This window comes from Mesoplodon densirostris, chromosome 7 (genome assembly GCF_025265405.1).
Source record: "Mesoplodon densirostris isolate mMesDen1 chromosome 7, mMesDen1 primary haplotype, whole genome shotgun sequence".
NCBI lineage: Eukaryota > Metazoa > Chordata > Mammalia > Artiodactyla > Ziphiidae > Mesoplodon > Mesoplodon densirostris.
In genome coordinates this window covers 26,770,497-26,914,675 of record NC_082667.1, presented here as the reverse complement: position 1 = coordinate 26,914,675, position 144,179 = coordinate 26,770,497, and the positions used below count along the sequence as shown (strand labels likewise).

Genomic DNA, 144,179 nt, shown 5'->3' with positions numbered 1-144,179 from the left:
CAGTATGACATAAAATCAGGTGACCAGGAAACCAGATAACCTCTCACACTTTTTTTAATTTTATTTTGTTATTAACAATCATTGTTCTTAAATGATAGAATTAAATGTGAGCTATAGTCAAAAGTTCCTTTAGAGGGCTTTAAGCAAATGATTAAAATAAAATCTTTAACCCCTCTGCCTATTTGTTGAATCTGAAAATACTTGCATAGAGATATATAATCAGTCTTGAACAGTAGGAGTCTTTCATTTTCCATCTACTGATTTTACGGGGATAAATTAAAACAGCAAACAACCAATGTTGAAATGTCAAGGCTAAAATGTCACAGAAACATAAGTTCAGTAAAGTAGCATCTTCTGTTCTGAGTAGTCTGATGACACAGCTAACGCTGTGCCTTTAAGGATGTGGATGTGACCTTAACATCGCTGAGCTTCATGGCTGCAACCTTAACATTTCCTGTCACAGTCTTTGAGTCAATTCTCATGCCCACACAATAGAGCGAGTTTCCATTTCATTCTTGAGTTCACACAGGTAAGTGGGTGGGTATGTGCTCAAACTCAGAGATGCATTATCATACTAATCCAAGTCCATTAATCTCATTGCTCTGATTTTTTTTTCTTTCTTTTGAAATTAAATAATTCTTTACCTCCTGCCCTCCACTGCTTGGTAATAACTCAAAAAAGCACTGGAAAGAGTCAAGAGCTGGGCTACTACTTGACCAATGACTCTCCAAGATCGTTTACTTCTTCATGCTTCAGTATCCTTTGTAAAATGAGATTCATAATATCTGGCCCAATTCTACAGATGGCCAGAATAAAAGCACTTAAAATGTTTTGGGAGAAAAGCATAAGAATACTGTGACTTTAAAAAAGCAAATGATACAAAATAAGAAGATGAATACAGCAAATAAATAACAGAAGAAATTGACAATCTTGAACAATGTTGTTACTGACTAGTCTCTTCTCTCTTTGCTACCTAATCTCAAAATATCTTGCAGCTCCATAGTGGCTGAAGTTTGTGTTCATACTGCCAGATGCTATAAGTCATTATAGGTGGTGGACCCCAAAGAGCTTTTACTTATGTGAATTCTATCTAATGGTATTTATCATATTACCTGTTAAACTGAGAAATTTTCAAAATATTATTTCAAATCAAGACAACAAAGTGTACTTAGTTTTTGTTGTCTTCCTGCCTAGGCTCAAAGAAAAGCTCAAGATTTCAGATGATTACTTGTTTGAAAAAATGATGTTATAGCTATCCTGCCAGGTATGACTAAAGATAGCGAATAACAGTACAGAAAGCACTAAGAACAAGCAAATTTTATTAATCTCTTTGAATCTCTATAAAAATGTACATATTGATACTTAAACCTACTACCATAGAAAATACTGGAAAACAATACACATGCAGGCGCCCTGTTAACTGAGTGATGACATCATTACATGTCAAACAGCCTCTGGAAATTTCCGCTGTATATTCATGAGAGAATGAAAATGAAAAAGGCAAATCATGTCTTTGTACCATAAAGGAAATCATTTTGACCTCGGAGACCCCTTGAAAGGATCTTGGAGATAACCCAGACCTGGGGGACCACGATTTGAGAACCAACATAATCGATTAATTTTAAGGTCACTTCCCAGTTCATAGTACGGCTCCGATGAATGTTTTGCTCTCCTTCGCGGACCACCCTTTGAGACCTAAGGTCTCAAGACAGAGCCCCTAGCCTAGTGGAACCCAAAGCGAAAAGCCCCGGACGCTCCGGGGGACGCTCTGCTTAGCTACTGGGAGCCGAACACGCTCCCCTGAGTCGGCGGAGGACGCAGGATCTAGAAACCAGTCCCAAACCTGCGCCCCGAGCGCCAAGGCGGGGCCAGAACTGGCTACGGGCGGCCAGGCTAGCCCAGGGCTCAGGGCAGGAGCGGCGGCGGCGACAGCGACAGCGAGGGACGGCTCCCCGGACACGCCTGCCAACTGCCCGCCCGCCTCAGGTGAGCCGGCCCCCGGGAGGAGGAGCGCGGCCAGGTACTCCCAAGGAGCTGCTTCCTCCTTTCCCACAGCTCCGCGGCCTCCCGGGATCAAGGCTGGACCTGCTCCGCGCGTCCCCGTGCCGGCCAGGGCGGCGCTCCGCTGACCCCAGGCGCTTCCTCGAGCGTGCGGGCCACTCCGGCCCTGCGGAGAGCAAGGCGAGGGTTTTGGGGGCGCCGAGACGGAGGGTCTGGCGGCCGCAGGGACTACCCAAGCACGGGGCTCCGGCCCGGGAGCTGCTGGAACATGCGCCCGGAGCTGCAGGTGCGGGGCCCGGCGGCTCGGCCCCGACGGGGAATGGGCGACTCGGAGGGGGCCACCTCGGCGGACCGGGCTCGATACCAACGGAAAGCAGAGGGCGGCCGCGGCGATAGGTGCCCGCTCTGCCGTCGGCAGAGTCCGGAGGGTGGGGTGGGGAGGCGAGGGGTAGGGCGGAGGCGGCATTTGTCCCCGGGCACGCTCTCGGGGCCGCTTTCCGGGCGCGGGTCGGACGCCGGCGACCGAAACCGCGCGCGGGGCGCAGTCACGCGGTGGCTTTGAGCACAACAGGTAGGTGACTCAGTTCCCACAGGAACTCAAAGTGCTGAGCCGGGGCCTTTTTTGACGTGTTTTTTGTTGGTTGGTTGCTTATTTTGTTTGTTTCGGTTTGTTTGACAGTTGCCAGACTATGTTTACACTCCTGGTGCTACTCAGCCAACTGCGCATACTTACCTTCGCGTTCCCTCATCGCACAAGAAGTCCAGAGGAGTCTAGGCATGCGGGAGAAGAAGGTAAGCCTGGCTCCAAGTAAACCCTCCTGGAAACCCGACTCGGATTACAGAGCTCAAACCAGAAAGTGCAGTCTTTGAAACTACATGCCCCCATCAATCATGGAAACACTAAAATGTCCTTTAATTTGTGGTTTATTTGGTAATGTTGTGGTTTGTTATGTTAAGTGCAATTTATACACATTCATTTCTGTGAGTTACTTTTGCTAAGTATATATTTAAGATCAGGTTGGTGGTTAACTGAATGGAAAACCTATTTCAACTTCTGAAAATCAGTGAGTGCCATTTTTCTAGATGAAGCTATGTGGTAATTATAATGAGCATAATTCTTCCAGTTCTTCCTGGAAAGATGGACAGGGAGACCAGGATCTAGTCCAGATGTGTTAGGAGACTCTGGGCAATTTACTTAACCCCTTTCAGCTTGTAAAATGATGGGGGATGGGGAGTGGAATGATCTCTGAGGTCCTTTTTTACTTTTAAATGCCTGGTTATCTGAAGGTATGAGAAGATTAGGTTTGGGGCTTGCTAACCTAGAATTCCATACCTTGTGGACTCCAGGTCTTAGACTGATTCCTGCCCATATTTTGAAAGCCTAACCAGGAAAAATAGAAAAGAAAAAAAAATTGGCTTTCATTTCTCCCTGCGTAGTCATTGTGCTTCCCTACCCAGTGCCAGTGCTTTGGATCTACCTCTCCACACATTCCTGTCCCTTATTCATTCTCATCAGATCCTACTCTCGTTTCCTTTTGGGAAGGATCTGTTACACTAATACTCCTGGATGACTTATTAATGATTAATACAGCTTAGTGTCTCAAACCTTCTAGGAGTGTGTGTGTGTGTGTGTGTGTGTGTGTGTGTGTTAAGATAGGGCAGTATCTTAACCTGAAGGAATCAAACACTGACGGCAGAATTTTAGGCAATTGGATAGGCTAGCCAGTGGGATGGGGGAGATTTGGAAGGAAATCCTTCTTGGTGCCTCCCAAGTTGCACCACATATGTAAGTCCAATCATATATAAGGTGGATGATCCATACTCAGCAGGACCAGATGCTGATCTCCAGAATGCTTGTGAGTGTATTCATTCATTCACACGATACAGCATAAAAGACAGTCTCAAGGACATCACAAACTATGGAAGGAATTTAGAGATCATACTTGAGTGCAGAAGGCTGGAGATATCTGTGGGAAGTGTAAATGAAGAATCCTGTATATTTAAAAAGTTGATTTGTTCCGTAATAACCTCTTTATTAACATATACTATGTGCCAAGCCCTCTGCTAGGCACTGGAGATGTAGAAATGAAAGACTGTAATCCTGACCGGGAGGACTACTTCATCTAGTGGGAGAGGCAGGGTGTAAACTGATAATCTCCATAAACTCTATGACAGAAGTTAAAACAGAGAGTTTCAAGAGCAGAGGAAAGCGTGAGTTAGCAGTAACTCTGTCTCCGGAGAGTCATATGGCACAGAAGCCAGTGCTCTCTATCTGCAAATGAGATATAATAAATGTAGATATGAAAAGTAATTAGGAAAATAAAGGACCTTCAGCTGCATTCTGATAAAGCCCAAAGGTGGGGTTGAAATGACCTAAAAAGAATTTATTTAGAAAGCATGGGGAGACAGGAGAGAGAAGGAAAATGGAATATCTCAGTTGGTGGGCTTAAAATAGGGGAATGCACAGGTAACTTCCTAGGATGGTCTAAGACAGGAGACATGGAGATGGAAAGACAATCTGAGGAGGCAGATACCAAAGGGCAAAGGCCAGTGCATCCTTCAGCAATGGCCAGAGGGAAAATAGGAACTCTTGCTGGAAGTTCGGGATGCTCCAGGGGCAAGGAAGTTTGCCTCTTTCAATTAAAAGCAAATCCAGGGCCACTTAGAACCCAAATAACAAAGGACAGTGTTTCTCCTAAGATCATAAGGGAGGCAGGAAGATGTTTGATAAGGCACTGAAAGTCTAAGGTCAACCACGGACTGAATCAGAACTTTCACACTCAGGGAAGTGGTAAACAGCAGCCCCTCCTGGAGGGCATGTTTTATACATCAGTGAAGACTTTCGTTGGCATAAATATCATTTCAGGAGCAATAAAAATATTTATGACTCGCTTTTTAATTTTCCTTTTAAGTTGAAAGTCCCCTTTGGAGGGCAGGGTCAGTTTATAACTCAGATAACTGACTTGAATAGGAGACCAACAATGAGAAATTTGGCACTGCTTTTCTAGCCAATAAAATGTAAAGATCTGGGCATATCTGAGAAGTGGCAATACAGAGGCAGATTCTAATTCTCCATTCTGAAATTAGATTTCATGTAGTAAGTACAATATAGCTAAGTTAGGCAGGCTCAGAGTTACTTCATTACTGGTTTAATATTTTAAACCTATGCCAAGCTGAGTAACGGACTATATCTCTGAATTGCTTCAACTGGTAGAATTTAGGTCCAAGAGTTCCTTCCCGCTACAGGAAAGTCAAGTTCATTCATTTATTTTTGTAAGTAATTTTTTTGGCATCTCTATGTGTCAACATCCCTTGCTTTAATGGAACTTTCCTTCTAGCTAGGGGAACAGAGTGGTAACAAGTAAGTAAAGCATACAGAACACCAGATGGTGATAAGTGCTATGAAGAAAAACAAAGTATAGTAGGAGATGGGGATTGCCAGAGGTGGGTGAGTGGGGATGGGGTTCAAGGTAACGTTGAACAAAATCCTGAAGGAAGTGAGAGAGCAGAGTGAAAGAAGAAAGTTCTATTTAGAGGAAACAGCAAGTTCAAAGGCAGGAGAGAACCAGGCACACTGGAAACCAGTGTAGCTGTAGGGGACAAGGAGAGCCCTTAGAGCAGCCGTCCCCAACCTTTTTGGCACCAGTGACCGGTTTCGTGGAAGACAATTTTTCCACGGATGTTGCGGTGGATGGCTCAGGCAGTAATGCCAGTGATGGGGAGCGGAGCGGCAGATGAAGCTTCGCTCGCTGGCCCGCTGCTCACCTCCTGCTGTGCTGCCCGGATCCTAAGAGGCCTCAGACCGATAGTGGTCTGTGGCCCGGGAGTTGGGGACCCCTGCCTTAGAGGGCCATTGCAAGAATCCCAATGAGAGATGATGGAGACTTGGAAAATTTTGCATTCTGTCTCCATTAGGTGGTAGTGTAAAATCTACAAGAAGACAAAGAAGAACAAAAATATTTTATCACACTGATCTACCCTTTAGAATATTTCTCAAAACACCTATCACCAATGATCCCATTCTGGCTTCCCCCTTGGTTCAAATAGCTCATATGTGTTTTTTCTAACATAGAAATGAATACACTAGAATAGCACTGGCCAAGAAAAATAAAATACGAACCACATAAAAAATTAAAAATTTTCTAGAGCCATATTTTAAAAAGCAAAAAAAAGTGAAATTAATTTTAATTATGTAGTTAATTTAACTTAATATATCCAAAATATTTAACCCAGTATTTCCAAATATAAGCAATAGAAAGCACTGAGATATTTCATATTTTTTTTAAACCATGTCTTTGAAGTCCCCTGTGTATTTACACTTACAGCACATCTCAATTCACACTAGCCACATTTCAAGTGCTCAATAGCCATATGTGGCTAGTGGCTACTGTATTGGACAAATCCAGCTCTGTTAAGATTCAGACCTGCTTGGAAAAGTGATTGATTAGTAGGGAAAATATCTTGGCCAAGGTGTGACTGGTCTCAAAGGCTAAGAATAAATGGCCAACCTGAGGTCACTCTCTAATCAGTATTAGTCTTCCAGACTATGCACTGTCGTCAGTCTTTTAGTTTTTGGCTGCATTGGGTCTTATTTTTGGCTGCACGCGGGCTTTCTCTAGTTGCGGTGAGCGGGGGCTACTCTTCATTGCGGTGTGCAGGATTCTCATTGCAGTGGTTTCTCTTGTTGCACAGCCCGGGCTCTAGGCGCGTGGGCTTCAGTAGTTGTGATGCGTGGGCTCAGTAATTGTGGCTCGTGGGCTCTAGAACACAGGCTCTGTAGTTGAGGCATAGGCTTAGTTACTCTGCGGCACGTGGGATCTTCCCAGACCAGGGATCAAACCCATGTCCCCTGAATTGGCAGGCGGATTCTTAACCACTGCGCCACCAGGGAAGTCCCTGTCATCAGTCTTGATCCATCTTTCAGTTGCCCACTTTAATATATTCTTCCTGTAGTATTGGTTAGCAGTGAGAAATACCAACACTTTTAAATTCTTATAAGCAGTTGGGGTAGTTCTCAGAGAGTTTCTGAATTCCAGTCTCAGTAATATGATCTGGAGCAAGATCGCTTCAGCTTTGTGTGACACCAGAACAAGTTTGAAGTTTTCAGGTTTTGAAAACACTGCCTTGGTAGGATATTTTGGTTTTGTGTCAACCTGTGCTTAGCTATGGTGTTTACTTACCATTTACCTTCCCTACATGCACATGTAGACGGAGTCTTATAAAACTTTGTAGACACATGTTTAGGGGCTGAGTGGAGGGAGCTACTCCTTTGGGAGGGACTGAATGGTTTTTAATTAATCTTATAAGTAACTTATGATTTTATTAGCTTAGAAGTTTAAAAATTTTGGGTATAAACCTGATAGAACAATTTTAATATAAATGTATGAATTTATAATTTTAAAACATAAAGAGATCTTAGTTATAATTTAGTTCATATTCCCATTTTCCAAATGAGGAAATGGCAACCCAGGGACTTCCCTGGAGGTCCAGTGGTTAAGACTCCGTACTCCCAGTGCAGGGGACATGGGTTCGACCCCTGGTCAGGGAATTAAGATCCCACATGCCACACAGTGTGGCCAAAAAAAAACCAAAAAGTGTTTCAGGAAATGGCAACACAGAGATATAAGTGACTTATCCCAGAATATAGCTGATAGCTAAGCCAAATCAAAAATAAGAGTCTCTGTCTTCTAACTCTTAGTCCAGTACTCTGTCCATTACACCAGACTAATTTTTCTCAGTCAAGATAATAGGAAACCAATGCTTTAGAAATAGAATAGTCTGGCCTGTCATTTATTGGAAAAATAATTGTCTAGCGGGAAAAGTGATACTCAAATAATTTTTATTTATGCTGATAATTTTGGACATAATCTACTCAAGTATGTTCTGAAATTTTGTTAGTATCTGTATTTCATATTTAACAGGAATTATTTTTACTGATGATATTTCTTTTTGTCAGATTTTAAAACCACACAAGAAAGTTTGGTATAATTTAACCACATCAGAAGAACTATATGCTTTTACCATAATTAAAACAGGAATTTTCTGCCTTATTTTTTATCAGTGTTTGAAATCTTTCTATTGTTTTGCTAGTCTTTACATCAAAAGAAGAAGCAAACTTGTTCATACGTAGACACCTCCTATATAATAGATTTGATTTGGAGCTCTTCACTCCCGGTGACCTAGAAAGAGAATGCAGAGAAGAACTTTGTAATTATGAGGAAGCCAGAGAAATTTTTGTGGATGAAGATAAAACGGTAATTTGGTTGATGATGTTAATTGGCTAGACATCTATTAAATTGTACTTAAGAAAGTGGCACTTTCAGTCAGTAGAGATTATGTGCCTTAAATAAAATTCAGATTGTATACCTGTTATCTCTTTCTACTTTCTTATATTGTAATTAGCCCATTTAGACTTGGCTTTATACTTAACTGGGCTTATAGTAATTAGCAAATTATCAATTATGCTGTGATTTTCTGTGTTTAACATTATGATATTCAAAGACAATCACGAAGCAGAGTGAATTAAACTTCAGGATATCATCTGAGTTAGTTCTCTGACTCAGGCTTCAATCATTCAAGACTCAGAGCAATTTTTTCTATTAGGACTTACCATTTCTGATTACTGTATTTATATTTCAAGTACTTATTGATGACCCACTATGTGCCAAGTGCTCTGCTAGAGACTGAAGATAAGATATATGGTCCCTGCATTCAGGATTTTATTGCTTGGCAATAAACCTTTAGATGTTCTCCCTTAAAATATAATTAAATCCTATCTGTTAATCCTGAAAAGGTACAAAACAAACAGCCAGCACTGTCCCTGTTATAATCTGGCATATTCTTTAAGAATGACAAGTGACCCAGATTTTGCACTTTTGTAGATTAAATAACCCCAGCTCCTTTTCCCCTTCCTCAAGAATCCCATTTTACTCTTTGGTCAATAAGAACCTCTCTAGGTATCCTTTAAATGCAGGTGCTATTGAAACTTAGTTCTTTTTTCTTCCAAAATTGTGCCCAGATTCCATTCCCTGCTATTATCTGCTGCATCTATTAGAGAAGGGAAAGAAAGTCTACTCTGCGTTGTAGTTGTGCCTGTTGAAATTCTATTGTTTTTCACAAACCCATTTTCTAATTTTATCACAGTTCCTTAAAAATGGCTTCCATTCTCTCAAGTAACACTGAACTTAAACAGTCTCAGGAATGTCTTTCCAAATCAATAAATAACTTTCAATAACATTTCCTAGGAAACTGAGGGCTCACCTAATGTAGAAAAAAATCAGACTCCTTTTCAAACATGATAATGAGTCCCCTGCTTCAACTTCCACCTCTGCTACTTTCATCGACTCTCTAATGCGATAGTGTCCCCTGATGCCTGAGCGAGAGCTCTGGGCAGGTGAAGGGAGACTATCAGCACACAGTAGTGGAGAGCTAGCACTGGCAATAATCCCCTGACCAATTCCAGAGTTGGAAGAAACAGTGGTGGATGGCAGTACTTTATTAGAGTGAGCCACGCCCTCCAGCATGAATGAACTGGTATCCTACCTGTGGCACATGCCAAGCATTTACCACCCCTAGTCTAGGTCATTGAGACCAAATGAAATGATAATAAAGAAATTAAATAAACTTGGAAATTTTACCTTTCTCTTAGATGACATTTTGGCAAGAATATTCAATTAAAGGACCAACCACAAAATCAGGTAAGGCAAGAACTGATCAATTTTCATGTTTTTTCCCACCCTCTATCAGAGTACATTTTTAGTTTCATTGTTTGAGTTTGGTTGTTGCACAACATACATACCTTGTAAAGCCAAGGAAGATTTCTCAGTTATACACTGGGCTATCTAAGACAGAGAAGGCCACATTCATCTATTTACACACTGAAAATCAAGTTTGGTGAGATAGTAGGGAAATGAGATAATAGGCTTAATTCTATTTTAAACAGTTCAGCTAAGTCAAGACTTGCACAGAATAAAAGTAGAACTCTATTAGTTTCAAATAGTAAACTATTTTAATTTTTTTTTCTTTTTTACCATTACAAGTAAATGGAATACTTATGCTACTAGGTAAATTAGGGTTGTTAGGGAGAATTAAGTAACTCCTAGAGAGGGGAGAACCTTTATTTTATCTACATTTATCATCTAGCTGCTTTTTAGTCAGGTTTGTTTTGTTTTGTTTTGTTTGTGTTTGCCAGCTCTTTTTTTCATTCCCCCTAGGTAGGGCCCCAGCTATAGGGAGACTGTATTACATAGCTACACTGGAATTGCTTACTTCATTTATCTTAGTAGTTAATACCAAAATGTGTATAGTTGAACAAAGAACATGTTTATCCCGCTTAGTCTTGACTTTCGTCCATTTAATATAACATTTAAAATAAATGAAGCTGGGCTTCCCTGGTGGCGTAGTGGTTGAGAGTCCGCCTGCTGATGCAGGGGACATGGGTTCACGCCCCGGTCCAGGAAGATCCCACATGCCACGGAGCGGCTGGGCCCGTGAGCCATGGCCGCTGAGCCTGCGCGTCCAGAGCCTGTGCTCCGCAATGGGAGAGGCCACAACAGTGAGAGGCCTGCCTACCGCAAATAAATAAATAAATAAATAAATAAATAAATAAAGCAAATAAAGCAAATAAATAAATAAATAAATAAAAAATGAAGCTAAGGACTTCCCTGGCGGTCCAGTGGTTAAGACTCCATGCTTCCAGTGCAGAGGACACATGTTTGATCCCTGGTTGGGGATCCTGCATGCCGCACAGTGTGGTCAAAAACTTTAAAAAATTAAAAATAAATGAAGTCAGAACTAGGGCTTTTAGGAAGTGTATCTAAATGTTTTCTGGTCATGTCTGTAGCACAGACTTGTAAAAGTAATCAATATTAATTATTAGATGCTTAATAGCATGCTTACACCCAGCCTTGAATTTATTGAAATCATAGGTGGTGCTTTTCAGTTGTTATATTCATGTTATTTTAATGATTTATCTTAAGATGCTAACAGAGAGAAAATCGATGTTATGGGCCTTCTGACTGGACTAATTGCTGCTGGAGTATTTTTGGTTATTTTTGGATTACTTGGTTACTATCTTTGTATCACTAAGTGTAACAGGCAACAACATCCAGGGTAAGTACCAAATAAAAATATTTAATTCACTATTATACATTCTATACTGTCATTTTTAAATGGCTAAAAAAAATGGCTGCCTTTTTTTTTAAATACACTTTTGATTTTGGAATAATTTTAGATACACAGGAAAGTTACAAAGATAGCACAGAGAGTTCCCTTATATCCTTCACACAGCTCCCTCATTGCTAACATCTTATGTTACCATAGTACATTTGTAAAACTAACAAACCAACATTGGTACATTACTATTAACTGAGTTCCAGCACATTAGTAAAGCTTCATAAAGGCCATAATTGTTTGCATAATAGAATCTCAACATCCTTATTAGAATAAAAAGTTATTATCTTCTCTATTATCTTATCTGTAAGTATAGATGAGAAAGTGAAGAGCTAACCTTATTCAACAAAAAGTACCACATGCGAAACAGGCTATCGAAATTAATGCTTATATATCCCTATTTACACTTTCAAATTCTATGAAGAAGCTAATGATGGTAACCACGTGATAAAATGATTATGGAAATAGATAGTGGTGATGGTTGTACAACATTGTGAATATAATTAATACCATTGAATTGTACACTTGAAAATGGTTATAACAACAAATTTTATGTTACACGTATTTTACCATAATAAAAACTTTTTCTTTATTGTTAAGGTAAGAGTTTAGGGCAACAGATATGGAATTTAGATAAATCCATTGGAGGATAAAAGCTAAAGCCATGAGAGTAGGCAAGTTCTCTGAGTGTGATGCAAGGACAGAAGGCAAGTGACGGAGTCTTAAAAGATGCCCACAGTAAGCGTGCAGAGGAGGACATGCCAGCAAAGGGGGCAGAGGACAGGGGCAAAGTATAGTGTAATTCTATCCCCAGGCTGGAATTCCTCAACAACTCCCTGAGGCATTAATGTGATCATGGGCAGGGACTAAGGAGATTGTCTGAGACTTCTGTAAATCTTATAAAATTTTGAAAAGTGAGAGAAGATAAGGAAAATTTTGTGCAATTTTTCTTAAACCACTATTTTTTTTTGGTACGCAGGCCTCTAACTATTGTGGCCTCTCCCATTGCGGAGCACAGGCTCTGGACGCACAGGCTCAGCGGCCATGGCTCACGGGCCTAGCCGCTCTGCAGCATGTGGGATCTTCCCGGACTGGGGTATGAACCCATGTCCCCTGCATTGGCAGGCGGACTCTCAACCACTGCGCCACCAGGGAAGCCCCAAGCCACTATGTTTTAAGCTGAGAGGCTCCCCTTACTTAACAGACGGGAAATGAGCAAGTTCTTCCTGCTTTCTAGGGCTTTTGACTAAGATTTTATTCAATATGTCCTTCTCCACAAGCTGCAGCATACCCGGAAACTCACAGGTTAATGAAGAAATTGGAAAATATGCCTTCAAAGACTCTCCTTTTATCTTTCCTTCTTTTCCACCCCATTTATAGTATTTTCCCCAAAAAGTCCCTGTGTGCCCTCACATTTAATAATTTCCCTCAAGGTCTGTGAGCACAACCATTGTTCAGTGTCCTCATGCTCGACATTGTCTTCTCTCTTCTTTCTGGTTTTTCTTCATTTTTCTACTTTTCTGCACCACTACACCTTCTTACCTTATGCCTTTTTTCTCTGAAACCTTCTAGCTTCTTTCCTGCATGAGGTTAGAAGCAGAATTCAAAGACACAGGGAATAAAGAGGTGCCATTATTATGCATATTTTCTATGTAATTATAAAATTTTGAAAACCTGGATATCTCTTATTTTATTTATTTTTATTATTTTTATTTATTTATTTTTTTGCTGTATGCGAGCCTCTCACTGCTGTGGCCTCTCCTGTTGCGGAGCACAGGCTCCGGACGCGCAGGCTCAGCGGCCATGGCTCACGGGCCCAGCCGCTCCACGACATGTGGGATCTTCCCGGACCGGGGCACGAACCCGCGTCCCCTGCATCGGCAGGCGGACTCTCAACCACTGCGCCACCAGGGAAGCCCCATCTCTTATTTTAAAAGTTTAGTTATACTTAATGTTAGTACAGTATAATGCTGTACTGTTTACAGGTCATTTTTACATCTACTGTCTCACATGTTCTGTCTCACAGAAACCCTTTATAGGAGACATTTCAAACTAGGTTAACCAGACATTCACTTGTGTTAAGATTAACTTTTAAATACTTAGTGAAGTACCGTTCATCAATTGTCCCAAGAAATTCTTGCAGCAGAGTTATGTGTTCTCTTTCTACATTTTGCAAGTCTGGAAGTGGGGGAAGGGTGAGGAATATTTGAAAAAGAAAAGAGTAAAAAATAAGATCATTGTTAGAATAGTTTGTCTCATTCCTCTGTAAAAACATGCCAAGAAATGGGAAACAAGATCTTTTCATTTCTTAGTCCCTATATTTTATGGAGGAAAATAGGCATAATATAATGCTGTCAGCTTATTTGAGATGTTCCTGGTGCATACTTTCTGATTTCAATCATGTAAGAAATCACTGTGGAGACACTTAATGACTTTAATATAATTATACTGTTCCTGTAACTTAAATTTTGAAGGTCAACATGGAAAAATTCATTTCTTCAAATAAAACATCTGTCTCTCCTGTTTCCTATAAACAAACAAGTAGAACTTTTCGTCACAAGCTAATGAATGTGGCAAGTGACAAGCCTACCATGAATACATTCCAGATTTCTGACAGAGGAGGAATTGTGTTGACTCCTCTAAGTAAACTTCTGAGGCTATCAGTCACCTCTCAACTATTGAAGGGCTGATTATCCAGTTCCTAGATTTACACAGATTTTTTTTCTTCTCTTCTCTCTGCAATTTTCCTCTGTCCTTCCATCCAATTCCAGATCTCATTATAACCTCCAAAGGAAAAGGCATTCTAAGGGGCAAACTGATTGATTTAGTTTGCAAAAGTTTGCAGTATATTGGGTCTGCTAAGCTGTCTCTTATTGGGAAGAATACTGTAAATATTGACTAGATGTTGGGGATTACCTATACATTTTAATTATCTTATTAGTCATAACTATAATAGGTTAATTTATGCCTAGATGCTTCATAGGCAGCCAACTTCACAGTCTAAACAGATCAATTTACTAATGTCTGAATTTTAATTTGTAATTCACAAGTGAGAAGGGAAAATGTAGTTTCAAAACACCAGACCTGTGTTGCCTTTCAAATTTCATTGGCTGGTGGTGTAGGTGACAGAGTTTTGTGAAAACAGTGGCCATATTGAACTAGGCCATGTTTTTTTTTTAATTAAAAAAATTTTTTTTGTAATTGTTGGACTTAAATCAATGGAGATCAATGGGGAAAAGATAATAATCTGAGAAAGGGAACAGTACAGGTGAAACCACAGAGATAGACCAGAGAATTCATTGCACATACAGAGGAGAGTAAAGAGGCTACCTTGGCAAGAGCAGAGAGCTATAAAATAAAGTGAGGCCAGAATAAGGGAGGCTTTGAAAAGGAGGCACAGGAGTTAGAACTTGATTCAGTAGAAAGTAGGCTGCAGGTTAGACTTTTGCGGAGAAGAATGATATGATAGAAGTCCTGTTTAGGAGGGATGGCCCAGGCAGCAGGGATTCAATGGGGAACAGAGGAGAGAGAGACGGGCATCCCTGTTGTGATTATCTCTGTGGCATCAATTTCCTAGGCTTGGAGTTATGCTGCCTTTCAACAAAGCCTGGATTTGGTTTCACACCATACTTTGAGAAAATTTTAATTCAGGAGCAGGAGAAAAAGGGAATTCACGTGTTTTGACAACAGAATAAAAGTAGGACTTGCCAAGGACTTGTTACAGTGTTCCAGACATTGCTTAGCTGCTTTACATAAGACATCTTTCTCAATCCACACAAAACATCTCTGTTGAGGTAGCTATTGTCATCCCCATTGTGTAGAGGAGGAAAGCTGAGTTAGGTTACCTTGCCTCTGGTCACATAGCTATGAAATGACAAGATCCTGTTTCTTACGCATGACTGACTTCAAAGTTCTTGATTTTTCCATTATATCAAGATTCTTTCAGAGTTTATGGGTAAAATAAAACTGTTGTTATATTAATAAGTCAGGTTCAGGGACTTCCCTGGTGGTCTGGTGGTTAGGATTCAGTGCTTTCACTGCCATGGACCGGGTTCAGTTCCTGGTTGGGGAACTGTGATCCCACAAGCCACGCAGCACGGCCAAAAAAATTAAAACAATAAAAATAAATTGGGTTCACCTTTATCAAAATGGTTGGATTTTTTAATATTGCCATCTTAACCTAAAAATGCTGCCTTTCCTAGACCTCAATGCTGTCTCTGTTTAGTTCTTCAGCCACCTACGCAAGAAGCGGCAGACACACTCCCTCCATCATTTTCAGAAGACCTGAGGAGGCTGTCTTGTCTCCATTGCCACCTTCAGTGGAGGACACAGGGTTACCTTCTTATGAACAGGCAATGGCACTGACCAGAAAACACAATGTTTCACCGCCACCACCATATCCTGGGCCAGCAAAAGGGTTTAGGGTATTTAAAAAATCTATGTCACTCCCATCTCACTAAGCCCACCTTGTTGTCTTCGTGATATAGGACATTCACATTATTTAAATGGTTTGTTTTCCCTGAACCAAAAAGACATGTCAATTCAGCCCTTTATGACAAACTGCAGAGAGTAAAGGAGGAATAAGCACGTGTACTATGCCACTGGAGATCTGTTAGCATCCTGGACCTGAACTTGATCATAATCAGCTGGATAAGGAACTTTGTATCTTTGCAGTTAAGAAGAGAGCACTTTTTTGTTCCTTTTAATGGTTCAAAAAATCTGTTATGGATGTCACAGCTACAACTGGGATATCTGTATCCTCTGTACAGAAAAAGTTTGTAGATTTCTTGTATTGAATACTAAAAAGGTAAGAATTTCTAATTGTTAGATTATCCCAAGTCATAATATTTGACCTACTCTTTTTTTAGGATTTCTTTTTGTTTGGAAATACTTCACAGAATTTGGCATTTAAATATAAATTGGTGGCCTTTATATAATCACTTGTTTTTTTATTTTAAATTATTGCATAGCATTCACCATATTTTGCACGTTTTTATTATGAACTCTTGCTATCAGTCATGTTTTATTATGGGGAGTGGGGTCAATAGTTTTCTTTAAAAAAAAAAACAAAACAAACACTTGCTAGAGAGTTAGTTCTTCAGAGGGAACAGGGTTGCAATGTTACGGATTTGCAAGGGTTGTTATACCACCAAATAAAGATACAGGCCTCAAATCTAGGAGTGACAACTTGATAAGTTGTGCATATTAATGATGAGTAGACACACCCATTTTCATTGTTACGTTATCTGTATCTGACTATAACTATTAATCTGGAAAATTTGTTGAATTTTATAAATAATAGTTTGAGAACCTGGAAGAAGTAACTTACTTTTCTGCTATCAAAATAATATTGATTAAAGTTACCAGCAACCCCCTGTATCTCTTAATGTCTAGACACAGAACACCATAGGTAATCATTTTGACCTATATTTTGTATTTTCTTCTAATTGTATATATGACCAATCTCCCCTTAAGAACATAGTAGAGTATAAGCTATAAACTTCTAGAATGAATGTTTGTGCACAAATTTATTTGAGTGGGTGTGTACGTATATGTGAATTTGTTTCCTCTTTGCAGGAGCTCAAAAAAAAAACCATACTCCTGAGAAATAGAAAATTCTGTTCTTTATGTTTTTTGCCAGGCGTTGCTTTTTTCCTATTTAAGACCATTTATAAAATTGTATTTTGTTTTATAATTTTTACAGAGGTGAGATTAAAACTCACATGCATTTGATAATTCCTTCCAAATTAAATGTTTAGAAAATATAAATCATATTATACTGTGTGTTTGGGTGTATGTCTCTCTTTTAAGACAGCATGATCTTAATGCAGATAAAAGAAAGATCTTAATCATTATAGACTGCTACAGACTTTACCTTTTATATTTTCAGAGTCTCTTTGGTTGCGTGTTACAAAGAAATCATCTGGCAACATTTAGATATAATTAGGAAGAAGTCTTTTTAAAGTCACCTACATTACCTATAAAAATTTTACTATTTGTCATACCTTGCCTTACATAAGCACTTTTTCTCATGTAACTTTGCACTTTGCCCTTATTTTAATCCTCTTTAAAAGGTCGGAGGCAAACTCTATTCACTTTAGCAATCACACTGAGGCATAGAAGGATAGCTTGACCAAAATCTAACATGTTGATGAGAGCTAGGTTTAGAATGAGCAAGCACACTTTTCTAGGCCCATCTCATACCTATAGAATTACACTGTCTCAAATTATGAAATTATAAAATAGAGACAATTCTAAGTCTGTATGAGAAATGTATAAACATTTGTCATATATACATAAATGTATATAGGTGCATATATTACATATCTGTATATGTATTCCCACACATGTGCTTCTTAGGATGAATAAAAATATAAGATATGATATATCTTTTATTGAATCACAATTTGAAATATTCCATGAACTTGTTTACTCCCATTGACTCACAAGAATCTAACTGCAAATCTAGCTTCAGAGCCTGTGACAACCCCTGTCACCCCAGCAGTAGCCTAGATTTGTCATGTGCCATCATTAAGTGTGAAACTTGCTCTGACTTGAACAAATCTAGAATTTATCATTAAGATAATGAAATAACTGGTATTTGTAGAGCATCCAATGTTGAGCTCATAATACTTTAAATATAAAAAAGAAAATGTGATAGAACCATAATCAACAAATACTTATAATAATTAAAAGGAAAATATCAATATAAAATTATTGACACATTTCTGTCCCATTCAAGCTTTTCTATTCCTTGTATACTTTTGGTGGTGGGTTTTCTGGTTTGATTAATTTGTTTTGTTTGTGCTTCTTCCCTGGGTAACTGATTAGTGTTAACCATTAAATCTATTTTTGACACAAAGCTTTCTAGTTAGGTAGATCAGTTTTCCCCTCTATCACAATCAGGAAATGAATGTAATATGGGTATGAAAAGGGAATAAACCTAGAAAAAGACAAATACACATTAATAGGGTTATGCCTTCAGTAGGCTAGATAATTCTACACAGAATATTCTCTTTTCAAGATGAAAAAAATCAAAGAGAGCACAAATTATGACTGTGTCAAAGTTTTGCATCTGTTAATATTGTGCCCTCTGAGTGATTATACAGAGCTGGGTGATAATTCTCAGAACAATTAAAAACTAGAGCAACAGCGTCCTCTGTGTCTGGTTTCCTGTTTGCCTATAAAATTCTAATCATTTTTTCCTATTTCTCAGATAAGTTATGTATGTGTGTACTTTTCCTATATGTACAAGAGAATTTTTTAGTGAGAAAAAGTTTGTTAGTGCTGTTTAAAAGCTTAATTTCATATTATTCATTTTCCTTTTGTTCTAACTGAATGTGAAATAAATTAGTTACCAGTTTGATTTGAAATGTTGTATGTGACATTTATACTACTAGAAGAGTGTCTAGAATTTCTGTAATTTTTTTAAAAACTAGATTCTTTTGTAGATCCTGCCTGTGTAGCATTTGGAACACTATGACATATAATGATGCCTTCAATCTTCTGTATTGTGTCTTTCCTTCAACATTTTTTGTTGTTTACAGATGTTTCCCTAACAGTTCAAGAGTTTAAGGCAATTCAGTACAAATTTATCAGCATTTTCATTATCTGGAAAAAGCAACCCATTTTTTGAATACATATTTTTCCTACAGGTTTGATTATATTTTGGTTTTAACGGATTTGTTATCACAGACACTGTTTATACATGTGAATAAACTTTATGCTAAGTAAATATTTGTTGTTTGTTTCAATTAAATATTCTTCTTCATATAGTGGCATATAATTATATGAGTTAAATGTGAACAACATGTTGCATGTTTTCAAAACAATGTTTACAGCATGGTATTGCTGTATGTATCTTTCACCCAGTGGTGCTAGCTTTCTATTTAAACAGTTTAGTTGCAGTTGTGAAAGTGCAATATTCCTTAACACTGTTTTAATATTTAATATGTTGTTTGCGGCAAATTTATAATATATTACTCCTTAAAACTGAATTTACTTCTGTGACCTATATCTATACATAAATCAAAAATCAAAAATATATAGTAATGTTATACTAAATTATAGGAGTAATAGTACCCCCAACTTAAGAGAAACACAAGTAATACTATGTATCATACACATAAATAAACTGATTATTATTAAACATAACTTCATGTTCAACATTTAGACCACCTTAAACTTTTTTATTCAATTGAACAATCCATAAATGTTAATACTTATACTCCTTAAAATTACTTTAATCAAGGAAATGAGAAAACAAGGTAGTGACTAGGAGAAAACATTTGCAAAAGACACATCTGATAAAGGACTGTTATCCAAATTATACAAAGAAGTCTCAAAATTCAACGATAAGAAAACCAACAACCCGATTTAAAAAATGGGCAGAAGACTTGAACAAATACCTCACCAAAAAAGATATTTAGGGGCTTCCCTGGTGGCGCAGTGGTTGGGAGTCTGCCTGCCGATGCAGGGGACGTGGGTTCGTGCCCCGGTCCGGGAGGATCCCGCATGCTGCAGAGAGGCTGGGCCCGTGAGCCATGGCCGCTTGGCCTGCGTGTCTGGAGCCTGTGCTCTGCGGCGGGAGAGGCCACGGCAGTGAGAGGCCCGCATATCACACACACAAAAATATTTAGGTGACAAGTAAGCATATGAAAACATGTCCAACAGTGTGTCATTGGAGAATTGCAAATCAAAACAACAAAGAGATACACACCTATTAAAATGGCCAAAATCCAGAACTGACAACATTAAATGTTGGTGAGGATGTGGAGCAAAATGAACTCTCATTCACTGCTGGTTGGAATGCAAAATGGTACAGCCACTTTGGAAGACAGTCTGGCAATTTCTTATAAAACTAAACATACTTTTACCATTTGATCCAGCAATGATGCTCCCTGGTACTTACCCAAATGGGTTGAAAACTTATGTCCACACAGAAACCTGCATATGGATGTTTATAACAGCCTGACTTATAATTGCCAGAACTTGAAAGCAACCAAGTTGTCCTTCAGTAGGTGAATAAACTGTGGTACATTCAGATAATGGAATATTATTCATTGCTAAAAAGAAATGAGCTATCAAGACATGAAAAGACCATAGTGGAAACTTGGATGAATGTTACTAAGAGAAAAAAGCCAATCTCAAAAGGCGACAAACTATGATTCCAACTATATGACATTCTAGAATTGGCAAAACTATAGAGGTATAAAAAGATCAGTGGTTGTCAGGGATTGGGTGAGGGGGTGGGTGTGGAGTATGAATAGGTAGAGAACAGAGGATTTTTAGGGCAGTGAAACTACTCTGTATGATACTGTAATGGTGGATGCATGTCATTATACATTTGTCCAAACCCATAGAATGTACAGCATGAAGAGTGAACCATAATGGACTTTAGCTGATAATGATGTGTCAATGTAGGTTTATCAATTATAATGAATGTACCACTATGATGTGGGATATTGATAGTGGGAGAGGTTGTTCATGTGTGGGGATGGGGTATATGTGAACTCTCTATAGTTCCCACTCAATTTTGCTCTGAACTGCTCTAAAAAGTAAAGTTTATTAATAAAAAAAATTACTTTTAAGAGGAAAAGTTTTCTTAGGGCCAACTGAAAGTTTTTGTTTTTGTTTTTGTTTTTGTTTTGCGGTATGCGGGCCTCTCACTGTTATGGCCTCTCCCGTTGATGGAGCACAGGCTCCGGACTTGCAGGCTCAGCGGCCATGGCACAAAGGCCTAGCCGCTCCGTGGCATGTGGAAACTTCCTGGACCGGGGCACGAACCCGTGTCCCTTGCATCGGCAAGCGGACTCTCAACCACTGTGCCACCAGGGAAGCCCAAGTTTTTTTTAAAAAATACTTCCTTATATTCTTTTGAAGAGTAGGAAAAAAAGAGTGTATTGTTTTCGTTATCATTTTTATGTAATATTTAACTAGGTGAAGTCTATAAGTAAAATTTCAAGAAATTCAAAAATATATCCTTGGGGGCTTCCCTGGTGGCGCAGTGGTTAAGAGTCCGCCTGCCGATGCAGGGGACACGGGTTCGTGCCCTGGTCCGGGAGGATCCCACATGCCGCGGAGCGGCTGGGCCCATGAGCCATGGCCGCTGAGCCTGTGCGACCGGAGCCTGTGCGTCCGGAGCCTGTGCTCCGCAACGGGAGAGGCCACAACAGTGAGAGGCCCGCGTAACGTAAAAAAATAAAATAAAATAAATAAATATATATATCCTTGGACTTCCCTGGTGGCACAGTGGTTAAGAATCTGCCTGCCAATGCAGGGGTTCCGGGTTCAAGCCCTGGTCGGGGAAGATCCCACATGCCGTGGAGCAAGTAAGCCCATGTGCCACAACTACTGAGCCTGTGCTCTAGAGACCTTGAACCACAACTACTGAGCCAGCCCCCCATACCGCGGTGCAACTAAGCCCATGTGCCACAACTACTGAGCCTGTGTGCCACAACTACTGAAGCCCACGTGCCTAGAGCCCATGTTCCGCAGCAAAGAGAAGCCACCACAGTGAAGAGCCCGTGCACCACAACAAAGAGTAGACCCGGCTTGCCGTAACTAGAGAAAGCCCGCACGCAGCAATGAAGACACAGCACAGAAAAAAAAAAAAACCAATATATGAATCTCTAAAAAAAAATGTTATAAAATATATGTATATATCTCCTAGATTTTGATTGCTGTGACAAGATAATGAAACACAGACACAAACTCTAAAAAAGGTGGAATAGCCACATTTCATCTAAAGATAGAATCTGTCCTAACAGCTTATTAAATATGCTTAAGAAGGAGAACTTTGAGGGCTAAAACCACAGAGATTTGGAAGGTGAAGGTGATTAGAAATGTCCTTACACTTCCGGGTAAGATGGCGGAAGAGTAAGACGCGGAGATCACCTTCCTCCCCACGGATACACCAGAAATACAGCTACACGTGGAACAACTCCTACAGAACACCTACTGAACGCTGGCAGAAGACCCCAGACCTCCCAAAAGGCAAGAAACTCCCCACATACCTGGGTAGGGCAAAGCGGAGAGATCCCCACACAGAGGATCGGTGCCGAGCGACACTCACCAGCCCGAGAGGCTTGTCTGCTCGCCCGCTGGGGCGCGCAGCGCTGGAAGCTGAGGCTCGGGCTTCGGTCAGAGCGCAGAGAGAGGACTGGGGCTGGCGGCGAGAACTCAGCCTGAAGGGGGCTAATGTGCCACAGCTAGCCGGGAGGGAGTCCGGGAAAACTCTGGAGCTGCCGAAGAGGCAAGAGACTTTTTCTTCCCTCTTGGTTTCCTGGTGCGCGAGGAGAGGGGATTAAGAGCGCTGCTTAAAGGGGCTCCACAGACGGGCGTGAGTCGCGACTGAAAGCGCGGAGCCCAGTGACGGGCGTGGGACGCTGGGGCTGCTGCTGCCGCCGCCGAGAAGCCTGTGTGCGAGCGCAGGTCACTGCCCACACCGCCCTTCCGGGAGCCTGTGCAGCCCGCCACTGCCGGGGTCCCGGGATCCAGGGGCGGCTTCCCTGGGAGAACGCACAGCGCGCCTCGGGCTGGTGCAACGTCACGCCGACCTCTGCCGCTGCAGGCTCGCCCCGCACTCCGTGCCCCTCCCTCCCGCCCGGCCTCAGTGAGCCAGAGTCCCCGAAGAGGCTGTTCCTTTAACCCTGTCCTGTCTGAGCAAAGAACAGACGCCCTCCGGCGACCTACACGCAGAGGCGGGGCCAAATCCAAAGCTGAGACCGAGGAGCTGTGAGAACAAAGAAGAGAAAGGGAAACCTCTCCCAGCAGCCTCAGAAGCAGCGGATTAAAGCTCCACAATCAACTTGATGTACCCTGCATCTGTGGAATACATGAATAGACAACACATCATCACAAACTGAGGAACCCGGAGTCAGTGCTGTGCCTCTGAGGTGGGAGAGCCAACTTCAGGACACTGGTCCACAAGAGACCTCCCAGCTCCACATAATATCAAACGGCAAAAATCTTCCAGAGATCTCCATCTCAACAGCAGCACCCAACTTCACTCAACGACCAGCAAGCTACAGTGCTGGACACCCTATGCCAAACAACTAGCAAGACAGGAACACAACGCCACCCATTAGCAGAGAGGTGGGCTAAAATCATAAAAAGTCCGCAGGCACCCCAAAACACACCACCAGACGTGGACCTGCCCACCAGAAAGACAAGATCCAGCCTCATCCACCAGAACACAGGCACTAGTCCCCTCCACCCCTCCACTAGTAACCCACTAAACCAACCTTAGCCACTGGGGACAGACACCAAAAACAACGGGAACTACGAACCTGCAGCCTGCAAAAAGGAGACCCCAAACACAGTAACATAAGCAAAATGAGAAGACAGAAAAACACACAGCAGGAGAAGGAGCAAGATAAAAACCCACCAGACCTAACAAATGAAGAGGTAATAGGCAGTCTACCTGAAAAAGAATTCAGAATAATGATGGTAAAGATGATCCAAGATTCTATTTCCCAGATCCAAAATCTTGGAAATAGAATAGACAAAATGCAAGAAACAGTTAACAAGGACCTAGAAGAACTAAAGATGAATCAAGCATCGATTAAAAACACAATAAATGAAATAAAAAATACTCTAGATGGGATCAATAGCAGAATAACTGAGGCAGAAGAACGGATAAGTGAGGTGGAAGATAAAATAGTGGAAATAACTGCTGCAGAGCAAAATAAAGAAAAAAGAATGAAAAGAACAGAGGACAGTCTCAGAGACCTCTGGGACAACATTAAACGCACCAACATTCGAATTATAGGGGTTCCAGAAGAAGAAGAGAAAAAGAAAGGGACTGAGAAAATATTTGAAGAGATTATAGTTGAAAACTTCCCTAATATGGGAAAGGAAATAGTTAATCAAGTCCAGGAGGCACAGAGAGTCCCATACAGAATAAATCCAAGGAGAAATACGCCAAGACACATATTAATCAAACTGTCAAAAATTAAACACAAAGAAATCATATTAAAAGCAGCAAGGCAAAAACAACAAATAACATACAAGGGAATCTCCATCAGGATAACAGCTGATCTCTCAGCAGAAACTCTACAAGCCAGAAGGGAGTGGGAGGACATAATTAAAGTGTTGAAGGAGAAAAACCTGCAACCAAGATTACTCTACCCAGCAAGGATCTCATTCAGATTTGATGGAGAAATTAAAACCTTTACAGACAAGCAAAAGCTGAGAGAGTTCAGCACCACCAAACCAGCTTTACAACAAATGCTAAAGGAACTTCTCTAGGCAAGAAACACAACAGAAGGAAAAGACCTACAATAACGAACCCAAAACAATTAAGAAAATGGGAATAGGAACATACATATCAATAATTACCTTAAATGTAAATGGACTAAATGCTCCCACCAAAAGATACAGATTGGCTGAATGGATACAAAAACAAGACCCATATATATGCTGTCTACAAGAGACCCACTTCAGACCTAGAGACACATACAGACTGAAAGTAAGGGGATGGAAAAAGATATTCCATGCAAATGGAAACCAAAAGAAAGCTGGAGTAGCAATTCTCATATCAGACAAAATAGACTTTAAAATAAAGACTACTAGAAGAGACAAAGAAGGACACTACATAATGATCAAGGGATCGATCCAAGAAGAAGATATAACAATTGTAAATATTTATGCACCAAACATAGGAGCACCTCAATACATAAGGCAAATGCTAACAGCCATAAAAGGAGAAATCGACAGTAACACAATCATAGTAGGGGACTTTAACACCCCACTTTCACCAATGGACAGGTCATCCAAAATGAAAATAAATAAGGAAACACAAGCTTTAAATGATACATTAAACAAGATGGACTTAATTGATATTTATAGGACATTCCATCCAAAAACAACAGAATACACATTTTTCTCAAGTGCTCATGGAACATTCTCCAGGATAGATCATATCTTGGGTCACAAATCAAGCCTTGGTAAATTTAAGAAAATTGAAATTGTATCAAGTATCTTTTCTGACCACAATGCTATGAGACTAGATATCAATTACAGGAAAAGAGCTGTAAAAAATACAAACACATGGAGGCTAAACAATACACTACTTAATAATGAAGTGATCACTGAAGAAATCAAAGAGGAAATTAAAAAATACCTAGAAACAAATGACAATGGAGACACGACGACCCAAAACCTATGGGATGCAGCAAAAGCAGTTCTAAGAGGGAAGTTTATAGCAATACAATCCCACCTTAAGAAACAGGAAACATCTCGAATAAACAACCTAACCTTGCACCTAAAGCAATTAGAGAAAGAAGAACAAAAACATCCCAAAGTTAGCAGAAGGAAAGAAATCATAAAAATCAGATCAGAAATAAATGAAAAAGAAATGAAGGAAACGATAGCAAAGATCAATAAAACTAAAAGCTGGTTCTTTGAGAAGATAAACAAAATTGATAAACCATTAGCCAGACTCATCAAGAAAAAAAGGGAGAAGACTCAAATCAATAGAATTAGAAATGAAAAAGGAGAAGTAACAACTGACACTGCAGAAATACAAAAGATCATGAGAGATTACTATAAGCAACTCTATGCCAATAAAATGGACAACCTGGAAGAAATGGACAAATTCTTAGAAATGCACAACCTGCCAAGACTGAATCGGGAAGAAATAGAAAATATGAACAGACCAATCACAAGCACTGAAATTGAAACTGTGATAAAAAATCTTCCAACAAACAAAAGCCCAGGACCAGATGACTTCACAGGCGAATTCTATCAAGCATTTAGAGAAGAGCTAACACCTATCCTTCTGAAACTCTTCCAAAATATAGCAGAGGGAGGAACACTCCCAAACTCATTCTACAAGGCCACCATCACCTTGATACCAAAACCAGGCAAGGATGTCACAAAGAAAGAAAACTACAGGCCAATATCACTGATGAACATAGATGCAAAAATCCTCAACAAAATACTAGCAAACAGAATCCAACAGCACATTAAAAGGATCATACACCATGATCAAGTGGGGTTTATTCCAGGAATGCAAGGATTCTTCAATATACGCAAATCAATCAACGTGATACACCATATTAACAAACTGAAGGAGAAAAACCATATGATCATCTCAATAGATGCAGAGAAAGCTTTCGACAAAATTCAACACCCATTTATGATAAAAACCCTGCAGAAAGTAGGCATAGAGGGAACTTTCCTCAACATAATAAAGGCCATATATGACAAACCCACAGCCAGCATCGTCCTCAATGGTGAAAAACTGAAACCATTTCCACTAAGATCAGGAACAAGACAAGGTTGCCCACTCTCACCACTCTTATTCAACATAGTTTTGGAAGTTTTAGCCACAGCAATCAGAGAAGAAAAGGAAATAAAAGGAATCCAAATTGGAAAAGAAGAAGTAAAGCTGTCACTGTTTGCAGATGACATGATACTATACATAGAGAATCCTAAAGATGCTACCAGAAAACTACTAGAGCTAATCAATGAATTTGGTAAAGTTGCAGGATACAAAATTAATGCACAGAAATCTCTGGCATTTCTATATACTAATGATGAAAAATCTGAAAGTGAAGTCAAGGAAACACTCCCATTTACCATTGCAACAAAAAGAATAAAATATCTAGGAATAAACCTACCTAAGGAGACAAAAGACCTGTATGCAGAAAATTATAAGACACTGATGAAAGAAATTAAAGATGATACAAATAGATGGAGAGATGTACCATGTTCTTGGATTGGAAGAATCAACATTGTGAAAATGACTCTACTACCCAAAGCAATCTACAGATTCAATGCAATCCCTATCAAACTACCACTGGCATTTTTCACAGAACTAGAACAAAAAATTTCACAATTTGTATGGAAACACAAAAGACCCCGAATAGCCAAAGCAGTCTTGAGAACGAAAAATGGAGCTGGAGGAATCAGGCTCCCTGACTTCAGACTATACTACAAAGCTACAGTAATCAAGACAATATGGTACTGGCACAAAAACAGATAGATCAATGGAACAGGATAGAAAGCCCAGAGTTAAACCCACGGACATATGGTCACCTTATCTTTGATAAAGGAGGCAGGAATGTACAGTGGAGAAAGGACAGTCTCTTCAATAAGTGGTGCTGGGAAAACTGGATAGGGACATGTAAAAGTATGAAATTAGATCACTCCCTAACACCATACACAAAAATAAGCTCAAAATGGATTAAAGACCTAAATTTAAGGCCAGACACTATAAAACTCTTAGAGGAAAACATAGGCAAAACACTCTATGACAAAAAGCACAGTAAGATCCTTTTTGACCCACCTCCTAGAGAAATGGAAATAAAGACAAAAATAAACATATGGGACCTAATGAAACTTAAAAGCTTTTGCACAGCAAAGGAAACCATAAACAAGACCAAAAGACAACCCTCAGAATGGGAGAAAATATTTGCAAATGAAGCAACTGACAAAGGATTAATCTCCAAAATTTATAAGCAGCTCATGCAGCTCAATAACAAAAAAACAAACAACCCAATCCAGAAATGGGCAGAAGACCTAAATAGACATTTCTCCACAGAAGATATACAGACTGCCAACAAACACATGAAAGGATGCTCAACATCTTTACTCATTAGAGAAATGCAAATCAAAACTACAATGAGATATCATCTCACACCAGTCAGAATGGCCATCATCAAAAAATCTAGAAACAATAAATGCTGGAGAGGGTGTGGAAAAAAGAGAACACTCTTGCACTGCTGGTGGGAATGTGAATTGGTACAGCCACTATGGAGAACGGTATGGAGGTTCCTTAAAAAACTACAAATAGAACTACCATATGACCCAGCAATCCCACTACTGGGCATATACCCTGAGGAAACCATAATTCAAAAAGAGACATGTACCAAAATGTTCATAGCAGCCCTATTTACAATAGCCCGGAGATGGAAACAACCTAAGTGTCCATCATCTGATGAATGGATAAAGAAGATGTGGCACATATATACAATGGAATATTACTCAGCCATAAAAAGAAATGAAATTGAGATATTTGTAGTGAGGTGGATGGACCTAGAGTCTGTCATACAGAGTGAAGTAAGTCAGAAAGAGAAAGACAAATACTGTATGCTAACACATATATATGGAATTTAAGAAAAAAAATGTCATGAAGAACATAGGGGTAAGACAGGAATAAAGACACAGACCTACTAGAGAATGGACTTGAGGATATGGGGAGGGGGAAGGGTAAGCTGTGACAAAGTGAAAGAGCGGCATGGACATATATACACTACCAAACGTAAGGTAGATAGCTAGTGGGAAGCAGCTGCATAGCACAGGGAGATCAGCTCAGTGCTTTGTGACCGCCTGGAGGGGTGGGATAGGGAGGGTGGGAGGGAGACGCAAAAGGGAGGGGATATGGAAACATATGTATATGTATAACTGATTAAATTTGTTATAAAGCAAAAAAAAAAAAAAAAAAAGAAATGTCCTTACAAAGTTAATGCAGAATTGTCAAGTCCATTGCTGACTCAGCGTATTTTTCTCACTGAGGGACCAGAAGAAATGATGTCAGGGTCACTGGTAAATAGATTAGGAGGCAGAGTCTAAAAGACACTATATAGGGCTTCCCTGGTGGTGCAGTAGTTGAGAGTCCACCTGCCGATGCAGGAGACACAGTTTGTACCCCGGTCCGGGAAGATACTACATGCGGCGGAGCGGCTGGGCCCGTGAGCCATGGTCGCTGAGCCTGCGCGTCTGGAGCCTGTGCTCTGCAACAGGAGAGGCCACAACAATGAGAGGCCCGCGTACCGCAAAATAAATAAATAAATAAATAAATAAATAAATAAATAAATAAAAGACGCTATATAAGTCGGAACTCTAGTTGAAAGTCACAAAAACTTAATTCAAACTGGTCTACAAAACTCGGAATTCTACAGTTGGAACTGTCCTAAGGGACTTAATATCTCAAGTTCTAAAATCTGCTTCTTTGTGTTAACACTGTCCTGCTGCCCACAGGCTTTCTCCATTCTCAGAGGAATGCACAGCCACAGCCTTACATTGTACCTGCTTAGTGACTGCAGAGAAGCAATTTCTCCCATCCAAAGCCCACAGGTTACCACCAAGATTCTAACTGGCCATGCTTGGGTCACATGACCTTAGCTGGGCCAATGAGTGGGCAGGCCTGGTTCATGTGCCCACCCTGTATCCAGAGGATAGCATACCATGATTGGAAGTTGGAGAGAGACAGTCCCCTAAAAGAAGATGATGCTGTTACTAAATCAGGGGCAAGCAGATATTGGGCAGAAAAACTAGCAGCTCTCTACTTCAGACATCAAGAATCGTCCCAAGGCGGGCGGCAAGATGAATCAGAATCTCTTGTCACAAACCAGATGACATGGGGCAGGGGTTAAACAATGCAGAATCAAGAGGATGGTCAGAAAGAAGGCGATTAGACAGTAGACCTAACCTCATTTACATTTCAAATCAACATTTGTTGAGCACTGTAGTAGTTTTCTTTCGCTGCATAACAAATTACCACAAATCTAATGACTTCAAACAAACACACATTTATTATCCCACAGTTTCTATGAGTCAAGAGTCCAGGCACCACTTAGCAAGTCCTCTTCTCAGGGTCTGACAAGGCTGCACTCAAGGTGTTGGCCAGGCTGTGTTCTCATCTGCAGGCTGTATCGTGGAAGAATCCACTTTCAGGCTTAGTCAGATTGTTGGCAGAATTCATCTTGCATCTGTAGAACTGAAGGCTTTTATGGACTGGAGGCTGGAGGCCAACCTTAGCTCCAGAAGCCACTTGCAGTTCCTAGAAGCCACCAGCAGTTCCCGGCCACATGGGATTCCTCTATACTGCTGCTTATTTCATCAAGCCAAGAGAGAGATCGCTAGAGTGTGTCTGCTAGCAAAATAAAGCCTTATATAATGTAACATAATCACAAGGGAGACATCACATTATCTTTGCTATATTCTGTTGGTTAGAACAAAGTCGCAGTTTCCACCTGCACTTAAGGAAGGAGATTCTACAAAGATTTGAATACCAGAGGTGAGAGGCCATTGGGGATCACCTTAGGGTGTGTCCACCATAAGGATCTATCATGTGCCAGTCCCTAGGCCAAACGCTTACTTTACAGCAGGGGTCCCCAACCCCTGGGCGGCGGACCAGAACGCGAACCTGTTAGGAATGGGCCGCTCAGCAGAAGGTGAGTGGCCGGCGAGTGATTGAAGAAGTTTCATCTACTGCTCCCTGTCACTCCCCATGGCTTGCTTTACTGCCTGAACCATCCCCTGCCCCCACCATCCGAGGAAGAATTGTCTTCCAGGAAACCACCGGTCCCTGGTGCCAAAAAGGTTGGGCACTGCTGCTCTACAGGATCTTTCATTTCTTCTGACCATGTTAAAAGCCTTTCAATTGTAAAGTTTTATGTAAACGTGAGTTAACACCTAATAGTAGTATTATTACAGCTTTTGAAAACTTTGTAATGTTTCATTATTTACCATTTTCATTTCATTTCATTCTTGTTCATTTTCCAACAATTCGTAGCATTAAATAGCATTAAACAGATTAAAGTACTTATATCAGAGATTATAATATTGAGAACAATTTGAGAAATTGGTCCTATTCCTTAGCCAGCTAAGGCACGCCCAAAGGAAAAGTAGTTGAAAAGAGTGGATCAAATCCCTCATCCTTGCATGACCTTGGATGTTTTCTGTACTCTCACATTTGATTTATAATTTAGCTAAGTGTAGTGTTCTAGGTTAAAAAATCATTTTACTTGGCATAATGTGGATATTGCTCTAACATCTTCTAGCATCTAATCGCCATTAAGAATTCTAACAGTGTTCTGATTCCATTCCTTGACATATTTATTTCCCTCTGGAAACTTTTTTTTCTTAAACGATGGAAATTTATTTTCTTACACTTCTGGAGGTAGAAGTCTGAGATTAAAGTGTTGGCAGGGTTGATTTCTTCTGAGGCCTCTCTAGCTTGCTTGTGGATTAGCCATCTTCTCTCTGTTTTTGCACAGTCTTCTCTCTCTGCGTCTGTCTTAATCTCCTTTTCTTGTAAGGACACCAGTCATATTGGACTAGGGCCCATCCTAAAGACTTCATTTTAACTTAATTACCTCTTTAAAGACCCTATTTCCAAATTCAGTCACATTCTGAGATACTAAGGGTTAGGATTTCGAACCTAAAATTTTAGGAGGACACAATTCACTCATAACACTGGTCTCCCTGTTTTTGATCTTGTCTCCTGAGGTCTAGTTTCCATCCTCTGGTAACTTGCAAATTTTCTTATCCCTGGTGATCTCAAGTCCACAGTTCTGGGCCTTGGTTTTCATTTATTGTTCATGGCAACCAGTGCCTCCTTTTAATGTGAAGATCTGTGCCCCGTAATTCTAGAAAACTTTCTTGTATAATTTTTTGCCACTTTCTTCTCCTCAGTTTTCTCTACTTTTTGTATGATTCTTAATGGTTGAATATTGGACTTTCTGGATTGATCCACTATTTCCAATTTCTTTCTCCAGCCATTCTTCTTTTTGCATAAGTTCTTATACTTTAACTTCTAACTCTATTAAATTAAAAATTTTTAGATTGTCATGTTTTTAATTTCCAAGAGCACTTTTGTATTCTCTGATTTTTTTTTTACACATATGACAACTTCACTGGTGTATAATTTACATGCCATAAAATGGAGCCATCTTCACCGAGCAGTTCCATGAGTTTTAACAAATGTAGACACCCAAGTAGAAATCATCCCAACGGAAGAAAGTTCCCATCTGCCCCTTTACCATCAATTTCCTGACTCTCCAGCCTCAGGCTACCACCAACCTATTTTCTGTCACTATAGATTAATTTGGCTATACTAGAATTTTATATACTAAATCAAATAATATGACATGTATTCTTTAGTGTCTGGTTTCTTTCACTCAGCAGAATATTGTTGCATATACCAGTAGTTTATTCCTATTTATTGCTGAATAGCATTTCATTGTATTGGTATATCACAATTTGTTTATTCACCTGTTGATAGTATCTGTGAATAAAGCTACTATGAACATTCTTCTACAAGTCTTTGTGTGGACATATAATTTCAGTTCTTTTGGGTAAGTACCTCAGAGTAGTACTGCTGGTAATAGATGTGCGTATGTTTAACTTTATAAGAAACTACCAAATTATTTTCCAAAGTGGTTGGAAAATTTTCATATTCCCAACAGGAACGTATGAAGGTTCCAGTGGCTCCCACATCCTTGCCAACACTGGCTGTTACATTCTTTTAATTTTATCCACTCTGGTGGAATGTAGTGGTTTTAATTTGCATTTCCCTGATGACTGATGATATTGAGTATCTTTTTTTTTTTTTATGGTACGTGGGCTTCTCACTGTTGTGGCCTCTCCCATTGTGGAGCACAGGCTCCTGATGCTCAGGCTCAGTGGCCATGGCTCACGGGCCCAGCTGCTCCGCGGCATGTGGGATCTTCCCGGACTGGGGCACGAACCCATGTCCCCTGCATCAGCAGGCGGACTCTCAACCACTGCACCACCAGGGAAGCCAGTTCTACTTTTTAAATTAGATTCCTTAGGATTTCCTATGACATAAACATGACATTCACAAATAAAGAGAGTTTTTTTTTTTTTCTTTCTGTTTTCCTCACCTTATTGCTCTGGCCGAACCTCTAGTATGATGTTGAGAAGAATGGTGTGCCTGAGAGTTTGAAAGCAAATGTAGTAAATATTAGCATTTATGAAATGTTAATGAATGATATAGGATATGCTTTATTATTCTTTATTCTACTCCATGTCAAAATAAAAAGTTAAAAAAATTGAAAACTATGTGCCAAGCACTGTTCCAAGCAAATACTGTTATTTAATTCTCTTAATACCTCTATGAGGTAGGTATTATTACTAAGTAATAATTTTACAGGCAGGTATTTTACAGAAAAGGAGACTGAGGCACAGAGAAGGTAAGTAGTCTACCCAAGTTCACACAGTAAGCAGCAGAAGCAGTATTTGAGTGAATGTAGCCTGGCTCCAGAGTCTATGCTCTTAAGCATTATGCTATTCTGTCTCTCCAAAGAGTATATCTTTAGTTTTTATTTGGGGGGTGGGGGAGGGCATATAAGCTTTTGTTAGGAAGGACTACATTTTTGTTTTGTTTTGTTTTTTTAAAGACCCCAGCCCACTTGTTTCACCCTTGTATCATAACTTCTTTGGAATTGTCCCAGTTCTGACCTCTTGAACATGTTTTCAAGATGTAGCTTCTAGCACTTTTAGCAACACTCTTTCCTTCACTCTGCCTTGTCCCCTTAGCCAATCCATAGCTGATAGGAGAAGATTCAATAACTAAGACTTGGGACAGCTCATACATACAAATTTAAATCACAGCACTAAAATTAAGTAGTTATATCAAACAATAGTATAAGACATGTCCCCCCAAAAGCAGAACAATTTGGGCGCAGGTAGTTTAATTGGGAGGGAGCAAGAATGACAGTGAAGGGAGAAAGGCAGGACAGGAGAACAAACCAAAGGGCATATTACCAAAGTTGCTGTTGTCGGCAGCAGGGGCTCACTTCTATAAGGACCACTCTCTGAGAAGGATGAAAAATGCCTCCCATAACAGCCCACCTGGCAGCTGGGAGGCTGGACATCCATTCTCCATTGACTGAGGATTTCTCCTGATGGGGAAATACAAACTCCCCTGCATTCTGGGGAGCTCCAGTGATGCCCAAGAAAGCAGAATGCAGAAAGATGCATGGCAGGGTCTTGGGGTAGGCTGCTATGCCCACAGGGTAAGTCAGCACTGTCTCAGAGGTGAGCCAAGGGATGTGATGTGGGCACCAGAGGAGTCTGCTACAACATGTCATGACCAATGCTCCCTCTGAGTTTTTAACGTTGTGAGCAAGCAGCCATGTTACATGAGTAGCAAAAAAAATGAGTATGCATAAAACTAATAAAACTAGTATAATGAATAGTCTGTGCTTACTTTGTTACTTTCAAAAATGTTCTCTATGAGTAGAGTGTGTGTGTGTGTGTGTGTGTGTGTGTGTGTGTGTGTGTAACTCTATAAAGAGACTGAATTTCAATTTCTCCCTTGAACAGAGAAACAACTCATGGAAGAAGAAAAAACTTGAAGACATGTTGAACAAGAGACTATAAGTTTCCCTAGACTTTGAAGAAAATTGTTAGAGGGTTTTGGACTTCCACATGATGTTTGAGCCTACTGTATCTGGATCTTAAGTAATGGAGAAATCCCATTTGACAAAATTGAATCTGATATCAGGTAATGATACGCTTAGTAGTTAATATACATATACTAACATTAACATGCATGACAATTAGGTGAAGTCTAGATCTCTCCCAACAAGCTTCCTTTACCACCACCATATCTGGGGCTTTGTGATAAAGGGAACAGAGAAGCAACAAGAGAAGGGAGAGGATATAAACCAGCTATGCAGGGGGATTTCTGCTCAGGCAGAGTGTGCTTTAGTGCCCTACTCTTAGGCCATAGATGAGAAACTGGAGGCTTGAGAACACATACTCTACCACCCTTGGTTTGAGGTTCAATCCTCCAGCAGCAAAACCTCTGGAAGATATCTGCCTCAAGTTGTGTTTGCAAACAACCAGAACAGGAGTATAATAGGACTGTCTTAAGTAGTGGAATATTGTTTTCTTTTCTTTTTGTTGTTGTTGTTGTTGGTGGTGGTGGTGGTGTGTATATGTGTAAACCTATGAAGGGACTGTACTTCTCATGTTGATACACTGATGTTCCACCCAGGCTGAAGATGTGGAATGGGGTGGGACTTTAGGAAGGGCAAGGGAATGTTTTCCATAGCTTTGATCATTTACTCCCTGTTTAAGAGATTCACATGGCTCCTTATTGTGAGGAATTATACTAAAGTAATTAAATGTTTGGGTATTGGGCCAAATATGGCACTATTTGAACATCAAAGTAAATAAATATGGTAACAGACTATAATCCTGTGTTCAAGGACTCCCAAAACCACCCTGTATTCAATGATTTGCTATAAGAACTCACAAGGCAGTCAAGTTGCTATACTGATGGTTACAGTTCGTTGCAATGAAAGGATACAGATTAAAATCAATAATGGAAAAAGGCACAGAGTATAGAGTCTAAGGGAGACCAGGTGCAGCTTGAAGTTGTGCTCTCCCAGTGGAGTGCTGTGGACATTCATCACATGATGTGTTGCCAACCAGGGAAGCTCACCTGAGCCTTGGTGTCCAGGGTTTTTTTTTCGGGGGGGGGGCGGGGAGGTTGATCACATAGGCATGGCTGACTCCCTGGTGGCTGACCTTAATTCTCTAACCCCTCCAGTGGTCAAGCTGATACTGTGTGGTCCAAAGCCCCCACCATAAATCACATTGTTAGCATAGCTATCTAGTGTAGTCCAAGGCCTTAGGTAAACAAAACCACTCTTAACAGGCAGGATATTCCAAGTGCTTAGAAGTTATGGCCCTGGAGCCTGGCAAGGGCCAAACCTTTCTTTGGAATACTCAGGGTTTGGACAACTTGAACCTGCTAAGTTATTTCTATACTGCACAAATCCATTGAATAAAAAAATTCATGAATCTATACTGAAATAGATAGATAAGTAGATAAATAGGAGATAAAGAAAAGTTCCTTCTTGTAGAAGAATGATAACTAATTATTATAGAAGAAAGGATGGAGATACAAAAATTACAATTTGGTAACCATAATAATAATTGATTTCATCAAGAATCATCAGTGGGGCTTCCCTGGTGGCGCAGTCGTTGACAGTCCACCTGCTGATGCAGGGGACGCGGGTTTGTGCCCCGGTCCGGGAAGATCCCACATGCCGCGGAGCAGCTGGGCCCGTGAGCCATGGCCGCTGAGCCTGCGCGTCTGGAGCCTGTGCTCCACAACGGGAGAAGCCACAACAGTGAGAGGCCCATGTACGGCAAAAAAAAAAAAAAAAAAAAAAAAAAATCATCTGTGGATATGCTGTAGTGAGCTGATTTGTGGTTCCCCAAAAGCTGTGTCCATCTCCTAATCCATAGAACATGTGAATGAGAACTTATTTGGAAAAAGGGTCTTTGCAGATGTCATTAAGTTAAGGATCTTGAGATGAGATCATCCTGGATTACCCGGGGGGGACTCTAAATCCAGTGACAAGTGTTCTTATAAAGGACAGGTGAGAAAGACATCCAGAGGAGAAGGCAATGTGAAGATAGAGGCAGAAACTGGAGTGAGGTAGCCGATCCAAGGAATGCCACCAAAAGCTGGAAGAGGCAAGGAAGAATTCTCCCCTAGAGCCTCCAGAGGGAGCACACAGAGCCCTGCAGACATCTTGATTTCGGGCTTCTGTCCTCCAGAATTTTGAGACCATAAATTTCTATGGTTTTAAGCCACCCAGTTTGTGATAATTTGTTGCTGCAGCCACAGGAAACTAATACAGATAATAAAACCAGTGGTGAAGGAATGATGCTTCAGGAGTTTACAGTCTTAAAGTACCCACAAAACATTCATTAATTATAAAAGAAAACATAGCAACTCTTTAGTGGAGATACCTGTCAGTAGCACTTTAACCAAGCCTATTGGGTTCTGGAGTCAAACATAGCCGGTTTGAAGCTCCACTTGCACTCTTATCAATTTACATTAGTTTATATGATTTGGGCAGTTAATGTCATTAAGCCTCAATTTCCTATAAAATGGAAATAATAGTGACCAACAGCCACATTGTAAGGATATTTTGAAGATTAAATGAGATAAACCATGCAAAGCCCATAGCAGAGGACCTAGCACCTATGTATTCGATACATATTGGTTATTCTTGCCCACCCACCTCCCCCAGCAAAAGCAGCTGGACTTTATTACAGGGAAGCTACAGAGGAGCAGGGCAAGTGAAGGTCTCTGCAGGAACTCCCATCACTGAGCAGGATTGCCAGGTCTTAGATCTGTCTGGAAGGCAGGAGAGGATCAGAGTTGTGTCTACGTTGGTCCATCCTGCAGGCTGGAGGCCCAGGCCCTCACTACTTGGATCCAGGGTAGGAAACGGCCTTTCCTGTTTTCCCCAGGGTCTACAGCAGAGTGTCCACACTGTGCTCAGAGTTGATGCAGACCTTCTTGTTGGGCAGGTCAATGTCAAACTGAACTCCTCCCAGCTCATTGAGAACCTGAGTGACTGCATTAGAGCAGCCTTCACAGGTCATGTCCACAGAGAACTCGTGCTTTGGCATGACTGAGGACCGCTCTGCATATTGGTTATTCTGATGACAAGAGCTATCATCCACAGAAACAGGTGTAAATTTCCTCTAATCTATTCGGGGAGATAAAAGATATCACTCAATGATAGACTTCATGATCAGGCCACACCCCTGTCTTTCCAGCTCATACTTAAACTGTGCTTTATCCCCAGATCTCTTGGTCTCTAGTCATTCAACCTGGCTTCTTCCAGACCCCTATCAGCTAAACCAGTCACCAGAGTTCAAGAGATCATCCATATCCACAGTTAGGCCCCTCCTCTACATACAAAATTGATGATCAAGTATGTTTCTTGAAGTTCTCCTCACTGGGAGGAATGTCACTCATCACTGTCTTTCAGTGACACCTGTGGCTTCCAAAGAAGCAGGCTTAAATGCAGCTCTTTTGACTCCATTGCCGTCACCCTGGAGCGTATGATAGGCAAGAGAGAGAGCAGCCAAAGACGACTGGTATGGTCAAGCCTCAGAGAAAATGATAGTGGGACTTACTTCATTTCTGATGTTTTAATTTCTGATGTTGACCTAAGAGACTGAAATGAGTTCTCCCCTGGCAAAGACAGGGCTTATAGCTCCCCCTCCCAATGCCAGAAGAGAAAGGAAAAATGGAAAATTAAGGCCCCCCCTCCCTTAACCAACCTACTTCCCACAAAACTTGACCTTCTTGTATCTTTCGAATTCATGGTTGGTCTCTTTGTAACATTGGAATATATAGAGTTACTGACTACATTTCTAATCAGTTAACCCTAAACTCTGCATTTCCCCACAAGCTAATAAACAAGGCTGCCTCAGTGGAGATAGAGTTCCATTACTCCCTCCCCCAACTGATTGCCTCTATCACCTTAAAACAAGCTGAACCCTGGGCTTCAGTTTCATCAACAACAGAATGAGGGTGATGAACTACTCGAAGCTTCCTACCAGTTGAAATACTCAGTGGTTTTCTAATGGGATGGAAGGAAGGTTGGGAAATGCAGGGAGAGTGTTCGTGGACATTTTCTAAGGCATCACTAACTTCTCGTCAATAAACTCAGAAGGAAGTGAAGATGAGAGTGGGGGAGGAGGAAAGTCTCTTTTAAGTGGAGGGTCTCAATTCATCTTGCAACCAAATTGTCTTTGTTTGTTTCTAGAAAGGAGTATGTAAATGATTAAATGGAATTTCTGAATGGGTATTTTAAAAATTGTATTTATTCATTCAATAAATATGTATTTAGAGCCTAATATAATGTCAGGAGTAGTGGTAAGTACTGAGGATACAAGGATGAATTAAACACAACTCCTGCCTTTAAGGAACTCATGATCTGTGAGGGAAAGGGGCAAATACACAACGAATTGCAATGCAACAAGATGGTGTTAAATATAATAAATATAATAAGCACCATAGAGCAATTGAAAAGGAAGCAATTGGTTTTGCCTTGGAAAGTTGGGGGAATGTCATGGAAGACATAACAGTTGACCTGGATCTTAAGTTCCGCAGGCAAAGACTGGAATGAACATTTTTACTTAAAACAAGAACAACAAGGCTCATTGTAGACTTTTGAGGTGGTCTAGATCAGACTTAAACAGCGTGGTTGTGGATTATTTAAAAGAACATGAAACGTTTGCAGTGTTGGGAGTATATTTTCAGTAGGGAAGAAGACATTCTTCAGATAATGCCATCAATTTTACCAAAAAGATTCTATGATGTTATTTTGTAGACATGTTGTAACATTGGAAATATACTTGCATTGACTTAGGGTAAACTAGGGAAATTTCACTTAATGGGCAAAGGAACATCATATATGGTGACAGAGTAATATTATTTTAAAAATACTACTTCGCTGTAGAGTAGAAACTAACGCAACATTGTAAGACTATACCCCAATAAAAAATAAAAATAAAATAAAATTTACTGTTAAATAAATAAATAAAACACTAAAATTTCCCCTTAATATCTTTTCTCTGATTTATGTGACATAAACGAACTACATAACGGTGTGAGGGACTATAAAGGTTTTTTTGCCACATGTTTGGTATTGCCTGCATAACTCATTCTGAGTACCAGTTGTGGGTATCAAACTAAGTGCCATAAAACATTTATAGCATGCCACTCCACTTCCTACACCTTCCATACAGCCAAAACTTTAGTGCTCACAAAAATACTTATAAATGAATAGTTAGTAGTGAAAAAAATTTTTTTGTTTTATTTAGATTACAGATCTCCAGTCTGCAATAAGAAAAGTAAATGTTGTAAGGAAGATTTATGTTACTTCTCTGCAGGATCTCATATTATCTGGCAAATTCCTTCCCCAAAGAAAACCACTTTTCAAAGATATCCTCAGTAAATGCATACTTGGATTAACATAAAATTGGCAAAGTCACTTGTGTCCACACATTTGAATTCATTTGTAAATAACGACTACTCACTTCCTTGCTTTCCCACCCCGGACCAGACTCCAAGCATCACAGGTGCCGAAAGACTTACAAAAAGGAATGAATAGGAACAAAAGGATGTAGGCGCCAGGAGGAAAACAGAATCTTCCAGAACAAAATTAATCTCAGAAGGAATAGCAGATCCAATACCAGGTATTACCGAAGTTTAAACTGCTTTTTAAATGGTGAGATAATGTATCAAATTTATTACTTCTACTATGCCTGTCTGATTTGCTTAACCTTTATGTCAGGCTTATCTTGAGGGATAGATTTCTCTGCTAAGCACATAAATAGGTGTTAAACCTGTATTGATTTTTTAAGGGTGGTGGTGAATAAACTTTACTGTTTTTTTTAAACTTTTACTTTATGCCTTAAGGACCAAATGATGATTTCTATGATCCCTGTTTCACTACTCGTGAGTTACTAAAGAAACACAGCTCTGACATACACTAGAAGAACCGCAAATAATCTTTAATTTACCTCCCACCAAACAGCGTGGAGGTCTGACCGGAAATGTCTGGGTAGAGTCCTGCTGAAGTTCCAAGTCTCAAACAAAAAGTCCAACACAACGTGTGCACAGTGAGTTTAAATTTATGGTAATTAAAGTCATCCAGACGGTAGCTGCATTAATCAATGAAGAGGCAGTATTTATCTTGGGACAGACGATTCTGAAACCCAGAATGAGAAAAATCGCCAAGGAGGGGGTGGGGACAGTTAATAAGAACCCCTGGGAAAAGTCCTTCAACTAGGATTGGAAAATAATACGTTTGAATTGCAATCTCTTTGAATGTAAATCTCCCCTAACAGCAGGAAAATGGTCCTCTAGCCCACCAAGCTTTGGGCAGGAAGGGAGTAAACGGAACTGTAAAACAGCCCGCTCAGCTGTTTCTGGTTTGGGACGAGGCGCAGAGAAAGGAATCGCGATGTGGGAACTGAGTATTTCAGTCTCTCAAAATAACTCGAAGGGTCAAATAACGAACTCCAGGCAAAGCGCTGACAGGCCTCCCCCGCTGCAGCACCCTGCGCTGGGTTTCCGTTCAACTTCCCCTCCCTCGCGAGGACTAACGGCAGGCGCGGCCCCTTCCCACGCGGGGCGCGGCGAGCGCGGACAGCTCCCCTTGGAGCAGACGAGGGAGGGAAGTCCGCGGCCCGTTGGGCTAGGGCTGGCGGGCGCCCCTCCGCCTTCCCGGAGCCGGCTGGGCCGGACAGGCCTCAAGCCTTCTCCGCCCCGGCTGGCCTTCCAGAGGCGGCGGTGGCGGCGGAGGCCTCACGGGCCGCCCGCCTGGCCCGCGAGCGGCGGGCGCGGGGCGCCGAGGGGAGGCGGGGCGAGGCCGCGGGGCGGAGGGGGGCGGGAGGTGCATCCTGGGAAATCCACCAACATGGGGCGCAGCGACCGCCGCCGCCGCCGCCGTGAGTCCCGGCCGCGGATGCCGCCGCTTCTCTGACGCCCAGCTGGGGCCTCGCCGCGCACCGCGGCTCGGGTTCCCCCCGACACAGACCGGCCTGCGCGCCCTTCGCCCGTCCGCCCGCCGGGGCCATGTGAGGGGGCCAGCTCCCTCCGCCGCCGCCGCCGCCTCCTCCTCCTCCTCCTCCTCTTCCTCCCCCCGCCCCCTCCCTCCCCTCCCGCCCCCCTCTCGCTGGGCCCTAGAGGAGCCCCCGCTGCTGCCCGCCCTCCCTACGCAACCCCCACGATGGACAGGAACTACGCGACCTCCGGCTTCGCCGACCAGCCGCCGCCGCCCGCACCCCCCGCCGCCCCCGCCAACGCCACCGCACAACCCCCCGCCCCCGCCTGGGCCTACGAACCCCGAGCCGCGGCCGCCGCCGCCGCCTCCAGCAGCAGCTGCAGCAGCGGTAGCAGCCCCAGCCTCAAGGCCAGGTAGGGAGGGTGGGCGGCGGGGTCGTGGTGAGCCAGGAAAGGCCAGGGATGCGTTTGGGGCCTTCGCCCCTGTGCAGCCCCGCCCAGGGGTCCGGGCCGGCTGGGAGCCCTCCGCTCGTCTGCTCGCCCTAGCCCTGGCCGGGAGAGACGGCTGAGGACTCCTGTGGGGTGGTCTCGGGGTGGGTGCGGGCGCCCAGTGCGGGACTCGCAGCCGGGGCTGGTCGGGGACCGTGGGTAAAAGGGAGGATTGGGCGGGAGTCGTGGGTCCCCGTCACCTCCCGGGTCCGGGCTCTCACATGGTGAAGTTTGGGTTCGTGGCTGAACTCGGTGATCAGGGAGACTCGGGACTGGTTCCGGGGGTACGAGGGGGCGCCGAGGGGTTCGGGGCAATGACATTCCATTGTATTGGAACCGACAATGTGGTCTTGGGGGCCCCGGCGGTGAGTGTGAGGGTGGGGGAGGCGGGAGAGGAAGAGGCGCGGAGCCGCGTCCCTGACACTGGGGGACCCGGGAGGGCTGTGCTGCGGGAGAACCCCGGGGACGTGGGCCCTAGGAGGGGGCCCGTTGGGGCGCGAACGCTGCGCCGTGGCTGGGTGACATATGTTTGCAGTGGTGGCCAAGATGAAGCTATTTCTCGTATACATGTTCAAAGTTACTCTTGGGTGTCCTCTTTTAACAACAGCAGGAAGTATGGAATCTCTCTTTGCCTTGGGGTGACTAAAGTTGGGAAGAAATTGGAGGTGAGGGGCGGTCGGTGAAGGCCATAAAGGTTGAAGAACAGAAGCATGCTTCTCCATCTCGGTTTCTGAAGCCCCGATTCATTATGTAGCGTGGGGTTCAAGAGTTCATCTTTGCTCCAGCATGACCAAGGGAATCTAAAATGTTGACTCTTACTAGATATTTAAGCTCGCGGGAAATGTGTAGTAGTGCCACACTGTGAAACGTGAAACGGTCCATTTGAATGATAACTGGAAGGCGTGGTTTGGTTTGGACCATTCGGGAGCGGGGTGTTTTAAAGACACCTCTGCCGAACAATGAAGAATCTGGTAGGTGCAGCTTCTGATTACAAGGACCAGGGAATCCTGGGTTGCTAATGACTTCATCCTCAGCTACCAACAGGAAGCTTCGTGGTTTTATGATCTCATCAGATTTCTTTATTATTGTCACAACAGAAGTGAACTTTTTTTTTTTTTACTTTATATATTACAGTATTCTAGGTTATCTTTGTTTTTATAAAAGTTCCACGTTCATGATTTGGAAAATATGTGCGAAGAGTAGCTGGTCTTTGTCTTAGATAGTACCTTGGGGTGATTGTGAGAGAATGAGAAAAAATTTGTTCAAGAAAAGGGAAGTACGCTTTCTTAGAAAATTTTAGGTCCTTTGTTTAAAAGACATGGGGTTAAAAAAAAAATAATGTGATATGCCAATTTGGAGCTAAATAATTAAATGCTGAGACTTTTCAGAAATAGTCATAACTTTGTATTATACACAATTAAGACATTTGAAGGAGTTTTATGAAAAAATGTATGGCACTTTTTTCCCTTTTTTTGGTTTTTTTTTTTGGTGGTAATTTAACTATCATTTTTAAAGTAGCTTTTGCATCAAATACCATAATTTACAAATTAAAATTACTTTCTCTTCAGGGAATAGCAGTGATAGGTATTTGTGCAGCATATTTTATGTTTTAAATGACAACTGTTTTATTAGGTACATGAAACAAATGCTATCTAGTTATTTCTGTTATTTCTTTTAGCAGAATACTTCTGAGTCAAGAAACTAAAATCTACTTGTCATATTTTCCAAATGTTATTTATCAAAGTAACAAAGAATGACTTCCCAAACACATTTGAAAACAGTAAGTAGATTTATTTGGAACACATAATCTAAAAGGGATTTATTTTCTGTTTATTGGAAATTACTGATTCTTAAATGCTAAGCCCCTCCCCTCTTAAAATATATTTTGGGGGTGGAGTTAGCTAAATTATAGCATAGAAAAATGCAGGCTTTCCCCCTCCCCCATCAACTTGCTTTGTTAACATCTTGTGTTAGGATCAGGCCATCTGTACAGGGCTACACACACTTCTTAATTGTACCTCATTTTATTCCTCAAACTGTGATGTCCTCGCTCATTTCAGTTCTATAAAAAATACTGAATCTGAAATATGCCCTTTAAGTATTCTGTGCTTTCAGGAGCCTACTCATATTTTTGTAACATTTTAAAAAGCTGTTTTGTAATTTGTGTATCAGTTGAATATTTTTGTTCCCCCTTTTGGCAGTTTTTCTTGAAGGTGGAAATGAATACTAGTTGTGATGACATAGTATGGATACTTATCCATAAGGAGTTAGCCTCTCACCTTGTTTCCAGTAACCTATTCAGAAGCTAACAGATGGTAATGACATTCAGTTGTTACTGACATGGGATCTTACATCCTACCTTGTCTTTACTTGGTCCTGAAATGAAACATTTTCATTAGTTGATAGGAAACAGCATAGTAAACATTTTTTTGGTATAACAGCTCCATAAGATATTAGGTATTTCCATTGTTTTAACAATTGAAAAATAAAGCACTAATGGGAAAACTCAAGCATTTTATTGATACCTTAAATAGAGTGTATAGAGAGATTTCTGAATGTTTCTAAAATAGTGCTTGGTACGTATATGGAAGTTCAGAGATAGGACCTGGTCATATATTGATAAATCTCCATTTATTTGGGATCTTCTCAGTTTCAGGGACCAAATGAGCATATCTTTGCCTATCACCATGTGGTTGGAAATAATCTTTATGGCGCTAGTTTAGATAGTATAAATACCTTTCCATGCTTTTGGAAATAAGATGATCATCAGGAAGCTACAGACCTGCGTCTTTTCTCTCCCTGACATTTATGTCTTGTACAGAACAGGAAGAGACAGACTGTTTCATCATGGTGATGATAGATGTTGTGTTTAGTCACACCAGAAAGTGACTAAATGGAAATATTTTGTTTTAAAATAGAATTATATTTGTTTTTTGCCTTTTTGACTTGAAACAGCCTTTTTTTTTTGCCACCAGTTTTTAGAATTTCCTAATACATAAGTTCTTTCTGATTATAGTATGAATGTGCAGTGAGTGTGAGAGGTACCCTTCCGTAAAAGAAAACAATGATTAACTTCTCTAAAAATGGTCAGCTACTATATTGAGGACTTTTTGAGTAAGTTTTAAATCTAACGTTTCCCTCAAGGCTTTTGTAATGAGACCTGTAAGATCACAATTTATAAGGAGTAGAGACAATCCCAAATTAGTGAAAGGTTATAAACTTCTGTTGTTCAGAAAGTATTTTCCCATAAAAACAGTGTTGTAAGTAATAGTAGCTATCATTTACTGACAACTAATTTGTGCTAGCTACTGTTTTAAGTGATAAACACCCACACTAGTTTATTTAATCCTCACAGTAGTCTTTTGAGGTAGGTATTATTTTTACCTTCTCTTTTAAGAATTGGAAACTGAGGAGGCATCGTGACATTAATAAACTTAGACCCACATAGCAAGTAAGTAGTGGAGCTGGGATTTAAACCTGGTCATTGTGGATCTATAAAGCCTGCATGTTTCATTACTGTACTGCATTACATCATGGTAAGATAGTCTAATGCTGTAATCTACCTATGTAATGGGTTAATGACCTTTTGTAACTGGCTTGGAAACCTAACCGTCATTAATATCCTTATTTCAGTGTTCTTTATCACCATTGTCCATTTGTTTTCCTAATTGAAACATGCTTCCTTTCACTTCCATAGCACTGTATATTCTGGTTTTCCTCCTTTCTGGCCCACTGCTTTTTCCTGTTCTTCACTAGTTCTTACTCTTCTTATCTCCACATGTTGTTTCCTTGGGGCTTGGGATTGATAGGATTTCTTGTCCATTCTGTGCTTTCTCCTGAGGATATATCACATCCATGCCCATTACTTTAAATACCACCTCTGGAGATGCCCATATATGTGTCTAAAGCCCAGACCTCTTCTGAGCACCTAATCGCATATCCATCTCCCTCTCTGAGCTTTTACTTGGGTGTATAGCGAGAATCATTAGTGATGAGCTCATACTTTCCCCATCCACCCCACCTCTGCTTGTCTAGCAAATCCTTTCTCAGTAAGTCGCACCTCTGTCCACCTAGCTGCTCAGGCCAGAACCTGAGAGTTGTGTGTGCTCAGTCACCAAGCCTTGCTATTTTTTTTTTTTTATCTCTTAAATATATCTTGAAATTGTCTACTGTTTCTACTGCTCCACCCTGATCCAAGCCATTATTTTTCACTTGGATAACTAAGTAATCTTAAACCTTTTCTTTCCTTCCTTCAATTCATTGTTTTATTTTTTTTTATTCTTTATTTTTTGATTGAAGTCGACTTGATTTACAAAGTTGTGGCAATCTCTGCTGTACAGCAAGGTGACTCAGTTCTACACAAATATATATATATATTCTTTTTTAAAATATGAATTGGATATAGTTCCCTGTGCTTTACAGTAGGACCTTATTGTTTATCCATTCTAAATGTAATGTTTTGCATCTACCAACCCCAAATTCCCAGTCCCTCCCTCTTCCTCCCCCCCCCCCCCCGCCTTCAATTCATTCGCTTCATAGCATTCAGAGTGATTTTTAAAAACACAGATCTACCAGTTTGATCGTGTTGCTCCTTTGCTTGAAATCTTTCCATTGCTACTCCTACACCTTAAGGTAAAGTTTTTAAAAATCTGGAATGTGCTGTGTATGGCCCTGCATTTACTGGCCAATCTAAAATTCCTTGGATCATCCTAAATTCCTTTCTACCTTAAAACCCTGATACATGCTGTTACCTCCACCTAACTAATTCTCACCCCTTCCCTACCTCCCAACCTGACTTCTTAAGGTATTTCATGTTAGAAACCTCCTGCCTTCCACCCTCGGCCCCCTGTTATTTTGAGCAATGATATATGTTTACTGTGCTTCCACAAAATTCTTAGAAATATAACTACATACCTATATGCTATTTATGTAATAGATACCTTCCTCTTTAGAATGGAAGTTCTTTGAAGGACACTATCTGTTTTGCCTACTGCTGTATACCTGGTACTTAACTCTAGTGTCAGGCACATAATGGGTGCTTAATACATATTTATGACATGAAAGCCAGAACTCTGCTTTAGTGTGAGAATTGAAAGCCCTTCTTTTCCTTGCTGCAGTCTCTAGTACCATTCCCCATCTTCCCCTGCTACCCTGTAAGAGGGACCAGGATGAAGGGTTTAGGGCATTTTTGATTGTCATTGGTTGGAAGTATGGAGATGTAGACTGTTGCTTGCTTGCTACCTTTCCTTGCCATGCCCTCTGGGACAATTTGAGTACTAAAATGTGTATAGCAAAACACAGTCCAGGATTTTTCTTTCATTCATTAAACAAATATTTGAGTGTCCATTATATGCAAGGCACTGTTGCCTTTATCGAGTATTATATTTCTTCATTGAAAGCTTGAGAAATCAAATGGCAAACATTCATTCACTCATTAGAATGTACTGAGCATCTCTGAGTTTCTGTTACTAAGCTAAGTTCTGCAGGGTACCATAAAGATGAAAGAGACACTGTCCTGCCTCTGAAAGAACTTGTGATCCAATGGATGGAGTGTAACCTTTAAAAATTGTGAATCACTATATTATACACCTGTAACATATAGGTGTAATATAATATTGTACATCAACTATACTTCAATTAAAAAAACAACAACAACAAAACTTGTAATCCAGAAGGGTGACAGGATGATATACTTGCTGCCTCTCTACTTGGCTTCTAAATGTTGGAGTGTCCTTCAACAAGTGACACTTGGAGCTCCATCCTTTTTCTTCTCTTTCAACTCACCCTCGGTGAAGTTGCCATATAAAAAGATTTTCAAATTTATATCTCTAGATTCATATCTAGGTGTCTTCCTGTCATCTCCATTTGGATATTGAATAAGTATTTCAAACGTAATATGTCCAAAACATGATTATCACCCTAACCCCCCAACCAATTCCTCCTTTAATCTTCCCTACCTCAGTAAATAATACTACCGTTTACTTTGTAGCTCATGCCTGAGAGTTTGGAGCCATCTATGATTCATTTCTTTCCTCTCATATCCACTCCCTCAGTAAATCCTGTTGGTTTGATCTCCATATATATAATTTCCCACATGGACAATTGCAGTTGCCTCCTTGTTTCTTGCTTTCCTTGTTTCTACTTTAGCCTTTCTAGAGTTTATTAAACATGCATCAGCCAGAGTTAACATTTCAAAATATAAATCAAGTAATGTCATTACCCTCCTTAAAACCTTCTAGTGTTACTCAGAGGAAAGTACGAAGTCCTTATCGTGGCCTACAAGGCCTTGGCTAATTCTCCAACCTCATCATTCCGCTCCCACCACCCATCCTTTAGCCACATGGGCCTTATTTCTGTTCCTGAAACATGCTAAGATATTTGTGTCTTAGGAATTTTGCACTAGTTGTTCTTTTTATCTGAACTTCCTTTACAGGTCTTTGCTTTGCTGCTTCTTCTGGACATTTAGGTCTTCTCCCACATGTTACCTCCTCAGCAAGGCCTTCTCTGGCTGCCCTATCTAGAGTAACTTCTCGTCACTGTGTTACAGCACAGAGTTTTATTTTCTTCATAGCATTATCACTCTCTGAAGTAATTTTATAGATTTATATGTATCATTTATCACTACCCTTTCCCCATACCACTAACCACCACTAGTAGAATGCATATTCCATGAGAACAGGAAGCTGTCTTGTTCACATCTGCAGAAGGCAGTTTAGAGAAATGGTTGATAGCATAAGCTCTGAAGTTAGAATTTGGGGGGGTTTATATTTTGACTCCAACACTTGCAGTATGATCTTAAACAAGTTTCTTAATTTCCCTGTGCCTGAAGTTCCCTGTGTGAAAGGAGGGAGCTTTTTTGAAGATTAAATGAGAACACAGAAAAGTGTTTAGAATGGTGTCTAGCATATAGAATAGCGTATAGACTATTAACAATATTGGGACTTCCCTGGTTGCGCAGTGGTTAAGAATCCACCTGCCAATGCAGGGGACATGGGTTCGAGCCCTGGTCCTGGAAGATCCACATGCCACGGAGCAGCTGAGCCCTCGTGCCACAACTACTGAGCCTGCACACCTAGTGCCCGTGCTCCACAACAAGAGAAGCCACTGCAGTGAGAAGCCCGCGCACCGCAATGAAGAGTAGCCCCCACTTGTTGCAACTAGAGAAAGCCGGCGCGCAGCAATGAAGACCCAATGCAGCCAAAAATTTAAATTAATTAATTAATTTTAAAAAATAGAATATTAGCGATATTGTCAGCACTTAGAACAATGTCTGGCACATTGTAAGTGCCTGTTAAGCATTCAGTGAATGAATGAAATAACTATAGTACTAGGCAGAATATTTGTTTCTTTTTAAGAAGTATGAAAATGTTTGGGGGCTTCGAAGGAAAAATTATAATCGAGTTCAAGGGAATCAAGGGAGCATTTTTCAGGTGTATTGCATACAAACTGATCTGAATTATTGTTAATGTTGAGTAAATGGAATAAAGTATTAGCAGAAAGAGGGAGCTTCCAAGAGCAGGTGTTCCGAAGAGGGAGAAAGTGGAATCTGCTGGACTAGTTAGGGCTGGTGCTTGAACTGGCACAGCATCACTTCTGTCGCAGTCTGCTGGTCAAAGCAGTCCTGGGCCTGGTGAAGAGTTTTAGGAGGGAGACTACACAAAGGTGTGTTTCATTGGGGAGGTCACCACGGTAATACTCTTGCACAGGGTATCAGTACTAGATTTTGGAGGGCTTTTGATGACAGGCCATGGAGTTCAGTCTCTACAGCTCAGTCGGGAGCTTTGAAATTCAGGTTTTTGAGAAGAATGATGATTATGATGACAACGATGATGATATTAGCAAGAAAAGTGTTTTAATAAAATTAATTTGGCAGTCAAGTACAGAATGGTTTAAGATTGGCAGAGGTAGAAAACAGGACACCAAATGAGAGGCAGTTCATCAGACCAGCCAGGAGGGAGGTGGTATGAGGGTTCTCCAGAGAAGCACAGCCAATAGGGGATATATAATATAAATATGTCTGCTCTCTGCAGCCTTGAAACCAGGGAAGCCTGTGGTGTAATTCAGTCTGAGTTCTAAGACTTGAGAACCAGGGGAGCTCATGATGTAAATCCTAGTCCAGGGGCAGGAGAAAATGAGATGAGGTGTCGCAGCTCAAACTGAGACAGGCAAAAGAGGACAGATTCCTCTAGCCTCTCCATGGATTGGATGGTGCTGGCCCACACTGGGGAGGGCAGTCTATTTTACTGACTTCACTGGTTCAAATGCTAACTCATCCAGAAACACTCTCACAGACACACCCGGAAACAGTGGTTAATCTGGGCTTCCCATGGGCAATCAAGGTGACACGTAAAATTAATCATCACAGAGGGGATAGGAGACTGGTGATACTGGTATAGAAAGGAAGGAGTGGATGTGAGAGACATTAAAGATCAAATTGCCTGAGATTGTTGACAAGGGTACATGTTAAAAAGTAAGAACAAGGGAAATATTGTTGACCTTTTTCTGGTGACTGGAGAATGATGCAGTGAAGAAAAAAACCGAAAATGTTCACTCATTTTGGTCAACAGATATTCCACGTACCTCTTCTAGGCATTGGGGATTCGATGGTAATTAAGATAGACAACATCTGTTGTTGTGGAGTTTACTTTCTTGTGGGGAGTGGGAGTCAGAAAGTAGACAAACAAGAAAATTTCCTTCTTGAAGAAGTAACATTTCCCTGAAATGTGAGGAAAGAGCACGTGCAGATGTCCTAAGGCTAAAACAAGTCTGGTAATTCCCTTCTCTGACACAATCTAACCCTAGACCAGTGGTTGTCAAATTTAAGAGTCCTTCAGAATCACCCAGAAGGCTTGTTGAAACACAGGTTGCTGGGTCTAACTCCAGAGTTGCTGAATTAGTAGGTCTGAGGCGGAGCCCAATAATTTGCATTTCTAACTAGTTCTTAGGTGATGCCAATGCTGTTTGTCATCTTATCACCCTCTTTTTGCCATTTTTGTCTCTGCTTAAAAATCATCTCTTCATAAAGGTCTTCCCTTACTGCCAAATCTAAGTAGCCCCACCAAGTTTTCTTTTATAACACTTGTATATTCTTTAAAGTATTTGTCCTCAGCCGACAAGACCAGAAAGGTGAATTTAGGGAGTCTGAATAGACATTTGTATAGAGACAACGGTGGAATCTCAGAGGTTAAGGTTTCTGGGAAGGAAGGGTAGAGGGCTGAGACCTGAGCCTTAGCTGTTAGTGATAACTAGCAGATCCTGAATGCCTACCATGTGCCAGGCACTGGTCTAATATTACATGCGTTATCTCATTTAATTCTCACAACTCTGTGAGATGGGTAGTGTTGTTAGCCAGTTCACAGACAAAGAAACTGAAACCGAGAGCTGTTACATGTTCAAGGTCACTGCTAGTCAGTGACAGAGGCAGGATTTGAACCCATGAAGTGTGACTTCAGAGACTGTTAGTCAGTGTCCTGGCTCTCGGGGAAAACTTTTGGCTGTGGGGATTTAGAATGAAGTAGAATTGGCAGATGAAAAAAGTCAAAGGCATTCGTGATGGGAGACTTTTTTTTTTTTTGCGGTACACTGGCCTCTCCTGCCGCGGCTCCGGACGCACAGGCCCAGCGGCCACGGCCCTCGAGCCCAGCCGCTCCACGGCATGCGGGATCCTCCCGGACCAGGGCATGAACCCGCGTCCCCTGCATCGGCAGGTGGACTCTCAACCACTGCGCCACCAGGGAAGCCCCGTGATGGGAGACTTTTAAGAAGGGTGTTGGGGGGAAGAAAGATGTTGGGTCTCTTGGGTGTTAATGTTTGTGCTGGAAGGTTGTACTTTCTCAATTACTTTAAAAATGAGAATTATTTTCCCAGAGCATACTTTGACTAAAAGTTTTTGGAGAAAACTTGGGAACATCGGCTTACACCAGTTTGAATGGTTGCCATAAGGTATGGGAGTTTTAGAGATGTTTCCTGAGCACCTCTCATATTAAACACTGCTTTGGGAGCTTGGAATACATCAGCGAACAAAACCAAGATCCCTGCCCTGATGGAATTTAAACTGGGTATGTGGAGTGAGACAGATGATAAATAATAAACATAACTTTGTGAATTATCTAGTATGTTGGTAGGTGATATGAGAAAACACAGGCTTATGAAGAATGGAAGGTGGATGGGGGAGGCATTGTAGATTTAAGTAGGCTAATTGAAATAGTGATAGTTGAACAAAGATTTGATGGTGGTAATCTTCAGTAAGAGAATTTTTTTTTCCAGTGATTCAAATGAGACTGCAGGTTTTGTTTAAAAACATATTGCCTGCTCTTTTGCTAAACTTGCTTACAAAAAATCTTATTTCTTTGTTAACTGTTTATGCTTTGTTGCTGCTACTGCGGTTTTAAATTTTAGGAACATGCTAGATAACTTGTTACCAGGCAGCTACCAACACACAGTTTCTGAATTTTCACCTGGGCCAATCTAGCTAGGCCTTTTCCAGCCTGGGCCTTTTTGCAATCCGTTTTTCTTTTTGATCAGTAGTAAGTATTTGTTAATCATTGTGCAAGCTGTGTTAGAAAATGTGTGAAGATATTATGTGAAGAGGTAAATGGGAGGACATGGATCTGGTTTTAGCATATCCACTCATTTTTCTTTCATTTTTTTCTAGAATCATGACCACAGATTCTCCCTTGCCCTCTGTCTCTTTTATCTCTGAGTGAAACTTGCCATTTTTCCATTGTTTCTTGAACAGCAGCGGGAATGCTCTTATCTCTGGGTCTTTGAGCTATTTCCTCTACTAGGGCCACTCTTCCCCCTGATTATCTACATGGCTTTCTCCCTCACTTCGTTCAGTTCAAAATGTCACATTGTTAGAGAGGCCTCTCCTTAGTACCCCTGCCCCCATCAATACCCTGCTTTATCATTGTGTTGCCTAGTTCCCTGCTTTAAGTTTCTTCATAGCACTTATCAGTCCTTGATATTAAATATTTCTTTACTCTTTATTGTTGGCCCCCGCCCATTAACCCTTGGATGTTTCTTAACAATCCAACTTGAGCTGCTTAGTCCTCCCTTCCCACCTTCCCCCTCCCCAATATATCTGTCACATGATAGTCTTCAATAGATACTGATTTTAATAAAGAATATATTTAATACTAGAGTATATTCTGCTTTGACTTAGTATCTAATATTTCAGAGTTTAAATTTGCCCTCCATAAGTTTACGGTTCTTTAGGGATCCTGAGCATGTAGCCTAACCTATGTTGGTAAGCCTGTAGGCATTTATGGGATATAACAGCATAAAATAAGGAAATTTTCATGATTTAATGCCATCATTCTCATTACTGTGTGATCACTGATCTTATTTAAATAACTTGAGACCAGATTTGTCTGACCCAGTGAAGCTTGGCAAACACAAAAATGTGGATAAGCTAAAGTACTTTTGCTTGGATCTGCTTAAATTAGATGGCTTAACATTTTAAAACATATCTCATATTGAGCAAGCTGCAAAAATGAGTATTGATCTGGTAAAAACAGCTGATACTATCCCCACTTAAACAGACAGTAAACTATTGAAGTCAGAGTTTGATTTGGTATAGTGCCAAAATAAAAGTGAACCATTTGGAAGGACGGGATTTAAGTAGAACTGTGGCTGTACAAAAAACAAAAACTAGAGATGGTCTTTTGCTGTTAGTTAATATCTTTGTATTACTTTTTTCATTTTTAACAAGAGCAAGTTTGGGCTGAATATGATCCTCTTTAACTTCCTGGATTTTAATATGGCATAGAAGATGATGGTTCCAAACTTGCTATTAGCAGCTAATGTAGTATCAGCTAATTAACATTTATGTATTGCGCACCTTTTTATGGACATTTTAGCATCCTCCTCCTAAAATATACTTTGGAATGAGTATGTCTGTTATTCACGCTTAATGGACTTATTTATTAAGAAATTTTAAGGTACTTAAGCTTGTAAATTATGGCACTTGAATAACATTTTATGAAATCTTCTTTAACTGTTGTTTCAAAATATATACCTTTTCTCTAATGTTCATTATAATTTCTTCCTCTGCATTAACCTTTGTTGTGGACCAACAGCAAATCTAGAACACAAATTAGCCACTTAGAAGTTGATTTTCTCTACTACAAACAACAGCAACTTTTTTTTTTTTTTTTTTTTTTTTTGCAGTACGCGGGCTTCTCACTGCTGTGGCCTCTCCCGTTGCGGAGCACAGGCTCCGGATGCGCAGGCTCAGCGGCCATGGCTCATGGGCCCAGCCGCTCCGCGGCATGTGGGATCTTCCCAGACCGGGGCACGAACCCACGTCCCCTGCATCGGCAGGCGGACTCGCAACCACTGCGCCACCAGGGAAGCCCCAACAGCAACATTTTTATTATGGAAAATTTCAAAACAAACACATTTAGAGAGACTGGTATAATGAATCCCTATGTATCCTTTAGCCAGCTTCGACAGTTTCAGCACATGGTCAGTCTTGTTTCATATATGTCCCTACCAACTTTGGCTCCCTACTTTATATTTGCTTTGTTTTATTTCAAAGCAAATTTCATGCCATGTATGTGCCTCTTTCAACCATAGCATGTCTCTGAAAGATAAAGGCTTTAAAATTTATTTTATTTTATTTTATTTTTTCGGTACGCGGGCCTCTCCCGTTGCAGAGTACAGGCTCCGGACGTGCAGGCTCAGCGGCCATGGCTCACGGGCCCAGCCGCTCCACGGCATGTGGGATCTTCCCGGACTGGGGCACGAACCCGTGTCCCCTGCTTCGGCAGGCGGACTCTCAACCACTGCGCCACCAGGGAAGCCCCAACATGTAGGATATTTTAAGGCAATCTATAAATATTCTACCTGCTTTGGTATCTGAAGTCGGTCTTTTTCTAAAAAATATATATATATAATTTTAAAAAAATAAATTCCTTTATTTTTTGCCTGTGTTGGGTTTTTGTTGCTGGGCGCAGGCTTTCTCTAGTTGCGGCAAGCGGGGGCTACTCTTTACGGTGCACAGGCTTCTCATTGCCGTGGCTTCTCTTGTTGCAGAGCACAGGCTCTACGCACGTGGGCTTCAGTAGTTGTGGCACACGGGCTCAGTAGTTGTGGCTCGCCGGCTCTAGAGTGCAGGCTCAATAGTTGTAGTGCACAGGCTTAGTTGCTCTGCGGCATGTGGGATCTTCCCAGGCCAGGGTTCAAACCCATGTTCCCTGCTTTGGCAGGCGGATTCTTAACCACTGCGCCACCAGGGAAGTCCCTGAAGTCAATCTTAAAATAGTATAAATAATACAATACAATTACAATTGTATAAAATACTAGTGGTTTTATTATAAGTCTTTGGTTAATGGGCTTATGGATTTCTGGAAATTTCCTTAGGAAAGTCTTTTGAGCATCTGGAAATTTTCTGATGAATTTTTATTAAAATTTATAGGGAACACCTGAAACTAACACAACATTGTAAATCAACTATACTCCAACAAAAAAAATTTTTTTTTAAGTTTATAGGGGATATATAATGGAATATTACTCAGCCATAAAAAGGAATGAAATTGGGTCATTTGTAGAGATGTGGATGGACCTAGAGAATGTCATACAGAGTAAAGTAAGTCAGAAAGAGAAAAGCAAATATCATATAATAACGCATATTATGTGGAATCTAGAAAAATGGTATAGATGATCTTAGTTGTAAAGCAGAAATAGAGACACAGATGTAGAGAACAAATGTATGGATACCAAGGGGGAAAAGGGTGGGGTGGGAGGAGTTGGGAGACTGGGATTGACACATACACATTATTGATACTATGTATAAAATGGACAGCTGATGGGAACATGCTGTATAGCACAGGGAACTCACCTAGTGCACTGTGGTAACATATAAGGGAGGGGATATCTATATGTGTATGGCTGATTCATTTTGTTGTGCAGTGGAGGCTAACAACATTGTAAAGCAACCATACTCCAATAAAAATTAATTTTAAAAAATTTATAGGGAAAGAAGAAAAAGTACAATGAGTATCAAAATGAATATTAAGCTTTGGATTTTGATTCTCCTGAAAATCTTTTTCCTTCCTCTAAAATGTTGTTTATTAAGTTCTTATATTAAACCAAAGATGTATAAATGTTTGTCTACAAAACTATTCACAAGTGTGAATTATTGTGATAAGTGTATATCTTTAGAAAGACTTCCTTACTTAATGCCAGAAATCCTAGACCATGTTAATATTAGTGAAGAAAATTGTGATGACTAAAAATTCAGCTCTACTAGTTCCTCAAACAAGGAAGAAATTTAATTTGGTAAGGGAAAGACTAAGCCACAAACAATAAGATGCATTGAAGAAACCAAACTAAAATATTTCATAGCACCTATACATTGAATCATGGAAATATGGACTCTATTGTGTATTGTAAGGAGTAACCAGCTATGTATTAATTCATTTTCAATAATCCCTTCATAGCCTGAAATGAGAGAGAATCATCCAGGGCCCACGTGACCATTTTTGTCTACCTCTTAAATGAATGTTAATGCCTGGACATTACAGATAGTTAATACATTACTACAGCAGTTCAAAGCACAAAATAATTTGCTTTGACAGACGTATTTCTTTTAAAAGAAAAGTGTTCTAGAAAAATATTGGGGTTGGGAAAAATTGGACCTGAAATGTTTTCTTTGTTCAATGGAAAGGTCAGTAATACAGGTGATGACGGAAATAAAAAAGGAAGATGAGATGGAACTTTGGAATTGTGTCTAATCCAGGTCTTGGAGACTCTTGTTATCATGCATATAGCCAAGCGTATGCCACATCACCAACACATTTCATTTATTTTCCGACAGAACAACAGACGGAAACTCTGAGTAGCATTGACTTTGGCATTGTCTTTCTTGGGCATCTGTTACAAATGCCAAAATCTCTCTCTCTTTGTTGTGGATAATGTTTGGAACTGGTAGATTGGTTTTTGAATATTGAATATTTTGAATATTGAATATTTCCTGCTCCACTAGGCAGGAAATACCATACTACTCATTTCACCTTGTTAGTGAAAACAAAAACACCTTCTTTTTAATAAACTTAAATGTATCGTTTACACAAAATGAAGTAGGATTTTTTTATAAAGATCATTAATGATGTATATAAAATTAAAATACATTTACTTATCTCAAGAAATCATACTTGATTTAACAGTAACTTGTTGCTACAAAATACCAGTTGTACCTCCTTTATATGATTATCAGTTGGGGGCCTGCGTGAAACGTAATTTCTCTTAGATGATTCATTTGCAGTTACTTTGGTGAAGGGCTCAGTATTATGGTTGGGAGCAGAGTTAAGGGAACCAAAAGGGGATATTGAGACACTGAGTGAGTAGCAGCAGTGTGAAGCCACTTCTGGGCCTGTGAAGGGCCACTTCTGGGCACCAGTTATTGGAGCCCAGAAGGAACTGTAGTTGTGTAGAGATGCAGCATGGCTGGAACCGTGGTAGTGATACAGGGAGGGAATGGACAGATAATACTCAGGCTCCTCTCTTCTGCCTTCTGATCTCCTGCAGAACCTACCCCTAATGGCCCCTGAAGCGTCAAGGTGATGCAGTATATAGAAGTTACCTGTGCTGTGAGGTAGTCTTTAACAAAAGAAAATGAAGGCCCAAAGAAGCTGTAAGTTGCTGAGGTCCCATTAGAGATAGTGATTCCAGGCCATTTGACTCCTCCAGCACTTTTTAAAAATTAACAGCTTTATTGAGATTTAATTTACATACCATAAAATTCTCCTGTATTAAGTGTACAATACAGTAATTTTTAGTATGTTTATGTCACCACAGTGTCACCACAGTCTAATCTTCAAACATTTTCATTCCCCCCGAAAGAAACCTCATTCCCCATTCTCCCTAGGTAACCATTAATCCATTTTCTGTCTCTAGATTTGCCTTTCCTGGACATTTAATATAAATGGAATCAAAAAATGTGTTTGGCTTCTTTGCCTAAGCGTAACGTTTTTGAGATTTATCCATGTTGTAGCATGTATCAGTACTTATAAATACTTATAATGGAATAATATTCCATTGTTTAGATATAGCTCATTTGTTTATCTGTTCACTAGTTGATGGATGTTTGGGTTGTTTTCACTGTTTGGTTCTTGTGCATAATGCTGCTGTGAACATTTTCATAAAAGTATTTAAATGAAAACGTTTCACTTTCCTTGTGCACGTACCTAAGAGTAGAATTGTTGGGTCATATGATAATGGTGTTTAACGTTTTGAGGAACTGCCAGACTTTTCTAAAGTGACTGTATCATTTTATTTTACATTCCTACCAGCAGTGTATGAGCATTCTAGTTTCTCCACATCCTTGTCAACACTTGTGATTATAGCCTTTTTTTTTTTTTAACTATAGCCATTAATCTCCTGAAAGATTTTTAACACAGAGTTGTCTCTTCTCACATGATATTCTGCAGTCAGGTTCAGGAGAAGAGAGGTATCTTTTACCATCGACAACTTTATTATTTTCACTGTTTTTTAAACTACAGGACATCACAGTGGAATTACTCAGCAGTTGGTAGCCAAGTTCATTAAGCTCTACATCCCTTAACACTTGCTTTTAAAGCAATTTTTAGTAAAACTTGGAGCTACTTACATAGTAATACTTGTATGAAAGGGCTGTTATGACAATGAAAGGCTTATTTGAGTTTAAGATTCCCTTTGCTTTCAATTTTAGTTTGGGAACTGAGGGTAAGTTTTGTAGCACATAGCAGCTAGAGTCACCTTTTAAAAATGTATTTAGTCACTCCCTTGGTTAAAAATCCTTCAATTGTTTTCCATTGCGCATGGAATAGAATCCAGACTCCTTACTGTATCCCCATAGGTTTTTCATGTTTGCCCCTTGCCTACTACTTTACAGGTGAATGGGCCTCCTGCCACTCTCCCCTTCCCTCAGTACACTTGAAGCATGTTAGTCTTCTTTCAGCTGCTCTATATAGCAAGCTTTCCAACCTCAGGCCATGCATAACTCTTTCCTCTCCTCTTCCTGTGGTTTGGCACAGGGTTGGCTTAATATCCCCTTTCCATGGAGACTTTTGCTGATGGCTGTGTCTTCCAAAAGTAATGTCTCAATCGCTTCTGCCCTCAGCCCCATTTCTCAGGGAGGACACTCTTTTGGCAATTTCATGACTTCACAAATAACCCAACTGGTAATGATACCCAATTTTTAATTTCCAGCTCTAAGTGGTAATGTTCACTAGCCCTCTTTTGAGTATTTCCCACTTTATCTGTTATGAACACCTTTTAAGAGTTCTCAAATGTCTATAACTATTGCCACTGTTTGGTCCTTATAATTTTTTACCTGGATTTCTGCAGTAGGATCTTGGCCTTCCAACTTTTAGGCTTGCTCTTCTTCACAGTGCTTATCAGATTATCCTTCTAAGAGTGATTCTCTCCTCTTGGTATATGGCAGAATTGCTTTAAGAGCTTTTTCAAAGTGACTTACAGGGTCCCATCTTAGAATTACTAATAAAGAACTTTTGAAAGTGAGAACTGGGAGTGTATAGTTTGAAAAAACCCGCCAGATGATGCTGATGAGCACCTCTGGTTAAAAACCATTCTTTTAAAATACAAATTTAATCATTTAACACTGATTAAAATTCTTTAGAGGCTCTTGATTCCCTTGAAGATAAATGTGATTTTGTCATATAATTTTCTATAATCTGGGTCCTCTCTGACTCATAGCCCCATCCCTAGTACACCCATGCAGAGTTACTGAAAGGTCTACTAATGTACCATCTTATTTACATTTCTAGGTCTTTACATATGGTATTATCTCTTCCTGAAATAATCTTTTTCTTTCCTTGAATACTTTCTCCTCTTTCTTTCAGTACTCAGCTGCATTTCCTAGAGGTAAGCCTCTTATACTATGTAATGTTTGTTTGTTTACTTATGCCTTTTTACTTCTGTGCCTTCTAGTGCCTAGCATAATGCTTGGCAGTCAGTAAATGTCAGTTGTATAAATTCAGACCTCACCTTTAGGTGCAGTAATAATAGCATTGATTGAACATTATGAGCCAAACATAGTACTGCGCTAAATGCTATATATATATGCCTTATTGTTTACTCTCACAACTTTATGAATGTGCATGTTACTATTCACCATATTTTACAGTTGAGGAAACTGAGACATACAGAGACTATGTGGTTAGCCTCAAGTTGCAGAATTTGTAAAGTACAGAGCTGGATTTGAATCCTGTGGCTTATTTGCAAAGCTTGTGTTTTTTTTTTTTTTTTTTTTTTTTACAGCTGTTACATAGTTGTTTCATGGTTCATTAGTTTATTTTTTCAAACTCACAATAAATAATTCCTTAATAAGGGCTGATTCTTCTTATGCTTCGGGTTTTTTTTTTTTTTTTTAAATCCTCAGACTACAATACATGCCAAGTTACATACATGCAAAGTTAATTCAGTGAACTTGGTGTTATCACTGTACTCATTTTGAAGACAGATTTTATACTGAAGAATACTGTGTGATAGATGAAGTAAAAATATTTAGCTTAACTCAGAATATTAGAAATATGCAGAACATTAGGCTTCATAAAAAGGAAAACTAGGACTCCCTGTGCTTTGCTGAAAGTCTTGAAGTACGTAATTTGCAGAATCAGGACTGGAATCTGGGCCTCCTAACTTCCAATCCAGGGTTATCTTTCTCAACTCTGAAAAGTTGATAATACCCTAAGACTAAAACAATATTTTCCAAATTCAAAGAAAATTCTGTTTTTATTATATTAGAATATATATTTTTTCAGTGACCAAGTTCTTTAACAGAGAAGAAAATAATATGACTACTTAAGGCAAAATCATTCAGTCCTGGGTAACTTATTACTTGTGTGCAAGTACTGGCTTGTTTACCTGGGATTTAACATATTTCATGGAATTTTTGCTGATTGATTTTAAAACTTGGAATGTGTTTTATTTCTTAAGTATTATGGACATAAGAGTATGCTATCCAAGGAGAAGATCTGTACATGTTATTAATATCTGGATATAAACCATAAGACATCTTATTCTCAGTAATACACTCAAAGCATTTTTTTCTTATGATCATATGCTATCTTCACTGCACAAATTTGCCATTTTAGATGAGATTTTTGTCACAGCTTTCTCATCTGCCTTAAAACTTAATTTTCTTTGTTAAACATACTAGATTAAAATTAGGAAAGAGGCTTATGGAAAGAATGTCATACTTATAGAAAACAAGGTAGAGAGTGGTAACTGAATAATCTCTTTTGGTTTGTTTTAATTTTGAGGAAAACGTCAGTTTTTAAATTTGGAATTTAAGTAACAGCAACTGAAGGAAAATGTTACTTCCCCCTGCAAAATTCTGACCGTTCTTATCCTCAAGATTAAGTCTTTGAAAGTATGGGGAGGGGATGGAAGATGGAAGTTTTGTGCTTGGTTGGGAATCTGAAGATTGACACAACTGTCACTGTTAACCCTTGGCTCCTTCCTCTTCCCTAGACCTTAGCTCCTGTAGTGCTTGGAGTATGTAGGGGTAGTAAAAGTCCTCTTTCTCACCCTACCACCCATCCAGGCCTTGGGGGCTAGAAAGGGCTATACTACGTTAGGTACTATTATATTAAATAAATGTACATTTATTCAAAGGAGCTCATATTTAGGTAAAGGAATTAGAAACAAAGACCATGTTTTGAGGCCTTTTTTTTTTCCAGGATAAATTTTTATTTTCTTAAGCTGGCTTTTGTTTGAAAAAAATAAACAACTTCAGCAAGCCAGTGACCATCAGATTATTTTGAAACTTATTTTAAAACCATAAAAAAAAATATATTTGAAACTTGTTTTAAAACCTTAAAAATATTATATACAGATTAACAAAAAAAGAATCCTTATTATATGGTATATGGAGATGGGCCAACCACAGGAGGGAGATTGAATACATGCATGACAGCAAGCCTATCTGTAACCACCTTCTTGTTTGATGATGTTCCACACTTCATGAAAAATTACCCATAATCACTAAGTTTGGATGATTATAACTTTTATTGAGCTATAGTTCACAAATCATATAATTCACTATTTTATTTTATTTTTATTTTTTAAAATTATGCTGTTTGCGAATAAAGACTGTTTTGTTTTTGGCCGTGCCGCATGGCTTATGGGATTTTAGTTCCCCAACCAGGGATCGAACCTGGGCGCTCGGCAGTGAGAACACGGAGTCCTAACCACTGGACCACCAGGGAATTTCCATAATTCACTATTTTAAAATGTACAGTTCAGTAGTAGTTACATGAGACTGTGTAACCATCACCACTATCTAGTTCTAGAACATTTTCCGTCACCTCTGAAGGAAACACATGCTCATAAGCAGTCTTTTCCTATTCTCCCCTTTCCCTAAACCCTGGCAACCACAGTATCTACTTTGTGTCTCCAGGGATTTGATCATTTAGTACATTTCATAGAAATGGGATCATACTATATGTGGACTTTCGTATTTGGCTTCTTTCACTTAGCATAGTGTTTTCAAGGTTCATCCATGTTGTAGCATGTATTAGTATTTCATTTCTTTTTATGGCTGAGTAATATTCCATTGTATGGCTGTATCACATTTTACTTAACCATTTATTGTTGGACATTTGGATTGTTTCTGCCTTTTGACTGTCATGAATAATGCTTCTGTGAACATTTATGTACGAGTTTTTGTGTGAACATATATGTATTTCTAGTTCCCTTGAGTATATATACCTAGAAATGGGACTGCTAGGGCCTATGGTGACTATGGTTAATTTTTTGAGGGAAGCATGGAATTTTTTTTTTTCTTCTGGTTTTCCCAATGAGTTTTATGTGGGCAGACCTGGGGATGGGGAGGGCCTGCATTTAAAAGAAGGTGTTGGGCCTCTTGGTGATGAAGTGTGGCTTGTGCTGGTGACAGAGGACGTGGTGGGGCAGTGGGAACTTGATCTTGGAGTCGTGGAACTGCTCGGCTGCTGCTCAGCGGCACTTGCTGGCTGCGATCTCCTCTGCCTCCATGATCTGGATCTATTGGGCCCGGGCAAGGCGCTGGGTGCCCATGTCTCGGTAGCACTGGGTGATGGTGCCGGCTGCGGTTAGGTCCCGGTACTGCTGGTACATGTTGTGGGGGCCTCTGCGGGAGTCACAGTGCAGCCAGATGCGGAAGTTCTTCAGCCTTGGGAGATTTCTTGAACACCTGTCCACAGTAGACAGTTTCCCCTGAAGACTTCTTCATCTTCTTCAGCTGAGACACAAAGTACCAGAAGCGGGACTTGGCAGCATGATTAGGTGCAAAGATTTGCATGCGACAGAGGGGTGGTGTGGGCCGTTTGGCGGGCAGCGCCCCACCACTTTGTACTCTTGAAGTGTGCCCAAGGCCTTCATGGCGCTCCATCTGCGCTCGCCGCCACCCTCGAAAAGGCGGGAAGCATGGCATTTTAACTGGTTTTTAAAAGTTCATTGAACTGCTGTTTCACTCAAAGCTAATTTTTTTTTTTTTTTTTTTTTTTTTGCGGTACGCGGGCCTCTCACTGCTGTGGCCTCTCCCCGTTGCGGAGCACAGGCTCCGGACGCGCATGCTCAGCGGCCATGGCTCACCGGCCCAGCCGCTCCGCGGCATGTGGGATCTTCCCGGACCGGGGCACAAACCCGTGTCCCCTGCATCGGCAGGCGGACTCTCAACCACTGCGCCAACAGGGAAGCCCGCAAAGCTAATTTTTATATCACGTATAATCTTTATCCCATTGTGCTTTATACATAAGTTGTTTTTTTTTAAAAATCCAATTTATTTATTTATTTTTATTATTATTTTTTATGGTACACGGGCCTCTCACTGTTGTGGCCTCTCCCATTTCGGAGCACAGGCTCCGGACGCGCAGGCTCAGCGGCCATGGCTCACGGGCCTAGCCGCTCCGCGGCATGTGGGATCTTCCTGGACCCGGGCACGAACCCGTGTCCCCTGCATCGGCAGGCGGACTCTCAACCACCGTGCCACCAGGGAAGCCCAATCCAATTTTTTTATATATAATTATTGAGAGGGTATTTATCTGTATTGTTCCCTCTATGACGTATGGTGTAGAACGTTCTTAATTTGGGCTTCAATAATTAAATCCATTGAATAGTGGCCCAGTTAGATCTCTACTTTATATTGAAAACTCTCGTACAATGCCTAAAATTGATAGAAGTCTCCAGGTATTCAGTTTTCTAGAAAGGGCTGACCTACTAGCTTGATCCTTCATTTTTTTATTTCCCAGTTCTTATCAGGATGTCTGGCAATCAGGTTAGGTACTCAGTACATATTTGCTTGAGAGGTGATTGAGCTGTAACTTAAAGGTGATTTCTCTTCTGAAACTGAACATAGACTGTAATTATTTATGAGTATCTACAATGTGCCAGATACTATTGGGTTGCCCAAAAAGTTCATTTGGTGTTTTCCCTAAGACGGCTCTAGTAGCGCTTAGTTGTCTTCAACTTCATTTGAAACAATTTTGTTCGATTGTATTGTGACAGCTGTCATGTCAGCGTGCATTAAAAAAAAAAAACTTACCAAAATTGGTGAATTTTTGTGTAGCCATTTTAATATTGAATATGGAAGAAAAAAGGCAACATTTTCGGCATATTATGCTTTATTATTTCAAGAAAGGTAAAAACGCAACTGAAACGCAAAAAAAGATTTGTGCAGTCTATGGAGAAGGTGCTGTGACTGATTGAATGTGTCAAAAGTGATTTGTGATGTTTCATGCTGGAGATTTCTCGCTGGACAATGCTTCACGGTTGTGTAGACCAGTTGAAGTTGATAGCCATCAAATCGGGACATTAATTGAGAACAATCAACGTTATACCATGTGGGAGGTAGCCGACATACTCAAAATATCCAAATCAAGCATTGAAAATCATTTGCACCAGTTGGTTACGTTAATTGCTTTGATGTTTGGGTTTCACACAAGTTAAGCGAAAATAACCTTCTTGACCGTATTTCCACATGCGATTCTCTACTTAAATGTAACGAAAACATTCTGTTTTTAAAACAAATTGTGATGGGCAATGAAAAGTGGATACTGTACAATAAAGTGGAACGAAGGAGATTGTGGGGCAAGCGAAATACACCACCACTAACCACACCAAAGGCTGGTCTTCATTCAAAGAAGGTGATGTTGTGTACATGGGGGGATTGGAAAGAAGTTCTCTGTTATGAGCTCCTTCCAGAAAACAAAACGATTAATTCCAACAAGTACTTCTTCCAGTTGACCAACTGAAAGCAACACTCGAGGAAAAGCGTCCAGGATTAGTCAACAGAAAACGCATAATCTTCCATGAAGATAACACAAGACTGCACGTTTCTTTGATGACCAGGCAAAAACTGTTACAGCTTGACTGGGAAGTTCTGATTCATCAGACATATTCACCAGACATTGCACCTTTGCATTTCCATTTATTTCGGTCTTTACAAAATTCTCTTAATGGAAAAAATTTCAATATTCTGGAAGACTGTAAAAGGCACTTGGAACAGTTCTTGCTCAAAAATATAAAAAGTTTTGAGAAGATGGAATTAATGAAGTTGCCTGAAAAATGGCAGAAAGTAGTGGAACAAAACAGTGAATACATTGTTCAATAAAGTTCTTGGTGAAAATGGAAAATGTGCCTCTTTTTTAAGCTTAAAAACCGAAGGAACTTTTTGGCCAACCCAATATTTTGGGTGTTCGGGTTATAGCAGTGACGAAAGTAAAGACCCTGTCCTAATGGAGTTTTCATTTCAGTGGCTAATAGGCAAACTAGTAAATAATGTTGAATGTTTATTAGTGCTATGGAGAAAAATAAAGCAAGAAAAGAGGGTTAGGCAATGTGTAGAGAGGATAGAGGAAGGATGTTATTTTGTATCAGGTGGTCAGGGAAGTCTTCAGTGAGATGAAGTTTGAGCAGAGACCTGAGGGGAAATGAGGTGAACCAACTTAGTATGTTTGAGGAAAGAGCCAGGAGACCTGTGTGGCTGGAGTGGAAAATAGATAAAATTGGAGGTTTAAGGGGGCAGCAGTTAGGTCACTTAGTACATTGAGGATTATTGTAAGAACTTTGGCTTTTAATAGGGTGAGATGGGAAGCCATTGGAAGGATTTGAGCAGAAGAGTTTCATGATTTGGCTTTACTTTTTTTAAAAAAAAAAAAACATAATTGACTTTACAACACTATGTTAGTTCCAGGTGCACAACATAGTGATTCAGTATTTCTGTACGTTATGAAATAGTTACCATCTGTCACCATACAAAATTATTACAACATTATTGACTATATTCCTCATGCTGTACATTTCATCCCTATGACTCATTTATTTTGTAACTGGGAGTCTGTACTTCTTAATCTCCCTTACCTATTGTGCTCATCCCCCCCACCTACCACCTGTTTATTCTCTGTATCTATGAGTCTGTTTTTGTTTTGTTATGTTTGTTCATTTATTTGGTCTTTTAGATTCCGCATATTTGTCTCTCTGACTTATTTCACTTAGCATAGTACCCTCTAGGTCCATCCATGTTGCCTCAAATGGCAAGATTTCATATTTTTTATGGCTGAGTAATATTCCATTTTATTTATATATTTGTGTGTGATACGCACATTATATGTGTAATATATACACCCCCCCACACATCTTTATCTTCATCTGTCAATGGACATTCAGGTTGTTTCCATATCTTGGCTATTGTAAATAATGCTGCAGTGAACATGGGGGGCGGGTGCATAGATCTTTTCAAATTAGTGTTTTGAATTTTCAGAAAAATACCCAGAAGTGGAATTGCCAGTTAGTATGGTAGTTCAATTTTTTAAATTTAATTTTTAATTTTAATTCTATTGATAAGGGGTTAAAATGCAAAATATACAAAGAACTCATATAGCTCAATGTTTTTTAAAAAATCAACCGGTTTTCTTAAAATGGACAGAGGACCTGAATACACATTTTTCCAAAGAAGACATACAAATGGCCAACAGACACAGGAAAAGATGTTCAGTAACACTCATCAATGAAATGCAAATCAAAAGCACAATAAGATATCACCTCACACCTGTCAGAATGGCCATTATCAAAAAGACAACAAATAACAAGTGTTGAAGAGGGTATGGAGGAAAGGAAGCCCTTGTACCCTGTTGGTGGGAGTGTAAATTGGTGCAGCTACTATGGAAAACAGTATGGAGATTCCTCAAAACACTAAAAATTGAACCATCATATGACTTCATTTTTTAAGGGAGTGACTCAGGCTGAGCATAGGGGGTGGGAGGGGTTAGGGCAGAAGCAGAGAGACCAATTAGGAGGTTATAATTATTCCTTGCCGGTTAAAGAAGTGAAGTTAGCATGGATTTCTAAGAAGCAAGACCAGACAAAAAACCACCCCTAGAACCTCCTGATATTTAAAGTTTATCTTGATCATTATTCTTACTCTTAAAGAGGTTTCAAGATTTGACATGGCTTACAAATTTTTCTTAGTGTAGATTGTATTTTTGAGAGCCTCTTTTGTTTTTTGTGGGGTTTTGTGGGGTTTTTTGGCCATGCCACATGGCTTGTGGGATCTTAGTTCTCCAGCCAGGGATTGAACCCCAGCCCTCAGCAGCGAAAGCATGGAGTCTTAACCACTGGACTACCAGGGAATTCCCTGAGAGCTGTTTTAGATTTACAGATAGTACAGGGTTCCCATATACACCCTCACCCACTTTCCCCTATTATTAACTTCTTATATTCTTATGGTACATTTGTTACTAGTAATTAACTGATACATTGTAGTCAACTGAAATCTGTAGTTTATTCAAATTTCCTTAGTTTTTACTTAATGTCTTTTATTGGTCTCTCCAGGGATACCCCTTTCCTTTGTTTATCTTGTCTCAGTAGATTCCTCTTTGCCATCACAATTTCTCAGACTTTTCTTGTTTCTGATGACCTTTATATTTTTGAGCAGTGCTGGTCAAGTATTTTGTAGAATGCCCTTCTCTTGGAATTTGCCTGATGTTTTCTTTCTCATAATCAGACTGGAGTTATGGGTTCTCCAAAGGGAGATCATAGAGGTAAAGTGTTACTTTCATTACATCATATTAAGGGTATATCTTATCAGTGTGATTTATCACTGTTGATGTTGATTTTTACCACCTGGCTGAGGTAGTGTTTGTCAGGTTTCTGCACCGTAAAGTTATTCTTTTTTTTTGTTTTTTTCCTCCTTTCAATACTATCCTCTTTGGAAGAAAGTTGCTATGTGCAGCCCATTAAGGAGTGGGGAGTTATGGTCCACCTCCTTCAATGTAGAGTTGCTACATAAATTATTTAGAATTCTTCAAGGGAGATTTGTGTTTCCTCCTCCATTTATTTATTAATCATTTAATTTTATCAGTGTGGACTCACAGATATATACTACTAAATTTTTTTGCTCAAAATGTTCCAGTTTTGGTCATTGGGAGCTCTTTCAACTTGCCTCTTTGTCCCTTTGACATATCCCCATAAGTGTAAGGTTTTTCCCCCTCTCTCTTTCTGTTTGGTCAGGAAGAAAATGCAAAGATGCTCAACATCATTAGGTAAATGAAAGTCAAAACCACAATGAGATAACCACTTCACACCTACTAGGATGGGTATTATAATAAAAGTAAAGACACAGGCAATAACAAGTATTGGCAAAGATGTTGAGAAATTGTAGCCCATTAAACGTTGTTGCTGGGAATGTAAAATGGTATAGCCAGTTTGGTTGGCCATTCCCCAAAATGTGAAACATGGAGTTATCATAAGACCCGGCAATTCCACTCCTAGGTATATACCCAAGAGAATTAAAAATATACATCCACACAAAAACTTGTATGTGCATGTTCATCACAGCATAATTCATAATAGCCAAAAAGTGGAAACAACCCAATGTCCATCAGGTGATGAATGGCTAAACAAATGTGGTATATCTATACAATGGAATGTTATTCAGCCGTGAAATGAAGTACTGATACATCCATGTTTGTAACATGGATGACCCTTGAAAACATTATGCTAAGTGAAAGAAGCCAGTCACAAAAGCCTGCATATAATATAATGTGATTCCATTTATATGAAATGTTACGAGTGGGCAAATGCATAGAGAGAAAAATTAGTGATTGCCAGGGACTGGGTAGAGGAGGATATATGGGGTGTGATGCTAATGGGTACAGGTTTATTTATGAGGCAGTGAAGTGTTCTAAAATTAGATTATGGTGATGGTTGCACAACCCTGAGTATTCTAAAAGAGCTCTGATTTGTACACTTTAAAAGGGTGACCTTTATGGTATGTGAATTATATGTCAATAAAGCTGTCATTTAAAAAAATTTAGAACAAAAGAAAAATGAGATATCTAGGGATTTATACTTGTAAGAATCATACACTAAACACTACAAAAGATTGCTGACAGGAATTAAAGACCCAAATAAATAGATATACTCATGGATTAGAAGACTCAATACTCTTAAGATGGTAGTTTGCCCCAGTTGATGTATAGAGTCATTGCAGTGTTTTTGTAGAAATTGACTCTAAAATTTGTATGGGAATACCTGGCATAGACAAAATAATTTTGAAAAAGAACAAAATTAGAAAATCTGTACAACCTGAATCATTTATCAGACTGTGTGTTATTGGCCTAAGAACAGACATTGATCAATGTAAAACAGTAGTTAAGAACAGAACCACAAATATATGGCTAGTTGACTTTTTTGGACATAGGTTCAGATAGGTTCAATAGGTAAAGATTCAGTAGATAAAGAATAATCTTTTTGATAAGTTGTACTGGGATAATTGCATATCCAAATTAAAAAAAAAATGAATCCCAAGCCTTACATCACACCATGTACAAAAAATGAATTCCAAATGAATCATAGACCTAAGTGGAAATATTAATACTATAAAACTTCTAGAAGAAAACAGAAGAAATCTCTGAGATGTTGGATTAGGCAAAGATTTCTTAGCTACAACATCAAAAGTACAATTCATAAAATAAAAAAATGATTTTGCTCTTCTAAATACATTGTTAGGAGAATGAAAGCCACAGATTGGGAGAAAATGTTTACAAAATATGTATCTGTCCAAGGATTTGGTTCCAGAGTATATAGACAACTCCTAAAACTCATTAATAAGAAAACAAACAACCCAATAAAATATGGGCAAAAGATTTGAGTGGATACTTTACCAAAGAAGATTTCTGCCTGGTAGATAAACAAATGATGCTCAACATTGTTAGTTATTAAGGAAATGCTAATTAAAACCACAGTGAGATACCACTGCACACCAATTAGAATAGCTCAAATTTTTTAAAAGAAAAGGAAAAGAAACAACTTACAAACTTAAAATACTTGGTGCCAGTGAGGATGCAGAGTAACTAGACCAGACGTACATTATTGGTGGGAATGCAAAGAGGTATAGCCACTTTGGAAAACAAGCAGTTTCTCTAAAGTTAACATATTACCATATAACTCAGCCATTCCCCTCCTAAGTTATTTACTCAAGTGAAATGAAAACTTATGTTCAGACTAAACTTTAGGCATGTGTTTATAGCAGCTTTATTCATAATTGCCAAAACAGGAAAGAACCCAAAGGTCCTTCGACTGATGAACGGATTTAAAACAACCATCAACCTTTGGTACATCTATATAATGGAGTGCTACTCCACAATAAAAAATAATGAATTACTGGAAGTGGGCACGCTCCACGCCTTGAGGGCATTGGTCTTTTCCCACCTGCCTTGCGCCACTGTGGGAGATTCTGAGAGTCAAGCGGAAGTCATCTGGGACATCGCCAGGCAGCTCATCCAAGTAGCAGACAGGATGGAGTGCGGCATCCGGCCAGGGCTGGTGGGCAACCTGGCCACGCAGTTTATGAATGGGAGCCTGTCAGAGGACAGGCATATCTATTTGTTCAACAGATACAAAGCTTTGGTTAATGCAAGATGAGTAAGCTCTTCATCGTTCATGAACAGATCTGTGGTACAACATGGTGCACATAGTTAACAATACTGTATTGTATACTTTAAGTGGGTGGATCTCATGTTAAGTGCTCTTACCACAATTAAATTAATTGGTTAGAACTTCGGCCTGGAAGAAAACATTCACAATACATCTATCTGACCAAAAAAAATGTGGATCCAGACTGTATGTATGTATGTATGTATGTATGTATTTAAAAACATTTTATTATTTAAAATTTTTATTTATTTATTTTTTTGGCTTCATTGGGTCTTCATTGCTGTGCACGGGCTTTAGTTGCGGCGAGCAGGGGCTACTCTTCGTTGTGGTGTGCGGGCCTCTCATTGTCGTGGCTTCTCTTGCTGCAGAGCACAGGCTCTAGGTGCGCAGGCTTCAGTAGTTGTGGCGCATGGGCTCAGTAGTTGTGGCTCGTGGGGTCTAGAGCACAGGCTTAGTAGTCGTGGCGCATGGCCTTAGTTGCTCCGCGGCATGTGGGATCTTCCCGGACCAGGGATTGAACCCGTGTCCCCTGCATTAGCAGGAGGATTCTTAACCAGTGCCCCACCAGGGAAGTCCCAGACTGTATTTTAAAAACTTTTTACAACCCAGTAAGATGGCTAACAACCCATTTTTTTAAAGGGCAAAATCTTTGAACAAACTTAACAAGAGAAGTTACAAGAATAGTTTATAAGCATATAAGAAGATGCTTCTCATCATTTGTTACTAGGGAAATGCAAATTAAACCACAGTGAGATACCACTTAACCTACCTAGAATAGCTAAAATTAAGAAGACTGAAAAGATCATGTGGTGACAAGGATGTAAAGCAAAAATGGAATGTTGATAATTACTGATGCTCATGTAAAAGGGTACCTGCACCTACCTTATCACCCAGTAATTCCATTCCTAGATATTTAACTTAGAGAAATGAAAGTATATGTCCACAAAAGACTCGTATACAAAATGTTCGTAGTACATTTATTCATAGTAGCTTCTAACTAGAAACAATCCAAATGTTCATCAGTAAGTGAATGGATAAACATAATTGTGATAAATTCATAGAATTCAATGAAAAGGAATGACCTACTTATGTATGCAACAACATGGATGTATCTCAGAAACATTATGCTGAAATGAAAAAAGCCAGACACAAAAGAATACAGACTGTATGATTCCATTTATATGAAATTCTAGGACAAACAAGCCTAAATTTTCATAACATTAGGTTTCTCAGTGGTTGTCTGGGGCCAGGGGTGAGATGAAAAAGATATTGACTGCAAAGGGGCATGAGAAGCCTTCTGTTGTGATGGAAATGTTCTGCAAGTTGGTTGGGATTATGGTTATACTGGTGTGTGCATTGATCGAAAAATGTGTACACATTGAACTGTACACTTAAAATGGGTGCACTTTACTGTATGTAACTTACACCTTAATACGTTCATTTATAAAGTTTAAAATAGATTTAAAATTAATCCTAAAATTGAATCTTCAAACTAAAACAATCATTTACTTAACTTTCAAATCAGTATTCTAACTGTATATATATACTTAATGGGACATGATCTTGAGACAGAAAGTACTGTGAAGAAATACTTAACTTTACTTGGTGGTTTTGTTTTTGAAAGAGGTTGTGTTACAGTATTTCGGATAGAGCTAATGAGTAAATATGTTGTTGTATCGATAGTTGTGAACTGGGATTCTGACTGTAGGAAAAGGGAAATACATGTGAAATGGAGGAAGGTGAGGACTACATTGGATTTGAGTTAGAGTTGTCATTATGAACTCATATTTTTAAAAAGACATGTATTTCCTAGCTTTGTCCACTTAAAGGGCCTAGAAGCAGTGACACCTCAGGCATTGAATACACCTGACACCCAGATCTTGGTTTCAAAATGTCATTGCCCACTAAAAAACTCCTAGTAGAAATGGTTGATTTCAGGTGTGGTACAGGGTTAAAAAACCAAGGTGAACCTGAAGCATCTTGTGCTAGGAGGTAAGAATGTGTCTGAGCACCAAGGAGGATATGTCAAAAGGAAACAAGAGGGCCTCCCTGGTGGCGCAAGTGGTTGAGAGTCCGCCTGCCGATGCAGGGGATACGGGTTCGTGCCCCGGTCTGGGAGGATCCCATATGCCGCGGAGCGGCTGGGCCCGTGAGCCATGGCCGCTGAGCCTGCGCGTCCGGAGCCTGCGCGTCCGGAGCCTGTGCTCCGCAACGGGGGAGGCCACAACAGTGAGAGGCCCGCATACCGCAAAAAAAAAAAAAAAAAAAGGAAACAAGATTGAAGGGACACTATAAATTAAATATGAAAAGTCTACAATGATATTTTTTAAGCATAACGTATATACATTAAAAAACATATTAGTATATATTTTATATATTATATTTAAGTATGTATATGGATAAGAGAGAGAGAGAAGGGGAAAAAAGCTAATTTTTATTTTATAGAAGGATGCTAACTTTTAAACATGGAAGGTAGTGTAATTAGAACACTACTGTTTCTAATCTTCAGTGCAATAATTGAAATGAAGATCATGAATGCAGGGTGTCTGAAACCATTAGCTGTTGGGACAAGATACTGACACTGTCTTAAGTAACACCTCACAATTGCATACTTATTTCAAAGAGAAGAAATAACTACATTGAGAGATCTGACAGTACCTTAACCACTTCAAGTTTAGCATCACCAGTGAGACAGACTGACATTATGTGTGTCTTCATGAGTGCAGTAAGAATTACGAAGCATCATTATGTACTTCTCATGAAGTAGCAATCAGACAAATCCAGAATTTGGGATAGCTTACATTCAACTGACTTGGATTCCTCAAAATAAAAAGTCCATGTCCATGGAGTCAAGGCAAAAGGGGTTTGGCATTAGAGGCGGAGTGGAGGCACTGTTCTAAATGTAAAGAGACATAACCAAATGTAATTGTTGAATTTTGATTGCATCCTACAGAGAGCTTTAAAATATCAAACATTTTGACAACAATTGAGGAAAATTGGAATGTGACCTCTGTATTACATGTTATAATGACAGTGTTGAATTTCTTCAAGTCTAATAATGATACTTGGTTATACAGCTGAATGTCCTATTCCTAGGAGATGCAACTGAATTATTTAAGGATACAGTTTCATGATGTCCACAAGTTATTTTCAAGTAGATTAAAAGAAAGGAGTATATATGTCTGTATAAATATAAAACAAATATAACAAAATGTTAACAGTTGTTGAAACTTAAGTGATGGGTATACAGGTTATTCATTGTACTGTTTCAGTTTTTTGGGGGTTTAAAATATTCAGAATAAAAATCAAGGGGAGAAAAATATCTTGTTCTGAATTACTCTCAAGATGTATAAGCTTGAAATTTTCTAGGAGAGTTATTGGGAAATAGTGTTAATTTTCAATTCATTTGAACTGTCTACTATATTCCAGAGACTGTTAGAATTAGAGGGACTTTAGAGATTATCCTATCTGGGTCCCTTATTCATACAGGTGAGGAAATAAGTCCAACAGTAATAGAGTCACTTATTGAAATCACATGGTAAGCCAGTAATAGCACTTGGACAGTGAATTCAGCTCTCCTATTTTCCAGGATATTGTTCTTCCCAATGTACCATGTTACCTCTTCCAGTAAAAGGACTTTGTTGTAGGTAAAGTTGAACTAAGAAAAATACTCTGTATTATTTTTCTTCCCAGTGTATCTTCAATATGTTCCCCCGCATTTTGACAGTATTGTCAGACTGGGTTTGATCTCTTGATCTGTAGGTCAGGAATTTAGTCAAAGACTTATGCTACTTTTGATAATTGCTCTCCTAGAAATTTTTTGATCATCTGGTTTGAGCTCTGTGTTTTTTGTCATTTATTTTTATCATCCTCTAGTTTAAGCTATGAAGAAGGACATCCTTCTCACTCTGAAACAGATCTCCTTCAGAGACAGACTTTTGCAGCCTCTCATCAGCTTCCTGGATATGCTGCCACACCTCAGCCAACCGGTAAAAATTCTCTTATGAAATATACCACAAATCTGGGTACATTTAGTGAATAAGAAGAAAAATCAATTTTCACATGTTGGGTTATGAAAGTATACAGAGCATAACAGTCTTATGGGAAATGTTAAAATGAAAATGAGATTAAAAGCTTTGTCTTTTACTGCTAGGGAATATCTGTATAACTAATTAGTAGGGAGATCTTTTTTTCATGCATCTCTGTAGATTTTAAATTATAATTATGCTTGAGCAAATTAATATTTGTTGCTATTCATAATAAAACAGTTTAGGGTTGTAGAACTTCTGGCCTCAAATGTCAGAGATTCCTTTTTAAAATAGGATCCGGAGTATCATTTTATATTAACATATATTTTTACTTTGGGATACATTTTATCTTCAAATGTAGGTCTTTCTGGAATATTTGATACTAGTGTGAACAATGCCAGCACTAACACTAAAGAATCTTCAGTGATGAATTTTCTCTCTGCTGTTGAATCCCGAACTGCTCAGGCTGCTTCTTCAGGAACTACTCTTTTACCACAATTCAGGGCCCCATCCTGGCAGACAGGTGATTCTTTGTTTTCAGAATTTTTAAGTCCTTTAAAAATATGGATAAAATTTCACTTTTGATAGTCTTGTCATTATAGTAGTGTGGCTGAGAGTGATGTTAATTATTGATTTTCCAGTGAACTTTAAAACCTGGAATTTTTCACTATTTTAAGGTGGACAAAATTCAAGAAATTGTTACTAGCAGAAATTCGGTTTTAGCACTCTGATGAAAACTAGCAAGTTGAAGAAGGTAGGTAATTGTTAAAGATAAATCCTAGATATAAAGTTTTTATCTAGCAATTTAAGTAGTTACTTGTTTACTTGAGAGGAGGAAACGTTAAATTTTTTTTTCCTATTTCACCTTTATAGAGGTGTAATTGACATATAAAACTGTAAGATAGTTAAGGTGTACATTGTGGTGATTTGATATACATTTACATTGTGAAAGAATCCCCACATCTGGTTAATTAACACAGCTATCACTTCACATATTTATCTTTTGTGGGGGGCGGTTGGTGAAAGATTAAATTTCATTTCTTTTAGTGACTTTGGGCTGGATAGGTGTGGTATAGTAAAAAAAAAAATCTTGGAACTGATTTCATCATTAGAGTTATGTAAAGTTATCCTTAACTGAACAGAGTAAGTCAATCTTTAATAAAAGCCATTCCAAGTTGATATATTATGTACTTTTCTTTTTAAATTTTATTTATTAATTTTTATTTTTGGCTGCGTTGGGTCTTCATTGCTGTGCACGGGCTTTTTCTCTAGTTGGGGTGAGCGGGGCTACTCTTTGTTGCGGTGCACGGGCTTCTCATTGTGGTGGCTTCTCTTGTTGCGGAGCACGGGCTCCAGGTGTGTGGGCTTCAGTAGTTGCGGCACACAGGCTTAGTTGCTCTGTGGCATGTGGGATCTTCCCCAGACCAGGGCTCGAACCTATGTCCCCTACACTGGCAGGCGGATTCTCAACCACTGCACCATCAGGGAAGTCCTATTATATAGTTCTCTATTTTATTTTTCTTATTTCATTTTTCAGCTGTTCCCCCCCCCCAAATTGTTTGTATATATTTTTAGTTTTTGCAGGATGATGGAAAGGTTAGTTTTTTTTAAGGTTTCATTTTAAAGAATATATTTTTAAGTAATAGCTATAGGAAATAATATTTTACATTCTGATATAAACTCCATCAATAGAGCTTCTCAGTATGTCTTAGAAACATTTTTCTGCTTCCAAAGAAACAAAATTTTACTGTGAAATAAAACAATATTAAAAAACACAATAGGGGACTTCCCTGGTGGTCCAGTGGTTAAGAATCCGCCTTCCAATGCAGGGGATGCAGGTTCAATCCCTGCTTGGGTAACTAAGCCCACACGCTGCATCTAGAGAGCCCACGGGCCACAACTGCTGAGCCTGCACGCTCTGGAGCCCACATGCCACAACTAGAGAGAAGCCCATGCGCCACAACAAAAGATCCCATGTGCTACAACGAATATCCCGCGTGCTGCAACTAAGACCCAGTGCAGCCAAATAAATAAATGTTAAAAAAATAAAACTACACAATAGCTTTATTTTTTGCTTCCTGGAATAATTTTACATTACATGTATTGAGTTAGACTTTCTATCTCAGTTTCTATAATTACATTATTTTAAACATTAATTCTAAGCGCTATTTATTCCTTCAAGAGTAGCTAGATATTTTCTGCCCTTGTAACGGTAAACCTTTTTCTTTCTGCATTGCGAGGCTTGTGGGATCTCAGTTTCCTGACCAGGGATTGAACCTGGGCCCCAGCAGTGAAAGTGCCGAGTCCTAACCACTGGACCGCCAGGAAATTCCCACTTTTTTGACATTTAATGGAAAGAGTTGAAAGAAGAATATTTTTGAAAAGGACCAGAGAATCTTTTTTCCCCAATTTTTCCAAAATGAAAAAGAATTTTTTTTAATGGAAATTCACTAAAAAATATGTAAACAGACTTAGAGAATGAACTTACGGTTACCAGGGGGGAAGAGTAGAGGGGAGGGATAGACTTGGAGTTTGGGATTGACATGTACACACTGCTATATTTAAAATAGATAACCAACAAGGACCTACTGTACAGCAAAGGGAATGCTGCTCAATGTTCTGTAATAACCTAAATAGGAACAGAATTTGAAAAAGAATAGCTATATGTATATATGTAACTGAATCATTTTGTTGTACACCTGAAACTAACACAACATTGTTAATCAGTGGTGCTCCAATATAAGATAAAATTTTTTTAATGTAAACAATAAAAAGGTGTATAAAATGGAAAGTGATAGTTCCTAATTACAGTCCCCCTTTTTAGAGAAGAGTTAACAGTTTGGTATTTACTCTTCTTTAATATCTTTGTACATCAAAACTTTTTTTGTATATCCACCTAAGCAATGTTTATAGCATCAGTATTATTAGGATATGCCATAATTATTTTACCAGTTTCCTGTTGATGGATATTTAGGTTGTTTCTACCTGTTATTCACAATAACTATAATGAATATCTTGTTTGAATCTTTGTGTCCACTTATTTCCATAGGGTAGATTTCTAGAAATGGAACTTTTGGATCGCATGCATATAACATGTTTTTACTTTCGTTGTATGTGGCAAGAATGCTGTCCTGAAATGTTAATACTCTCTTCTTGACAGTGCTTTATTAATTTCTGATCAGCTTTTTTTGATAAGCATGCATCTATTGTTATGAGAAGTTGTTCATAGGAAGTCAAAACTTGAAATGCAAGGAATTTAAAAAATGCATTTATTTTGATAAAAGAAATTTTGCACTATTAATCTCACTATTATTTTCAGATTTATTATGTTAAATGTAGGCAATTCAGTTTCAGTTTTAATGTTATGAACATTTTAGTTTGTCCATTGGTATTTTGCATTGGGATTTCACGGGAAATTAATCATTAGAGATAATGTACATTTTCACTGTTTTCTTTTTTTTTTTTTTTTTTTTTTTTTTTTGCGGTATGCGGGCCTCTCACTGTTGTGGCCTCCCCCGTTGCGGAGCACAGGCTCCGGACGCGCAGGCTCCGGACGCGCAGGCTCAGCGGCCATGGCTCACGGGCCCAGCCGCTCCGCGGCATATGGGATCCTCCCAGACCGGGGCACGAACCCGTATCCCCTGCATCGGCAGGCGGACTCTCAACCACTTGCGCCACCAGGGAGGCCCCTTCACTGTTTTCTTAATTATCAAATGACCTTATCTGACTATATATATGTATAATCTCATATTTATGTAACAATCATACATATGAATTGCTGATACCTTTGTAATTTTGTTCCTGCCTTATGAAAGCTAGCTATTTTGAAATGTGTTTTTGAAAATTTATGTGCAGAACTAATTTGTCAGGCTTTTCAGTTTTAAAGAGATTTTGATGGATTGAAGGTTATATAAGTTTTATAAGTCTGTATTATGAAAGCAGATATAAGTGTTTGTGCTGTAACTGTATGAGCATACTTGTTTTCTTTTCATAGGTATGCATTCCTCAGCAGCAACTGAGCTGTTTGTTACTGGACCTTTGCCAACCACTGGAGCACTTCCACCCTCTGCCCTCTCTGCTTATCAGCATCCCACCACCTTCAGCAATAGAAACTTTGCCACCACCTCACCTTTGGTGCTTCAGGATTCAACTTTTAACACTACATCAAATGGAATTTTAAATCCTCATGATCCTTTGCTGCAAATCAAGACTTCCCAGGGAACTGTTCCAACCGCTTTGGCATTTGAGCGCCTGGGCAGTTCTGCGATAAGTAACAGCATACCACCTCAGTCTTCAACATACCGCTCAGCTCAAGAGTCTGCACCCCATCTTTTACAACCTCAGTTTAGTTTGTTGCCTTCAGCACTTGGAGGAGCCCAGCAAACTCCTCAAGCCTACGGTTCAACTCTCTTTACTAGTTCTACTGCTTCCATTGAAAGAGCTCTTCTTCGAGAATGTAGTGTTATTAAACACCATCAGCGGCCTTCAGGTACCCAGTCTATTCAGGCACAACTGACTGGTTCACAGCATTCCTTACACAGTTATCTATCAAATGCAAGTGTGGTTAATTTTCAGGAAACAAGCAGGCAGTCATCTTTATCCTGTAACGCAATTGGAGATTCTACTCAGGTGAGCAATGGAGGATTGCAACAGAAGACCTCCCAGGTCTCAGTGGAACTTGCTCAGTCCTATTCATCTGCAATTCCATCATCAGGGTATCCTCCTACTACAAAAGTAAAAAGCTGTTCTACAAAACAACCACTAACATCAGCCAAGTCCCCCAAACCTCAAAGTATAATTCCTCCTGTGCAAACACTAAGCTATTCCAAACCTTTACATAACCAGAGTTCTGTAATATCAGGCCAAGCACAAATTTATTCTACAGCGCAGCTACCAAGCCTTTTATCAGTTAGTCAGTCTCAAAATTATGGTTTAGTACAGCCACGTAATGTGCCATCTATTGTTCATTCACATGTTTATAGGTCCAGCAAAGTTGAGAAGTTGCCATCCTTATATAAAACATTGACTTTTTCTGGGTCATCTCAGACTGTAACTTCTGAAAATCCAACACTTAATTATTCTTCTGATCAGCAAGAGGTATTATCTTCAGTTACAAATGAGAATTACCCTGCTCAAACAAGAGATCTATCTTCAGTTAGCCAGTCTCAGAGTTACTCATCTGGTCACTCTCAGGGTTTATCACCAGTTAGTCAGACACAGGTTAGTTACTCATCTCAGTCACAAGTTTTGTCAGTTGTTAGTCCTTCAGAAAGCTATGCTTCAGGGCAGTCCCTAACATTAACAGCCCCTTCTCTTTCTTATTCTTCTGCCTCTCGGGCTCAGAATATGCCAGATTCTAGCCCAACTCAGAATTATATTTCTATGCATTCTTCCCAAAATGCTCAAACTCAAGGGTCGTCATCTCCCCAGTCCCAAAAGTTTTTGCCTGTTGTCCAGTCATCATCTTTTGCGTCCTCTACTCATTGTCAGACATTACATAATAACATACCTTCCCCTGATCCAAAGTCTTACGCTGAAAGAAAACTTGACTCAAACGTGTATACATCTTCAAAGCAAGAGGATGATTTTCCAATGCAAGAGTTACAGGTATTACAGCCGCAAGTATCTCTTGAGTCATCAACCCAAAGGCTATCTGATGGGGAAATTAATGTTCCAGAATCAGCTTATAAGGTGTCAAAGACAGATGACAGATATTCCCAGAGCATAATCAGAAGTAATTCCCATCTTGAAGATCAAGTTGTTGGGATTGTTCTACAAGAGTCAAAAAAAGAAGAAAACATAGTTGGTTCAGTGGCACAGCTTAACCAACAAGTTGGCCAAGTCAATAATGCAGCAACCCTTGATATAAAGAAGACAACTAATTTAATGCGAACTCCACAAATAAGGTTGAATACTAAAGACCTAAACCAGCAGCATTCTCTTATACAGAAGGTACATGAAGCCAAGGTCCAGGAGCAGCATGATCAAATAATTAATGCCTCATCTCAGATTCAAATTCCAAATAATGCTTTAGGGCATGGCCATCAGGCATCTCTTCCTAATACACAGGTCCTTTTAGATTCTGCCTGTGATTTACAAATTCTTCAGCAGTCAATACTACAGGCCGGTTTAGGACAAGTAAAGGCATCTCTACAAGTACAGCGTGTTCAAAGTCCTCAACAAATAGTACATCCTTTCCTTCAAATGGATGGTCATATTATTCAGAGCAATGGCGATCATTCTCAGCAGCAACTCCATCCTCAAAATTCTGAAATTATGAAAATGGACCTCTCTGAGTCTTCAAAACCATTACAACAACATCTAACAACAAAGGGCCATTTTAGTGAAACAAATCAACATGATTCAAAGAATCATTTTGTTTCTCTTGGATCAATATGTTTCCCAGAGGCAATGCTCCTCAGTGATGAAAGAAATATTTTATCAAATGTAGATGATATCTTAGCAGCCACAGCAGCAGCTTGTGGGGTCACACCTTCTGATTTTTCCAAGTCAACTTCAAATGAAACCATTCCTGCTGTTGAAGATGGTGATTCTAAATCTCATTTTCAGCAATCATTAGATGTCAGGCATGTGACATCAGATTTTAACTCCATAGCAGCTACAGTAGGAAAGCCACCGAATATAAATGATATTTCCTTAAATGGAAATCAAGTTACTGTAAACCTTTCACCAGTACCTACTCTTCAGTCAAAGATGACTCTTGATCAACAGCTCATTGAAACACCTGGTCAAAATAAAGTTTCTAAAGTAACTTCACCAGTGGTTGGGCCAGGTCATGAAGTCCAGGAGCAAAGTTCTGGCGCATTCAAGAAACAGTCTGCTACCAATCATGAACCTGAAGAAGATAGCGAAGTACCTGTTGATAGTACATTAAATAATAACAGAAATCAAGAGTTTGTTTCTAGTAGTAGAAGTATAAGTGGAGAGAGTGCTACATCGGAGAGTGAATTCACTTTAGGGGGTGATGACAGTGGTGTGTCAATGAACCCAACTAGGAGTGCACTTGCACTGTTGGCCATGGCCCAACCTGGGGAGCCAATCAGCATCAAGATTGAAGAGGAAAGCCAAGATTTAATGCATTTTAACCTTCAGAAGAAGAAAACTAAAGGGAAAGGGCAAACTAAAGAGGAAGACAACAGTAATCAAAAACAGCTGAAAAGACCTGCCCAAGGCAAACGCCAGAATCCAAGGGGAACAGAGATATATTTGCCGTATACTCCCCCTTCCTTGGAAAGCTGCCATGATGGTTATCAGCATCAAGAAAAAATGAGACAGAAGATCAAAGAAGTAGAGGAAAAACAGCCAGAAGTCAAAACCGGATTCATTGCCTCTTTCTTAGATTTTCTGAAATCTGGGCCCAAGCAGCAGTTTTCCACTCTTGCTGTACGAATGCCTAACAGGACTAGACGACCAGGAACCCAGACTGTTCGTACATTTTGTCCCCCACCACTTCCAAAGACTGCATCTGCAACATCCACACCTTTAGTGTCTGAAACTGGGGGTAACAGTCCGTCAGAAAAAGCTGAGAACGAACTTAAAAACTCGGAACATTTATCTTCACTTTCTTCTGATGAAGATGATCCTGGAGTATGCAGTCGTGATATTTATAAAAGCACCTCTACCACCTTAAATACTTCGGATGCCACTTCTGATAAAAAGAAGAAAACAGGTAAAGTTTTAAAATTTAGAGTCATAATTACGGCTTTCCACTTTAATTTTTCTGGCTCTATACCAAGTTTTATTTTTTCTTAGCTTGAAGCAGGTCTGCATTTTTCAGGACAAAATGCATAGGTAGGTATCTTGGAGACTTATTTTTTTAAATGTTCCTTGCCTATAGGAAAGTTCTGGGTTTTAGGCTGAGTAGTTCTGGTTTTTCTCAGCTTTTTACCACATGCAACATAATTTACATAATGCACTATCCAGACTTTTCTAACCTGAGACATCTTGAAGTGGCTCATGGATATGAGGCATTGTATTGAGGGCCATGTTGTTATATAAACTGGCATATTTTCTTGGTATGCTAATTTTACCTAAAGATTAACATTTTACTATTAAATATGGTTATTTTGTGTGCAGCATGAAGATTAATATAATTAAGTTAAAACTTTAAAAATTTTGTGCTGGTTCCAAAGTATATGCCCAAATCCTTGGGTGTGTGTTTCACTTCACTCTGTAGTTAGGGGAACATTTCGAGGAACTGTTTTGAGAAGCACTGCCTTATGTAAATGATTGACAAGTAGTATAAAAGTTACTATTTTAAAGAGCATGCTGGGCTTCCTTGGTGGTGCAGTGGTTAGGAATCCGCCTGCCAATGCAGGAGACACGAGTTCGAGCCCTGGTCCGGGAGGACCCCACATACCGCAGAGTGACTGGGCCCGTGTGCTACAACTACTGAGCCTGCACTCTAGAGCCCATGAGCCACAACTACTGAGCCTGTGAGCAACAACTACTAAAGCCCGTGCACCTAGAGCCCATGCTTCACAACAAGAGAAGCCACCGCAATGAAAAGCCTGTGCACTGCAACGCAGAGTAGCCCCCAGTCGCCACAACTAGAGAAAGCCTGTGCACAGCAACAAAGACCCAACAGCCAAAAATAAATAAAAATAAAATAAATAAATTTGGGAAAAAAAAAGCTTTAAAAAAAACATCATGTTAAGGAAAAATGTACTTATAACAATACAATAGCTACCACCTCTGTGCCAGGAACTGTTAGCAGTGCTGTAAGATGTGCTTTGTTATCTCCAATATACAGGTGATATAACAGACTAAATGAATTTTCCAGGTCCATACAGTCAGTAAATGGCAGAGCTGAAATCCAAACTCAGGTTTATCTGGTTCTAGAACCTGTATTCCTGCCTACCTCTTTTTTTAAAATAATTAATTAATTAATTAATTTTTTGGCTGCATTGGGTCTTTGTTGCTGCACGTGGGCTTTTCTCTAGTTGCGGTGAGCATGGGCTACCCTTTGTTGCGGTGCATGGGCTTCTCATTGCGGTGGCTTGTCTTTGTTGTGGAGCACACCTGTGCAGGCTTCAGTAGTTGTGGCACGTGGCCTCAATAGTTGTGGCTCACGGGCTCTAGAGCGCAGGCTCAGTGGTTGTGGCGCGCGGGCTTAGTCGCCCCATGGCATGTGGGATCTTCCCAGACCAGGACTTGAACCCGTGTTCCCTGCATTGGCAGGTGGATTCTTAACCACTGCACCACCAGGGAAGCCCCTGCCTATCTCTTTTGTATGAATAGAGTGGTGCTTTATGAGTAAAACCTTGTTTTGTGATGTACTTTTCAGCTTCTCTCCAGATTTGAGACTACCTTTTTAACTACTAGAGTAATATGAAACAGCTGGTATCCCAAATATTCTATCAGCATAAATTTCTGCTAAAACATTTGTAAAGAATTCTCATTTTGTTATACAAGGAAATTAGCATAATGGAAAATCATTGTTAGAGTCAAAACATTATAGATGTGGCTAATCCTAGTAAGGTTTTACACTCTATTCCCCCAATTCAGAGTTCTTTGCTATTACTGTTATATTCCCTCCTATGTTCCTAGAGCAAACATTTTATAATCTCTGTTATAAAACATGAATCTAGAACTAGTTTCTTCCAGACAACAGTTATTATCTCATTTTTAGTTAAAAATCACCACCATCAACCCGATCCTTACTAATAGGTCTTTGAAGTTCTCCCTTTACCATCCCCATTGCCTCCTCATCTGTGAGAACTCATCATCTCTTGCTTGGACTATTGCAACAGACTTCTCATTAGAATCCTTGCCATCAGTCTCTACACCAGTCCATCCTCCACATTGTCATCACACTTTATAAAAAAGGAAAACCAATTGTTACTTCTCTGCTTTGAAATGCTTCTTGTTGCTCCATGGGAAAAAATTTAAATAATGTGTAAAAATTCTCCCTTTCCATGTTTCACTCTTGCTCCACCCTTTCCACTTCCCCTCTTCTGTGACAACTGAATTTCTCATTGTTCCTTGGACCTGTGAGCCCCTGTCACAATTGTGCTCCTTTTGGGCAGGTTTTTCTCTACCTAGGTCTTCCTCTTGATTTTTTAGCCCAGCAGACACTTAGTTATCTTTGAAGACCATCTTCAAAGTCACTTTGTGGAAGTTACTCCTGGCAGGATTAATGCTCAATCCTCTAAATTTCCACAGCCCTTAAATATTTCTGAAGGGCAGAAGTTTTAAATTACAGCAAGTTCTAGTTTATCCATTTTTCCTTTTATGGTTTGTGCTTTTTGTATCCTAAGAAATCTTCGCCTAGCCCATAGTCACAAAAATTTTCTCCTGTTTTCTTCTAGGAATTTTAGTTTTGCATTTTACATTTAAGTCTAGGGTCCCTTTTGATTTTTTTTTTTGGTATAAGATATGTGATATGGGTTGAAGTTAATTTTTTTGCACATAGAAGTCTAGCTTTTCCAACACATTTGTTGAAAAGACAGTTCTTTCTCCGTTGGGTGCTTTTTGCACCTTTGTCAAAAATTAATTATATGAATTCATATTTGTGTGAATCTATTTCTGGACTCTCAGTTCTGTCACATTGATCTATGTGTTTATGCTTTCACCAGTACCACACTGTCTTAATTGCTATAGCTTTACAGTAAATCTTGAATGAAATAAGGCAGTGTGAGTCTTCCAAATTTGTTCTTTTTCAAAATTGTTTTGCCTATTCTAGTTCCTTTCCTTTTCCATTCAAATGTTCGAGTCAGCTGTTGGTATCTACAAAAAAATCCTTCTGGGATTTTCATTTCTTTGAATCTGTGGCAATTTGAGGAACACTAAACTGTTAACAATATATTGAGCCTTAATTCATGCACACATTTGATTTCTCTCACTAGTCTTGTGTAGTTTTGGGCATATAGATCCTGCTTTGTTAGATTTATTCTTAAGTTTTTTGGGGTGCTATTTATTGTAAGTGACACTTTCTAAAATTTTCAGATTCCAATTATGCATTAGTAGATTATAAAAATAGTTATTTTCTATATGTTGATCTTAAATCCACACAACTGATTTATTTTAAGATTTTTTTAATGGGAATTCCCTGGCGGTCAAGTGGTTGGGACTCCACAACTCCACTGCAGGGGGCACAGGTTCGATCTCTGGTTGCGGAACTAAGATCCCATAAGCCATGTGGCACGGCCAAAAAAAAAAAATGGTTTTTAAAAATTAGATTCCGTAGGATTTTCTATGTAGAAAATGATGTCATCTGCAAATAAGGATAGTTTTATTTCTTCTTTTCCAGTCTAATGCCTTTTTCATTCCTGTCTTAATATACAGGACTTCCTAAACAATGTTTAATAAGAGTGCTGAGTGTGGACATCCTGAACATGTTCTTGATCTTTGGGAGAAAGAAATCAATCTTTCACCATTAACTATGATGTTCACTGTAGATTTTTGTAGATGCCTTTTTTTATTGCATTAAAGAAGTTCCTTATATTTTATAGTTTGCCAACAGTTTTTATAATGAATGGAGGTTGAGTTTTGTCAAATGCTTTTTCTTCATCTGTTTAAATGATCATGTAGTTTTCTTCTGTAGTCTGTCAGTGTGGTGAATGAATTACATTGATTGTTAAATATATCTGTGGCCTTGCATTCTCTGGATAAACTCCACTGACTGTGATATATTATCTCATTTATACATTGATGGATTCAGTTTTCTAATTTTTTTGCATCTGTGTTCACAATGAATATTAGTCTGTAGTATTCTTTTTGTAATGCCTTTGTCTGGTTTTGGTATCTGGTTATTGCTGACCTCATAAGTGAGTTGGGGAGTATTCCCTCTTCTCTATTTTCTGCAAGAGATTGGGTAGTATTGTTTCTTCCCCAAATGTTTGGTTGAATTTGCTAGTGAAACCATCTGGACCTGGAGTTTTCTATGAATTAAATTTCTCTGACAGAACTATTCAACTAGTCTGTTTCTCCTTGACTGTGTTTTGTATCTTTGAAGGAATTGGTCCATTTCATTAAGTTGTCAAATTTATGAATATAGAGTTGTTAGTAGCATTTCCTTTTTAATTTCTGTAGGTCTTGTCATGATTCCCACTCTTACAGTCTTTCTTTAAAAAATAAAATATGGCCTTTTTAAAAAAAAATTATTTATTTATTTTTGGCTGCACTGGGTCTATGTTGGTGCACATGGGCTTTCTCTAGTTGCAGCGAGTGGGGGGCTACTCTTCATTGCGGTGTGTGGGCTTCTCATTGCGGTGGCTTCTCGTGTTGCAGAGCACGGGCTCTAGGCACGCGGGCTTCGGTAGTTGTGGCACGCAGGCTCAGTAGTTGTAGCTCATGGGTCCCACTCTTACAGTCTTGATGTTGGTCATTTGTGTCTTCTCTCTTCATCTTCGTTAGTCTGGATAGGAGTTTATTAATTTTATTGATTTCTTCAAAAGACCAGCTTTTAGTTTCATTGATTTTTTTCTCCTTTGTTGACAGTTTCACTGATGTCTGCTATTTTCATTAATTCCTTTTTCTGTTTGATTTTGGTTTATTATGTGCTAGTATTTTTTTTTCTAGTTTCATATGGTAGAAGCCTAAATTGCTGATTTCAGACCTCTATTATTTTCTGCTTTAAGCATTTAATGTTACAAACTTCTCTCTAAGGCCTGCTTTAGCTATATCCCACAGATTTTATTTTTATTATTTGTTTTTATTTTCTTTTGTTCTAAAAGTTTTTTTTTTTTTTTTTTTGCGGTACGCGGGCTTCTCACTGCTGTGGCCTCTCCCGTTGCGGAGCACAGGCTCCGGATGCGCAGGCTCAGCAGCCATGGCACACGGATCCAGCCGCTCCGCGGCATGTGGGATCCTCCCAGACCGGGGAACGAACCGGTGTCCCCTGCATTGGCAGGCGGACTCTCAACCACTGCGCCACCAGGGAAGCCCTGTTCTAAAAGTTTTAAAAATTCCATTTGGTGCTTTCTTTTTGATCTATGAGTTATTTAGAATCATATTTTAAGATATTCAAGTATTTGGGAATTTTCCAGACATCTCTCCTTTATTGATTTCTACTTTGTGTAATTTCAATTCTTTAAAATTTTTAAGGTTAGCTTTATAGCCCAGAATATGGTTGATCTTGATAAATGTTCCAGTGCACTTTAAAAGAATGTGTATTCTGCTGTTGTGTGGATTGTTGTTTAAATGTCAATTAGATCAAGTTGGTTGTTAGTGCTGTTCAGATTCTTCTCCTTGCTGATTATCTGTTTACTTGTTCTGTCAATTACTGCGAGAGGATTTCCAAAGCTTCCAAGTATGCTTGTAGATTTGTCTGTTTTGCTTTTCATTTCTATCTGTTATTGCTTTGTGTATTTTGACCTCTGTTTTTAGATATGTACACAGTTAGGATTGTTAAGTCTTAGCGAATTGACCCTTTTATCAGTATATAATATCCTTCTTTATTCTTGGTAATAATCTTTATTCTGAAGTCTACTTTGTCTGTAATCAGTGTAGCCACTCCAGGTTTCTTCTGATGAACTGCATGTATATCTTTTTCCATCCTTTACCTTTAACCTATCTGTGACATTATATTTAATGTGGGTATTTTGTAGACAGTATATAGTTCAATTTTGTCTTTTTAAAAAAAACTCTAATCTCATAATCTCTGTCTTTCAGCTAGTATGTTTAGACCATTTACATTTAATGTAATTATTGATATAGTTCAATCTTCCATTTTATCCTTTTCTGTTTCCCCCCTTTTTTGTTCGTCTCCTCTTTCCTATCTTCAAAAAAAAATTATTTGAACTTTTTACTATTTTATTTTTAAATTTATCTCTTTTTTTTTGCTGTATCTTTTGTATTATGTTTTTAGTGGTTGACATAGTGATTACAATCCACTTAGTTAATATTTTTGCTACTTAAAATGTAAAAACCTAAAAACCATAGAGATCTCTTTACCCTTGCCCTTAATGTTATATATATTTGTCCTATATATTACCTCTACATATATTGAAAACCCTGATAGAGAAGTAATTTTTGCTTTCAACAGTCATATATATTCTAAATAACTTAACAGGAGCAAAATAGTCTATTATATTTACCCAGATATTTATAATTGCTGTTGCACTTCCTTTATTCCTGCTGTTCCAGGTTTCCCTCTGGTATCATTTCCTTTCAACACAAAGAAGTTTTCCATTTTTAAGAATTTTTCTTTGATTTTCAGGATTGTAATTATTTGTCTGAATAAGGTTTATCCTGTCTGGAGTTCATTGAGCTTTTTGAATCTGTAAAATGTATATCTTTTTCCAAATAGAGAAGTTTGGGGGCGTTATTTTTTTCTGCACCAACCTCTTTCTCTCCTATGGGACTCCAATGACATAAATGTAAAATCTTTTTATATTGTTACTCAGGTTCCTGAGGTTCTGTTTATTTCTTTTTTTTTTAATTTATTTATTTTTTAAATTAGTTTCTGCTTTATAACAAAGTGAATCAGTCATACATATACGTCTGTTCCCACATCCCTTCCCTCATGCATCTCCCTCCCTCCCACCCTCCCCATCCCACCACTCCATGCGGTCACAAAGCACCGAGCTGATCTCCCTGTGCTCTGCGGCTGCTTCCCACTATCTATCTACCTTACGTTTGGTAGTGTATATATGTCCATGCCTCTCTTTCGCTTTGTCACAGCTTACCCTTCCCCCTCCCCATATCCTCAAGTCCATTCTCAAGTAGGTCTGTGTCTTTATTCCCGTTTTACCCCTAGGTTCTTCATGACATTTTTTTTTTTTAATTCCGTATATATGTGTTAGCATACAGTATTTGTCTTTCTCTTTCTGACTTACTTCACTCTGTATGACAGACTCTAGGTCTATCCACCTCATTACAAATAGCTCAGTTTCGTTTCTTTTTATGGCTGAGTAATATTCCATTGTATATATGTGCTGTTTATTTCTTTTTCAATCTTTTTTCCCCCTCTGTTCTTCAGATTGTATAATTTCTATTGGTCTGTCTTCAAGTTCATTGACTTTTTTGCCTTCTCAATTCTGCTACTGAGCCTATCCAGTGAATTTTTTATTTCAGATATTTTTTTCAATTCTAAAATTTATATTTGGTTCTTTTTTCTAGTTCCAGTGTCTCTGCTGAGAACTTACATATTTCCATTCATTTCAAAAGTATGTTCACCTTATCTCAGGGAGCATGGTTATGATAGCTGCCTTCAAGTCTTTGATAATTTTAACATCTGAGTCACCTTAGAGTGGCATCTGCCAATTATCTTTTCCCTTTGAAGATTGGTCACATTTTTCTGGTTCTTAATATATTGAGCAGTCTTGGATTATATCCTGGACATTTTGAGTACAATACTGTAAGACTCTGGGTTCTATTAAAATCCTCTGCAGAATGTTGATTTGTTTTGTTTTAGCAAGCAGTCAGACCATAAGTTCTGTCTCATCTTTGAGTGATGGTCTGAAGTTAGTTGAGTTTTCAAAGCCTTTGCTCTGGTGCTTTGGATCTGTCGGAGCAGTTAGTCTGGAACTTGAGTGGATGGTAGACTGTTATAGTTTAGATCTCAAAGACTTTGCTATACTGGTTTGGGTGTATTCTTCATATGTGCAGTTTAGGCATGAAACTAAGATTTGTGTGGGTTCATGCACAGAATTAGAGGACACCACTCTCCAGTTCTCTCTTCCCTGGGAATTTCCCCTACATGCCCAGCTCTCAGGGTTCCCTTTCCCAGACATTTGGCTAGAAAGCTGGAATTTTCCTTGGATTTTTTTTAGCTGCTTATGCTTTAACACAATTCTGTACAACTAGGACTGCCCTTGCGGCAGCACACTGAGAGAAGAGAAAAAAGGACAGGGAATCCTCCTACATGTTATTCCCCAACTTTATTGAGATATAATCGACATACAACATTTTTCTACTCTCTTCATGCCATAGGAGCCCATGCCCCATCCAGGTGCCTCTGGTACACCAAAAAGACAGGTCTTCTGTTCGGGTTTAAGATGTCAGGTTTACTGCCTTTGCATTGCAGCTCTGTGACCTGGGTTGCCCTTGGGGCAGGGCTGGGAGAGAGAAAGAGAAGAAAAAAGAAATGACAGTGGCCCCCCACATTCTTCCTTTGCATGGGGCTCCTTTCCCCACTCCTCTGTCCAGAAAGACAGATTTTCTTGGAGTTTTTGTTGTCTGTGTCCCGTACAGTTCTGCATAAGGGCCACCCTCTAGTCAATGCTAGGTGGTAAGAGAGGAAGGAAAGTGAGGAGACACCTCTATACAAAGATTATTTCAGTTTGGGCTTCCCTCCCCAGTCTGCCTGCAGTTACTAACTTTGCAGAGTCTTCAGGTAGTTGCATTTTATGTTTTGTCCAGAGTTTTTATTTGTAATAAGTTGGTCTAGTGGACTTAACTTCATCTTGGTTGGCACCAGAAGCCTTTCATGAATTTTTAAAAATTTATTGTCAGGGCCTCCCTGGTGGCGCAGTGGTTAAGAGTCCGCCTGCCGATGCAGGGGATACGGGTTCGTGCCCCGGTCTGGGAGGATCCCATATGCCGCGGAGCGGCTGGGCCCGTGAGCCATGGCCGCTGGGCCTGCGCATCCGGAGCCTGTGCTCCGCAACGGGAGAGGCCACAACAGTGAGAGGCCCACATACCGCAAAAAGAAAAAAAAAAAAAAAAAAAAAAAAAATTATTGTCTTACAGGTTACAGTCGTTATTTCTGATTCTCAAACTGTCCTGTAATGGGCCAGTAGGAGCCCCTTCAATGTTTTGAGATTTTGATTGTAATTACATTGAATTCATAAATTAATTTTAAGGGAGAATTGTTATCTTTACAATATTGTCTTCTCATCCACTTATGGAATGTAGTGTTTTTCTACTTATTCAGATCTTATTTTATGTCTTTTAATATCATTTTTTTCCAGATGGATATTCTATATTATACTATCTAAAAAATACTAGTTTTACTAGTATTTTAAATATAATTTTCCCCATAGTGTTCTCTCATTGGTTACTGATAATATATGGCAATGATTGATTTTTGTGTCTCCATCGTGTGTTTGTTGAATTTCTATTTTAACAGTTTTTCCACCTGATTCTCTTGCACTCTTAAGTAGATGATTATATCTTCTAAAAATAATGGTAATTTATCTGTTTCTTTTTTTTTTTTTTTTTGGTAACTTATCTTATTGGCTCAGGCGTTTGTTGTTTAATAGTAGCAATGATAGCAAGCATGCTGGCCTCCTTCTTGATATTTAGTAAAATATGTAGTGTTTGACTATGAAATATATTTGTCAGTTTCTAGTATACCATACTCTTTAAGAAGATATCCTTATGTTTTGAAGTTCTTAAGATTATTTTAAAATTAACAATGAGCATTGAATTTTGTCAGATGCCTTTTTGGGCTGGTTCTGATAAATCTGCTTTCTTTTACCCCCACATTCATCTATTACTTGATTTCTTAATGCTAAACCTCTTTTTAAAAATTTCTACTGTGAACTCTGCTTGGTCATGATGAATTGCTTTAGTCCACTGTAAGATTTAAGTTGCTAGTATTTTATTTGGGATTTTTACACCTAGATTCATAAATGAAGTGAATGTATAGTATTTTTTGTCTTAATCTTGTTCACTTTTGTATTCAGGAATATGCTGACCTTACAAATTGAATTAGGAAAGTTTTTATATTTGTTTAAATTTGAAAAAGCTTATTTTATATAATTGGGATTTCTAAGAATATATCTGGGACTTTCTCATTTTTTCCTGATAGTTTGATCTATCTGGGCCAATTTAAGAATGGCATATTTTCTAGTAAAATCATCTCTTTCATTTAGATTTTAAAATTTGTTATAAAGTTGTACATACTGTTACCTCATAAGTTTGTAGTCTCCTCTGTTTCTGTAGGTATGTTCTCTTTCTTGTTCCAAGTGATTATTTGAATCTTTTTCCTTATCAATCTATGGAAGATTTGCCTATTTAATGGTTCTTTTCAAAGAACCAATGTACTTTTCTTTTTTTTTTTTTTTGCTCTTATCATTTTTTACTCACTTTTTCTTAATTTCTGCTTCTATCAGTTCTTTTTCCCTATCTTCTCTGGATTGAATATTCTCTTTCTGGCTAGTTTGTTATTTGTTTGCTGTCTAATGAATGGCATTAAAGTTGTACGTTTCCTTTTTTTTTCCACCACACTCTGGCTCTATCCCTCTGGTTTCAACTTTTAATGCTCTCACTGTCCTTTCTAAATGATTTGTCATTTCATTTGATTTCCTTTTAACCCAAGAGTTATTAAGAATAGTGGGGTTTGCCTGTTTCCCAGTAGATTTTTGGTTTTTTGGTTGTTTTTGATATTCCTTTAATACTAACTTATGGCCCTATTGTATTGTGGTCAAAGGAATATGGCTTAAGTAATGTCTACATTTTGAAATTTGTGGAACTTTTGTTAGTAGCTTGGTAAATGGTCAATTTTTATAAATATCCCATGAGTACCAAGTGCTAATAGATTTTATTTGTAATATTGTTCAAGTCCTTTATATCTTTTTATCTTTTGTGTAATGTAATAAATGATATTAGGTTATTTAACAAAATGTATATGTACATGTTGCAAGTAAATGATATGTCTGGAATTTGCCTTAAACTATCCCAGCAAATAGAAAAGAGGTGGGCTTCCCTGGTGGTGCAGTGGTTGAGAGTCCGCCTGCCGATGCAGGGGACACGGGTTTGTGCCCCAGTCCGGGAAGATACCACATGCCACGGAGCGGCTGGGCCCGTGAGCCATGGCCACTGAGCCTGCGCGTCCGGAGCCTGTGCTCCACAACGGGAGAGGCCACAACAGTGCGAGGCCCGCGTACAGCAAAAAAAAAAAAAAAAAAAAAAACATATATATAAAAGAGGTGACAGAAAGATAAATTTATCAAAACGTTTGTGGTTGTTACAGTTGGGTTATGGTGTGTGAGGGTTTGTATACTCTACTTTTATGTACGTTTTAAATCTTTAATAAAAAGGTTTTTTTAAATCCTCCCTATCCTTATTTGTTTTTAGTTTGCTTCATCTGTTGGTTACTGAAAAGGGTGTGTTAAAGTATCCAACTATGTTTTATTGTTTTTCTATTACTGTGTAGTTGATGTTTTGAACCCATGTAATTGGGTGTTTGAAATTTTACTACAGTTAAATTCCCTTTTATCATAATAAAATCTCTCTTTTTCACATTTAATTTCCCATTTTGGTTTTTAATATTACCATACTAATCTTATTGTTATTGTTAGCATTTTTAGTATATTTTCCATATCTCTTCTTTCAGAACATTTTTTCTTGTGAGATATAACTCACATATGGAAATATGATACACATAAGCAAAACACACAGAAAATTCCCATAAATTTGAAAATGCAGATATTAGTTAAGACATATTCCCTGACCACAATGCAGTAATTTCATAAAAGAATAGCAGAAAGGAAAAAAGAGACAAATAAAAGTAAGTTTTTCTTTCTAAAACTTCTAAATAACTTCTAAATAACTCATGGCTTTAAAAGGAAACCAAAGCTGACAACTCACTTAGGACAGTGGAGCATTATATTTTGGAACCAAGGGGATGTGCCAGGAATGTGTGGGGCAAAGGATAAAATTTATGGTGTTAAATGCTACTCATTAGAAAGCAAGAAGTTCAAAAATAAATTGAGTGTTAAAGTAAATCCAGCTCATAATCTGTAGAACTAACCACTGTCTGAGTTGGATGGTAATCACTTCCTTGCTTTTCTTTTATAAATTTTACCACCTGTGTATGTATCCCTGTACTTTTGTTTGGCTCATTTTAAAACTTCTTATAAAGAGCATCATACAGTATTGATAAGTTTTTCCTTCCGCTAATTTGGAAACTATTCTTTTTATAAAATATTTCCGTAACTTTTTATTATGGAAATTTCAAACATAAAGTTACAAAGATTGGTATAATTAAACCGATCTATGAATCACTCAGTTTCAGTAATCATCAATACGTGGTCAGTCTTATTTCATTCTTATCTTTACCTACCCTCTCACCCCCCCGATGATTTTGATGAAATATTTCTGTTCTTTACCTGGAGATAATAGGGATTACAATATGCACTTTCACTTTCTCAAAATCTATTAGCATCTTACTCTCCTCCTGAATAACATAAAGACTCTGAACACTAAAACTCCATTTTACCCCCTCCTAACTTTAATGTTACCATGTATTTTAATATTTGCGTTTTTTCTTTCTGGCCACGCCATGTGGCTTGTGGGATCTTAGTTCCCCAACCAGGAATCAAACCCTGTCTCCCGGCAGTAGAGGTGTGGAGTCCTAACCACTGGACCACCAGGAATTCCCCCACGTATTTTAATTCTATCCTGTTTTCTAATACTCAACAAGAAACAGTGTATTAAATAATCAGTGTTTGCTTAGGTTTATTTGTGTATTTACCATATTGCCCTCCATTCTTTCTTGCACCTCACATCTCCTTGGGATGACAAGTTTATGACTAAAGCATGTCCCTTACAGTTTCCTTTTCTGAGGGTCTGCTGGTGGCTGTTATCTGTTTTTGTTCATAGATAGCTATGTGATTTGTTTTGCCATGTAACTTAGAGTGTATTTTCAAAATTCAGTGACATTGCTATAACAAAATTCCTTTTATTTCTTCATTCATCCATTATTTATAAGAACAATGTTTCCCAGTTCCTTTATCAATAAAAATGAAGGACAGAAATAAAATTGGTTGTAAAACCTATCTCAATAAGTAATATTCACCCATGAGTCCACCTATCTCAATAAGTAATATTACCCATGAGTCCATAAACGAGTAAGTTTTAAATGCCACATCCACTCAAAAGAAGCATTCTTTTTACATTTACATTTGTTTTACATTAACTTTGAAAAAATATTAATTCAGATCTACGGTATTATAATGTATTATAAGTATTATAACGTTAGAAGTGTTTAATATATAGAGCCTTCCAGTCACAAGACATAAAAAATTGATTTCCATTTATATACATTTTTGAGGCAGAAAGTATGATGTATAGTTATAGTAGCATAAAAATATATTACATCAGGATAAAATTCTATAATCTAATCTTGAATGATTAGATTATTTTCCCATTGTTATTGAGATATGAGTGATGTACAAACTGTATAAGTTCAAGATACACAGCACAGTGACTTGATAATTAGATTATTCATTTGTATTTCCTCAACAGGCCTCTCCCTTTGATTGGGAGGAGTCATATAAATGTATGAGGATAGTTTTAATTTGGAATACAGATGAGGTAGGCTGGCTGGTGACAGCTATTAGACCACCCCCCCAGCCCCTCCTCCCCCCTAATTAGCTAGAATAAGGGAGAGATGTACTCTAGTTGCCAAGCACTGTAGTTCACTCATTTCCCTTGCCTATCTGCTTTTCCATTTTCTTCTGTGTTTCATAGGTCTGGATTTGTGTTGGGCTCTGCTTTGATTCCTTCTCAACCCCTCCTGTAGGCAGGTAGAGTTCACTTTCTTCAGGGAACAGTTTTTCCATTTTGGCCTGTGATCAAGCCACCCCTGCTGCCTACAGCTCAGCATAAGCAAGGGGATCACTGCCCTTCCTGTTTTCTTTACTTATTATTGTATATGTTATTATTTTAGTTCATCAGCACTACTCAAAATTACCGCTGCAGTGCTACATGTTCTTTATATTTGTTTCTCAGCCTGGAGCTTCTCTATCAGCTCTAGGCTTCAAAGTCCTTTTTTAACAGCTTTGTTAAATTATAATTCACATATCATAACATCTACCCATTTAAAGTGTACAATTCAGGGCTTCCCTGGTGGCGCAGTGGTTGAGAGTCCGCCTGCCGATGCAGGGGACACAGGTTCGTGCCCCGGTCTGGGAAGATCCCACATGCCGCGGAGCGGCTGGGCCCGTGAGCCATGGACGCTGAGCCTGCATGTCCGGAGCCTGTGCTCCAAAAAACGGGAGAGGCCACAACAGTGAGAGGCCCGCATACCACACACACACACCAAAAAAAATATATAAAAATAAAAAAAATAAAGTGTACAATTCAGTGGTTTTGTAGAGTTGTATAACGGTGAACACAATCTAATTTTAGAATATTTTCATCATCCCAAAAGAAACCCATTATTAGTCAGTCCCCACACCCACGCTCACACCCAATGACAGGCACTAATCTATCTTCTCTATAGATTTGCCTTTTTTGAACATTTCATGTAAAAGAAATCATATAATATTTGACCTTTTGTGACTAGCTTCTTTCATTTAATGTAATGTTTTCAGTGTTTATTCATGTTGTAGCATTTATCAGTACTTCATTCCTTTTTATTCCCTAATAATGTGGATATACCACATTTTGTGTATCCATTCGTCAGTTGATGGACATTTGGGTTTTTTCCACTTTTTGGCCATCAGGAATAATGCTGCTGTCAATATTCATATACAGGTATTTGTGTGGATTTATTTATTTAGAAAGTGGAATTTAGAAGTGGAATTCCTTGGTTATATGGTAACTTCATGCTTAACATTTTGAGGAATGGCCGAACTGTTTTCCATAGTGGCTGTACCATTTTACATTCTCTCCAGCAAGGTACAAGGTTTCTAGTTTCTCCTCACGCCTGCTAGCATGTTACTGCCTGTATTTTTTGTAGCCATCCTAATAGCTGTGAGATTGCAATTTTCTACTGAAGTTGCATTGAGCTAATGATTTATAGTGTTGAACGGCCTTTCATGTGCTTATTGACAATTTTTATATCTTTGGACGAATAGGTCGCTTGCTCACTTTCTTTTTTTAAAAAAATAAATTTTATTTATTTATTTTATTTAGGCTGTGTTGGGTCTTCGTTGCTGCGCACGGGCTTTCTCTAGTTGTGGTGAATGGGAGCTACTCTTTGTTGTGGTGCACGGGCTTCTCATTGCGGTGGCTTATCGTTGTGGAGCACGGGCTCTAGGCCTACGGGTTTCAGTAGCTGTGGCACGTGGGCTCAGTAGTTTTGGCACACGGGCCCTAGAGCACAGGCTCAGTAGTTGTGGCACACGGGCTTAGTTGCTCCGCGGCATGTGGGATCTTCCCGGACCAGGGCTCAAACCCGTGTCCCCTGCATTGGTAGGTGGGTTCTTAACCACTGCGCCACCAGGGAAGCCCTTGCTCACTTTTTAAATTGGGTTATTTGTCTTTTTTATCACTGAGGTGTAAGAGTTCTTTATATATCCTGGATACAAATCTCTGGCAAGTACAAACATGATTTGTAAGCAGTGTTTCCCATTCTGTAGGTTATCTTTCCACTTTCGTGATGGCCTCAATTGCAGCACAAGTTTTAAATTTTGATGAAGTCCAGCTTATTTTTTTCTTTTGTTACTTGTAGGGTCATGAAAATTTACACCTATTTTTCTTCTAAGAGTTTCATGATTTTAACTTTCACATTTATGTCTGTGATCCACTTTCAGTTAATTTTTGTATACGGTGTGAGGTAGACATCCAAGTTTATTCTTCATTCCTATCCAGTTGTCCCAGCACCATTTGTTAAAAAGCTTTTTCATTCTTCCCCCATTGAATGGTTTTGGCACCCTTGTTGAAAATCATTTGACCATAAATACAGAGTTTATTCCTGGACTTTAATTCTACTCTTTTGTTTTTTTTTTTTTTTCCGGTATGCGGGCCTCTCACTGTTGTGGCCTCTCCCGTTGCGGAGCACAGGCTCCGGACGCGCAGGCTCCGGACGCGCAGGCTCAGCGGCCATGGCTCACGGGCCCAGCCGCTCCGCGGCATATGGGATCCTCCCAGACCGGGGCACGAACCCGTATCCCCTGCATCGGCAGGCGGACTCTCAACCACTGCGCCACCAGGGAGGCCCTAATTCTACTCTTTTGATCTATGTCTATCCTTATGACACCATCACACTGTTTTAATTACTAAAGCTTTGTGGTAAAGTTTTGAAATTTCTGAAATGTGAGTCTTCCAACTTTATTCTTTGTTTGCAGGACTTTTTTGGCTATTCTGGCTCTCTTGCATTTCCATATGAATTTTAGGAATAGTTTGCCAGCTTCTGCCAAAAACGCAGCTGGGATTTTTATAGGGATTATGCTGATTCTTTTTTTTTTTTGGCTGCACCACACAGCATATAGAATCTTAGTTCCCTGGCCAGGGATCAAACCCACACCCCCTACAGTAGGGGTGGAAGCGTGGAGTCTTAACCACTAGACCGACAGGGAAGTCCTTGATTCTTTTAATCAATTTGGGAGTATTGCCATCTTTACAACGTTGAGATTTCCTATCCATGAGCACAGGATGTTTTCCTACTTATTTAGACCTTTAATTCTTTCAATAATGTTTATAAGTCTCAGAATGTAAACTTTGTACTTCTTTCGTTAAATTTATTCCTAAATAGTTTCTTCTTTTTGATGATATTATAAATGGAATTTTGTTCTAAGTTCGTTTTTGGATGGCTCATTGCAAGCATTTCGAAATACAATTGATTTTTATATATTTATCTTATGCCCTGTAAACTTGCTAAATTTATTTATTCTAATAGTTTTTTAGTGGATTCCTTAGGATTTTCTGTATACAAGATCATTTCATCTGCAGATACAGTTTTATTTCTTCAGACATCCTTCTTAGGGTGAAGCATCTCATTTTTTACCATTAAGTATGATGTTAGCTGTGGGTTTTTTGTAGATGGCCTTTATCAGGTTGAAGAAGTTCCCTTCTATTTTTGGTTCTTGAGTGTTTTTATCATGAAAGTGTTTAAATTCATGATACTGAATTTTGCCAAATGCTTTTTCTGTACCTATTCTGATGATCCTGTGGTTTTGTCCTTTATTATATTAATATGGTGATTGATTGATTTTTAGCTGTTAAAACCAAGCATGGATTCCTAGGATAAAAGCCACTTGGTTATGATGTATAATTCTTTTATATATTGGTATATTTGCTCATATTTTGCCCAAGGTTTTTGTGTTTATATTCATAAGGGATACTCGTCTGTAGTTTTTTCATGATATTTTTGTCTGGTTTAGGTATTGGAATAATACTGGCCTTGAATGAGTTGGGAAGTGTTTCCTCTTATTTTTTAGAGTTTATAATGGATTGGTATTAATTCTTACTTAACTGTTGATAGAACCCACCTGTGTACCCATTTGGGTCTGTGCTTTGTGGGATGTTCTTAATTTCTTTTATTACCTTGTTATTGGTCTATTCAGATGTTCTCTTTCTCCTTGAGTTCTTTTGGTAGTTTGTGTCTTTCTAGGAATTTGTCCATTTCATCGAAGTTATTTGTTAGCATACAGTTTTTCATAACATTACTTTATAATCCTTTTTATTTCGGTAGCTTCTACTGCTATTTCAAAGTATTTGGGGGGTGCTGTTTTTGTTTTCCATGTCCAATCAGCTTTTCTTCTTCTAGGAATTCACAGTTTCAGTTGGCTGACCCTTCCTTGTCTTGCATCACTTTTTTGTCTCTATTCTTTTAAAAATATTTTTGTGCTAAATACTTAAGTGGAAGTAGGGGTGAGTTTAGGTCGATGGAGGTTTTTGTCTAATTGTCATCCAGATGTAATTCTCACCACTTTGGTTCTTGGAAGTTAACAACCATTCTTTAATTTCATTGTTTCAAACAATTTGATGACAAAAATAATAAGGTCTTTCTTTGTAAACTGTTCAGATTTTACTCAAAACAAGTAAATGTTTAATAATTTGTATTACTAATTTGCATTTGCTTGATCTAGTTTCAGAAGCCCTACAGGTGGCAACTACTAGTCCAACTGCCAATACTACTGGTACTGCTACTACTTCCTCCACCACTGTGGGTGCAGTTAAGCAAGAACCTCTCTACTCTACTTCATCTGCAGTAAATATCCTGGAAAATATAAACTCTGCAGAACCCCCAAAGTCCATCGAACTTGATGGTCTTCCTTCAGACCAGTTTGCAAAAGGACAGGACACTGTTGCCATAGAAGGTTTTACAGATGAGGAGAACACAGAAAGTGGAGGAGAAGGCCAATACAGAGAGCGTGATGAATTTGTGGTAAAGATAGAAGACATAGAGACTTTTAAGGTGATGTGAATGTTCACAGGTATAAAGGTCATAGCTTAATGGGCATGCCCTATGGTAGCCTTCATGATGACTTTTAATACCATGCATCTAGCTTGAATTGTGAAAAGTTATATTTTTATAATTATTCTGTTGTCATAATTGTTAAATAATGAAATCAAACTAGAGATGTTAGGTATTTTGAAAAGGAAAATAGCTTGAAATAATTTTAACTCATCTCTGAGTTTTGTGTATTTCTGACTGGTCAGTATATTGCATTTAGCTACTAGTAATTAGAGTAGTTTAGAAATGTTAATTTTTTTCAAAGCTTCCAAGTCATTTGTATTATTAGAAGTTTGGAGAAAATGGTTATTTATCTAATTTAAAAGTTTAAAGAAAATAACAGGAATACAATGTAAAAGTAGAATTAGACTTTTTTTCACAATTTCTAATTGCAGAATGTTACAATTTCATATAAGAAATTTTTAGCAGTGTTTAAGAAAACTTATTTTGGGGTTTTTGTTTGCTTGCTTTTGATTTTATTTTTTAATTGGGGTGGAGAGAAATGGTATTAAAAATACAATGAAGAAAATAATATTTAAATTATCCATATTCCTTCCATTCACAGTTAACTATTGTTAATATTTTAGCATATTTGTTTCTGGTCTTTTTGAATATGTACATACTGTTATAAAATTGCATAAATAATGTATGACAATATCATTAGTGGAAAACTTTCCAATAGCTATACAAAAGGGTAATGGGTTACTTTGCATGTTTGTGCTCCCTGTTTCTGGAAGAATTAAAGCAGAGATTGAATAGCCCACTTAAAGGAATTACTGCAAAAGTTCAGCTAGGTAAAAGATAAAAGGTTGAGCTAGGTAGGTCTTTTAAGATTCCTTTCAGCTCTAAGATTCTATAAATCTAGAATATGTTGCTAATTTCTATAAATGTTGTTAATACTTCTTAATACTTTTAATACTTTTAAAGGAGGCTTTAAAAGCAGGAAAAGAACCCCCAGCTATTTGGAAAGTACAAAAAGCTTTATTACAGAAGTTTGTTCCTGAAATTCGAGATGGGCAAAGAGAATTTGCTGCTACAAATAGTGTAAGTAAAACGCTTGTTTACATTAACCTTCCTATTTTTTGACAGTGATCCTAGGTAAAATACAGAATGATGTAAATTTAAATGTATTGTTTAAGTATTGTGTAATGTATGTATATTGAGCATTTCTGAGATAAAATATTAAAATTGAACTACAGAGTATATGATACCGATTTTAAAATAAAATTAGTGTCTAAATACCAGCTACTTAAATTGCTTAACTTTTTATTTTTTAAATAAAGGAAAGGAATTAGTGTTAGTCTGTGAAGAATTCAGATGGGCTCAGAGACTCTTATATTGATTGTTCTGCCAGTCAAATACCCTGATTTACCAAGAAGACTTACAGCATTATTTTCTACCTACGTAGTTGTTTAATAGCACTGAGTAAGTGAGCATCTGATGATCAGCCAAATAAGATTGCATCTATATATGGGCTTGCAGTTAAGAGTGAGGCTGGAATCATTTTTATTGAGGGTACAATTAGCCTGACCAGAGCTGCATTTTGAAAAACTTGAAGGATGGCTCTATGACAGTCTATCAAGACAACAAAGTAATATTTTATGTACAGAATGTACAATTATGTAATTCAAAGTGTTTCTTTCCTTAGTACCTTGGATATTTTGGAGATGCAAAGAGTAAATACAAAAGGATATATGTGAAGTTCATTGAAAACACTAACAAAAAGGAGTATGTCAGAGTGTGTTCCAAAAAGCCAAGAAATAAGCCTTCACAGACTATCAGGTATTTATTATTTTATGTAATATGTTTGTAGTAATTATTGGAAGGCTTATTATTGGCAATGTCTTGTACAAAGAATTAAATCAATTAAAGAGGCTGATTTTTTTTTCCATTTGTACAAGTCTGAAAATTCAGTGCCTGATGTAATAAGTGATTCTTTTTGAAGTAATGAGACAGGAACTGTAAAGCCCATGGCTATCATGGTGGGATGGGTACCCTTTTCTCCCTGAATCCTTTTGGTGTCACCCTAGTATAGTGAAAAAAAATGGATTTACAGTCTAAAGACTTGAATCCAGCTTTTTGTGACCTAGATTAAGATAACCTTTCTAGGGACTTCCCTGGTGGGCCAGTGGTTAAGACTCCATGCTTCCACTGCAGAGGGCCTGGGTTCGATCCCTGGTCGGGGAACTAAGATCCCACATGCGGTGTGACCAAAAAAAAAAGAAGAAAGAAAAAAAGATAACCTTTCTAAGCCCTCTTTTTTATCCATAAATAAAGTGAAAATAACAACAGAATGTCAAATTTAAAATGAAAAAAAATTGAGCCTGTAGATTACAAGTACAGTAGAATTGTCATCATGTATTAATGCAACTCTGGGTTGTCTGGAGCGTGAATTTGGAAAACAGATGACCTAGCCACATTCCCTTTAATCTGTATGGGAAAGGGGGTGTGAACCTTGATATTCTCAATCTAGTGCTAGGAAGATCTAGTTTAATGAAGATTCTAACTTATTGGACACAGCCCACCTTATTTTTATGATGCAATTTTATCTACTCCCTCAAATCTCCAGAACTAGTATATAGCAAATCTTATTGAGGGGCTCTAGAACAGGTGCAGTTGGGATTCCACATCAAAACCTGGCACCACCAGAGCCTGCGAGAGTTTCTGACGTGACTGTAAGTCCATTGATCATCTGCCGTGTACAGCCTCATAGTCAGGAAAATGAATTTACAAAGGGAAAGGAAGAGTGGAGGGAGAGAGAGAAATAGGGATGGAATTAATATAGTCCCTTATTAACTGAATATTGAATGTCAGTGGTTAAAGAGTATATTTCAAGAGACTTTTGGAGGAATCACCATTGGAGATGTGTAGGACTTAGACTTTATTTCGGAGATACTGGTGAGGTAAATAAACTTTTCTTCACCAGTGTTTCTCGGGTTTTTGTCTAATTTATTTTATTTTATTTTATTTATTTTTGGCTGCATCACATGGCATGTGAGATCTTAGTTCTCTGACCAGGGATCGAACCCGCACCCCCACCTACAGTGGAAGCGCAGAGTCTTAACCACTAGACCGCTGGGGAAATCCCTTGTCTAATTTATTTTAATTTGACAAGATTTCAGTGCGTTAATGAAATCTGTTTGTAACATTGCAGAACTGTTCAGGCTAAGCCAAGTAGTAGCAGTAAAACTTCTGATCCTCCAACACCAAAAACTACAACGACAAAAGCCCCTTCCATGAAACCCAAAGTTAAACAACTAAAAGTAAAGGCTGAGCCACCACCAAAGAAAAGGAAGAAATGGAAAGAAGAATTTTCATCGTCCCAATCTGACTCATCTCCCGAGATGCACTCTAGTAGTAGTGATGATGAGGGTGAGTTCTCCATGAAATGAATACCTTGATAACTTTAGATTATGTACATTAATGGGGAGGAGCAGTGATGCTGACAATTCAAAATGTATTTACTTTTACTTAATTAGGGAATTTAGCTACCTAATTAAGTTCTGCTTAGGCATATATTTGCCCATGACTAAGCTAGATAACTGCCTTAATTTCTCTTTTATAAAGTGAAAAGATTGAAATAGATAGCAGTTATCATACTTTTTGACCTTAGAACCCTTCTACGCTGTTAAAAACTGTTGAAGACACCAAAGAGCATTTATGTAGGCTATATATATTGAAATTTACTTCATTAGAACTTAAACCTGAGTGAGACAGCTGTGAAACACAGAATATACCAGGAAACATTCCATCAGCCATCAAACTTGTTGTGTAATATATGCAAGAAATTTCTAGCAGTTCAGTAGTCTAGAGCAGAAGTAGGCAAACTACTGCTAGTGGGCCAAATCTGATCTGCAGCCTATTCTTGTAAATAAAGTTTTATTGGAACACTGGGATTCATTTACATGTTTTCATACAGTTACTTTCCCATTACAGTGACAGATTTGCCTAGTTACTACAGAGAGTATATGACCATTAAAGCCCCAAATATTTACCATCTGGCCCTTTACAGAAAAAGTTTGCTGACCCTTCTTCTAGAGCATACATTTGAAGGTAGTCAGGAAAAGACGAAAGGATGATGGAAGGCTGCATATGCCATGCTGAAGCTAAAAATCTTGGGGTCCTGTAAGCAAAGGGGAGTCCTTGGAGGGATTTAAGCAAGGGGGCAACATGGTAAAATCTGATTTTGAATTACGTGACATCACAGTTCAGGTATAAATTGAAAGTCTGAACCTAAGTTTTGGCAGCAGGGATGGAGGAGAGAGGACACATTTGAGAAATTCAGGATGTAATCTTGGCAGAACTTGAATGATGAATCGGGTGTTGGGGGCACTGTTGAGGTTGATGTCCAGGATGGTTTCTGACATTGTAAGTATCACTGCTTGGGAGCTGATCTTAGAGATTACTTGGATAGAAACAGAATTATAATAAAAACTCTTCAGTATGAAGTTTACTTTAAATGTATTGTTTTTAAAAGCTACTTGTGAACTGTTGTTTAGAAGTAGGCACGTCGGAATTTATAAAGAAATTTAGTGCTTTGAGTATGTGTGGAAGGCATTATACGTAATTTCGCAGTTAGCATTGCTGCCTACTGTTCAGAGAAGTTTGGGTTCTGAATTTGCACTCAGTTATTTATACAGCTTCCTCAAATGACAATCAAGGTGAAAATTTTCTTTCATTGGTACCTTGAGTTACCACTAGGTGTCACTAACAGGCAAGCATTTTTAGTGCTTCTTAAAAAGAAGGCAAATATTGATAATAAACATAGATTTATAGGCTGGTGATTTTCAAGCTATTTGTTTCAAGACTTCTTTATAATCTTCAAATTTACTGAGGATTCCAAAACACTTTTTGTGTGTGTGTGTGGCCTGTATCTATGTATATCACCAAGTATCAGTTAAAACAGACAATTTTAAGATATTTTAAATAAACCCATTACATATTCACATAAGTTTTTTTTAAACAATTGTATTTAGTTAGAAGAATAGCATTTTCATATTTGCTTCTGTATTCAGTTTGTATATATATTATTTTGGTTAAAGTATATGAAGAATACCCAGCCTCACATTAGCTATGTAGTTAGGAAAGAGAGGAGTATTTTGATTACCTTTTCAGATAATGATGAATATTTTTCTTTGATACTCAAAGGATTTTATTTGATAAACTTGACAAGTGGTAGCTTCTTCAACTTTTCATGCTTGTTACATTAAAATCTATTGGTTTGTTTTACCCTTTGAGGTATCTTTCATCCATGAATGATTTTATAACATTTTTTGGTAATGTGAAAATATCTGTTAGCTCATTGATGTACATAGTCTATTTCATTGTTTTTCCACATTTTAAAATGTGGTAAAATATATATAACATAAAACTTGCCATTTTTAAGTGTACGATTCAGCAGCATTAATTATATTCACACTGTTGCTCAACTGTCACAGCTATTTCCAAAACTTCCTGATCACCCCAAACAGAAACTTTGTAACCATTAGGCAATAACTCCTCATTCTCCCTTTCCCCCAGCTGCTGGGAATCTCTAATCTATTTTGTGTCCATGAATTTGCCTACTCTACATATCTCATATAAGCGTGGCTTATTTCACTTAGCATAATGCTTTTAAGGTTCATCCATGTTACATAGCATATATTAGAACTTACTAGTTTTTATGACTGAATACAATTCCACTGTAAGTTTATCCATTGTATGTTCTTGTTTATCTTTTTATCTATTGATGGACACTTGGGTTGCTTCCACATTTTGGCTGTTGTAAATAATGCTGCAGTGAACATTGGCATATAAATATCTGTTTATGTTCTTGTTTTCAATTATTTATATACCTAAGAGTGGAATTGCTGAATCATATAATTATATGTTTAGCTTTTTGAGGAACTGCCAAACTTTTTCCAGTGGTTGCACCATTTTACATTCCCACTAGCAATGCATAGGGTTCCAATTTCTTCACATCCTCACCAATACTTGTTATATTTTGTTTTTTGATTATAGCTATTCTAGTAGGTGTGAAGTGGTAATCTCATTGTGGTTTTGATTTGTATTTCCCTAATGACTAATGATGTTGAACATCTTTTCAGTTGCTTACTAGCTATTTGCTTATCTTCTTTGGAGAAATGTCTATTCAGATCCTTTGCCCAGTTCATGTCTCCTTTTGTTCTTGAGTTGTAGGAGTTCTTTATATATTATAGATGTTAAACCCTTATTAGACATATGATTTGAAAACATTTTCTCCCATTCTGTAGATACTTCAGTTTTTTGTGTTTTTTGTTTTTTGCGGTACGCGGGCCTCTCACTGTTGTGGCCTCTCCCGTTGCGGAGCACAGGCTCCGGACACGCAGGCTCAGCGGCCATGGCTTATGGGCCCAGCCGCTCCGCGACACGTGGGATCTTCCCGGACCGGGGCACGAACCCGTGTCCCCTGCATCGGCAGGCGGACTCTCAACCACTACGCCACCAGGGAAGCCGTTTTTTTTTTTTTTTTTAGTATATGTGCTGCTGAAGTGAGCACAGTATTTCATTTTTTTGATAGTGTCCTTTGATGCACAAAAGTCTGAAATTCTCATGAAGCCAAATTTATCTATTTTTTTTCATTGCTCATGTTTTTGGTGTCATATTTAGAATCCATTGCAAATCCAAGATCATGAAGATTTATCCTTGTATTTTCTTCTAAGAGTCTTATGGTTTTAGTTCTTACATTTACATCATACATTTTTGCAGTATCAAAGAAATGACATTTTTAATATCAACACTGATCTCATCAATGAAATCTTTAAGCATTGGAACGTTGTCAGGTTCACAGTAGTGGAAACAAGTTTTCCGGAATTCTAATTTTCACTTGAAACCTCAAATTTTATCATTGGCAACAAATGTCAGTTGTTTTCCTTGCAGTGACAGGTTCACTTCGTTAAGAAAATGTCTGCCAAATACCCAAGTCTGAATAGGCATAGTGTATCTGTCAGTCATTTTTTTCAAATAAAATTGGTATCCCAATGGGGGAAAAGGTGGCTGGTTCATCTTGTAATTCAAACAATTACATGGATGCTTTTCCTGGAGAAAACTGTCATACTTCATAGCAGAAATGCTTTATATGTACCTCTCATTTCATCCCACAGAATTTTAAGACATTTACTCAAGAGTAGAGATTTAATACAATTAATAATTATTACTGCTTCATCAAGGATTATTCTTAAGGGAAATTGTTTTTTTTTTTTTTCCTTCAAATTCATGGCAGTTAGATGACAGTCATGGCAAAATATATGGCTACTAGTACAGTTTGGTGTCACTCCCTCAATTCAGGCTAGGTAAGGCCCCAGCAGTTTTACCCAACATTCCTTTTACAAATGTCAACAGAGTGAAAAAGGTATATAACATCTTAATATTATTAGGAAAACAGTTTGACATCAGAGACCCCTGAAATGGTTATGGGGGGAGACGCCGAGGGGTCCGTGGAACAAAGTCTAAGAACCCCTGTTAAAGGCCGTGATAATAGTTCTGTACTTGAACGAAAAGAGTCGAAATTCAGACACACCTCTAATCTTGCAGTTCTTGCCATTGAATTTGAGTGAAATTTTCTTTATGCACAGGCTATGTTTACATTAAAATTTTTTCTTAGTACGTGTTGACTCTAGACCAGAATTTTACAGTAATTTAAGTGTAGAAGTAAAAAGAAGAGAGATGTATATATTAACTCATACATTAGGTGTTTTATGGTTTCTTTACTAATTAAATACTGTAGAGAAACCATCAGTTTTGAAGTAGCACGACCTGGCAGCAGATGTCTGGTAGGGCCAGGGGAGGAGAAACAGGTTCCTATGGGGCAGATGTTTCCAAATGCTGGGCTGGTGTTGGGCTTCAGAGGCACCTGGGAACTTTTTAAAAAGTATAACACTTAAGCTTCATCACCATTACCACCATTACCACCCCAGATTCTGTTTTAAAAGGCCAGCAATCTGGTTTTTTTGTTTTGTTATAAAAGCTCTCCAGTGATTGTGATGTGCAAAACCACCTTTGAGAATCTCTCACCCAGGGTGTGTTTAAAGGCAGAGTGGGAGAACCTTGAATTTGAAGAAATTTTATCTACAACCTTTTATCTGCTTATAGACACTTGCTATAGAGCAGAGTGTTTTTAAAGTTGTCAGGAAGGAGTATTTAATATTTCATCTTTTCTCCCTCCCAGAATTTAATCCTCCAGCTCCCTTTGTTACTCGTTTTTTGAACACAAGAGCAATGAAGGAAACCTTTAAGAGTTACATGGAATTGCTTGTTAGCATTGCTTTGGATCCTGACACAATGCAAGCCTTAGAGAAGAGCAACGGTACAGTCTGCTAAGTAGTACTTTCTTGGTAGTACTTTCTGGATCTTTTTTATTCTTCTCTGTTAGTTACATGTTTAATATGTGGTTTTTGTATATGTTGTCAGTTAACAAACTGTTGATATATTGATTCTATAAAATGGGGTCATAGCTTTTCATGAATTGTTTGAATATATGAACAATTTTATATTGAATATATTTTTATTGATTTCTACTCATGAGAATATTATGTAACTACCCACTAGTTTCTTTCAATTCTAGAATCTTTATCATCCTCATAACATTTCACCAACTTGTCTGAGTTGCGTGGAAGGTCCAGATGTCAATATATTCTGTTTTCTAATAATTGGAAAGATAATAATGGTGTAAAGATTAAAATTGTATATTCGTATCCAGTAAAAGATACATCACAGAGTAATTATTTTCTAATCAATTAGTAGTAAAACAATAACAAAAACGCCATGGGTTATATTTATTAATATTATTCCTTTTTTACTCTTCCTTTAGTAACTTCTTCTTATGGTAGAGTAGGGATGAAATTGACATACGAAATAAACTGGTAACTTATATATCTAATGTTGCTCACTAACATTTACCCTTCAGCTACTATAGCATTCACCAGGGACAACTAGAAGAGAGAATAAAAGGATTAACGAGTCAGTTTCCATTATCCTTCTATCAAAATGAGTTGAACAAGTGTAAGATCAAAAAGATAGTAACAATGAATAATCAGTAACAATATACTTCAACAGCAATGCCTAATAATGTATATTGTTTTATTATTTCCACATACTTTGACATACATTATTCTATATGAATCCCAGAACAACTTAGACAGCCATTTTTTGGGTGAAGACAATGATGCTCAAAAAGGTTAAGTGACTTGCTTAAGAGCCCACAACTTGCAAGTAGCAGAGAAAGGATTAAATCCAAGGTCTTCTAATTTCTAGTCTTGCTTTTTTGACTATATAATCAGAGGCAGTAATTCATACATCAGCTATTGTAGAGCTGGAAGAGATGTTAGAGAAGATATTAAATGTGTTTCCTAAAGTTACAGAACAAGTTAGTGGTAGAAGAGCCACAATCAAAACCCCAAATTAATTCCCTAGGTCAGCATTTTGCCAGTAAACGTTTTCTCTCTCAATCAAAACTCCTTGCATGATAAAATATGCGTTTCTTAGTAGTGATCATTTCTGGGTGGTTGTATTTTAAATGATTTTTTTCTATTGCTTATCATTTTTTAAACATTTTTTCTCCATTTAAAATGAGGGATGAAAAATTTAATGGTTATATTTAAAAATAATACACAAATGTTTAAAACTTATTTGTGTGAAATGTAAATTTTTGTAATATTTGAATAGATTTAATCACTGCTAGAAAGATAAAAAGAAAGCTATCAGGTGTGTTGTGGTGATCTTAGAAAGCATTCCTTACTGAGGACTTTTTCTTCAATTTGAGGAAAGTGTTCTTTTGCTGGTCTCTGTGCTTGTGTTTATTCTCCAATTATAAAGAGTCATTTTATTTAGCTATGAAATTAGTAACCAGATTCTGAGGGTTATATATACATTTTCAGAAAGGTCATTAAAGCTAATTAGTATTGTAAAATGTTGTTATGCTGATAAATTAAGAAATAGTTTAGTAACCTAAAATATTTAATACAGCACTAAAAGTAATTAACTTATACTCTGAAAGTGTTTCTCTTAAAAGAGCTTAAAGTTTCAGAAGGGTAAAAAAGAAATCATAATCTTTGGGTAAGAAACCTTCATCATACTTTTACTCTCCGCTTTTCTCAAATAACTATTTTGACTCTTCCCTTGTGTATTTGAAACTGGATTTTGACTATTTTTCTTTGCCCCAAACTATAGTGAATTAAGAATATCATACTCAGTATTTTATTAAAAATTTTAATGTTAAATTTATGTTTTGGAATACTGTTATTGTTCACATGGTAAATGAGGTCTGAAGAGATTAGGCACTTTGCCCACTGGTTGATCAATTCTGGTGGCATAGATGGGGTTAAAACCCAGGACTTTAGATTCTGTCATCACACTATGCTACTCCTTTCTCACTTAGCTATTGTAAACCTATTTTTTCAAGGTAACTTTTGTTCAAAAAGCTTCATGTGCAATATTTTTAAATCAATACTTTACATAATCAGTGAATTTAATGTCAATCTATTGTTTTAAGGAAAAGCTGTATTTCTAACAAGTTTTTTTGTTGATAGTTTATCCTGTCACAATAAATTTTTATCTTGTTTTAGATGAGCTACTTTTGCCTCATATGAAAAAAATAGATAGCATGCTGAATGATAACCGAAAGAGACTCCTTTTGAATCTTCATTTGGATCAGTCATTCAAGGTATTTCCGTCAGGTGGTTTATTAGCAAACTCAGTGGCAATCACAGTCTTAGATATAATAGGAAAGAAAATTTTGGGAAGTCATTCTCAGTTTTATAAGATTTTTCCACCCAACAAAAATTTGATTTTTATTCATTATGAGTCTTGTCTGAGCTTGTTTTTTTATTTTATTAAGTATATTCTTAGTGTTAATCATTTGCTTTTCTCTGCTTAAGTTCATTTTTCAGGTTATATATTCATCTTGTATTCCTTATATATAATAATTTCCAAATGTTTTCAAAAATACTTCCTTTAAACTACTGTATTCCAATCTTGTTTTTCTTTTAAACCTCTTTAAAAATTTCACATTTCATATATACTTAAAATTGGCTTTAGCACAGTTATCAAAATTCCCTTTACTTGCCTGCATTACTCAGTATCTAGGGAAAAATTGATCCTCACCTAATCGTAGGAGGTATATATGTCTGTTAATGTATCTTGGCACTATAAATTGGTTTTTGGTGTTACCAGAAATAGAGAACAAAAAACTAATCTAAACTCAGAAAATATATCATAGAAGCTACTTAGTAGTCAAACATTTCCCGCCTTTTCTTATTCAAAGTATAACATGTGGGCTTCCCTGGTGGCACAGTGGTTGAGAGTCCACCTGCCGATGCAGGGGACACGGGTTCATGCCCTGGTCCAGGAAGATCCCACATGCCGCGGAGCGGCTGGGCCCGTGAGCCATGGCCGCTGAGCCTGCGCGTCCGGAGCCTGTGCTCCGCAACGGGAGAGGCCGCAACGGTGAGAGGCCCGCGTACCGCAAAAAGAAAATAAATAAATAAATAGATAGATAGATAGATAAATAGATAGATCGATTAATTAATTAATTAATTAATTAATTAATTAATTAAAGCCACCGGGACTTCCCGGGTGGTCCAGTGGTAAAGAATCCACCTTAGAATGCAGGGGAGCCGGGTTCGATCCCTGGTCAGGGAACTAAGATCCCACGTGCTGCGGGGCAACTGAGCCCATGCACCACAACTGCTGAGCTCATGAGCCTCAACTAGAGAGCCTGTGTGCCGCAAACTGCAGAGTCCACGCCCTGGAGCCTGCATGCCACAACTAGAGAGAGAAGCCTGCACACCTCAGTGGAGATCCCGCGTGCCGCAACTAAGACCTGACATAGCCAAAAATAAATAAATTAAATTAATAAATAATAAATAAATCTTAAAAAAAGAAAAATAAAGCCACCACTTGGAATTTAATAGACTCAGTAGAAAAGTTTTTTTTTTTTTTTTTTTTTTTTTGCGTTACGCGGGCCTCTCACCATTGCGGCCTCTCCCGTTGCGGAGCACAGGCTCTGGACGCGCAGGCTCAGCAGCCATGGCTCACGGGCCCAATTGCCCCGCGGCATGTGGGATCTTCCTGGACTGGGGCACGAACCCATGTCCCCTGCATCGGCAGGCGGACTCTCAACCACTGCGCCACCAGGGAAGCCCTCAGTAGATATTTAAATCTTATGCAATAGTTTATGGTGAACAACTGAAAAATTCATTTTCATATTCTTGTTTTCACAGAAAAAAACACAAAATTTCTAATTTTGAAATTATAGTTATTTAATATAACTATAAATGATAATAGTGATGTCTATGATAGATAGTTTTCATTTATAGCAATTTGCGTTTCAAAGCCAAAATGTGCACACAGTATTAAAAGTTAGAATGAAGCTAGAAACAAATAGCTCACTATGGTAGGAAATGCCAAAAATTCTATTATTTCTATTAATGAAACAGTTCACTCCTACACTTTCATTTAAAAAATTAAGTTGTTTTCAAATGCACTGTTTGAGGGGTCACAATACCAGGTGCTTGGGAACCTATATAGCGTTTGGAAAAGAGTGGCCTTGAAGGTTGAAACTGTTTATAAACAGTTGAAGCTTACAAATGTCCTTCTTTCCCCTGCCTTGAAGCCAGAGAGGCATTACTAGTCTTACTCATTCGGGAGTCCCCATAGTGTCACATCCTGTTGCTTAAGTCAGGTCATAAGTTTGGCCCAGATCCAGGGGATGGGGAAATAGGTTCCACATCTTGATGGGAGGAGCTACAGAGAATTTGTGGCCATGTTTAACACCCCACATATGTTTGTGTATGTATGTATAGATTGTATATATTTACCGCACCCCATCAGTACCCCCCCACATATATTTTTTGTGTATATGTACATGTATGAATATATTTCTATTTTTAAAAATAAGTTTTGAATAGCTGGAAGTAGTTGAGATCACTTTTCTTCTGATGTCAGTTATTTTTGCTTTATTTTATTTTAAAGAATGCCTTGGAAAGTTTTCCTGAACTAACAATAATTACTCGAGACTCTAAAACAAAAAGTGGGGGATCTGCTATTTCTAAAATCAAAATGAATGGCAAAGCTTATAATAAAAAAACTCTAAGAACTTCTAAAACAACTACTAAATCTGCACAAGTAAGTATATATTGATTGATGTAATTATACATTTTCTAGTTGTCAATATAAATCCTACTTCAAACATTGAAACAAGCAAATATTTTACTCTGTTGTTAAATGTGAAGTGTTTTCAGGTAAGAATGAACAGCTCTGGCCTACAGAATAGGGACTCGTTCTTACTCTTTGTTTTTCACCGTATCTGGTATATGGTGAGTGCTCACAAATTTTCTAAATAAGACTAACAATCATCCCATGCTTATAATTATATTTTTAATATTTTTGTGTGTCACTGGGTACAAATGCATACAGATAAGTGGATGTGCACATATTCCATAAGATTCAGTATTCCATATCTGTAAAATTATTAAAATTGGAATTCATTTATTTTCAAACATAGTCTAAATTATTGCCTTTTCAGAAAGCAGTTTAGCAACATATCAGTTCCCCATCAAAAATGTGTTTTGTAGAATCATTCACAAATGCATAAAACCATATGCCTTTGCTCATTGTAGAATTAGTTGTAAGAACAATTCCAGTTACATATCACCAGCGTGAGACTAAATAAATAAAGAGCCACCCAGATAATGTAATATTATGTACTTTTTAAAAAGAAGAGATAGATTCATTCATTCTTTCAATTAAAAAATTTGGTACCTGTAGTATACCAAATATAGTTTTGAGTACTAGGAATACAACAGTGAAAAATGGTCCAAAATCCTGCCTTATATAATTTCTGTTGGGAGGGTGGTGCTTAATAAATAGAAAGATATTCAAGTTTTACTTTGGTTAAAGAAAATGTTATAAAAAATAAAATTGCAGGGCCTCCCTGGTGGCGCAAGTGGTTGAGAGTCCGCCTGCCGATGCAGGGGATACGGGTTCGTGCCCCGGTCTGGGAGGATCCCATATGCCGCGGAGCGGCTGGGCCCGTGAGCCATGGCTGCTGAGCCTGCGCGTCCGGAGCCTGCGCGTCCGGAGCCTGTGCTCCGCAACGGGGGAGGCCACAACAGTGAGAGGCCCGCATACCGCAAAAAAATAAAAAAATAAAAAAATAAAATAAAATAAAATTGCAAAACAATATATATAGTATGATTCCCTTCCCATTACAAAATTAGTGTTATTGATATATGTTATACATATGGAAGCATGCACATGGAAGAATATGTGACATACTGTTAACCTTGTTTACCTCTGAGGCAAGAATTATAGAATTCTTTTACCTTGTAAGTCATCTTCTATGTTTACTGTTTAAATTTTTTGTAATGTTTAACTTTTTTGAAATAGTGTATATTTATATTCAGGAAAAAGAATAGATTTTAAAATACAATTTAAAATCTTATTTTGAATAAGTCTCTTGTCCATATTAATACATATTAATATCTAGCCATATAAGTCATTTTTAAGATTTCCATTGAGACTTTTGGTCTAGTATTTTCATAAAAGTATTCTTAGTTCAGATGCTCCATGAAATAAATGTATCTATAAACTCTTTTCTTTTTATAGGAGTTTGCCGTTGATCCAGAGAAAATACAGTTGTATTCTTTGTATCATTCACTCCATCATTATAAATATCATGTTTATCTCATATGTAAAGATGAGGTAATTACTTTTTCGTTTACTTAAAAAAGAAATGTATGTTTTTCTGAACTTTAAGAAGACTGTAGCTGTAGCATTTATATATATAATTTTTAAAGATTACACTGCAGTTACAGTTATTACAAAATATTCATTATATTCCCTGTGTTGTACAATATATCCCTGTAGCCTGTCTTACACCCAGCAGTTTGTACCTCTCACTCCCCAGCCCCTATATTGCCCCTCCCACCTCCCACTGGTAACCACTAGTTTGTTCTCTGTGAGTCTGCTTCTTTTTTGTTATATGCACTAGTTAGCTACAGTATTTTTTAATGTTTTAAAGAGCATTGTTAAAAATTGTTTTAAAAAATGTGTCTATACTCTAAGCATTGTGCTCAGATTAATCTGAAGCTCACCAGCACATAGGAGCTGTAAGTGGTAATGTTTTTAAGCTGTTACGTTGCTTTACGTTGCCATAATAAATGGCACTTGCTTTACGTTGCCATAATAAATGGCACTTTATTGCATTTTCTTCTCTCATAATGTATAATGATCCTGCTTTAATTAATTCACTTTAGTCACTGCTTTGAATATCTTGCTGTCCTCCTTATCTGTAGAATGGCCTTATCCCAGTTAATTGCAGAGAAAATGGGAGTTTTGTCCCTTGGCATGAAGAAATGATAGTCAAAATTTAATTGTAACTTTTAAGTATCAATTTAAGTTGCTCAGAAATTATGTATGACCATAATAACACTTGGTGGATAGGATGTAAGGATTAATCTCAGAGGTTAAATGGTTGTAGACAGTAAGCTTTTTTGACAAGCATTATCAGTTTTTTAATTCAAAAGGGTTAAGTTGGCTCAAGGCTGTACAATCATGTGTTTGATAATGGTCTGGTATGGAAAGACGTTCATAAATCTAACCTCTGTCTAGCAAAGGAGAAAGTAAAGATGGTCATGTAAAGTATGTTGGCTATTTTTACAATGCCCTGAAACGCAGAACTTACCCCAAAATTTGTCATTTGGCTTTTAACACAAATGGAAGTAATTGAGAAAGTTTGAACCACTTTTCCTAGCCTTCCTCCCTGCCCCCATGTAGTCAAAAATGATAGGATTAGACCACCCAAATTTATATGAAATAGTCATTCTCCGTGGATGGAATTTTTTTAAAAAAATCTGTACTTGTAGGTGAATTTATAAATCCTCTTTTCATTCAGGATATAGAAACAGTAAGCCCTCATGAAGAGCTTATAAAGTGATAAGTATAAACCAATTTGGTATTTCTTTTTATTTTAGATTTCTTCTGTGCAGAAAAAAAATGAAGATTTAGGACAGGAAGAAATTGTCCAACTTTGTATGAAAAATGTAAAATGGGTGGAAGACCTATTTGAAAAATTTGGAGAACTTCTAAATCATGTACAGCAGAAATGTTCCTAACATTTTCACAAAAATTCCATCTATTTTCTAGCACTAATAAGACGGCAGAGGCGGGTGGTCAAAGGGGGTCTAGGGGCCTCAGATAATTGAATGTCAAGCAGTGGTCTCCTGCAAGCACGCCTGCTTTGATCATGAACTTGCATCCTGGTCTCTGCTAAAGGACAGTGGTGCTGCCAAGGAAGTCAGTCCTTTGGAAATGGACCTAAAATCCCACCACGTTTTTATCCTAATGAATGATTTTTCTACTTTGTAAACCATTGGGTAACTGAGTTTTATTTTCAGAAATGTTTTTTGACAAATGATGAAGCATGCACTAAATATAATTTTTCTTTATTGCTAGAGAGATAATACTTAAGTAACATGATTATTTTTTCCTGACTCCGACTAAACACCAGAATGAAAGAGAGGTGGCAGAAAACGTATGTTAATATTCATGTCTGACCACAAAATGGAAAGTATTGTACATTATGTAAACATATCTGGTGTGATGTGACATTCTGTATGAGAACATCATCGGTTTAAAATGTAAAATTCAGAAACTGCATTCTGGTTTATGAACTCCTTTTACTCTTAACATGTTCAGGAAACTGGATGTGGAATTGGTGCAATTCTATGACTGTTTTTTGTGTCAAATTATATGGTGATGAAAAAACAATGACATACTATTTTCCCTATCTCAAAGAAAAGTATTTTCCTTTATACTGTTTTTCCTTTGGAAAAATTTTCAATTGTACGTTTTACTTCACTAATAGTTGTATTTTTCACAAGGAAAGTGTTGTGGTTATAATTATGTTTGATGTATCTGTACTACACTTTTCATTATTTTTCAGTAAATCTTATTTAGTTATATATTGAATTTCTATTGTGAATTCTATCTTGAGGTAACCATTTTTGTTTATACAGATTTGCTTCAGTGTTATCCAGAATATGCATTCAGTACTAGAATTAGTTTAGCTTTATAAATGGGGTTGTGTTAGACACTGCAGGAATTTTCTAATTCATGAAAATAAGTTTCTTAGTAAACTAGCACTTGGTTAACTGATTTGTCGAAGTAAAAATTAACCACATTATACAGTTTGAAGAATAAAATTTATAATTAGACTACATGCAGTGTTAAACACAGCTTACCCAACTCTTAGAACTGGAAGTGGTAGAGCCCTCCTTTTGGTGCCTTTCCAACCTTTATATATGCTATTGTAGCTCTCTTTAGTTTGATAGCTAGTGTTTCTTCAAGTAGTTTAGCTGAGACCATGAATGTATTAGGTTCAACATGACCTTGTGTTTTATTTGTGTTTGCCAACAGGATGCCTTATTTGTTTGAGAAAAAGATTTACTAGTGTCCTTCTAAATGATCTCCTTTTTTACGATTCTAAAGAAGTTGTTAATCATCATACTTTTGTTTATTTTACCACCATTTAGTGCCTTAAGTAAGTCCTATCAAGAAAGCAGTGTTACTGCTCAATGCCCAAATAAGACGTGCTTATGTGGATATTGCTATTGTCTTGATTTTGAGTTAACAGGCCAACTTCTTACACTTAAAACCTTGGTAAACTGGCAAAGAATTAAAAGTAACACGTGACTTGATTTGAGGATAAACATTGTAGCATTGGGTGAAAAATGAGTATTTCAGTTAAGCTTACATATTTATTTCTGATGGTTATCTTATTGAAAGCAATAATCCTTAATCCAACAATCCTTGTACCTGCCATTAGACAAGATAATCATGGAAATTTCTCTCAAGGATTAAATGTTCCATTTCTGAAAGTCTTTTGAAAACCTGTTTAGGCAGCTTATTTTGAAAACAAAAGCAACCTATTAGATTCATTTTGCCTAACTAAAATGAGAGAATATCAGCAGTGAGAGCATCATAAAATTAATTTTGCTAAGTGGAGAAGAGTAGGAAGCAGCCATATTTCTTTCTGATATTGACTCTGGACAGAATTGGTTTCTTTCATTTCCAAAGTGCAGAAGTAGATAACTACATCTCCTAACGTAGTGTTGTAAGTATACACCTTTACGTTATTTCCCCCAGCTTACTTCCCTGAATCATTGATGGTTTAAACATTTTTAAAAGCCATCCTGCACTTAGGTAACTCTTGAAGTACACGTTTGAAATCACTAGCCACATTTCCTTCATGATAAGACCCATGGAAAACAGAGACCTTTCCTTGTTTCCTGTAGAAAATAACCCATTTCCTTTTCAACTGCAGTTGCCCTTCCAACTGTTTGCAGTTGTATTCATATTAGTCAAATCAGAGGCCAAGTGTGTGATACTGCCTGGAGGAGAGCCAGTTGCTTTGCACCATCTTCTGTCATTTGATCCATATAGCATAGGCGAAGACATCAAACTCAGGCCTTAGTGACGTGGGACTATTAGTATGACATCCATACATGAGTCCTTTCTTTGTACGAAGTTGAATAAATACCTAGCTGGTTAGCATTCACATTCCTTGCCAGGGAGTTTGAAATGTATAATATAGGAATAACCTTAGGTTGTAGATGGAGTTCAAGAGATAAAGCACATGTTGCTACAACCCAGGAAAACCTGTTTAAGAAAGATTGGATTTTCCTACCTACAGAAACCTAGAAACGATTTACTCCTTAAAAAAAATCACTTTGTATTGGTATTTACTTCTAGTTCAGATTAGTGGTTAGAGAAAAGGGGCCTCCTTATTCCCATTTCATGATGACCCAGTTTCTACTTAATTGATCTTCTAATGAAGTCATGAGTTTATAATGATTTATGAATTATAGTAAACAATAGAAACTGCCCATTTTTCTATTATACTATCAGATAGAAAACACTGATGAGATGGAAAAATCTAAAATTAAAATGGCCTAGAAAATATTCAGATTACCTTTAACTTTCTAAATTTCTTTTAATTTCTAAAACAGTGAAAATTATAGATGACTCACATCATTACTGTTTTCAAAGTCTCACTTTCCTTTTAGTATACATATTTATTTTTGTTAAAGCAGCTATTTTCCAACCTGTGATTTTGGAGATATACCCATAAAGCTAATATGGCAGCAGGGTTACTGAATCAGCTTTGGGTCCCAGAAGTTGCTTCAGATGTGCACGTTGTGAATTTAATTGTATCTATAAAATACAATTTTGTTTTAAACTGTAGTTCCATCTGTTTCTCAGAAATACTTTTCAAAGAGTGAAATATCCCAGGATAACTGCTTCTGTGTCAATTACACTTGACACATAACTGCACAAATGAACAATGTACACTATTGATTGTACATTAACTTACACTTACGACTTTTGGCACCTGTGTTCACAAATGCATGTTTTGGCAAATCACTGTTATTTATAAGTGACAATAATTGAAGTTAAGGATACAAAGAAACCTGCATTTGTAGTCCAGAGTTTTAAGTGGTCCATAATACAATGTATGGAAATGTGAAAGACAATTTTGTATATTTGTTTGTTACTAACTCAGATCATTAAAATGAAAACAATTTTTTAAACAACAAGATCAGAATGTTTTGGGGTTTGGTTTTTTTATTTTTAAGAATTGAAAACTGAGGTATTATCCATGCATCTCATATTGCAGATTCAACATACATTATAGAGTCCTAAGTAAAGTTATTAGGTACAAATGGTAAAGGGCCCACCCATCATTTTCTCAAATGATTAAGTCAATATTTGATGAATTATTCAGCTTCAGCTGACAATATGAGAAAGTATTTAGGAGTTTCTGTGTTAAGATACAACTCTTTTAGCCCTTTTCCTCCTATAAAGAAGTATACGTTCTATAATTTCTAATTTTTATTTGAAAATAATGCATAGCTAGAAGTAATTGCTGATATCCAGATACTTTTTATTATCTATATAAACTGTTGAATAAGTAAAAAGGATTTTGTCTTGACTGATCCTTTAATTTTCAGAATAAGTTTCTGCCTTTACTTTCATGTAATATTTTTAAATGTTAAGTATTTCAAGTAAAAATATTGTCAGCATATTTGCTAGGTTTTAGTTTTGATTATAAAAGCACTTTTCATTCCTTGATTTTTTTTACACAGTACAAAAATAAATCTTTAAGCAATGACCTCTATCAGAAATTTTTAAAATTCTGTAACATCTCTGCTTTATTCTCCACTGGCTGCTGAAATTGCTGTTCATTTTAGAAAATGGTCATCATTCATATATTTTAGAAAATAGTCATTATTCAAATTATACATATGGCAAACCTAAATAATAGTACTTATACTACACTGCTTTGTTAATGTCTTGTTACTATATGGTTCTTTTTATTAGCATTTTTTAAAAAATATACTTTGTATCTCAGAGAAGCTCTCTAAACTCAATTATTTAACGTGACCTTCTCAAGGAAGATGTGAAAGAGGATACTTCTACTCTTTGCTTTCCATGTGGAAATGTTTTTATTACCAGAAAAATAATAAAACTACTCATTCCTGTACAAAAAAAGTCAGAGAATATGACAACTGTATTTTAAAAAGATATAAGTCACTCTCTACTAAGTCTTGACATCAGCCTAGAACATACTGTTAGTTCCCAGTATGGGATGGGTCACAAGATTTAAGCCTGTATGGATTGGCCCATTTCTGTGGTATGGCTTTAAGTAAAGTCCTAAATTTCAGAGACACCTATGTTCAAATGAAAATTGAAAAGCACATTCCTAAGTGAAATAGAAATTATCTGGATCATTGATCATTTTAGGTTACGTATGTATCTGTTCTTCAGTTAGCATGAATAATTTAGAACTGACTGGTTTCAAATAAAAGGAAGATACAATTACCTATTAGTCTATTGTTAAGCCTTATCTATTTGTGATGTTAATCAGGAGTCAAGAAATTGCTTTATAAGAATAGCTTATGTTTTATGTAATTTATCTATGATGTATATAGTTTATTGTTTTCTCTCAAATCAAATACAGATTTTCTGTTAATTTAGCTCCTTACAGTATTTAGAATAAGGCAACAATGAAAATCATTTAAGACATAGAGTTAAAAATAATGGACATGGTAGAAATTTTTCTTAAATTGCAGCCAAAATTATCTTTCTCCTGTCCTTCCTCTCTTCACAACCTTTCCATGGCTTTTCATTGCCTTTAGCCCAGACTCTGTCACAGTTTACAAAGTCCTCTAAGGAATGGTTCTTCTTTCCCCATTGTGGCCCAGCCTTAAGGAACGTGTGTTTTTTCTTGCCTTCAGGTTCCCTCTGCTGAACTATTCTTCATCTTTTAATCTTCAGATTTCACTTTAACATCACTTCTGTTTAATCAGACTAGGTTTTTTTTTTTGAAGTATAATTGATTTACACTGTTGTTAATTTCTGCTGTACAGTAAAGTGCCTCAGTTATAGATACATGTACATTCTTTTTTATATTCTTTTCCATTATGGTTTATCCCAGGACATTGAATATAGTTCCCTGTGCTACACAGTAGGACCTTGTCCATCCATTCAGCTTGTAATAGTTTGTATCTACTAACCCCAAACTCCTACTCTACCCCTCCCCCACGGCAACCACAAGTCTGTTTTCTATGTCTGTGAGTCTGTTTCTGCTTTGTAGATAGGTTCATTTGTGTCGTACTCTAGATTCCACATATAAGTGATATCATATGGTATTTGTCTTTGTCTTTCTGACTTACTTCACTTAGTGTGATAATCTCTAGTTGCATCTATGTTGATGCAAATGGCATTATTTCATTCTTTTTTATGGCTGAGTAGTGTTCTATTGTATATATGTACATCTTCTTTATCCATTCATCTGCTGATGGACATTTAGGTTGCTTTCATGTCCTGGCTATTGTGAACGTTGGGGTGCACGTATCTTTTTGAATTATGGTTTTCCCCAGATACCTGCCCAGGAGTGGGATTGCTGGATCATAAGGTAGCTCTATTTTTAGTTTTTTAAGGAACCTCCATACTGTTCTCCATAGTGGCTGTACCAATTTACATTCTGACCAACAGTGTAGGAGGGTTCCCTTTTCTCCACACCCTCTCCAGCATTTATTGTTTGTAGATTTTTTGATGATGGCTATTCTGACCGGTGTGAGGTGATACTTCATTGTAGTTTTATTTGCATTTCTCTTAATAACAAGCGAGGTTGAGCGTCTTTTCATGTGCCTTTTGGCCATCTGTATGTCTTCTTTAGAGAAAAGTAATCAGACTAGGTTCTAACCCTCTGGACCAGATCATATGCCCTGTGATTCCTCTAATGTAGGATTTACCACACTGTTGTGGCTGCTTGGTCCTGTCGTCTGATGATAGGACCATGTGTGTTTTCCTCACCGTTGTATTCCCAGCATCTAGTGCAGTATCTGTTCTCATTAAATATTTGATGAATAAATGGATATATGAAAGGAAATTTACAGGAAACATTAAAAAGGTAAAAACAGAAAAGTATACAATGAATTTTGCAATAAAGGTGTTCATGATCTTAGTGAGCAATAGTAATTGTGACATCAGAAGAAATGACAATATCAAGAGTTTGTATAATAGGAAAGTTGCTGGTATTTTATGAAAAAGTGAATGTAGCAGCCATGATTTTCTCCATTTTGCCCTCATGCAGAGAGAGCCCAGGGATGAGGACTTCACATTCCTCTGTCTTTGGGGCTTGAGACTCTCTAGACAGAATAACTAGGGAACAAAGTCCTGGTAAAAATAAATTAATGTTTCTGTTAGATGTACTCACTGTGAGCGAAATACTCTTGGGAGGAGGGTTCATTTCTTGGAGAGGGTCAGGGAAGGCTTCATGGAAGCAGTAATGATCAAGTGGAGCCTCAGAGTTTGGGAGGACTTCTAAACAGGGCTGGATGAAGAAGGCATAATAGTTTGTATTCAGGAGAATGGTTTTGTTTCAGTTCTGTCACTAAACTAGCTCTATCCTCAGGCACGTCATGTGAAGCCTAATCTGGATGTTTTCTTATCCCGAAAGTAAGGTAAGAAAGTCTTCTAAAGCTGTTAATCTCTGAATCTGGATAGAGAGGCTGGAATGTTGGGAGAAATGCAAGGTGGTTCAGTTTGGCAGCACCAAAAGAGAGGGACAGCAGAATGGTAAGAATGGCCTTACTCCATTATTTACAATCTTTTACTAACTTGCAAGACTGTATCACAGTCATTAAGTAGGTATCCTATACATGCACACACCCTAGCAGCGCTTAGTTCATCTGTGACACTAGCATAAGATTAAGTAGAGTCATGTCTGATGTCACCAGTCAGTTGTGAAGTACTTAAGGTCAGTATCCACATAGTCTTCATCTTGATATCTCCAATAGCACGGAGACTTTTACACAATAGGCACTTAATAGGTATGTGTTGAGTAGATGGGTGAATGGATAAATGGGGGTTTCTTTGGAATCAGTTTAAAGTGTTTTCAAGTTGACCTCTAAGTAGTTCAAAATATAATACTGTCAGTGGCCCATTCCCTGCTTTCTCTTTCTATTTTTAGAAGAAAACATCTCTTATAGAACGCATCCTTTGCATGTCACTCTGAGTTCTCACTCTGTGCTTACTTCTCAACAGACCAGAGTCCATTCTCTTAATTCTTATATTTAACTTCCATTTAGTCAATGGAAGTGAATGGGCTGTCACCAGAGAGCAGCTGGCTTTAAGCAGTGAAGCAGAGAAATTCAAAACGCTAGCAACAAGCCTAACAGAAAGAACCTGGCTTCAGAATGAATTTTTAAAATTATCCTTGTTTACATAGACTCTTTATCAATGACTTAAAAACTGTTAATGGGCAAATGAGCAGAAGGTCTTTCCAATGCCAGTCCTTCATTGAGTTTATTATAAGATAATGTTATTTGACTAAAGTAGAAGTCAGGAAGTTAAGGTTTTTCACAGCCAACACTAATGCAAATACATTAACATCACCACAGGAGTTTGCAAACAATTCACTATCAAAAAGATTATGTATTAAAGCACCATTCACGAAGCATTGCAAAGCAAAAATTTGCCTTTTTAAGGTATACCCGTACTGCTCACTAACAAACACATGGCCATCCAAATGAGAACGATGAGAAGTCGTCACTGACTGGAGTCTGAACACCACTGCATTAGTCTTCTCGGGCTGCTCTCCCAAAATGCCATAGACTATGTGGCTTAAACCACGGAAACTTATTTTTTCCCAGTTCTGGAGGCTAGAACTCCCAGACCAAGGTCCAGCAGAGTCAGTTGCTAGTGAGGGCTCTCTTCCTGGCTTACAAATGGCTGCCTTCTTGCTGTGTCCTCCAATGGCAGTGAGAGCAGGCTGTGTGGTGTCTTTTATACAGGCACTGATCCCAACATGAGTGCCCCTCACTTCATGACCTCACTTAACTCTAATTACCTCTCAAAGGCTCCATCTCCAAATCCTACCACATTGAGGGTTAGGGCTTCAACATACGATTTTGGAGGGACAAATAACATTCAGTCCATAACAACCACTAACTTATCAACTATGGCATAGAAAAGGTGAAAATCATCACTGATTTTCTTGAAATTATCTCTGGTCTACCAGGAAGCAAGAACACAGTTTATATACACCGCTCTCAAATGCTATAAGATTTTCAGAGGTTCACAATGAGACTCCCTCATCATAGAGATCAAAGACTTTCATCACTGGGCTTCCCTGATGGCACAGTGGTTGAGAGTCCACCTGCCGATGCAGGGGACACGGGTACGTGCCCCGGTCCAGGAAGATCCCACATGCCGCAGAGCGGCTGGGGCCGTGAGCCATGGCCGCTGAGCCTGCGCGTCCGGAGCCTGTGCTCCTCCACGGGAGAGGCCACAACAGTGAGAGGCCCGCATACCGCAAAAAAAAAGACTTTCATCACTGAGACATATTCTTTGAAATTCACACAGGCAATAAATAACATCCTGTCAGTTCCTAACTAAACCTCACCTTTCCCCAGTTTTCTTCCACTGTCATTTTACTGGTCCTAACCACCATCAACTGTAGTAATGGCCTACTATAGTAATCTATGAATTGCTGTTTCCCCTACTTCCCATCTTGCTTTCCTTTCATCCATTCTCTACAGAGCAGTCGGTGATTTTAAACACCACTGGAAACCCTTCGATGCCGTCTGTTGCTCTTGATAAAGGCCAAAACTTTACTGGCAACCTCCACTTTCAGCCATGATGGAGTAACAGGGACCAGATGTAACTCTGCCTTATAAAGGAGGACAAAATTATGAAAATGGTTTTCAAACATTTAAACAATAGGCAGCACAGGATAGTAATCTGAGAGAAGGGAAACAAATGACTTGAGCCCTCCAGTTGTCACAGCTTACTATCTGGAAAGTTTCTAGGACACAGTACAGGAACAGTGAACCCAGCGCATGTAGGTCTTGCTAAATTGAGACAAACTTCAGATTTTGGGGAGGCCTAGGCACCTAGAATTTGAAGCGCAGAGTACCAGAGAGGAGAAAGCTGCACAAAACTTGAGTTCTGCAGATCTGCAGAGGGTTCCCCTCAAGAATCCAACTAAGTACTGACTGACCAGCTTACATGTGGCAGGAAACGACCAAGGTCAAGTAAAGGACCACCAGAAAGACTCAGAACAATCTCCTGAGCTCACACAGGAACTAGCAGCGTTCATGTTCCCACTAGGCAGATTGAAAAGACTTCGTAACACTGGGCATTAGTAGAATCCTCAGGAGATTTTTGTCTCACTAGTGCAACAAAATTGGGCCTGGAATAAAGGCTGTTCTGGACCCATCTAACAGAGCTTAACAGCAATCCTGAAAAAAATTCAATTGTTTTTAAGTCACTTAATTACATCCCAGAACAAAGGCCAAAAATATATAAAGAGATACAAAAAAATTTCCAATACCCAACAATGTAAAATTAACTTTGTCATCAAATCAAAAATTACCAGGAATGCAAAGAACAAGAAAATACATCTCATTTGAGAAGAAAAATCAATCCACAGAAACAGAAACAGAAAATTAGTCAACAAGGATAATAAAACAGCTATTCTAAATATATATGCTCAAGAAGGTAGAGACAGGGGACTTCCCTCGTGGTGCAGTTGTTAAGAATCCGCCTGCCAATGCAGGGGGCACAGGTTCGATCCCTGGCCCAGGAAGATCCCACATGCTGCAGAGCAACTAAGCCTGTGCACCACAACTACTGAAGCCCACGTGCTGCAACTACTGAAGCCCGTGCACTCCAGGGCCCACGTGCCACAACTACTGAGGCTGAGCACTGCAACTACTGAAGCCTGCATGCCTAGAGCTTGTGCTCCACAGCAATGAGAAGCCCGTGCACCACAACAAAGAGTAGCCCCCGTTCACTGCAACTAGAGAAAGCCCACGTGCAGCAATGAGGACCCAACACAGCCAAAAATAAAAAAGAAATGAAGGAAACAATAGCAAAGATCAATCAAACTAAAAGCTGGTTCTTTGAAAAGATAAACAAAATTGATAAACCTTTAGCCAGCCTCATCAAGAAAAAAGAGAGGACTCAAATCCATAAAATTAGAAATGAAAAAGGAGGAGTTACAACTGACACCACAGAAATACAAAGGATCGTAAGAGACTACTATAAGCAACTATATGCCAATAAAATGGACAACCTGGAAGAAATGGACAAATTCTTAGAAAAGTACAACCTTCCAAGACTGAACCAGGAAGAAATAGAAAATATGAACAGACCAGTCACAAGCACTGAAATTGAAACTGTGATTTAAAAAATCCCAACAAACAAAAGTCCAGGATCTGGTGGCTTCACAGGCGAATTCTACCAAACATTTAGAGAAGAGCTAACACCTATCCTTCTGAAACTGTTCAAAAAATTTGCAGAGGATGGAACACTCCCAAACTCATTCTATGAGACTACCATCACCCTGATACCAAAACCAGACAAAGGTACCACAAAAAAAAATTACAGGCCAACAACACTGATGAACATTGACGCAAAAATTGTCAACAAAACACTAGCAATCCAAATCCAGCAATACATTAAAAGGATCATACACCATGATCAAGTGAGATTTATCCCAGGGATGCAAGGATTTTTCAATATCCACAGATCAGTCAGTGTGATACACCACATCAACATATTGAAGAATAAAAACCACATGATCATCTCAATAGATGCAGAAAAAGCTTTTGACAAAATTCAACATCCATTTAAGAATAAAAACTCTCCAGAAGGTGGGCATAGAGGGAACCTACCTAAACATAATAAAGGCTATATATGACAAACCCACAGCTAACATCGTACTCAATGGTCAAAAGCTGAAAGCATTTCCTCTAAGATCAGTAACAAGACAAGGATGTTCACTCTCGCCACTCTTATTCAACATAGTTTTGGAAGTATTAGCCACAGCAATCAAAGAAGAAAAAGAAAGGAATCCAAACTGGAAAAGAAGAAGTAAAACTGTCACTATTTGCAGATGACATGATACTACACATAAAAAATCCTAAAGATGCTACCAGAAAACTACTAGAGCTCATCAGTGAATTTGGTAAAGTTCAGGTTACAAAATGAATACACAGAAATCTGTTGCATTTCTATACACTGACAACAAGAGATCAGAAAGAGAAATTCAAGAAACAATCCCAGGACTTCTCTGGTGGTCCAGTGGTTAAGACTCTGTGTTCCCAAAGCAGGGGGGGTCCAGGTTCGACCCCTGCTCAGGGAACTAGAGCCCGCATGCCACAACTAAAGGTCCCACATGCCACAACTAAAGGTCCTGCATGCTGCAACTAAAGATCCTGCATGGGCCTCCCTGGTGGCGCAGTGGTTGAGAGTCCGCCTGCCGATGCAGGGGATACGGGTTCGTGCCCCGGTCTGGGAGGATCCCATATGCCGCGGAGCGGCTGGGCCCGTGAGCCATGGCCGCTGAGCCTGCGCATCCGGAGCCTGTGCTCCGCAACGGGAGAGGCCACAACAGTGAGAGGCCCGCGTACAGCAAAAAAAAAAAAAAAAGATCCTGCATGCCACAACGAAGCTCCCACACGTGGCAATGAAGAGCCCGTGTGCCGTGACTAAGACCCAGCGGAGCCAAATAAATAAATTAATTAAAAAATAAGAAACAATCCCACTTACCATTGCATCAAAAAGAATAAAATACCCAGGAGAAAACCTGCCTAAGGAGACAAATGACCTATACTCTGAAAACTATAAGAGCACTGATGAAAGAAATTGAAGATGACACAAACAGATGGAAAGACATACCATGTTCTTGGATTGTAATTATCAATATTGTCAAAATGACTCTACTACCCTAGGCAATCTACAGATTCAATTCAATCCCTATCAAATTACCAATGGCATCTTTTCACAGAACTAGAACAAAAAATCTTAAAATCTGTATGGAGACACAAAAGACCCCGAATAGCCAAAGCAATCTTGGGAAAGAAAAATGGAGCTGGAGGAATCAGGCTCCCTGCCTTAAGATTATACTACAAAGCTATAGTCATAAAAACAGTAATGGTACTGGCACAAAAACAGAAATATAGATCAATGGAACAGGATAGAAAGCCCAGAAATAAACCCACACACCTATGGTCAATTAATCTATGACAAAAAAGGTAAGATTATACAATGGTGGAATGACAGTCTCTTCAACAAACGTTGCTGGGAAAACTGGACAGCTACATGTAAAACAATGAAATTAGATGCAGCACGTGGGCTCCTTAGTTGTGGCATGTGAGCTTAGTTGTGGCATGCAAACTCTTAGTCGCAGCATGCATGTGGGATCTAGTCCCCTGACCAGGGATCAAACCCAGGCCCCCTGCATTGGGAGTGTGGAGTCTTATCCACTGTGCCACCAGGGAAGTCCCACCCCCACATATTTTAATTCTATCCTGTTTTCTAATACTCAACAAGCAATAGTGTTTTAAATAGTCAGTGTTTGCTTAGGTTTATTTATATATTTACCATATTGCCTTCCATTCTTTCTTGCACCTTACATCTTCTCTTTGGGATGACAAGCTTATGACTAAACCATTTCCCTTACAGTTTTCTTTTCTGAGGGTCTGCTGGAGGTCGTATCTCTGTTTTCGTTCATAGATAGCTATGTGCCATGTAACTTAGAAAGAGTGTATTTTCAAAATTCAGTGACATTGAGTAAAAGGGAATAAAATACCTTTTATTCCTTCATTCATCCATTATTTATAAGAACAACGTTTCCTGGTTTTTATATCAGAAAAAATGAAGGACAGAAATAAAATTGGTTGTAAAACCTACCTCAATAAGTAATACTGTGGGACTTTCCTGGTGGTCCAGTGGTAAATAATCTACCTTCCAATGCAGGGGATATGGGTTCGATCTCTGGTTGGGGAACTAAAATCCCACATGGCATAGGGCAACTAAGCCCGCACACCACAACTGCTGAGCTCGCGTGCCTCCACAAGAGAGCCCACATGCCGCATACTATGGAGCCCACATGCTCTGCACCCCACACGCCACAACTACAGAGCCTACGCACCCTGGAACCCATGCGCCACAACTGGAGAGAGAAAACCCGCACACCACAACTAGAGAGAAGCTCGGTGCCACAACGAAGAGCCCACACACTGCAATGAAAAATCCCACACGCCTCAATGAAGACCCCGCATGCCTCAACAAAGACCCCATGTGCTGCAACTAAGACCCGACACAGCCAAAAACAACAAAAAACAAAATAAATATTAAAAAGAAAAATAATATTGGGACTTTCCTGGTGGCACAGTGGTTAAGACTCCGTGCTCCCAATGCAGGGGGCCTGGGTTTGATTCCTGGTCAGGAAACTAGATCCCACATGTGTGCTGCAACTAAGAGTTTGCATGCCACTACTAAGGAGCCCGCAAGCTGCAACTAAGGAGCCCGCCTGCTGCAACTAAGACCTGGTGCAACCAAATAAATAAATATTTTTAAAAAATGAAATTAGAACATTTTTTAACCCCAAACACAAAAATAAGCTCAAAATAGATTAAAGATCTAAATGTGAGACCAGACACTCTAAAACTCTTAGAGGAAAACATAGGCAGAACACTCTCTGACATAAATCACAGCAGCATTTTTTTCCATCCATCTCCCAGAGTAATGGAAATAAAAACAAAAATAAACATATGGGACCTAATTAAACTCAAAAGCTTTTGCAGAGGAAAAGAAACCATAGGGCTTCCCCAGTGGCGCAGTGGTTGAGAGTCCACCTGCCAATGCAGGGGAGACGGGTTCGTGCCCCAGTCTGGGAAGATCCCACATGCTGCGGAGTGGGTAGACCCGTGAGCCATGGCCGCTGAGCCTGTGAGTCCGGAGCCTGTGCTCCGCAACGGGAGAGGCCACAACAGTGAGAGGCCCATGTACCGCAAAAAAAAAAAAAAAAAAAAAAAAAAAAAAAAGAAACCATAGACAAGATGAAAAGACAACCCACTGATTCAGAGAAAACATTTTCAAATGATCTGACCAACAAGGGATTAGCCTCCAAAATTTACAAACAGCTCATGCAGCTTAATATCATCAAAGCAAATAACCCAATAAAATGGGCAGAACACCTAAATAGACATTTCTCCAAAGAAGACATACAGATGGCCAATAGGCACATGAAAAGATGTTCAACATCACTAATATAGAAATGCAAATCAAAACTACAATGAGGTATCACCTCACACCAGTCAAAATTGCTGTCATCAAAAAATCCACAAACAGGGCCTCCCTGGTGGCGCAAGTGGTTGAGAGTCCGCCTGCCGATGCAGGGGATACGGGTTCGTGCCCCGGTCTGGGAGGATCCCATATGCCGCGGAGCGGCTGGGCCCGTGAGCCATGGCCGCTGAGCCTGCGCGTCCGGAGCCTGCGTGTCCGGAGCCTGTGCTCCGCAACGGGGGAGGCCACAACAGTGAGAGGCCCGCATACCGCAAAAAAAAAAAAAAAAAAAATCCACAAACAATAAATGCTGGAGAGGGTGTGGAGAGTAGGGAACCCTCCTACACTGTTGAAAGGAATGTAAATTGGTACAGCCCCTGGGGAGAGCAGTATGGAGGTTCCTTTAAAAACTAAAAATAGAGCTACCATATGATCTTGCAATCCCACTCCTGGGCATATATCCAGAGAAAAACATGGTCCAAAAGGATACATGCACCCCAGTGTTCATTGCAGCACTATTTACACTAGCCAAGGCATAGAAGCGACGTAAATGTCCATTGACAGGAATGGATAAAGAAGATGTGGCACATATATACAATGGAATATTACTCAGCCATTAAAAAGAATGAAATAATGCCATTTGCAGCAACATGGATGGACCTAGAGATTGTCATACTGAGTGAAGTAAGTCAGGCAGAGAAAGGGAGATATATAATATCGTTTATATGCAGAATCTTAAAAGAAATGATACAGATGAATTTATTTACAAAACAGAAACAGATTCACAGACTCAGAGAATGAACTTATGGTTACTGGGGGGAAGGTTGGGTGGAAGGGATAGTTAGGGAGTTGGGGATTGACATGTACACACTGCTATATTTAAAATGAACAACCAACAAGGACCTACTGTATAGCACAGGGATTATGCTCAATATTATGTAAAAACCTAAATGGGAAAAGAATTTGAAAAAGAATAAATACATATATAAAACATAAAAATAAGAAAGGCAAAAAAGAAACAAAAAAAACTTTGACAAGTTAGATAAAGTGGACAAATTCCTTGAATAGAAACTATCAGAGCTCATTGAAGAAAAAATAGATAACTTGAATTTTTGTTTTTTTGTATATTTGGTTTTTACCCTGTAACCTTGGTGAACATTCTAATCATTTTTAAATGGGTTCCTTGAGATCTTCTATATAAAAGATCATATCATTCACAAATAGGGAAAGTTTCACTTCTTCCTTTACAGTGTTGCTCCAGTTAGGACACCTAATACAATGCTGAAAAGCAGACTTCTTGTCTTCTTTCTGATTTTAGGAGGAAGCATGCAGTCTTTCACCTTTTAGTATTCCCTCAGCGAAGTGGTATGCCCACAGTCACGCCGAGATGACAGTGGTTTTGGCAGAGTTGTCTTCCTGTCTTTCCTTGAACACACCTGGGGTTAAACTTCACTAATTTCCAGCCGATTGCTCTCGTTTTTAATTTATGCCTGGGCATAAATTTCTGTTCAGATTACTCCAATCAAGGCTCACTTGAAGGGATAGTTTCTGAGGTCAGTGTTCGATATTTGTTCTGACTCCAGGGGGGTTTCTCCTGCTGCCTTATTTCTGGTTCTTTTCTGAAAATTAACCAGCCTACAATGTAGCATGTATCTTGAATCTCCTTCCAAATGTTTTTCACCAAAACATGCACTGTCCTTGTGAATGCTCTTAGGCTTGGTCTTCTCCATGCTCTGCTGCAAATGAAGTCAGTTCCTTCTGAAAGAGATTAGTAGTTATCTTTTTGTCCAGCTCAGCGGCCATGGCTCACGGGCCCAGGCGCTCCGCGGTATGTGGCATCTTCCCGGACCAGGGCACGAACCCGTGTCCCCTGCATCGGCAGGCGGACTCTCAACCACTGCACCACCAGGGAAGCCCAGTAGTTATCTTTTTTTATGACCTGCTTCTGCTGCCAGAGATAATCTCTGAGACAGGCCTCTGAAGCTGGGTGGGGCATGATGGCAAGCTTCTCTCTAAATAACACCCCCATTCTAGGAGCAGGGTGCTCGTGGGGGTGTGGGGGGCAGCGGCATGGGGTCCTCTTGGCTTGCCTCTCCTGGCACGGAACCACTGCTTTATGAACCAGGGCAAGGATGATCAGGATCCCAGAGTTCTCAGCATGTCACACCCAAGGTAGAGCCTACATTCCATGAGTGGGAGCTGGGCAGAAGGGAGTCCCCACCTTTCAACCATACTCAAGGATGTAGCCTCAGAAGAGGTAGTTGGGGGCAGGGTGAGAAATGCTGATGTTTTGCTCCACCCAGAAAGTCCTCCCACTGGGAGCTGGGGGAATAGGGAGCCCTGCAGCTGTCTGGAGTGCAGTCTCTGCCTTGCTGAGTTGGGAAGAAGGAGAGAGTTGTCTTGGTTCAGTGTCATAGACTCACCTTACTCAATTTTCATACATTTTCTTGAATAGATGTTTCTTCATTTGTTGTTTGTGCTTAGCATCATTCCTAGAGGCTTTAACTCGTTGGGTTTTTAAAAATAATTTTCACCTATTTCACTGGTGAGTGGGTCAGTGAAGCTCCTCACACTAACATGGAATCTCCAGCTGTTTAAATTTTTTTTTGTGTGTGTGTGGTACGCGGGCCTCTCACTGTTGTGGCCTCTTCCGTTGCGGAGCACAGGCTCCGGACGTGCAGGCTCAGCAGCCATGGCTCACAAGCACAGCCACTCCGCGGCATGTGGGATCTTCCCGGACCGGGGCACAAACCCATGTCCCCTGCATTGGCAGGCGGACTCTCAACCACCGCGCCACCAGGGAAGCCCCAGCTGTTTAAATTTTTAAATGTAGGTTTTTGTGCAAAAATGCAATGGTCCATATTTAATATAAGTGTAAGAGTCTTTGTACCATGTTTGCATTTGATAAAAATAATAATTAAATGGGAATTCCCTGGCGGTCCAGTGGTTAGGACTCTGCACTCTCACTGCTGCGGGCCCAGGTTCAATCCCTGGTTGGGGAGCTAAGTTCCTGCAAGCCACGCCACGAGGCCAAAAAAGAAAAAAAAAAAAGAAACGTATAAAATTTTTAAAATATACATTATATATAACATATGTATAATAAAAATAATTTTTCTAATTTAGATTAGGGTTTTTGAAGGTATTATATGCATGAAATAGTAAGACATACATTTTTCTTTTATCTTTTGTTGTCCCTTAGTCCTTTGTGTTCCATTTTTTCTTATTACATGTATTTACAAATATTAATCTTAATAGAAAAAGGGTTTGTATTTTTTTTAATTTGGAGAACATCAAAAGCTTCCTTCAACTGGGATTAAGCATTACCCCAAATACACATGTTGGTATGATTAGTTTTTATTACATATTAAGACTACAGGAAAGTGATTTAGTAACTACATTGCAACCAGTTCTTTAAACAAAAGAAACTGGATTGGATTTAGAACTGCTTCTTCTGAACTTTGAAGTCACATCCTAACTGTCATCACACTCATTGTTTATCTAGCTATATATGCAGTTAAGGTGCATGCCCTAAGTGCTTTGTGTGTATGTGTTTTATTAAAGTAAATGATTAACTTAGTGGGCACACCCAAATCCCATTCTTTATAAACGATTTTTTTTGGCTAACTGACAAACAATATTTATAATTCATCACCTAGTTTATTAAGCACCCACTTTGTGTTAACTGCTCTGCTTTTGAGATTTACACAGCAATAAAAATTAAGATGAAGATAAGTGAAGATTCCACTAGTAGTAGAAGTACAAATTATTTATTCTGGATGCTTGGGCCATTCATTCTTGGCTCTTTAAAAAACTAGGGCAAATACAACAGGAATAAGAATGATTTATTAAATACATACTATATGCTAAACAATTAGTTTATTTTTTAAATTATTTTTTATTGGAGTATAGTTGCTTTACAATGTTGTGTTAGTTTCTACTCTACAGCAAAATGAATCAGCTATATGTATACATATATCCCCTCTTTTTTGGATTTCCTTCCCATTTAGGTCATCACAGAGCACTGAGTAGAGTTCCCTGTGCTATACAGTAGGTTCTCATTAGTTATCTATTTTATACATAGTATCAATAGTGTATATATGTCAATCCCAATCTCCCAATTCATCCCAGCCTCATAAATAATTAGTTTAATTAACATACACTTTAATAATGCTTAACTATATAATATCTTAATCTTTATAACAGAGCTATGAGGCAATTACTGTTATCCTATTTTGCAGGCAAGGAAACTAGAGAAATTAAGTAAATAACCCAAAGCTGTGTGGTGGAGCTAGTGTTTAAATGTAAGTCTTGTGACTCCAAAGCTCATTATCTTAACTGTAAAATCAAGGTCCTAATTCAATAGTACACACAATCGGACAAACACTTGAACAACTCTCAAATAATAAGTACCTAGCATTGAGTGAGTTTGATAATCTACAACAGGAAATGTTGTCGACAATAATACAGACATATCCTTGGAGATACATGTTACACTAGTAATTATCAAACTCTTTGTATTAGAAATCTTATGTAACAAAATAAAGGTGATCAAAATATGGCAATAAATATGTCCTGAAGTCATCTATCACATATATCACTTATATCGAGCACATGTATTTCAAAGTTTTCACTGCACAATGATGTGCTTTTAAGATAAGAGTCTTGTGGGACTTCCCTGGTGGTCCAGTGGTTAAATCTGCCTTCCAATGCAGGGGATACAGGTTTGATCCCTGGTCAGGGAACTAAGATCCCACATGCCGTGGGGCAAATAAGCCTGAGTGCCACAACTAGAGAGAAACCCACGCACTGCAACAAAGATCCCACATGCCGCAACTCAGACCCGATGCAGCCAGAAAAAAAGAAAAAAGCATAAGCAAATCTACATTACACTTAAAAAAAAAGTCTTGTAAGGCAACTATACTCCAATAAAAATTTTAAGAATAAATAAATTAAAATGTATATAAAAAAAGATAAAAGTCTTACAGGGAATTCCCTGGTGGTCCAGTGGTTAGGAAAAAAAAATAGGAGTCTTGCAAAGTTTTCTTTTTTTTCAGCCATGTCTTGTGGCTTGTGGGATCTTAGTTCCCCAACCAGGATCGAACCCGGAGCCCTAGCAGTGAGAGTGCTGAGTTTTGTTTTTTGTTTTTTTTTTCTTTTTGCGGTATGTGGGCCTCTCACTGTTGTGGCCTCTCCCGTTGCGGAGCACAGGCTCCGGATGCGCAGGCCCAGCGGCCATGGCTCACGGGCCCAGCCGCTCTGCGGCATATGGGATCCTCCCAGACCGGGGCACGAACCCGTATCCCCTGCATCGGCAGGCGGACTCTTAACCACTTGCGCCACCAGGGAGGCCCGAGAGTGCTGAGTTTTAACCACTGGACCGCCAGGGAATTCCCAGTATTTTTTTTTTTATTAAGATATAATACACATTTGAAAAAGTTTACCCTTAAAGCATACAATTCAACAGTTTTTAGTATATTCACAATGTTGTGCAACCATCACCACCTGTGTAATTTCAGAACATTTTCATCACTCTAAAAAGAAACCTCACACCAGTTCCCCTCTCCTCCCATCCCCTGGATAATCTACTTTCTATCTCTATGGATTAGCCTATTCCAAAGATTTCATATAAATGGAATTGAAACAGGAGGGAAGGGGGCAGGGCACAACTTTTAAAAGAATGACATAGCCCAAGGACATGACATAAACGTAAAGATTAGAACCAAATGGGTCCAAGATGGCAGACATCGACTTCCACTAGAGCTTGAGCCTCAGTATATGTTCATTGTAACACATCAGCAAGCTAAATGACACACCCACAGGTACCATGACAGTTCCAAGGCCGACCATAATGGTCAAAAAGTGGGCGGTGGCCCAATTTCTGGATATCCCCACCCCTTCCCCAAAATAACTGGAATACTCCTCTCACTCATTAGCCTATGAAATTACCCACACCTATAAAAACTGACAACCCCATACACTGGGGCCACTCTCGCCTTCTGAGATGGCCCACACTTTGACTGTGGAGTGTATTTCTCTCTAAATAAATCCACTTCTTACCTATCACTTTGTCTCTCACTGAATTCTTTCTATGATGAGACATCAAGAACCTGAACTTCATTAAGTCCTGAGACAGGTGTGTGATCTCAGTGAGTTCAAGTCCCAATCTGAGTTACATGGTTTCAGAATCATATGATATATGTGATCTTTTGCGTCTGGTTTCTTTCACTTAGCATGTTTTCAAAATTCTTCCATGTTGCAGCATGTATCAGTACTTTGTTCCTTTCTTTGGCTGAATAATATTTTATTGTATCAATATATCACATTTTGTTTATCCATTCATCAGTTCATGAATATTTGAGTTGATTTCCCATTTTTAGCTATTATAAATAATGCTTCTATGAACATGTGTATACAAATTTCTGGTGGACACGTGCTCTCAATTTTCCTGGGTAAATTTTTGGACTAGAATTGCTGAGTCATATAGTAACTCTTTTTTTTTTAAGGCTTCTTTTTTCGAATTTTTGAATTTTATTTATTTTTTTATACAGCAGGTTCTTATTAGTTATCTATTTTATACATATTGGTGTATACATGTCCATCCCAATCTCCCAATTCATCCCACCACCACCACCACCCCACTTTCCCCCCTTGGTATCCATACATTTGTTCTCTACATCTGTGTCACTATTTTTGCCTTGCAAACTAGTTCATCTCTACCATTTTTCTAGGTTCCACATATATGCATTAATATACGATATTCGTTTTTCTCTTTCTGATTTACTTCACTCTGTATGACAATCTCTAGATCCATCCAGGTCTCTACAAATGACCCAATTTTGTTCCTTTTTATGGCTGACTAATATTCCATTATATATATGTACCACATCTTCTTTATCCATTTGTCTGTTGATGGGCATTTAGGTTGCTTCCATGACCTGGCTATTGTAAATAGTGCTGCAATGAACACTGGGGTGCATGTGTCTTTTTCAATGATGGTTTTCTCTGGGTATATGCCCAGTACTGGGATTGCTGGGTCATATGGTAATTCTATTTTTAGTTTTTTAAGGAACCTCCATACTGTTCTCCATAGTGGCTGTATCAATTTACATTCTCACCAACAGTGCAAGAGGGTTCTGTTTTGTCCACACCTTCTCCAGCATTTGTTGTTTGTAGATTTTCTGACGATGCCCATTCTAACTGGTGTGATGTGACACCTCATTGTAGTTTTGATTTGCATTTCTCTAATAATTAGTGATGTTGAGCAGCTTTTCATGTGCTTCTTGGCCATTTGTATGTCTTCTTCGGAGAAATGTCTATTTAGGTCTTCTGCCCATTTTTGGATTGGGTTGTTTGTTTTTTTAATATTGAACTTCATGAGCTGTTTATATATTGGGGAGATTAATCCTTTGTCCGTTGATCTGTTTGCAAATATTTTCTCCCATTCTGAGGGTTATCTTTTTGTCTTGTTTGTAGTTTGCTTTGCCTTTAAGTCTCATTAGGTCCCATTTGTTTATTTTTGTTTTTATTTCCATTACTCTAGGAGGTGGATCAAAAAGATCTTATTGTGATTTACGTCAAAGAGTGTTCTTCCTATGTTTTCCTCTAAGAGTCTTATAGTGTCTGGTCTTACATTTAGGTCTCTAATCCATTTTGACTTTGTTTTTGTGTATGGGGTTAGGGAGTGTTCTAATTTCATTCTTTTACATGGAGCTGTCCAGTTTTCCCAGCACCACTTACTGAAGAGACTGTCTTTTCTCCATTGTATATCCTTGCCTCCTTTTTCATAGATTAGTTGACCATAGGTGTGTGGTTTTATCTCTGGGTTTTCTATCCTGTTCCATTGATCTATATTTCTGTTTTTGTGCCAGTACCATATTGTCTTGATTACTGTAACTTTGTAGTAGAGTCTGAAGTCAGGGAGTCTGATTCCTCCAGCTCCGTTTTTTTTCCCTCAAGGCTGCTTTGGCTGTTCTGGGTATTTGTGTCTCCATACAAATTTTAAGATTTTTTGTTCTAGTTCTGTAAAAAATGTCACTGGTGATTTGATAGGGATTGTATTGAATCTGTAGATTGCTTTGGGTAGTATAGTCATTTTCATAATATTGATTCTTTCAATCCAACAACATGGTATATCTCTCCATCTGTTTTTGTCATCTTTGACTTCTTTCATCAGTGTCTTATAGTTTTCTGAGTACAGGTCTTTTACCTCCTTAGGTAGGTTTATTCCTAGGTATTTTATTCTTTTTGTTGCAAAGGTGAATGGGATTGTTTCCTTAATTTTTCTTTCTGATCTTTCATTGTTAGTGTATAGGAATGCAAGAGATTTCTGTGCATTAATTTTGTATCCTCCAACTTTACCAAATTAATTGATTAGTTCAAGTAGTTTTCCCGTGGCATCTTTAGGATTCTCTCTATATAGTACCATGTCATCTGCAAACAGTGACAGTTTTACTTCCTCTTTTCCAATTTGTATTCCTTTTATTTCTTTTTCTTCCCTGATTGCCGTGTCTAGGACTTCCAAAACTATGTTGAATAATAGTGGCGAGAGTGGACATCCTTGTCTTGTTCCTGATCTTACAGGAAATGTTTTCAGTTTTTCCCCATTGAGAATGATGTTTGCTGTGGGTTTGTCGTATATGGCCTTTATTATGTTGAGGTAGGTTCCCTCTATGCCCATTTTCTGGAGAGTTTTTATCATAAATTGGTGTTGAATTTTGTCAAAAGCTTTTTCTGCATCTATTTAGATGATCATATGGTTTTTATTCTTCAATTTGTTAATATGGTGTATCACATTGATTGATTTGCATATATTGAAGAATCCTTGTATCCTTGGGATAAATCCCACTTGATCATGGTGTATGATCCTTTTAATGCTCGACATCATTGATCAACTGGGAAATGCAAACCAAAATTACAAGGTTTCATCTCATACTCATTAGGATGGCCAAAATTAAAAAAGAAAAAAGCAAATAACACATGTTGATGAAGATATGGAGAAACTGGAACACTTGCATACTGTTGGTGGAAATGTAAGATGGTGTAGCCATTATGAAAAACAGTATGGAAGTTCCTCAAAAACTTAGAATTACCATATGATCCAGTAATCCCACTTCTTGGTTTATAGCCAAAGAGTTGAAAGCAGGATTTCAAAGAGGTCATTGCAGTACATTTACAATAGCCAAGAAGTGGAAGTAGCCCAAATGTCCATTGACAGATGAATGGATGTTGAAAGTATACATACAATGTAATATTATTCAGCCTTAAAAAAGGAGGAGGGCTCCCCTGGTGGTGCAGTGGTTGAGAGTCTGCCTGCAGATGCAGGGGACATGGATTTGTGCCCCGGACTGGGAGGATCCCACATGCTGCGGAGCAGCTGGGCCCGTGAGCCATGGCCGCTGGGCCTGCGTGTCCAGAGCCTGTGCTCTGCAATGGGAGAGGCCACAACGGTGAGAGGCCCGCATACTGCAAAAAAAAAAAAAAAAAAAAAAAAAAGGAGGAAATCCTGTCACATGTTCCAACATGGAAGAACACTGAGAACATTTTGCTGAGTGAAATAAGCCAGTTGTAAAAGAAAAAATACTGTATAATTCCACTTATATGAGATATCTAAAACGGCATGTGGGATCTTCCCAGACTGGGGCACGAACCCGTGTCCCCTGCATCAGCAGGTGGACTCTCAACCACTGCGCCACCAGGGAAGCCCTTTTGCCAGAATTAAAATTTTTTTTTAATATTTAGAAAACAAAACTGCCATCTGTTCCCACCACCCTTAGCTTATCACTTTGGTCATCAATTACAAAAGGTCTTGAGTTTGACATATTGATACATAAGTTGAATTCTTGGAAGATTCCCTCTAATTCTTTGACCTTGATTTTGAAAGTGTGGATACCCGCACTGTCCATAATTGCCCAAGCTAGAAATACTAGGAATCACCTTTGACTCATCCCTTTTCTTCTCTCACCACGTGTAATCGTCCACCTAGCTCTGTATATTCACTGAGCAGTATACATGTCCATTAGTGGGTGCTCAAGAAATACATGTAGAAGGAAGGACAGGATCTGTTAAATCTTCCCTTTGTTTCCTTCTATTTCTCCTTCAGTAAAAACTAAGTGCTATTTTAGTTCTCATATCTGTATCTTTCATGGCTTCATTGGTCTCCTTACTTCTAGATTCTTAACCCTTCAATCTTATCTCTACACACTCAGCAGAAACTGGCTTCCTGATCACCTAAGACCCCTCATGATGTAGCCTACCTTATATTTCTCACGTAATCTCCCTTCAGCTCTCCCATCTTTACCCTTATGGACCCTACTCTGTAGCCCTACAGAGCTTCTTATTGCTGAGTACAGCATGTTAAGCATGTTATCATGCTTTTACTTATGATATTTCTTCTGCCTGACTGGAAGTCCTCTACTTCCTCCTCTATCAGGTAAACAGCTTTAAATGCTCAGCGTTAACAGAGACCCACAGGGAAGCCTTCTATTTTCCTTCAGACAGAGTCTGATCTTTCTTCTTCTGTGGTCACAGAGAACTCTGCCAATGCTTCTATTATAACACTACTCACAAGGCCATGGAATTATTTCTAAACATCTTAGTTGTTCCCATTAGATGGAACTTAAAAATAGGAACAGTGTGCTATTTCCCTTTGTATATCCCAATCCTAGCACACTACTAGCAATGTATTATTTTCTTGATAAATATTTATGTACTTTCAACTTATTTGTACCTTTGAATCTAAAGTGTATTGCTTGGGGGAGGAGGGAAATAAAGTGTATTGTTTGCAGACAGCGTACAGTTGGATCATGTTTTTTTTGTTTGTCTGTTTGTTTTGGCCATACAATGTGGCTTAGGGGATCTTAGTTCCCCTACCAGGGATTGAACCTGGGCCCTCGGCAGTGAAAGCAGAGTCCTAACCACTGGACCACCAGAGAATTCCCTTGATTGGACTTTTTTTTTTTTTTTTTTTTTTTTTTTTTTTTTTTTTTTTGCGGTATGCGGGCCTCTCACTGTTGTGGCCTCCCCCGTTGCGGAGCACAGGCTCCGGATGCGCAGGCTCAGCAGCCATGGCTCACGGGCCCAGCCGCTCCGCGGCATATGGGATCCTCCCAGACCGGGGCACGAACCCGTATCCCCTGCATCGGCAGGCGGACTCTCAACCACTTGCGCCACCAGGGAGGCCCTGATTGGACTTTTTAATCTATTCATGCTTATTGTCTTTACTGATAAAGTAGGATTTCCTTCTGTCATTTTTCCATTTGTTTTCTAAATGCTTTATGTCTTTTTGGTTCCTCTATTCCTTCATTATTGCCTTCTTTTGTGTTAAAATAGGTACTTTATAGTGTGCCATGTTAATTCCCTTTGTTGTTTTACTATATATTTTTTGAGTTATTTTCTTAGTGGTGCTCTGGAGATTATAACTGACATCTTAATGTAAAATAATCTAATTCAGGGCTTCCCTGGTGGCGCAGTGGTTAAGAGTCCTCCTGCCGATGCAGGGGACACGGGTTCGTGACCCGGTCCGGGAAGATCCCACACGGCGCAGAACGGCTGGGCCCGTGAGCCATGGCTGCTGAGCCTGAGTGTCCGGAGCCTGTGCTCCGCAACGGGAAAGGCCACAGCAGTGAGAAGCCCGTGTACCGCAAAAAAAAAAAAAAAAAAAAAAAAAAAAAAAAAAAAAAAAAAATCGAATTCAGATTAATACCAACTTAATTTAAATAAAATATTTGCTCCAGTTTAGCTGTGTTCTCTCCCCCTCCCTTGTGTTTTTACTGTCATATAAATTCCATCTTTATATATTAAAAGCCCATCAGTACCGTTTTATAACTGTTACTTTATGCATTTGTCTTTTTCTTTTTTGGTCACACTGCATGGCTTGCAGGATATCAGTTCCCCAACCGGGGACTGAACCCAGGCCACAGCAATGAAAATACAGAATCCTAAGCACTAGACCACCAGGGAACTCCCACAGTTGTCTTTTAAAATTGGGAGAATAAAAGAGTGACAAACAAAAATATATTTATATATATTTTTATACTTACCTATGTATTTAACCTTACCTGTGCTCTTCATTAATTTATGTGGACTTGAGTTCCTGTCTAGTGTCATTTTATCTCAGCCTGATGAAGTACTTCTTTTTTTAAAAATTATTTATTTATTTATTTATTGGCTGCATTGGGTCTTCGTTGCTGTGCGCAGGCTTTTCTCTAGTTGCGGCAAGTGGGGGCTACTCTTCGTTGCAGTGAGTGGGCTTCTCATTGCAGTGGCTTCTCTTGTTGTGGAGCACGGGCTCTAGGCACACGAGCTTCAGTAGTTGTGGCACACGGGCTCAGCAGTTGTGGCTCATGGGCTGTAGAGCGCAAGCTCAGTAATTGTGTCACACGGGCTTAGTTGCTCCATGGCATGTGGGATCTTCCCGGACCAGGGCTTGAACCCGTGTCCCCTGCATTGGCAGGTGGATTCTTAACCACCGTGCCACCAGGGAAGTCCCTGATGAAGTATTTCTTGTAAGACAGTTCTGCTAGTGACAATTCTCTCAGTTTTTGTTTATCTGAGAATGTCTTAATTTCTCTTTCATTTGAAGTATAGTTTTACTGGATATAAAACTTTTGGTTGATAGTCTCTTTCTTTCAGCACTTTGAAATATGCTGTCCCTCTGCACTTCATGATTTCTGTTGAGAAGTCATCTGTTAACCAAATTGAGTGTCCCTTACTGTTTTTAAGAGTCTCTTTTTGTTTTTAACTTTTGACAGTTTGATGATGATTGCCTACGTTTGGA

The 144,179-nt window shown here is 38.7% G+C and overlaps 2 protein-coding genes and 2 pseudogenes across 7 annotated transcripts; 2 read left to right on the top strand and 2 right to left on the bottom strand.

Annotated features, from left to right (window-relative positions):
- The first annotated feature begins 1,856 nt into the window (after positions 1-1,856).
- On the top strand, positions 1,857-18,864 carry PRRG4 (proline rich and Gla domain 4). 3 transcript variants are annotated; one of them, XM_060104048.1, is made up of 6 exons: positions 1,857-1,986; positions 2,681-2,793; positions 8,092-8,255; positions 9,650-9,698; positions 10,980-11,112; positions 15,398-18,864. In XM_060104048.1, exons 2-6 carry the CDS (start codon positions 2,691-2,693, stop codon positions 15,630-15,632), a joined length of 684 nt encoding a protein of 227 aa, XP_059960031.1. In that variant the 5' UTR covers positions 1,857-1,986; positions 2,681-2,690; the 3' UTR covers positions 15,633-18,864. The 3 variants fall into 3 exon arrangements, with proteins under 3 accessions (XP_059960031.1, XP_059960033.1, XP_059960032.1); XM_060104050.1 differs by having other exon boundaries at positions 15,375-15,635; XM_060104049.1 differs by lacking the exon at positions 1,857-1,986 and adding an exon at positions 2,181-2,287.
- An 18,300-nt stretch (positions 18,865-37,164) lies between these two features.
- LOC132494420 (copper transport protein ATOX1-like) lies at positions 37,165-37,371 on the bottom strand (annotated as a pseudogene).
- Positions 37,372-41,154: 3,783 nt separating this feature from the next.
- QSER1 (glutamine and serine rich 1) lies at positions 41,155-120,588 on the top strand. 4 transcript variants are annotated; one of them, XM_060103241.1, is made up of 14 exons: positions 41,595-41,680; positions 43,437-43,535; positions 74,555-74,667; positions 75,068-75,229; positions 78,701-82,396; positions 100,377-100,705; positions 101,672-101,788; positions 102,393-102,526; positions 103,899-104,116; positions 108,930-109,067; positions 111,325-111,422; positions 113,732-113,884; positions 115,367-115,462; positions 116,734-120,587. In XM_060103241.1, the coding sequence occupies exons 4-14, from the start codon at positions 75,133-75,135 to the stop codon at positions 116,872-116,874; spliced, it is 5,217 nt and encodes a 1,738-aa protein (XP_059959224.1). In that variant the 5' UTR covers positions 41,595-41,680; positions 43,437-43,535; positions 74,555-74,667; positions 75,068-75,132; the 3' UTR covers positions 116,875-120,587. The 4 variants fall into 4 exon arrangements, with proteins under 4 accessions (XP_059959222.1, XP_059959223.1, XP_059959224.1 ...); XM_060103239.1 differs by lacking the exon at positions 43,437-43,535 and having other exon boundaries at positions 41,155-41,680; positions 116,734-120,588; XM_060103240.1 differs by lacking the exons at positions 43,437-43,535; positions 75,068-75,229 and having other exon boundaries at positions 41,155-41,680; positions 116,734-120,588.
- On the bottom strand, positions 62,606-63,124 carry LOC132493982 (large ribosomal subunit protein eL20-like; annotated as a pseudogene).
- Positions 120,589-144,179: the final 23,591 nt, after the last annotated feature.

Coding starts and splice junctions, on each gene's coding strand:
- PRRG4 (XM_060104048.1), top strand. CDS start 2,691: ATGTTTACACTCCTGGTGCTACTCAGCCAACTGCGCATACTTACCTTC. Junction 2,794..8,091: donor TAGGCATGCGGGAGAAGAAG/GTAAGCCTGGCT, acceptor TTGTTTTGCTAG/TCTTTACATCAAAAGAAGAA. Junction 11,113..15,397: donor AACAGGCAACAACATCCAGG/GTAAGTACCAAA, acceptor GTCTCTGTTTAG/TTCTTCAGCCACCTACGCAA.
- QSER1 (XM_060103239.1), top strand. CDS start 41,493: ATGGACAGGAACTACGCGACCTCCGGCTTCGCCGACCAGCCGCCGCCG. Junction 41,681..74,554: donor AGCCCCAGCCTCAAGGCCAG/GTAGGGAGGGTG, acceptor ATCATCCTCTAG/TTTAAGCTATGAAGAAGGAC. Junction 111,423..113,731: donor ATTTGGATCAGTCATTCAAG/GTATTTCCGTCA, acceptor TTTATTTTAAAG/AATGCCTTGGAAAGTTTTCC.